Raw genomic sequence first — 143,820 nt, 5'->3', positions numbered from 1 at the left:
ATTGTGTTTTTGACACAATAGTTTACTTCTTTTTCTTTAATTTCTGATCTTATTTTTATTTTGTGCCTAACTATCATTTTAAGCTTAATTTACCCTTTTTACCTTAACTACTTGAAATGGATCTTTAGATTGGCTTTGAACCTTTAACCTTTTTGAATCTACAAATTAAGTCCACAAATCTCGGTACAGTCCCAGCTGTAGCTGTAACCCACGCATCTTTCACTGTGGTTATGAAATCACACACATGACAAAATAGTTCCTAATTTCCTTCTGCAGTTTTTTTCTTTGATCTATGACTTATTTAGAAATGTGTTGCTTGGTTTTTTTTTTTATATATACTTGGAAATTATCTCCTTATTATTATTCTTTTGTTGTTATTGGCTTCCCACTCAGCTCTGTTGTGGTCAGAGACTGCGGTAGGCCTGATTTCAATCGTTCAATCATTTTTTGAGACTTGCTTTGTGGTTCAACACATGGGTAAGTTTAATAAATGCTCCGTATGCAATAAAAATGTAACATCTACACTTGTTGGAAGCATATATTCAGCATATATCAATCCCATTAAATTTATTGGTGACATCGTCAAGTTTTCTGTACAGGAACTGATCATTTTGTCTGTTCTTGCTTTTAGTTGCAAAGCGAGGATCTTGAGGCTCTCCCGTAAGGACTGTTTCTTTGTCGGTTTATGGTCTTTGCTCCAACAGTTGTCCTCATGGGCACTTGGAGGCTATGTTCAGAGGTGACAGTATCTTTAGAACTTTTATCTTCCCATTGGGGTGCCTGGGTGGCACAGCGGTTAAGCGTCTGCCTTCGGCTTAGGGCGTGATCCCGGTGTTACGGGATCGAGCCCCACATCAGGCTCCTCCGCTATGACCCTGCTTCTTCCTCTCCCACTCCCCCTGCTTGTGTTCCCTCTCTCACTGGCTGTCTATCTCTGTCAAATAAATAAATAAAATCTTAAAAAAAAAAAAAAGAATTTTTATCTTCCCAGAGGAGTGACCCTTTAGTGGCTATACCCTTTTTTTTTTAACTAAAAATCCAGTGTGCTTCCAAGTTCATGGTGCCTGATGCCTCACGGCTACATGGCTTTGTCATTATCATGACTGGCATTATTATTGTGATTATTAGCTGTTATTTGCATGGTACATCTTTATCCATTTTTTAATATCAACTTTTCTGTATCTTTAATTTTTTGTAAGAATATATAGTGCATATTTTTCTTTAGTATGAAAATCTCTCTTTATTAATCAGTGTACTTAGTCCATTTATATATGATATAAACACTGATATTTTTATTGGAATCGTCTGCCTTCATATTTCCACATGTGATCTGTGCTTTTATTCCCTGTTCTTTTTTAAAAAAATGTCTTTTGGCTTATTCCAGTATTTTTCTCATTCTTTCCCCTCTTCTCTTAACTCTTGCTTGTGCTCCCTTTTACTGTGTGCTTATTCACTGCCCTGCAGCTTATTATTTGCATTCTTGAGATTATTATTTCTTGAACATTAAAACTGTGCATTACTCTTCCTTTACTTCTACACTGTTATTGCCTTGTATTTTAATTTTATATATTTTTAATTCTCATGATAACACAATACATAATTATAGTTGTAATTATAGATACAATTTATATATATTCCATCTCTGCCTTTCTATGCCTACACTGGGAGTCACTCTGTTTTCCACGTGAACGACTTCCGTAGTCTTCATGGATAAAGTTCCAGTAGTGTACGATTCAGAGCTTGTCTGATTATGTCTTCATTTTACCTTTACCTTTGGAAAATATTCTTTCAGCATACAGAATTCTGGGCGGGAAGCCCTTTTCTTTCAGCCCTGTGTGGATGATATGCCCTTGTCTTTGGGATTCCGATATTTTAGTTGAGCCCTGTTTTTTATTATTGGTTTTTCAAGGTGATGCATTTTATTTTCTCTGACTATTTTTAAGATGTTTCTCATTGTTTTTGGTTTTATAAGTTTGACTCAGATTCATCTCTGTGCATGTGTATGCATTCACACACATTTGATGTTGGGAGGGTATAATTTGGGGAAAATATTAGGCATTTTTTCTTTTTTCTTTGATTCTTCGATTACTTACATATTGGGCTTTTTCATCATGTCTTTAGATGTCTCCCATGACCTCTTAAAATATTTTCCATCCTTTTCTCCTTGATGTTCTAGGCTAGATATTTTCTGCTAAACTAACTTCTCATTGACTCATCCCCTTCTCTATGCGTAATATTAGTTAATTTGATTTTTTATACCTATTTATGACCAGCCATAAAATGGTAACTTAGAGACACTGCTTTAAACATTTTCAATTTCACATTTCACAACACAATTTTGTTTAAGTTCTTCATGCTCCCTTTGACATCACTGTCTCTGTCCCAACTCAGGGGACACTCGAGTGATGCAAGGCAGTCCTCCGAAGCACATTGCCTAGACTTCCCGCAAAGCTGTGCTCAGATTTTTTAAACTCACACGATGCCCTATTCATGTGAATCCACTCTGACCCCCATACAACCAGTCACATAATGTCGGTGGAGTTGATTGTCTAGTCATCATTTAGATACATTTTTATGATCTCGTGGCTATTGTTTTTTATTGTTTTTTTCCTATTGTTAACTGACATATAACTTAGGTACCATAAAGTCATCTTAAGTTACTTCATTGTTTATATGTTTAGGTACTCTCATGAAATTCGCCGTCTTCTCATTCATCTATATTCTTATGTTTTAGTAAATTTAGAGTTTATATAAAATGACTTCTCCACATGGGGATTTGTGGATCTGTTTCTAACGCGTGTTTTGTCTCTTTTCTTTGCTTTCTTGGCTTTGTATTCCAGGCTACTAGGCCTAACAAATTTCTGTTGCATGTCAGACGTGATGTATAAAAATCATACAGATGATTTGATGGTACTCTTTTTCCTCAAAAAAGCATGTACTATTTCTTCTGGCAGGCTTTTATGCTGGGGCCAGTTCCAAGCTATGAACTCATTTATTTGAAGCTGGGTTTCAGTGTTTGCAAATTTTGGTCTAGTTTTGGCTTGTTCTGACTCTTCTGCAGCCCCTCCAGAAATTCTAAATGAATGTTTGGATCACATTCTAGGGCTTCTCTCCTTAAAGGGCCTGAAAAATAAATTATATCTCCTGGCCACTTAAGAGTTCCAACAGCTCTGCTCGGCATCTTAGTCTCTCAGCTGCCACTTAAAAATCTAACACATGGGCAAATCCAAAAGCAGTGGAAGCCAGTGTAGGTCAGCCCTCCCCTCCTACATCAACCATACTTAATGTGCCAGTCTCTGAGTGAACAACAAATAACTTCTAGGGTAGTGTGTTATGCAGAATCTGGGATTAACAGCCTGATACAAAACTTTTCTCTGCAAAGAGCTCTTATTCTCTTTGTGGCCCCCGATGTGAAAATACCTTTTGGACAAGGCTTTTGCTATGAAGCCATTTGTTTGTTCAGCTGAAATCATGGATTCCTCTGTCCTAATTATTGTATGTCTGATGCCCTCTGAAGTTTGGTTCTAGATTCAGCTCTGGAAAACCTCACTTGGATTCCTTAATCCACCATCTGACCCCTCATAGCCTTAGTGCACAAATCTTTTAGGACTGTTCTGACCCTGAGTCAACCGGTAACTCGTATGTCCCTTCCTACCCCTCTATTGAAGATGCATGCTAGGGCCTCTTATCTTTGGGTCCTCAGCACAGTGTCTAGCTTTTATTATTTGCCTAATACATGCCAGTAGAAGGAAGGACACAGTCCAAGGAAGGATGGCAGTGACTGAAAGCTGCATCACATTTCATGGTATATGAAACACTTTTACAAGCATTTTATTTTGAGTTTCACATTGAGTAACTGATGCTACTTGCCTCCTCACATAAGATAGATGCAATCTTTGGTACAAGCGTGGTGACCCCCTCAAAAATGAGAAAATTAGACCTCCGGGAGGTTAAGTAACTGGCCTGAGATCATTCTAAGGCTTGTAAGTAGGAGAACTGGGATTAGAATCCATGCTCTTTGCATTTTGCCAGATGGCATCCTGATATAGTCTGGCTTTGATGCACGCACTGGTGGTAATTTAAACAAGGCCTTTGGCACCAAATTTGGCTTCCCACCACTGTTTGCAATTGCCACCATTTTCACATTCACTGCATAGAACCAGAGGCACCTTTGAAATTCAGAACTTGTCCACTGGATATCTGGGTTTACAGATGCTAATCCCTGTACTCACTTTAACCAGGAACTTTCACAAAGTAGAGCAAAGTTACAAGCTGTTTTTCTATGCTTTCATGTAAGAGGGATGCTTGTGTTTGTGAAGAATTATGCCAGGAGGCTGCTGGCAGCTTTTGTCAGATGACATAGGAACATCTGTTCCAATAAAGTCCTCTTCACAGACTCATTTGCGGGGAACAAGAGCCTCCTCTGGCAATGTGAGAGCAGACCTGGTTAGGTGGTCTTAGATGGAATTTGGTTGTTTTCTGGGTCTTCCCAGTTAAGCACCGGGGGTCTAGAATTATAGGGGACCCACAATCTAGAGGCAGTTCAGCATGGCTGGGAGTGCGGGGGCCTTGCCAAGGGTATGGTCAACTTGCTTGGCGCCCCTGCAAAGAATAATGCAGCCATCTATAGAGGAGCTCTGTGCTCTCAGGTCAAGCCTGGTGTCATTGGTGAGTTGTCACCAGGGCACGTCACCCACTGCCTAGCTGCACCATCGAGGAGCAAGTGTGTGTTGAACACCTGCCACATACTAGGGATCTCCCGTGTTGAGTAAGAGGGTGGGCTCTGCAGCTGCATTAGCAGGGTTCTTCAGAGAAACAGAGTCCATAGAAGATAATAGAAGGAATTGGGTCACATGGTTATGGAGGCTGAGACGACCCAGGATGTGCCGTCTCCAAGCTGCTGGGCTGCTGACGTAGTTCTAGTCCCAGGAGGGAGAAGACCAGCCCCCAGCTCAACACCAGTCAGGCAGTGGGGACAAATGGCCTCTTATTCTGTGTTTTTGTCCCTCTTTTTCCTTTTTTACAAGTGCCTGTTTTCTACATCCTTGCCAATGCCGATACATCATCAAACTTTTTAATCTTTACCAATTTGTAAGTGGGACTGGTACTGCATTAGCATTTAGTGATGAAACTGTAGACCTTCTCATTTTTACAAGATCCATTTACATTTCCTTTTCTGAGAACTATCCATACTTTATTTCTTGGGCCCCTTTTCCTATGATGGGTCAGTGTTCTTATTCGTTTGTAACTCTTAATATATTAGGATGTAGCCCTTCTGCGGTATGTAAATCGCAAGAATTTGGGAATCACTGAAAGGCCACGTAAGAACTGCACCCCGTCCACGGCAAGTGCGTAACCCTCTCTCAACCACTGGGAGAATCCCGCACACACGGCGTGCTGCTCCAGGACGTAACTGGAGGCTCGGCTTAGAGGATTGTCATGCTTTGGGAAAGGATCAGATGGACAAACCAGAAACAAAAACCAAAATGCACACGTCTGTACGGTTGACTATACAGCCTATGAATAACCGACAGGGATTAAAGGTTCGTGTTTTGCTCTATACAATGTAGCCGAGCCGGGTTTCCCTGACTAACACGTGGGAAGATCCATCAGGGCATTCCAGATACACGGAGAGAAGAGACGAAAAGTCTCCCCTTGGGCTTCTCGGCGTATCGTCCCAAGATGATTGCACCACCTAAGATGAACAGGTTCCCCATTCTGGTGACTTATCTCTAAGCTGCAAGCACAACGTCCCACAGAGCCATCCATGTCTTGGGGGTGACAGGGAAAGGCTGGGTGTAAGGAATTTAAGAAGTGCCTTATTTTCACGTGACACAGAGAAATAAAATGTGTGCTCTTTGGCCCCCAGTATAGCAGAAGACAGCTTATGATCTGAAAGTGGGGCACGGAAGACCCTACTTGGTTGATTTGGATAAATACATTCGTAGAATGTTTCAGAGGGAAACCCCAGGAGGCAGGTGGTGGAAACAGAAGTGGCTCGGCACCCCTTCCTGCATGTGAGACAAGGGATGTAAGTGTTATGAAGAGCTTGAACCAGGTGAGCGGTGCTCACTGGCTTTGTGGTGTCTGTATAGAGACCAAACATCTCAGGTGCTTCCTTCCACACGGGGAGGGCATCTGCTTTACTCCGTCCGCTGAGTCAAATGCTAATCCCATCCAGAAACACCCTCACAGACACGCCCAGAAGAATAACGAGCCAAATATCCCAGTGCCCCTGGCCCATCAGGTTGAAGCATCCCAGCGGGACCAGGGGCTGGGCTCTAACCCACACCCCACCGCTCCCCTGCCATGTGACGCGGGTGAGTTCTGAGCAGCTCTGCGCCTTGCTTTTCTCATTTTCAAAATAACAATAAAAGGCTTAGCGTGGGTCTGGCACAGCAGGCGCCAATAAAGAGGCAGGACGAGCTCCCGTCCTCGTCGCAGTAACCCCTTGTGAGCACGTGGCCTCCCTGACTCCAGCTCATCCTTCCTGCGTTGTGGGACACATGAGACACATGAGACACTGCCCCTTCCCCCCGCCCCCCAGCCAGGTCACACTCCGCCTTGATGAACCAAGTCTCCAAAGAGGTTTCATTTTCCATCACTCACCACCTGTCCAGCAAGGTCAGCTACCGGAAGTAAGAAAACATATTCCACTTATCTGGAATGTCCTACAAATACTCCTTAATTTAAAAAAAAAAAATTAAAGTTTTTAAAGCAGCCAAATGGAAATACATAAACTCTATAGAAAGTACTTAATAGCAACGATTACACACATAAAGGAGCATCCTGATTTCTCTTCCTTCTGCACAAGTTGGAGGGAAGCTGCGGCCGGTGCTGCTGGCCGGGGAGGACGGAGAGAGGTGGACGTAGCATTTTAGAGACCCGCAGACCCTGACCTACATTTCACTGCTCATCGGGATGGTTAAGATCACCAATGAAATAACTGTTAATTGACTCTATAAATTCTATATATGAAAGGAAACAGTCTTAGCAGGTGCAAGCTCGTAATTTAGCTTATGTTTTAATAATGGCTCGGAAAATTACAAAAGAAAAAGATTGTTTCGAAGCTGGGCCACATGAAGTGATGAGCTGGGCCTGGTCCTTCGGCGGCCGGAGAGCCCGATGGAGGAGAAGCGCCTGGCCCGGCACCGACGCGCCTCTGAGCTCCCACGGACGTGGGCCTGGCGGGGGGATCCGCACGGCCCCGCGGCGTCCTCACAGAGCCTTTCCTGGGGAACCCGCCCACATCCCACCCACCTGCCTGCCTGTGCTCACTAGCTTTCACTTTGTACATGGACCCATTCATTTTTGTGACTTTTAATCTTCATTCATTTATTCAAATTTGATTACGTTTTTTGTAATGGTTATTTCTTCATTTGTTTATTAACAAGTGTTAAGCGTGCCTTCGCATGACTTTCCAGCGGTGGACCAGTCCCCACAGTCCTGCCTCTTAGGCGCTGCGGGGTGGGGGGGGGGGGCGCGAGTGAATGCAGCGTGCCACCTTGGTGTACCCCGCAGAACACAGGGATCCCCATCCCCTGACCTGCCGAACCCCCATTCAGAGCTCCGGAGCTCAGCTGGTGCTTGCAGCGGCCTGTGCGGAAGGAATCCTCCTTCCCATCTCCTAGCTGACTCGGCAGAACCGCGGCCCCTTGAGGGGAGCAGCAGGTGCAAACATGACCGTCTGAGACGTCCCCAGCGCCACACGCCCCCCACCACACCGTCCTGCCTCCTGTCCATGCTGACACAGAGACATGGACTGGGGGACCCTGTCTGCTCCCTGGTCAGTACGGGATGCTCTGAATCCCTGGCTCCTCGATGCAGGTGGGGTGGGGTGTGTCAACATCGCCACCTGGGGCTCCTGCCGTGTGACCTGCTCCCGTGTCCTCAGTGCCTCTGGGCCCCAAGAGCCACGTCCAGCCACAGGCCATGGGCACCCTTTATTTATTTTTCCGTCAAGCCTGTACCTCACTGCGTGTGGTGCTCAACAGTTGTCCACGGAATGAACCAGCGATCAGGTGTTTCCAAAACCAAAGTGATTGAAGACCTTCTGCTCCACGTCCTTCTCCCGTCCCCTCACTGCTGCCCCTAAAAGGAGGACATCATTCCAGACTCACGCCTGGCCTGGAAGACAAGTCATCCCAAGGCTGCCGCACGCGTGAAGCCGTGTGTTCTCCTTGCAGATCTGGAGCAAACTGGCCCTCGCGGTGTGGGGTGGACGTCCTGCCACCAGCGTGGCCAGGCCACGCGCTCAGCGGGAGGCCTCACGGGAGCCCAGTGCACACGCCCCTGGTTGCCTCCTGCCCTGCTCCCCATCGGGGACCAGCCCCGTCCGCTGGCTGAGGAACAGCTCTCCGGGCTCGAAGGACTCACACGGTGTCTGCAAGGAGATTTCCAAGACGCGCACCCCGTGTCCACGTCTCTCCTAGATGTCAAAATGTTGACTTGGTCCCTGCTAAAACGCAGCTTTGGGGGGAAAAAATCACATCTTTTCAAATTTTCTGCAATCCCTGTCATTTGCGGCATATGTTTCTGCATAATGATGTTCGTAAGTGAAGTGACATTTCAGAGTAATGAGGCTTCAGTGACAACGTGTGAGAGATGTGACAAGTTTTCTCTAATAGGAAAAAAGAGTGTAGACACACGGAGGCCCAGGGCTGAGGCTGCTCTTGGCTCAGCCTGGGAACCCGGGGGTGGTGCACGGGAACACGTGTCCCCAAGCCGCCCGGCCCCCTGAAGGACCAACAAGGTCACTGCCCACAGGGTCAGACAGAAGGTGGGAGGGCGGGAGAGACGGCGGCCGCAGGAGGGAGCTGGCCCAGGCGCCGGGCAGAGTCCGGCCCAAGCATCACCTCGGCCAAGCGCTTCACGTCTCTCGACACCCACCTTCTCTTTCAAATTAAGGACAGAACAACCACCTCCTGGGAATGAATCCAACAAACTGCAAAAGAAAACCCTCGGGGTTAGCACATGGTGCGGGGGTGACCCTGAGCCGGAAATGGAAATGACCCTTCTCGCTTTAAAGCGCGTGGTACTTAGCCCGAGCGGAGGGATGGGGTCTAAGCCGAGAGGTGGAGCAGATCTGCCTCCAGCCTTCCCTGGCCGTTGGACGGACCGAGGGCAGAGAGGTACAAACGCAGGTCTCCCCCTCAAGACCCCTGACCATCAGCCCAGGGCTGCTGGCTCTGCCCATAAGAGCCAGGAGGACACAGCTCACCCCCGCCCTTCTCAAGCCTCCGAAGACCTGGCTGGGCCCGCAGTGGACGCCTCCCACCCCAGGGACCAGCCAGGGCAGCAGAGGACGTCAGGCAAGGGGCAGTCCTGGCTGCACTTAACCGTGAGAGCATCAGAGAGGAGGATTCGCTCTTCACTGAGAACCCAGGGAGCTGCTGCCCGCCCCCGGATGGTGTCCCCTTCTCCTTGGATACAGGGAGCATTCATGGCCCCGTGTAGCCCTCCCTGCACATCCCTGAAACTTCACATTTGTCTTTCAAAGACAATTTACTGATTAAAAAAAAAAAAAAAAAAAGAGGCCCTACAACTGCGTTCATTCATCTTGCAAACATGTGGCGTCCTGCTGTGTGCCCCTGGTAGGTGGGGAGACAACAGTGCAAAATCTGAGAGACAAGCTCAGGGTGCAGAAGGGACAGAGAAAGGACCCTGCGTAGTGGCCGAGGAGCAGGTCCCCAACGTGCCTGTGCTCTGCTCCGTCCCCAGGGCAGCTCTGTGGGAGGGGAAGGCAGAGGGGCTCACACCCTCCACTGTGGGGCTCCCATGCGGAGCTGCTGCCCTGTGGGGAGCACTGCCCCCCCCATGCTGGCATTTGCACGGCACTTTGAATAATCGGCGTTCCTGCCGACGTCCCGCTGGGGCCCAATGCAGCCCCCCCACCCCCCGCGACCTCCGTCAGTCCTGAGCTCCGCCAACGGGGCTGGAAGAAAATGAGTCTTCTGAGCTTCCAGCACATCAGGAGCCGGAGACCCACCCTTTCCTCACCTCCATCTATTGCTCACCCCCAGGAGCGGGGTCACAAGGCGGGCACAGCTTTGCCTCGTTGAGAGACGGAGAATATGCCATGAAGGGGATGTGGGGGTGTGTCTAATGGAGACGCCCTCGTCCTCGCGGACAGAAGGGCCCTCCTGACAGCCCAGGTTCAAAGCAAGGCAAAACTGGGTGCCGACCCCCAAAAGTTAAGGCGACACGGTGTTCATTTTAGCATGGCTCAGGCTCTCCCCGTCCCTCCCTGCCCCCAGGGCACCGGTGACCCCCTCCACTCCGTTTCTCCCGTACACAGCCCGATTGGTTTCACAGCCAGAGTGGGTTGGATGGTGTCCCCCCAAGATATGTCCACCCAGAACCTCAGAATATGACCTTCTTTGGAATAAAGGTCTTTGCAGGTGTAAGTGAGGTCACACTGGGTCAGGGTGGGCCCTGCATCCAGTGACAATGACAGGAGACAGAGACACAGGAAAAGAAGGCCAGGTGTCGGCGAGCAGACACTGGGTGACGTGTCCACAGCCGCGGGACACTGAGGACCACTGGCACCCCCCAGAGCCGACTCGGAGACTCAGGAGACACCCACCCTGCCGGCACCTTGATTTCTGACCTCTGGCCTCCGGCGCTGGAAGCGCTTTCAAGCCTCGGTTGGTTTTCCCGCTTTGTTCCAGCAGCCCTGGGGACTCAGGCAACAGTCCTCGGAGAGTTTCCCTTCTGTTCTCTGCGTCCGCTTCCCCAGGAGACCACGAATCTCTTAAGGAACGTCCTCCCACTAATTAGCCATCTCTGTATCCCCAGGTCCTGGCCCCGAGGCGGGCACACAGTAGGTGCTCATTAAGAGCTCGTTGAACTGCACTGAGCTCTGGACACCGATCACAGGGAGTCTCCCCAGACGTCACCCAGCGGGACCAGAGGGGACCCTCTGCAGTTTCTTACCAAGGAGGAAGAAGCTCGGGAAGAATCGGCTGGTGGCAGACAAAGGAAGGGAGCTTTCAACAGACATTTCAAACGCGGGAGCGAGATCCAGGGCAGGTGGGCCAATGAGCAGAGTCGCGTCGGGTAATGAGACCTGAGTCTCTACAGCAAGTTCTTCTGATCTTCTTTGAAGGAGCGAAATTCGCCCCCCAGACAGGACGATGGGCTGCACGGCAGCTGCTGTGGGGGGAGTGGCCACCTGCCCGGGGCCAGGGTGATGAGGAGGGGGGCTGCCGTGGGTCCCTCCCAGGGTCAGCCGGCCTGGACCGGGTCAACTCGAAACAACGTCTGCCATCTTGGCATCTTGGTGTTGTTCCACACGCACCAGGGCTGCCCTGCCGCCCAGACCCCAGAGCCACCCGCGCCTCCCTCTGTGATGATGCCAGGAGGCCTCCCTGCACCCTCCAGACTGGAGCTGGTGAGGGCCCCAGCGCAGTGAGACCATCCGTGCTGGTCCTGGGGGCACGCGAGGTGCCCCGTGAGCCTCAGCACCTCCTGCCCGGAGCTGCCCACCCCCTGCCCTGCCTCCACCAGCACTCGCGGAGCTCCTGCCTCACCCTGGCCGGCTTTACACGTGAGCCCTGGGGTCCCCAGACCCCTGCCATGGGAAGCTAACACGCAGGGTGCTGGGGCTGAGCGTCTGCTCAGCGCAAGGGACCCAGTGCCCCACCCCGTGGTCTCAGGACACCCTGGACTCCCCCCCATGGTGCTCAGCCGTGTCCTCCTACCTTCTCGCAGCCCCTGCCCGCTGTCATTGCCCTGCTCCGCCTTCCTGCTGCTCCACCGCTGTCCCTGCCATCGGGGATCTTTCCTGGCCCTGGGGGGTGGTCTGGGCACAGCCCTGCCGAGGTCGCACTGTTCTAGTGCCCCTGTGGTGGCCACAGGCTGACTCCCCAGTGGGAGCCACCACTGTGGACTTGGAGGGAAATGTCCAAGGGCCTCTGGTCTTCCCGGGCTGGGCCTCGGCTCCCAAGTCCCAGGGAGGCCCCTGGGCCAGCCGTCCACTGGCTGCACGAGAGGGAGGGTGTGTGATCGTTACGGCCCCCAGCTCTCCGGGCTGCAGCACTCCCACCTGGGGGGCGGGGTGTCACGGGGACGGGTCTCTGGTGCGGGTCCCTCCACCTTGAAAGCCCTGGCCTGGAGACCCCTCAGTGGGGGTGAGACCCCACATCCTTCATGCTTCCTCATCAAAGCCCCCTGAGGGGCGGCACTCGGGCTCTGCCCAGCTCGGGGTGCCTAGTGGAGAAGGGCGGGACCCTGCCCGATGCGGGGAGATGGGAGAAGCAGGTAAATAGAATAATTAAGGAAGCTGTGGCTAGAAGGAGGGGGTTCTAGGGGGTGGGGTGGGGAGGACCCTGGGGGGGCCTAGCAGGGGAGGAACGTGGGGAGGGGTCACTGTGCAGTGAAGATCACAGGGAAAGCTCTGTGCCGGGAAGACCATGGGGGGGGGGTGCCTCAGAAGCAAGGACCTTGGCGCTCGGAGGGGAGGACCTTAGGGAGCCCCGCAGCTGGGAAGACCGTGGGGGGCGTGCGGAGGGCGCCTTTGCTCCTTTCTCCATCCCGCCCTTCCCAGCGGTAGTTGTGGGTTTCTTTATGCCCTTGTTTATTTAACGCTTGTCCCCTCCATAAACCTAGCAAGAAGCACATTACTACCGGTTAATATTTATTTAGTAATCTGTGCCAGACTCCAGGCCGAGAGGCTGACGTGGATTAGCTCATTGTATTCTCGGCCAAATCTCAAGGAGGTGCTATAGTTTTCCCTGTAATAAAGATGAAACAGGTGGGGAGGGGCCGCTAGCTGGCCGGTGGACGCCCTGGGTCTCTTGGAGGGTCCCTGCCCCTGACCCAGGACTCTGGTCACCAGCTCAGGTCACCAGCAGAGCACAGGGCCACTGAGAGCTGGAGAGGTGGGTGAGGGGGCAGCCGGCTCCAATCTCCCTCTGTTCTACTGTTCCTGCAACGGGGACCAGCCCACCAGATGCAACCCCCATCTCCCCATCCTGATCTCTCCGAAAGGCCTGCATTCAACACCCGTGTTGGGAGTGCCCTTGAGAGACAAGGAGAGGAGGGCCCAGAGCACCCCCAGTGTCGTTGGAAACCCAGAGGGCACCTTGCAGTCCAAGGCACTCGGGTCATCCCCATCCGACCCCCAGGGAGGCTTCCTGGAGGAGCTGCCTCTTAGGGGGGATCTTGGGGGATGCACCACATGGACCCTCATGAGGGAGTGAGTGCAGGCTCCCAGCTGCCGTCCCTGGAAGTGGCACGAGCAACCTCGGAGGTTTTGACCTGCACGGGGCGGGGGGGGGGGGGGGGTGGCTTTGCTGCACCTGCTGGTGTTTGGAACAAGTTGACCCTCCGGTCGCATCTCCCAGAGCCACACGGGAGCCTGGCTCGTCCAAAAAGAAGCCAGGGTCATCCAGGACGATAGCATGGACGCAGTGTATTTCAAGAGAGGTTTTCATCCAAAAATGTTGTTTAAAAGAATTTCAAGGATTAAGGGCTACGGAAACCTAGCTCCCAGGTATATTTACTCTTTGGGGATGACAGGGTTTTACTGAGCTCAGAGCGTCGCTCAGCCCCGCGCCCCTGGCCTGTTGAAAGCAGATGACGGCTTTGCGCTGCGCCGAACAGCTCAGACGCTGGGCTAGGCTGGCTCCGGGATCTGTTTCTCTTATCTCCTGTGCCTTCGGCTTTCTTCCCTCGCCCTTGTGTGTGTTCACAGCACACCTTATTGCCTGGGAGCCCCTTCACCCAGCGGGGCCAGGACTCATGAACCTTCTAGCCAGACGGTGGGCCAAGCTGGAGTCGTGGTGCCCAGAGGGGGGCCAGCCCCTCTTCTGTGGAGCAACAGGACGTGGGAGCCCCAGCGCTGCTGAGAGGTAACTCCTTCACCTCCCAGGGTGTGTTGTTCCCCGAATTTATCTCTTGGTAAAGCACAAAACCTTTGTCAGCTCGCAGGTGCTCGCGCAGGACTTTCTGAGCATGGGCTGGTGGAAGGGAAGTTGTTCCCAGGATTTATGCAACCCCTTTCCCCCAAGGAGCTCCAAGGCTTACAAATTCCATCATTTTAGCCTTTTATATACTCATTACAGTGGTTTGGGAAACATTTCAAAATTAGACAGGCATTAGCTTAGCTTATAAAATTAAAAATAAACTGTTAACAGCCTTAATGATGTTGTATTAAATGCCAGAGCTAATAATACCTCACATTTCTTTAATACTTTATGGCTTTAAGCACACTTTTAAATAACTTCTCATCTTGGAAGATTTTCACAACAGAGCCCTCTGGGCAGAGTGGTGCGGGCCCTGTCTCACGCGCAGGGGGCCGGCTGGTAGAGAGGGCTGCAGTCCGCACTCCCAGCTGAGGGTCCTCATGGGGACAGAGGCCTGAGGTCTGATTGGGGAGCCGGGACTGTCGTCAGATCCATTCTGACCTCAGCCCTGCATCAGTGGCCACCTCCCTGATCTGACCCTACAGGTTACGGCTGGGTCATCTTCACCAGGAATGCTACCTGGGGAGGGGACGGTGTGGTCCCCAGACTGGGAGCTCAGGAGGACAGGGCCTCACACTAAACTGTGGGTGGAACCCAGTGGACATACCCAACCTCCAGCCCTTGGGCTGTGGGCCGTAGCCAGCAAAGCTCAGGTGCTAGGTCTGTCCCCGTCCACTCCCTTCCGGTCTCTGCCACTCTTCAGCTGAGGCCAGCCCTCAGAGCTCAGAAGGCCGCCTAGCCTTGAACCCTCAGGTTTTATGCAGACACACTGTATGAGTCCCAGCTCCCAAAGCAGAATGAAAATGCAGGTCCTTTGTTGAAAAACAATTACTAATTTCAAGATAGTGGCTGAGTGCGGCCCCCATGCCACTGTGACGTCCCCCTGGTTTAAAGTCTCAGTCTCCTTGGGGCGCCTGGGTGGCACAGCGGTTAAGCGTCTGCCTTCGGCTCAGGGCGTGATTCCGGCGTTATGGGATCGAGCCCCATATCAGGCTCCTCCGCTGTGAGCCTGCTTCTTCCTCTCCCATTCCCCCTGCTTGTGTTCCCTCTCTCGCTGGCTGTCTCTATCTCTGTCGAATAAATAAATAAAATCTTTAAAAAAAATAAAAAATAAAAAAAAAATAAAGTCTCAGTCTCCAGAGGATGAGGATGGGGGGACCTGGAAGGGAGACAGGCAGAGCCCCTGGGAGGAGGGCAGGACCCCCCCCCCCAAATCACTGCTGCCCCTTCCCTTCCAAGAGAAGCTCCGGGTCCCCACAGGTCCACGTGCAAGGTGTCTCCAGGGGCCTCAAGGGACCTGCACACCAGCCTGTGTCCCCGCACGCCCCCACCAGGCTTTGCCAGCCCTGAGCAGCGCGTGTGAGAGAGCTGTGAGAGCGCCACTGTTGACGTCCTCCACCTCCCCCCTTCCACAACGAGGCCAGCAGTCACCGTGGAAGAGGGAACAGTCAGGTCAGGTGCGGTGCTTGGCCGTCGTGCTGGGGTGCATGATTTCATTTGATTCCCAGGTTTATAGATGGGAAAGCAGAGTCTCAGAAAGCCTGAGTGGTTTGCCTGGGCCGCAGAGAATCTGGGCTTGGCGGGGCCCTATCTTGAACCCAGGCCCTTCGCCACCTGTCCTCTCCTGTGTGGGCTGAGGATGGCCGCCTCGCCCAGGGTCCTGGACCCTGGAGCGACAGGTGGGGTCAAGCAGGTTCCATCCACACTCCCCTGCTTCTTCCTTTTGTGGCCTTAGAACGTTCCCACAGCTTTTCCGGGCCTCCGCCCTCTCTGTGCCTCGCAGGGAAAGTGTTCAAGAGGAGAGCTTGCTGGGAAGACAGAGACAGAAGCAGACGGGGTGCTGTAAACGCGGGGCCCGCTGGCCTGAAACCTTGGCCAAGGGCAGCCGCTGCTCAGCTTCTCGGTCCTGTCTGGGGACCGGCCCACGCCCCCGTCCATGGTTTCCACCTGCACACATATGGCCTCTGCCAGGCCCCCGGGGCCAGCACACGCTCTCTGGGTGACTTGGAAAAACGGAGAGAAGGGTGCCAGCTCCCCCCGGCTGCTGACGGCCTCTCAGCACCCCCCACACTGGCCTTGGCCTCCTAGCAGGACCAGATCTGGGGGCATCCCCCCACTGGGGTCCTCCGGGTACCCGTCGTTGAGGCTCTCTGCGGGTATTTTACTGGAGACCAGACTGAAGCCAGCTGGGAGATGGGGCTTCCAGGATGCTCCAGCTAGTGCCCCGGGAGAACTGTATACTTCTCCTTTTGCACCAGCATGACCTGGAAACGAAATGTCGAGGCGTCTTCAGCGGGACTCTGAGCTGCTCCTGAGAGCAGCTGCGTGGGCCCCGTGAGGCCTGGCGGCAGGTGCGCTCTCACAACATTTATCGACCACCCGGGTTCTTTAACAGCTGATCGACATTTTAAAAGGTGCTAAGCAGAGAATCACCCCGCCGCTCTAACACAGAGAAGGCTTATTAGCAGCGCTGCCCACAGTGATCTCCACGTCAGCACGCGGCCGCGGGGGCAAGGTCTCAGGGAAAAAAAACAAGAAAATTCCCTGGTCCCGTGAGCCTACTTGTGCCCACATTCACCTTGCGTGGAGTTGACATCCGGCCTCAGGGTCCCCTCAGTTCACCGGGGACTCACTTCGCTGCACCTGGGTTGCTGCACAAACCCGCTCCCGAGCACTGTTCCCAGGAGCCCGTAGTGAGGTGCTGACCTCCCCCTTGTTTGCAGGGGGACCCCAAGGACCTGCGAGGGGTGAAGCAGCCCAGATGGGGAAGGCACTGGGGGTGCATGGAGCCCCTGTATCCGACCCCACAGCTGTGAGGTTTGTATGATACTGTGATTCATGATAAGAACTAGGGAGCTGGTCCTCAGGCCATTTCCGGCACAGAGCCCCTGGGAATGTCCTGAGTGCTCAGAACAACAGCGTGTCTTTTGTCATGGTCACGAGGTGGCTTCTGGGCCACACCTGAGGGTGGGGGCTGGTTCCCAGGAGACCCCACTTGGTGGTTAGGGGGTTGGAGTGTTGGGTCTCCACCCTCCCCGCCCCCTTCCCTGACCTCTAGAGCAGAGTGGCCAGAGTGCAGGTTGGATGGGTCGCCAGTGGCCGGTGATGTCATCACTCAGGTCCAGGCAAGACCCCCGGAGCACCTGCCGGGAGAGCCTCCAGACTGGTGGGCTGGTGAGCGGGAGCAGGAGAGTGGTACCCCCTCTCCACACCCCGCCCTCTGCGTCCTTCCCTGCGGCCACTGCTGAGCGCACCCTTGCCTGCCAGCCCACTGTCTGGCCGGTGGGACGTTTCTCGGAGCTCTGCGAGCCGCGCTAGCAAATTCACGGAACCCAAGGAGGGGGTCATGGGAATCTCTGTTTTGTAACCGTCAGTCAGAAGCACAGGTGATGAGGGGGCTTGTGATGGGCGTCTGAAGGTGGGAGGGGACAGATTTGTGGGACTGGGCCCTTAACCTGTGGGGCCCGACGCTGTCCCCTGGTGGACCGTGTCACACCGAGTCCAGTTGTAGGACGTCCAGCTGGTGTCCGAGGATTGCTTGGATGAGTGGGCACCCCCCCACACACACACTGGAACCAGGTGCTAAGAATCATTATTATGATGTAAATGCTGTGCTGGGTAAGCTCAGGACTAATCACCCCCCTTTCCGCAGCCGATGCTCACACAACAGTTACCCCAAGTGGCCTGCACTCGCCTGTCCGTTTCCTTCCCCAGATAGACGCTGGAGCTCGCCTCTCCTGACCCACCACCTTCCTGCAGGCGGAGGGAGAAGACCCAGCTCCTCAGCTGCCCGGCCCTTAGCAGCCCAGCGCGTGGGCACGGTTCGTGCATCTGTGAGATGGACGCAGCGGTCCTTTTCCTCAGGATTTTCCTATCATTTCCCGTGAACTTATTTCTTTGCTTTAATGACCTACCTTCTTGCTCTAGGCCTTATAACCCTCAGATCAAAGTTCAAGTTAATTTCCAACTAGCTGCATCTATAATATTTAGACTGTGCAAGCTACAAAATGAATTTTCATAATTCTTATGAGGAATAGTTTACCAATTATCCTGCTGGAGCTAAAAATTATGATTTTATAAATATCGTAATACTATAAATACGATAAATAAGGTTTGTCATTTACTGTAACAACGTGCTGTAATGTAACAGACTGTTTAGTATGACGATGAAACAGACTGATAGAAATTGTTTATTTGGGGAATAAATGATCCAGAATAGGGTTTCAAAATATCTGTGTAATTATCTGAGTGGTGAAGCAATGTTTAGTCCATATCAGAATACACACGTGTTTTTCTTTGTTATAAATGCTCACCAAATGTTGATTATTTTATAATCTTTTCTATCCTCCATGATCAACATGGTCTTTTCAGTGACCTTTCAGTGAATAACAATATCATTTTAAAATAAACTTAAAGGAAAATTTTACCCAAGGTCTTATCAGAGCCTAAGCCAGTCAACTTCAGTATTAGTCTCTAAAATAATTTGTTTTTGTTTCCCTTTTTTACAACTTTATTTAGGTATAACTGACAAACGTTGTATCTATTTTAGGTGTACGACGTGTAGTTTGATACATGCACGCAGTGCGAGATGATTATGGCAACACGCTCATTAACACAACCGTTGCGTTACGTAGTTGGTTGGTGCACCTGTGTGGTGAGAACTTAGGATCTACTCGGGAAATTTCACATATGGGATACGTTAGCATTGACCGTAGTGGCCGCGCCCACATTACATCATCAGCACTTACTCATCCGGTAGCACTGCAACGTCGTATCCTTTCCAACAGCTCCCTATTTCCCTTGCCTGCAATCCCTGGCACCACCACTCCAGTCTGCTTCTCTGACTGCCCTGTGTTTCCTTTCCGTGTCTGGCTGTTTCACTAAGCATAACAGCCTCCAGTCCGTCGTGTCGTCACAAACGTCAGCATTTCTCTTTCTCGTGGCTGAGTAATATTCCACTGAGCGTGTAGACTGCATTGTCTTTACCACATCTGCTGGCAGACGTGGGCTGTTTCCACACTTTGGGTGTTGCCAATAACGCTGTGATGAACGCGGAGGTGCACACACCTGTTCGAGGAGCTGATTTAATTTCCTTAGGATACGTACCCAGATGTGGTATCTCTCTGATCATGCGGTAGTTCTACTTTTAATCTTTGGAAAACCTTCCATGTTGCTTTATATAGTGGCTGCACCAGTTTCTATCCCACCAACGACGCTCAAGTGTTCTCCTCTGCACCTCCTCGCCTCTAAGCATGCGGACGGTCTCCAGCTTCCCGTGCTCTGCTCGTTGACAAATATGAGGACGTGTCTCCTCAGGTTGCATACTTAGTGCTAATTTTGTGATATTTGAATGGCTTTCTTTTCATGGAACACACTTTGACTTCTTTGTTTTTCCCTTTTTGATCTTTTTCCTGCAATCAATACTACCTCATTTTTAAAATAATGTATTAGTTTTAAAACAGTTTTAAATTTATAAAACCCTTGTGAAGACAGTATAGAAATTTCCCTGGTTTCCCCTATTACTAATCATACATTCGTGTAGTATGTTTGTTAAAAGTTAGGAAACAATATTAACACATTATTATTATCTGAAGTCCATATTTATTTAGATGTTCTGAGTTTTCACCTAATGTGCTTTTCTGTTCCAGGGCCCCCTCCAGGATCCTAGTTGTCATGTCTCCTCAGGCTCCTCTTAGCTGTGAATTCCTCACTTTCCTTGTTTGCAGTGATTCTGACAGGTTTGAGGACCAGGCATTTTGCTGGAGAATGGCCCTCAAAGGGATGGATGTGATGTTTTTACGAAAGTCGAAAGTCTATGGGGTTATGGGGGTTGGGGAGAAACATGGGGGAGGGGAAGTGCCATTTTCATTCCATCCTCTCGAGGCTCTCTTTCTGGTAATTTGTGGTTCTGTTGTTGTCTGGGAACAGATTGCCTGTGATTCCCATAGTCTTTTACATTTGTTCAAGTGTCTTTATGGCTCAGAAGGTGGTCTGTCGAGGTGCGCCTGCCATGTGAACTTGAGAAGAATGCGTGTCCTGCTGTTGGTGCATGAAGCAGTCTGCAGATGCCAATTAGATCCAGCTGAGTGATAGCTGTGCAGGTCAACTGTACCTTCAATGATTTTCTGCCTTCCTGATGCATCCATTGCCGACAGACGGGTGTTGACGTCTCCCACGCCATAGAGGATTTGTCCATTTCTTCTTCCACTTTGTACCTGATGTATTTTGACATAGTGCTGTTACATACAGACACTTTTAAGATGATGTCTTCTTGGAGAATTGACCCCTTTATCGTTATGTAATATCCATCTTCATCCCTGATCATTTTCCTTGTATAGAAGTCTGTTTTTTTCTGAAATTAATACAGCCACTCCAGCTCTCTTTTACTTACTTTTAACCCAGCTGACTCTTTATTTGTAAGATGGGTCTCTTGCAGATAATGTATACTTGAGTCTTATTTCTTAAACCACTGTGACAATCTCTGTATAATTGGTATATTTAGACCATTCATATTTAAGGTGATTTTTAAAATATAATGATGCTAATATCTATCATTTTTGTAAAGTGTTTTCTATTCATTTCACTTGTTCTCTGCTTCTTTTTGAATTTCCACCGCTTCTTCCCACTCTTCTCTGGTTTCAACTGAGTATTTTATACAAAGATTCCATTTTATTTCTGTTCTTCTTCTTTCTGTTATACTCATTGAAAAAAATTAGTGGTTATCTACTATTTTTAACAGTTTGGACAAATCTAAGCCCACCTTCAAAAACACAGCACCTCCAGGTACGTGCTGCAGGCTCCTCATAACCGAACATTCTCAGGTCCTCCCCCGCCACCCCCCGTGTCATCCCACGAGTCCGTGCACTCTAACCACCTGGAGAACTGTTGCTGTTACGACACTGAACAACAGTTACCCTTCTGATCAACTCAGAGGAAGAAAAATAGGAGATTTCGCTTTCTCTTCTTCACGCGGTCTGACTTCCTGTTCTGTATTACTTTCCTTCTTCCCGAAGAACTTCTTTTACCATTCATCATGGGTCAGGTCTGTGGATAATGAATTCCCTCAGCTTCTGCTTCTCTATCTCTTTTTTTTTTTTTTTTTCAGATTTATTTATTTATTTCGGAGAGAGAGTGAATGCAGGCAAGTGGGGAGAGGGGCAGAGGGAGAGAATCTTCAAGCAGACTCCATGCTGGGTGAAGATTTCCCCACCAGCAGGGCTCTATCCCATGACCCTGAGATCACGACCTGAGCAGAAACCGAGAGTCAGAAGCTCAACTGACTGAGCCACCCAGGAGCCCCACTTCTTCAGTTTTAAAGTATAATTTCATGCAGTCTGGAATTCTGGATTTTTCTTTAATTTCAAAATTTTAACTATTTCATTCCACAGTCTTACTATTTGCATGGTTTCTGATGAGAGGTCTACTGAATTCTTACCCTTGTTTCTATATGGGTAAGGCATTATATTTTCCTTTGGCTTCTTTTGAGTTTTCTCCTCCTCTTTGGTTTGCTGATGTTTCAATATGATATGAATATGATATGCCTAGATGTATTTTTTTTTAAATCGTGCTTGCTGTTCCTTGAGCTTCCTGAGTCTGTAGTTTGGTGTCTGTCATTAATTTTGGAAAGCTCTTAGCCATTATTACACATATATATATTACATATGTATATGTTTACATATAAAATCTATCTATCATCTATCTATCATGTATTTTTTCTTTTTTTTTTTTAAGATTTTATTTATTTATTTGACAGAGAGAGAGACAGCCAGCAAGAGAGGGAACACGAGCAGGGGGACTGGAAGAGGAAGAAGCAGGCTTCCAGTGGAGGAGCCTGATGCGGGGCTTGATCCCAGGACCTCAGGATCACGCCCAGAGCCAAAGGCAGACACTTAACGACTGAGCCACCAAGGCGTCCCATACCATGTAATTTTTTCTGTTCTTTTATGTCTTTCTTTTCCTTTAGGTATTCCAATCACACACATATGTTACACCTTTTGAAACTGTCCTACAGTTACTGGGTGTTTTGTTTGTTTCTCTGCTTTTTCTCTTTGCATTTCAGTTTGGGACATTTTTGTTGATGTGTCTTCAAGCTCTCTGATCCTTTTCTCAGCTGTGTCTTGTCAACTCATGAACCCACCAGTGGTGTTCCTCATTCCTATTACAATGCTTTTACTTTCTGGAATCTCCTTTCTTAGAGTTTTCATCTCTGCTGACATGCCCTGTGTGTTCTGCTGTGTAGTCTACTTTTCCCATCAGAGTCCTTACATATTATTCAGTGATTATAAACTCCCTGTTTTAGAATTCCAAACTCTGTGCCACATGTGATTCGGGTTCTGATGCTCGGTTTGTCTCTGCAGATAGTGTTTGTTTGTTTGTTTGTTTGTTTGTTGCCAACAGCCAAAGAATTTTGTAATGTTTTGTCAAAAGCTGGGTGTGTTGTACTGGGTAAAGAATGGACGTCCCATGGGAGTGGTTATGTCAGTCTGGCTGGGATCGGGCTGTGTGTAATGCTCACTGTATACACATGCCAGAGGCTTCCAGGCTCCCGGTGCCCTTGTTCACGTCCTGCTTCTGACCTGGGCTCCCTTAGTGCTTCACCTCAGAGAGAGTCTCTGTCTTGAAGCTCCTTCAGCTGTAACCCACTGCTGGGGATTGTGACCCCGTGTTGTGGAGAAGCCTCGAGCCCATTTCACAAGGGTCTCTCTTCCCCTGCCAGAGCCACGTGGGGACCCTGTTTGGATCTTCACCCTGTGAACCTGGCAGGCTTCCTGGAGGTAGTGCTCAGGAGCATGGGGGCCCCTCGGATGGTGGCCCCAGGCGTTCCTCATTCCCACACCAGTGCACACCCAGCCTCCAGAAACTTGTCACAACGACCATTAGTTTCCTCCCAGTTTATGTCTCCAGCAACTTCTGCTCCAGGCAAGGAGAGTGACACTTGTTATCATCTGGATTCTCCCGTCTCTCCGGATGTGAGGGTGCTGGTTTGCACGGTGACCTCAGTTCACAGGTGGGCCTGATTTTCATTTTGTTTTCTTCTTGTGGGGACAGGTGTGATAACTTCCAGGCTTTTTATATGTCAGAGCAGAAACTGAAAGTCCTGTTGACAGGGTTTTTGTGAGAACCAAATGAGGTCAATCCACTGAAAACATTTTGGAAATTGTGTACTGGAATGCAGAGTCAATAATTATGACTTTATGCATTGATTTTTTAATTAAAATTTAAAGATGTGCCAGTGTTCGTATTTTGACAGAATTCAAGATGGGCCTGTTTTTCTTTTGCTTCAGCTGGACTCTTGGAGCATGGCTGACCCAGAGCATGCCCACTCTGGCTCAAGGGCTGCAGTTGTGACCACCTGCAACATAAAAGCACCCCTCTGCCTGGCCGCTGGTCAGGTGAAATTGTAGGGAGGCCCGAGTACATCCTGGGGAGGGGCCCCTGGACTTGCTGGAGGGGAGGCATGGTGGCACACTCATCAGTCTGAGCAGCCTGGTGGCCTGTGAGTGGTTCCCACAGACCACAGCGGCGGCCACTCTAGGGCTCCGGAGCTGGTGAGCTGATGGGCTGGGCATGCCCGTGAACTAGGCCCCCAACGGAGGCAGCTGCTGGGCCGCTCATTTTTACCAGCTGGTTTACTCTCAGCTGAGGGTTATAATTCAACTCCTGCAGTCAGGAAGGTCAGTCCCTGCTCCAGCTGGTTCCCTTGTTTCCACAGCTCTGGCCTCTCTGCTCTGCTGTCGCTGAGATGGGCAACCCCCTCTGCCGAGGCTTGTGCCTCTACCTCCCCAAGACTCTCCCAAGACCCATCATCTGATGACTTGACTGACGTACAACCCCTGCCTATCCCAACCTGACCCCAGAAAATGTCCAGGAATAGCCATGGGCTCTCCTTCTGATTTTTCCCAGCTTGTCTGCTTCTGTTGGCCCTTTTTCTCTGCCCGCTGCCCCAGAGCCAGGTGACAGCTGGCCCGGGCAAGCCGCAAGAGCTGCCACGTCTTTTCTGCAGACACATGGCCAGTTTGGTCCTCCCTGTTCCCACAGCCTTGCTCCTGTCCCTTTGCTTCACCCTCTCCACCCTTGGCCTCCACCTGAAGGCAGTGAGCTGCGGGGGGGGGGGGGGGCATGCTCAGCAAGGCCCCGCTTTTCCATCTCTCTGTGTGAACCGGGGGCACTGCTGGGCCCATCAGAGCTCTAAACTCCCGTTCTCTGCATTAACTTCACAGAGCCATCGCGAGCATCAGTCACGACAGGCGTGGAGTCCTGTTGCGTGGTCGGCGTGCGCGATGGTTCAAAAAACAACGTGGCTCCCGTGAGCTGCCCCCGCGTCTCTGGCTCTGCACCTGTGCCATCTCCCTTGCCCCTCCCTCACTCTCTCCTCCCGGGTGGGCTGGCACTGCCCCAGCTGGTGACGGGCCAGTTAAGCTCTCTGCCTACTTGGTGTGAATTCTAAGTAGCAGAAAGCATCTCCCCGCATGCAAGTGCCTGACTGGGGTGTGAAGACGTTGCCCTTGGCCCAAGTGTGACCTCCCCAGAGTCCAACCAAGGGTGAGCTGTTGGAGCTGTTGAAGGAGTTAGGAATCTCTTCCGTCTCTACCAGGGGCATCCCCTTAATCTTCATGTCCATGGTTGCCTGCTCCAACTGGCTTCCAAATACACAAGAAAACGTTTGGGCTGTCTCACAGGCTCATCAGTGGGGCTCCTAGAAGAGGGGCCAAAAGAGTACCTGCGGGAATCTACAGTCAGATAAGCTTGTGAAATGGCAGGTTCCGTTGAACAGATTTTTTTTTTTTTTTCATTTGCTAAACTCTTTGCAGAACCTTTATTCTCATAACTGAGTCCTGGGATCGCCTGGATGAAGACATTGCGCATCTGACTGCTGAGATACAAAGCTTTCTGCGCCCCTCTCCCCTTGCTCTCAGATGCCCTTTTGTTTTCTCCCTATGACGTCATCTTGCAAGAATGATGCCCAGTGTGGAATCCTCTTTGAAAACACTGGCAGCAGTTCCAGAGAGACCATGGCAAGGTTCCATTTCCCTTCCTGGTATTATATCTACAGGGCTTCCCAACCCAGGATTCTGCAACCCTGCAGCCCACAGGCTGGGGGCTCGTGTCTGCTCATCCTGCCTAAGCCCTGCCACCTACCCCTGCCTGGTATGGGAGTAGCAGAGACTGATGGCTGGTCAGGGAGCAGGTGGCACTGGATGTCCTCGGAGGACACGCTCTGCTGTTGGAGGTGCCAGGAGGGGAATCCTGGGAGAGGCAGAAGCCTCTGAAGATACTTAAGATACTCCATTAACACTCAGTTTGCTTTTTTTTTTTTTTTTTTACTTTCTTCCTTTTTTTTTTTTTTTTGAAGCAAAATACATGGGCACAAATTACTAAATGTATATGCTTGTCAGCACACGTCTAATGCATGTTTGTTTTGCCGCGTACCTTGCAGAGTGCGTATTTCAGGATAAGCATTTAGCAAATGTTGTTGAATGAAGGAATAGAAATTATATCCTGGAATCTTGAAAAATACCATCTTGGGGATGATGGTGAACAGATAGCCTAATTAAAACCAGATGCCAAGGAGATTTTTAAATGTCTCTGGGGATGACATTCCCATCATTTATTTGGTAAAAATTGCTCTCTGCTCCATCTTGAAGCCAGATCTTTTCTGGCACTGGAAACACAATCTAAATAGCATTTAATTCTAGTGAAGCTTTTCTCACTTCCTGCTCATGATCCAATTTGATTTCAGGCCAATCTAGATTGGCTCAATTCACTGCAAGCCTTGTCTCATCTTGAGTTAACCTTGCTGGGCAGCCAGACTTCTTCTTGCTGTTACAAGCCACAGGAAGGACGTGGACTAGGCAGCCTCAAGCATCATTTTGATGGTGGGTTCTACTAGGTGACAGGCCATGCTCCTTCCATTGCTTTTGCTTTACTTCCAAGATCGGAGGATGAGATGCTTCCCTGGAAGGAGATGGATACCTGGACCAGCTCATGGCAGTTGAGATGGAAAGATGGGGACTGGCAAGATATTTTTTGGGGGAAGGGGTGCTGCTGATATTGGATGTGGTGGTGAAGGCAGTGGAGAAGGGGAGCGAGAATGTGAGGAATCAACAATTTATACGTTTGGGTTGGGGAAACAGGACTGCCGTGCCATTTGTATGGAGGGGTAAGACTCACAAAGGCACAGGGACACAGAAGTTCGGTTGTGGACATAACGAGTCTGAGATGACACTGGAGGTCCAGTATCAGAAAGACAGTTAGATATACTGATTCTGGAGTCCAGTGGTCAATCTTGGGATCCAGGGAGTCATCAGTGGGTGGAGGGATTTGAAGTCCTGGCACTGGGTGGAATTCTCTAGGGCATGTGTGGAGAAATGGTGCAGAGCTGAGACTTGGAGCACTCCAGGGCTGGGAGCCCCAGATGAGAGGGGCTGTCACTGGGAGGAGGTGACTGCCAGGACCATGCGGTGTCCAGAGGCCATGAAGGTCGGGTAGTCAACTAAACAAATTAACTTCTATGAAAAGACCAGTGGCCCGTATGTGCCAATAGAGAGGTCACTGGTGATCTTAAGAAAGGACAGGGTCAGGAGGGTAGCAGGCAGAAGTTAGAGTGAAGCGAAATTAGAAGAGAACATGGAGAAAAGAAGTGACGGTGGTGACGTTGGTGGAGGGGTCAGTGGCTGGAGCGAGACGGGCGCTCAGGAGAAGTTTGGTATTTTTTATTTTTGTGAGATAGCTTATCTACTGGGGCTCATGAGTAGGGAGAAGTCAATGACTTCATTGGTCACCGTGAGTGCACAGCCCTGTCTCTAAGGCTAGGGAGACAGTGAAAGGAGTGGCTCTCAGATTAGAGTGGGCACTCATTTAGGACATAGAAGGGGGTGTAGGGGTGAGCAGAGGAGCAGGGAGCAGGTGCATTTGGGAGTTCAAAGAAGGACAGCTCCTGTCTTATCAAGGAAATATGAGGAGCTGGCAGGCCTGGGAGGTAGACAAGGGTGTGGAGTGTTACTTTACGGAAAGGAGAAGTAAACATTTTATAAATGTGTTTGGATTGCCGAGCCATCTTGTCTGCCCCCTTGATAGAGAACTTGATTCAAGTCCTGGAGCCAGGGCTGAGTGTATGACTGTAACCGTATGCAGCGCCCGGGCGGGGTGCAGTGTGGTGCAGAGAAGGGACTGATGCCAGAGGAAATGAGGGGTGAGGGGGCTGAGATGGTGAAGAGGGTTTAGGATGATGAATCATAGGATCTAATTTGAGCAAAGGGTGAAGCCAGGACAAGGGGGCTGGCGGATCTCAAAACACTATTTGGTGGTGCAATTAAGTCAACATCAAAATGCTGTGATCTTGACTTTGACACGGAGGACATATGAAGTGGACACTAGGTAAGGACGCTGGAGGGAGGCAGCCCTCCAGGGGTTCTGGAGTTGAGAGTGCATCAGACAAGGCAAGGGAGAGGCTGGGGTGCAAGAAGACACCCCCAGAATCTGGAGGCTGAGCAACCAGAAGAGCAAGAGGGATATTGTTGGGCACTGACATCATGGCAGCCCCCAAGATGGAAAGGCAGGTTCCAGGGTCTTCAACAAACACGGGAGAGACCTGAATCTCAGGGGATGGCCACACAGGATGGGCAGCGGATGGAATGACACATGCTTTAAAGGAACTAGGATTTTGAATAAAGAAGTAGATAAAAATGGGTTTGGATGCAACAAAAGCATAAAAGGACACTCCCCAGACTCCCAGGCCTGAGGTCAGGTGTTTGGGCTGAGTAGTCCCAAAGTGACAGGGAGACGGGGAGGTGATGCTCTAAGGGCACAGCCAGATCTCAAGCCCCAAGAAAGAGAGCGTATCCATGGAAGAAATGGAAGATTCAGGAGATTTTGGCAGTAGACACAACCGCAGAGATCCACAGCAGAAGGGAATTTTTTGGAGCGAGAGGGGAGTGTGGAGGATGGATTCCCCTGCTAGGGGATGTAGGGCTGTGCGAGACTCAGATACGGGTGATGGGGACGATGCAGCTTCAGAACATGACCGTTTCATACCACCTCATTCATGCTACACCACGCCACCATGATTTCTTACCCGGACCATCTCGATAACCTCCCAGCACGGCTCTCAGCTTCCAACTGTCTCTGTTCTGTGGTATTCTCAACAGTAGCCAGCAGGACTCCTTGGCTCAGAGCCCTCCAGGGTCCCCGTCTCACACAGAGCAGAAGAGCTTTTGCTTCTGTCCAGTCTGTCACTGCTTCTTGGAATTCATCTCCTACTGACACGTGCCTGCCACCGTGTCCAGCCCCACGGACCTCCTGGTCTTTCCTTGTGCGTCCTGGGCCTTGGCCGGTGCTGCAACCTTTGCAAAGAACACGTTTCCTCGGACCGGTGCATGGCATGCTCCTTCACCTCATTCGGGTTTTGGCTCAAATGTTGGTTTTGCAGCAGGGTCTCCCCTGACCCCCTTACCAACACGTACCACCCCTCCACCAGCTCTCCCTCAAGTTTCCTGCTTAATTTTTTCCCCACGGTTCTTCTTGTTTGGCATAACATGTATTTGTGTATTCTGTGTCTGCCTCTTCTAAAATGCAATCATTGAGACAGAGGGTTTACCTGTTTTTGTCATTGTTTTTTCCTCAGTACTTGGAATGAGCCTCGAACATAGAAGACACTCTATACGTACTTGTTCAATAGCTGTTCGATGTCCAAAAGTTGCTATTTATGATGGTATTATGATCACACAGTCTGTACCGTATGCAATTTGTACTTTCTCTAAATCAGAGAGGTTTCCTTTGAGTTTAATAACGATCTAACGGTGCATCACGTAATGTGGTAATAGGGATTGTTTGCTAGTAGCAGTGTGTTACATTTCATAATAACTATCGTATACACCGTGTTATTCACAACGATTAGAACTCCTATATCCCTATTTACTTTATGGCCTACTTGACCTGTCCAAGAATAAAAGAATATTCAGCTGCTTCTGGGTACCTGACACATTCTTTTCATATTTCAGTCTGATTTTTCTTTCTCTGCTTTGATTCTGTGTTATGTGGCACATAAACATTACCCACTTTGTCCTGTTTCATTTTTTTTTAACCTTGACTCATACTCTATCTCAGGTCGTTATTGCCTCCTGCACTTTCGTTGAGATTTGCTTGGCATGTGTCTGTCCATCGCTTCGCCTTTCATCTTTCCACACCTCTTGGCTTTAGTCAAGTCTCTGGTTAGATGCCGTGTAGACAGACTCTGGGTTTTGTTCCACTTCAAGAGTCTTTAGCAGTGAATTTAATCCCTTTAAACTTCCTGCCAAAAGCAATGCGTTTGGTCAGATTTTTATCCCATTGCTTTTTGTGCTTTCAGTCTCTTCTGTTTTCTTATTGTTTGTTGTCTTCCTTTTATCTTTGTCATTTGGTCTCTCTCTCTGTGAATACTGATTTTGAGGGCATCTCTGCAATGCTAATTCTTCAATTCTGTCACCTTTTGCATGGTTTCTAAGTCTTACAAATTTCTCTAGTTGTCAAGGTCTACTAAGTTTCTAAGCGGCCCCTCCGCCTCCGTGAGATCCAGAAATCTTCACTCTTAATTTCTTCCAAAATTCAATTTCCCAACTTTCAGGTTTTATTGCTAAATTCTGGAATTAGACAAAGCTCATTGATTTTTTAAACATCTTCTCTATATAGATTCTATTTTAAGAATTATCAATGATACATAACTTGGAGCCATATTTCCAGCAAGTATGAATGACGTGTTTGAATTGTTCCAGGTTCACCGTTATTTTTCCTTCTGCAGCCCCGCTGCCCCCTTTAGTTTTGTTTGTTAACCCGTCTCACAACGGACACGCTAGGAAGTGATTTGTCCCGAGAGGGGACGGGGTGCTCTGTGCAAAGACAGAGGCTTCGCATACCTGAAACTTCATTTTTCTTGACTTCCTTTGCAAATGCCTACTGAGCAGGATATAGTGGAATGCCGGATACACGTATGTATGGAATGCAAATATTTTTCTCCCAAAATGCTTTAGACATGACCCCACTGCTTCCTGTGTGACAAAGGTGGAAACAAGAAACCTGACAGAAGGTAACCTTGCTTACCTTTCTCAGCAAGTGCTGCCCCAGGCCCGAAAGCTACCCATCCTAGTGACGGGGTTGTGGGATCTCTGTGAGGCTCCGTGGGGCAGAGTCCAGAGCCCACGACCAAGAAAGAATTCTTGAGGTGTCTTTGGTGCAAAATGGTGGCTTATTAAAGCACGGGGCCAGGACCCGTGGGCAGAAACAGCTGCTGCCCCCGGTGGTGAGGGGGGCTGATTACATACTATGGAGTTGGGGGAGGTAAGGAAAAAGGGAGGTTTCAAAAGGATTTTCATATGTTAAAGAAGATTCACAGGATATGGAGGCCTGGCCGTTGTTGAGTTAAGTTGTTTTTTCCTCTTAGGTAAGCATTAATCTGAAGAGAGTTGGGAACTTCCCGGACTCCTAGAAGTATCTGTCTATGGTCTGCAGGTTATAAAGACATTTAATCGTGTTTACATTCCCTTCCGGAAGCTAGGTTATTGATAGAAATGCTTCGTTCTTGTAGACTGCTAAGACATTTGTAAACTGAGGCAGACTCAAGTCTTGCAGGGTTGTGGTCTCTGTGGGTTAACTATTTCTTTTTCCTTCGGGCAGCCAGGAGTGCCTGAGGAAGGTCCCGTACATCCCGTGGCGGGGGAGGTGGCGGGGTGTCAGTTTCTGCTTTGTCCTCAACCAGACTTCTGTTCCCTCATCACTGGGGGAGAGGGCTCAGTTCCTGCTGCTGCTGTTGATGAGGGGGCAGAAGCCCAGCTGAGGACAAAGCAGAAACTGACACCTTACAACCCCCCCCACCATGGAATATACATGACATTCCTCAGGTCCTGGCTGCCCTAAAGCTAAGGAAAGAAAAACAATAGTTAACTAACAGAGAGCACAACCCTGCAAGACCTCAGTCTCCCTCAGTCTACAAAGGTCTTGGCGATCTACAAGCCCAGAGCATTTCTGTCAATAACCAGCTTCCGGAAATGTAAATACGGTTGCATGTCTTTGTAACCTGCAGCCCATAGACAGGTACTTGAAGTGGGCAGAGTGTAATGTTCCTCCAGGAAGTTCCCAACTTTCTGCATGCTAATGTCTGGCTAGAGGGGTAAACAACCTTAACTTGACAATGGCAAGCCCTCTGGTATCCTGGGAGTCTTCTTTAACATATGAAAGTACTTTCTTGAAACCTCCCTTTTTTCTTGCCTCTCCCAACCCCGTGGTATGTAATCAGCCACCCCTCACAACCTGGGGCAGCAGCTGTTTCTGCCCACGGGTCCTGGCCCCGTGCTTTAATAGCCACCATTTTGCACCAAAGACATCTCAGAATTCTTTCTTGGTTGTCGGCTGCGGACTCCACCCCACCGAACCTTACCGATATCCCACAGCCTCATCAGTGTGACCATCCCAGCGCCTTCCCCACACTCAGCATCTCGTTGGTACGTTCTAAATAGAGATGTGGAGTTCAAGGAGGTGATGTGACTTGTCCAAATCCAGCAGCAGGAGCGGGGCTGGGTCCCAGGCTTGAATCCAGGTCTCGTTACCTGAAAACACTGTTCCCAGGGTGCATGTTCTCTGGGCCCCTCCCACCTCCCTCCGAAGGAGCCTTCTGATCAGTGTATCAGCTGCAGAGAAAATACACCAGCGTGTGATGAACAGAGGATAGAGGAAATAACTCAAGGCCAATAAGATTACTTGTCATGGGTTCACATATGGCTCTACTAAGTAAATATGCAGATCTGTCACCACGCTGTCATTTAACATGACCCTCTGGTTGTTCCCACCATTGCTGAGATTCCACTAAAAGGGGCCGGGGCTGTGCTGGCTCCGTGTCTCCCGCGTACGTGATCACCGCTCTGCTAGAAGTTTCTGCATTGTGAAATTGGGGAGGAAAGCAGACGTAGACAGATAACAGAAATAAGGTGGAGTGATGAACAAGAATTAAACAGGCAAACCATCATTTCCAGCAGTGATACAGAGACATCCCTCCTGGTAAACCACAGCCATAATTCTGGGTAATATGGATTTTTTCTTCTTTCTTTCTTTCTTCCTTCCTTCCTTCCTTCCTTCCTTCCTTCCTTCCTTCCTTCCTTCTGTCTTTCTTTCTTTCTTTTTCAATTAAGCACATGTATGACAGCCTAGTAAGAGAATTCTAAATCTGAGAAAACAAAGAAAACATCTCTGGAAGAGGAAGCAAGTATTAGAGGCAGTGTTTGCTTTCCTGAGGGTCACAACTGACCTCTGTGAAGGATTAACTGTATGGGACACAAGAAAAAGTCCCTAAGCTTGGATGTGGGTGGGTGGGGAGGGATTAGTCAGATTTCTGCAGAGAAACAGAACAAATAGGACAGATAAAGATTTTCCTAAGAGGAGATTTTCTCCCCAGTTCTATTGAGAAATGGCTGACATAGTTCCCTGAATACGCTTAACGTGTACAGCATGACGGCTTGGTTTAAGAGAGCGGATTTATGATAGGAACTGGCTTCCACTGGCTGAGGATACTAAGAAGTCTCACGATCTGCCATCAACAAGCCGGAGAGCCAGTGGTGAAAGTCAGCCTGAGCCCAAAGGCCTGAGAACTGAGGGCCAGCCACGTAAGTCAGAGTAAGAGCTCGAGTATGAAACCCCAAGAATGAGGAGCTTGGAGGCCCATGGTCAAGTAGAGCTAAGTAGAGAGCTCGGGTTTGCCTTCTTCTACCTTTTCATACCATTCAGATCCTCAGCAGATTGAATGAGGCCATAAGCCTTGGTAAGGGGGATGCTTACAGGAATCTGCTGATTCAAATGCTAATTTCTTTTGGAGACCCACCCAGAACCAATGTTTCACCAGCCTTCTGGGCCTCCCTCAACCCAGTCAAGGTGACACAAAATTCACCATCACAGGGGTTACATCAGAGATCCTGTGTAAAACCAGGGGGTATTTTCAGTGCATGTACTAAAAATAAATCTCAGAGAGAGATAATACCTGACTGATCTGTGGTGTTTCATACAGCAAGAAGGAAAAGGAAAAAAAGACCTCCAACCCAAGAATTCATAACACAAGCTTAGTAGCAAAATTTGGGGGGGGTGACATCATATTAACTGTGCGATCTGCAAAATATCACACTGAGAATTTAGTGTAAAGGGAGCCCGAGTTTGTAGCAACAGAATTTCCCCTGCAGAAACAAACACAATCCCCACTAGAATAACACTCTTTGAACCTGATCCGGAGAGAATTCTCGTGGATAAAGATCAAAATATAATCTAACAACAACACGAAAAGGAGAGTCACCAGATACTCTAAGAGGTGGCCAGTCTGCCATGAGCCAGAGTCAGTAAAAACAGCAACTGCAGAATAAATCCGGCACAAAATGTGGAGCCAGAAATGACAAAGTACAGATTTAAATTTAATGATGATTAAATGTGAGTTACGTCTAAAGAAATAAGAGGACATTGAAAGTAAATAAAAAAGTATCCTAAATATCAAGAAGTTATAAGAGCGTAACTCAGACAGACAAATGAGAAAGAGATTAATTAAGAGGCTTAGAAACTAGAGCAAGAAGTTCGAGCATGCCTCTGATCGGGGATTCAGAAAGCTAGGGGAACATGGAATAGATGTGATATTCCAAAGAGAGAACAGCCAAGAATTTTCCAGAGTTTATGAGCAATAATGATCTCCACGAATCTCAATTAATGGAAAGCAAGGTAAATATGATGGATCAGCTTGTTTTCTCCTTGCTGCATCTAGTCAAATGTAAAAGGCAAGAACAGATTAAGGGCAGAACTAGGAAGGAAGACGGGCTGGGCTTGATGATTTCCAGTGCTCCCGATTGGAAAAGAGGCTAAAACTAGGAGATTCAATGTCAGAAAAGCAAGCTCTGGAGAGAAAGCTGGGGGTGGGGGGGCTAAATAACCCTTTGCTCGTGCCTCTGAAGGATCACAACATCAGAGTATTGAGTCACGCAGGGGCTCTTTGAAGAAATTAAGCGTGCTGCTCATGGATTCCCCTTGGTCAGCTCAGCAGGAGCCAGAAATAGAGATAGGATTACCTAGGGAAGATGTGTGGAGGGGTCATTGTCTAATGGGGTGAATCCCTGTGATGTACATGGGAGACCCACAAGATTCTTGAGAATATTAACCAGCAGAAATATTGCCTGGCACTTGCACTGAAAGGCACAAGGAAGAAGACTGTTGAAGGGACCCCCAAAAAGCTACAGGTGAGGAATAAGTTCATAAAAATGATTCAGCTGGAAGCACGTGTTACCTTTTGCTGGACAGCGAGGGTGTCTTTGAGGGTGGGCTGTTGGCCTGGGGGCAGAGCTGGGAATCACAGAACATCTCCTAAGCCTTGAAAACAAATGGACTTTGTCTGGCAGGATTTTAAAATTGCTTGGGACCAGGGACTCCTGTTTTCCTTCCATTTTCTTCCTTTTTGAAGGAAAATATCTGTAAGTGTTATTCTACGCTTGTTGAAGATTGAATTTCAAGAGCAGCCAGCTTGTTCCTTGAGTGTCATGAGTTTACAGATGGGGAATTTTGCCCCAGTAGGGGTGAGGCACAGATCCTCACACTAAACCTTGGATGACTTAAATGATGAGGTTTAGGATTTTGAACTGACGAGATCCAGGTGAGATTTTGGACTTTGTGTCCAAATTAGATTTACCCAGAGAGCTGAGAAAGCGTTGAAGCTGTCAAAGCTGGCGAAGGTCAACACACTCATTCTGGAATGATCTCATTGACAAAGGAGTCGGTGGTATGGCTGTTGATTCCTCCATCAGATTTCTCCTCTTGGCCACACACCTCGGGCTGCCTTCCAGTGCTGTTCATGGTTTTGTGCCTGTTTATCTTGCCAGCCTCATCTCTTTCCATATCCCACCTTTCCCTCCTCATTCCAACCTCACCAAACCTGTCAGCAGTTCCTCTTCATCCTCTGTACCTTTGCACCTGCTGGCTGGCTGTCTGCAACATCATTCCCTTCTTTCTGTCTCTGGAAAATCATGCTCCATACCCAGCTAAAATGCAGTGGACAACATTAACATATTGAGAATTCAGGGGACATGGTGGGGGTTGAATGTGTTTTCATGTGGGACAGAAGTGAATCTTGGAGGCCAGATGGTGGACTGTGGTTGACATACTAAAGCCTGTCCCCAGACATACTCACATCCTAATTTCTGAAATCCTCAGTGATGTGATGGTACAACAAAAAATTGTGTCATGGGGGCACCTGGGTGGCTCAGTCGTTAAGCGTCTGCCTTTGGCTCAGGGTGTGATCCCAGAGTTCTGGGATCGAGCCCCACATAAGGCTCCTCCGCTGGGAGCCTGCTTCTTCCTCTCCCACTCCCCCTGCCTGTGTTCCCTCTCTCGCTGGCTGTCTCTCTCTGTTAAATAAATAAATAAAATCTTTAAAAAAAAATTGTGTCACGATAAACCTGCATAGTTTGAAGCCTTTGGGTTTGTTGTAATTGATTACAGCAGCAATAGGAAGCTAATGAAATGGAGATTTTTGAATTAAAGTATTAATAATTAAGATTAGGAACTTAGTAAATGAGTTTAACAGCTGATTCTTCTCATCAAAGAAAGGACTGGCGAACTGGAATATAACTCAGTGGGAAATATTCAGGCTGAAGCACAGAGAGCAAGAAGAATGAAAAATAAAAAGTGCATTGCTGCTGGAGATTTAAAAAGAGGGTATTATTGATTATTTCTTAATAAAAGTCATTAAGTCATATGATACTTTTTAGAAAAAAAAAATGAATTTCCAAGCAACTCAGGAAGAAAATGTAGAACTTGAAATGATAATTTTTAATGTCTCTATAAAGATTCTTCAAGGTCCAATCAGTTTTAGAGAAGTAACCCAACCACTGTGGATAGAAAAAAATTAATTCTTTTCAACCTCTTCCAGATTATGGAATAAGAATAAACCCTTGACATTTCCCTTACGAGCTTATTATGACATTGTTACTAAGTCCTCACAAAGATAGTACAAGGAATAAAATCACAGGCTGATCCGAATGATGAATCAAATACAAATATCCTAAACAAAATATGACTAAACCAAATCCAGTGACACATATGGCATGTAATCCATTGTGTCAAAATGAGGATTATGCCTAGAACACAAGCTTGGTACAACATTACAGCTTAATTAATTTGCTACATTAACAGGTGGAAGTTAAAAACCACAGCATCATTGGAAGCAGATACAGTGAAATAATGTTATAAAGTCAGTATCCTCATGATAACAAAGAAACTCCTAGCAACTGAGAGTAAGGGGAAGCTCTTCACTGGGATGGTGCTGGAGGCCTTGCTCAGCTGGGGCAGGTGCTCGTGGAAGAGCTGGGGGTCAGGCTGGGCTCCAGGACTGTCCACAGACTAACTCACCGTACTGGTCAGTCTCATTCCTACAGCATGAGTTCTTTCTTAGAATTCAAAACAGGCGAAACTGGACTTTGCCTCTTAAGAACAGCCTCATATATGGTCAAACCATTAAGAGAAGTTGGGGATGACTTGCACAGAATTCGGGTTAGCATTCATCTCTGGGGGACAAGGGTACCAGCCACAGAGGCCAACACCGGTTACGTTCCCCTTTTGAAGGGAGTGAGCCATCCTGGAGCGTTCTTCTCGTTAAATCTCCTTTTTATATTGAGCATACACAGTATAGACACTTCTTACTATGCTCCTTTCAAACTTGAAGGGAAGGTTTTAAAAATCTTTAAAGAAGATCGCACGTGGCCCATTTGGAGGTGCGGTTCCTCCCTCCCCATGCAGACTCAACAACTGTCTCTCCTTGAGGAACGTCTGTGAGAAGTAGGAGTTTCACCTGCCGCGAGGTGCCGATCACAGTAGGCGTTTCTATGAGGTGCTCCTTGAGGGTGAGGACCTCTTTCCCTCTTAGTTCACTCTCTCTATCCCGCTCAGCAGCCAGGGCAGGGCTGCCAACAGTGCCGGCATTTGATCATTTGGCCTCACGAGAACAAATGTTTCTGGAGCTGGGGTTTTCATTCATGAGGCCTTACCGCTCTGGACAGCGGCATGAGTCACGGATGCGGAGCACAGGGGCTTGTGACGGGAGTCCCTGGCCGGCTGCTCGGAGAACCATTAATGCTGCAGCTCACCAGGCGGGTTGGGGGAACTTTGACAGATGGAGAAATGCTTTTTCCCCCGGGAGCCAGAGCAGAGAGGCAGGGGACAGCAGAAATGGAGGGACAGGTCCTGCACCTGCCGGAGGCCCCCTGCCCGGTGGGGACTGTGGTTAGGTGCACTCCTGCATCCACGTTTCCACATCTGTGGGAGTGGAACAATGATGTCTGACTTATGTCTCTGCTTGTGATGATTTAGCAAAAGTCATGTCATTTGTGTTGCAAATGGGAATGGACCCCTAATGGGAAGTCATTTTTTTTCTCATTAGTATATGAAGCTGAACCATATGAAATGGCTGATGTCCTCGTGTTTTTGACACGCAGAGATGGCGGTATCCTGGTGTGCACCTTGACAGGGGCTGTCCGGCTATGTGCACAGCTAGTATGTGGCAACAGGTGCCTGCAAAGCCACCGAGTGATGCACGGCCTATAAAGCAAGACTTCCAAATTTAACTATCTTGTATTCTAAGATTCAGTGTATTGTCGTCCACATTTTAATACTTCCGACATTGGCATGTGTTTTACAGACCAGGTGTATGCGAACTATCGTCTTGCCTTTTTCAGCCGGGAAAGCCATGACTCAGTTAATGATGTGTCTTACAACCCGTGGTGTCTAAGCTTCAGCTTCGGCTCGGCATCGCGGTATGGAAATGATGCCAGAGACGGCAAAAACAGGGATGTGATCTGCTAATGTTTGTTGGCGTTTGGTTATTAGAAACTTGATGCAAAAATGCCCGCGAACACCTTCTCTGAGGCCCCGGAGGTAGCATTAGCACAGACGGACAGCACCTGTCCACCTCACCCAGCCCCCGGCCCCCGGCCCCTAGCTCCCAGCCCCCAGCCGCTCTGCACCCGAGGGATACAGGGAATTATTCGCAGACAAGCAGAATCTGAATCTCTAATTTTCCAACATCTCGGAAACTAAATGCAGGATAATTCCCTCTTTCTATGAAGTCCATGGAGATTGCTCTGAACTAAATGAGTTCTTATGTCTTCCTTATACACAAGGAATATTTAATTACATACACCTGCAAAATATATCCGTCATTTGCATGAGTACATCTAGACTCACTTTCGTTGTCAAGGGAGACAGGAGCAGTGTGTTTGGACAAGCCTTCCTCAGCCTGGCCGTGCTGGGACTCACCTGGGACAGGTCTGCAGGCATAGGCATCTGACCCCGGGTCTGTCTGTATTACATAGGACCATCTGGAACATCCTTTCGTGGGGTGACCACATGTCCCAGTTTGCCAAAGAGTGTCTCATACCCCTGTCCTGCTTCGCATTTTGTGCCAGACGTTTCATTGTTATGTGACCTATTATTAATAGTTGCATTAAAATGAGCCAGGTGGATTCCAGAACTTTCCACCTTGCACTTCCAGCTTCCACTGTGCTCTTGTCTAGGGCTGTAGTTGAGACAGTGATCAACTGTGAAGATGACCAAGGAGGGGGGTGCGAGATGCGTGCGGGGAGTGAAGGTGGGGTAGCCCTGCCGTAGAGTGTGCAGACGGCAGTCTGAATGCTCTTGACAGTTTGTATTTTGCTGTACGGTATAAATCTATAATTTATTATATTGGTTGAAGACATTTATTTTGCACGAACTTTCGCGGCAGGGGCATCCAAAAATAAAGCACCTATTGAAAGAAAATCAAGACCTGCATTTCTACTTCTCAAGACATTTTATGGTGCAATGCATCTTGAACAGGATTTTGATACCACTCTCCATGTGCTCCTGACGGAGCTTCAGCGTCTCCTTCAAACGCTGGTCGTGATGTTAAGCAGTGTGTCCTCAACAGTGGAAACTGCTTCTGTGCAGCTGCAAAAGCAAAGTGCCGTCTCACTCCGAGGCGCACATCTGTCCTTTCTGATCAGTTGGCTCTTCTAAGCTCATTTGACTCCTTGTCGACCACGTACAAGTGAAAGTAGGGCAACAGTAGTAACGCGCCGGGCGAAGTATCAGGAGAGTGTTACGAATAGTTAAATAATGCAAGCTTCACGCCGGCGACATCAGATCCTGAAAGCAGGAAGTCAGTTCACTTATTTTTTAAGATGAGTTCCTATTAATACAATTAATACAATTAAAGGAAAGCTTTGGGAGGTTTTTGGTGCCAAGATCGTCTTAACTTACTGTGAAGACCATTATAATTCTGTTACAACGTTAACATTGAAGAGAAAGCCATTTGGTTTTGTACAGAAATTTTTAATGAAGTTTGATGGGGCAGAGTCACGATTGAAGAATATTTTCCCGGACGAAGAAATCATGGCACTTGGAGTTGATGGTGGTGCCTCTCCAGTCCCTAATGGCGTCCGAATTGTGATATCACACCAACCAAAGATTTACAAATACTCATGTATGTACACAATTCAAGTAAACTGCGACACGCTTTATAAGGACGCTGACTGTGGGTATGGGAACGTTATCAGCACTTCTGCTGCAGCCGGGACTCAGTTGGGTCTTAAGCATATTTGACCCTTGAGGTGTTATATTAATCGAGCTAAGTGCCTCGCAATGGTATTAAACGTGTGAAGAGGGGCGCCTGGGTGGCACAGCGGTTGGGCGTCTGCCTTCGGCTCAGGGCGTGATCCCGGCGTTATGGGATCGAGCCCCGCATCAGGCTCCTCCGCTGGGAGCCTGCTTCTTCCTCTCCCACTCCCCCTGCTTGTGTTCCCTCTCTCGCTGGCTGTCTCTATCTCTGTCGAATAAATGAATAAAATCTTAAAAAAAAAAACAAACCGTGTGAAGAAATCCTCTACATTCCAGGTACAGTGTGTTCAAAAGTCTTTGATTTTAGAAATTGTTCATCAAAGAATTTCTACATATAAAGTTCCAAGAGTAATTTGAGATTTAAAGCTCTTAGCAATGTGCAGTTATTCAGATATTTATCTGTCCTAAAGCGAGGAAGAAACTGATGGTGTTGAACACCGAAAGGTCGTTAAGACTTCATTTTGGAATGCTACAATTGCGACTTGGGATTTATCAACAAATGAGAAGATGTTTTGATGAAACTCTTGCTTCCTCAACATTTAATTACAGAAAGTTTTGAACTTACAGAGAAGATGAGAGAATTTGACAGAGAACACCCATACACGTATTGCCTCTGCTGTACCCTTAACACTTTTCATAAAAGTGTCCATCTAAAGTACTCAACCATCCATCTTATTTTTTGGATTCTTCTTAATGTAAGTTGTAGACATCAGTTCATTTCATCCTTAAATATTTTAATGTGCAGATTACTAACTCAACTTTATATACATACATATATGTTTATAATTCTTTTTGGTTAGAATTTGCATACTGCACACTGTTAAGCGCCCAACTTTTAGGGTAGTATTTGATGAATTTTGATAAATTCACTGGCTAAGCCAAAAAAGATAGAGAATATTTTCACTTCCCCATTTCCTTCCACTGTTTTGATTTATTTCGCCAGAGATGAGTTCAATCTGTTCTAGGACCTCATATACGTGGAGTCATATGGAATAGACCTTTTTGGGGGAAAGATTCCTTTCATTCAGCATCATGACTATGGGATTCATTCCCGTGGCTGTGTACCACTGTATTTTTTTTTCCTTTTCATTGGTGAATCTCAAACAGTGGGTTTATGTGATGAACCTTCTGCCATGGTTCGTTTCTCAGTTACCCTGTTGATGGACACGTGGGCCGCTTCCAGTGTGGGGCTATTATGAATAAAGCTGTTAGGGACAGTCCCGAGTAAGTATTTTTGTAGACATATGACTGCTGTTCACGGGCATATGTTTGTTTTAGAAGAAACGGCCCAATATTTTCCGAAGCGGTGGCAGCATTCTAAAGTGTCACCAAGCATGTATGAGAGATCTCACCCACCTGCTTCCTCACCGATACCTTGTGTTGTGAATGGTTTTGCTTTCAGCTGTTTTGTGATTTGTGAGTGAATGAATCACTTGATTTTGGTTTAAATTTCCGTTCCCTGAGGGCTGATGATGTTGAGCACTTTCTCACGTGCTTACCGACCACCCGTGTATCTTTCTTAAAATCCATCGTTTTGTTTTAATTAGGTTATTTCATCTTTCCTTCACTGAGTTTTAGGAGTTTTGATATGGTCTTGATAAAAGTCCTTGTCAGCATATTCCCCCCCCCTTTTTTTTTTTGCCGTGTGTGGCTCGTCTATTCAGTCTCTTAATGCTGTCTTTCAATAAGACGGTATAAATTTGATGAAGACAAATTAATTACCTTTTGTCCTTTTATAGTTATTGTTTTCTGTGTATTAAGAAAACTTTGCCTATCCCCAACTCATGAAGACATTCTGTTGTGTTTTCTTCTAGAAACTTCATAGTTTTCAGTGTTTGTATATAGTGTGGCATAGGAGTTGAGGTTTGGTTTTTTCCCTAAAGATTTCTTGCAGTTCCAGCACCATTTGTTGAAATGAGTTTCCTTTTTACGTTGTATTGCTTTGATGCCAGTGTTCAAAAATTAATGGACTACGTTTGGGGGCTCACTGCTCTGCCTCAGTATTCAGCCTTTCTGGTCTTACACCAGTAACGTATTGTCTTAAGTGCTATAGCGTTAGAGTGAGTTTTTAAGTCAGGCATGTACATTTACTTTGTTCTTTTTAAAATATATTTAAAAGTATTCTAGACGTTCTCCATCTCTTTACGAAGTTTCAGAACAAGTTGGCAAATGCTACAAAAATGCCTTGTAGAATTGTTTTGGGGAGTGCATGGAATCTAAAAATTGATTCAGGGAGAAGTGATAATGTCTCACACGGGTTGAGTCTTTTAATTCATGGAGAAGGTACATCACCCTTTCAGTACAGGTTTTGGGTTCTCTTATTCGGATTCATCCTGAGTCGATTCCGATACATTGTATTTCAAGTGAGTTTACCTGATTTGTTAAATGTATTAGCGAAGATTGTCATGATATGCACTTGCTTCCTTTTAATATCTGGAGCATCTCTGCTTATGTCCTCCCTTGTATTCATGTTGCCCATACTTGGTCTTCTCTCTCTCTCTCTCTTTTCCTCTCTCTGCATGAATCATTCCAGAAGCTTGTCAATTTCTTGTTCTTCAAAAAATCAACCTATGGATTCATTAATATCTTTGATTTTCTTTTCTCTCTATTCCTGATTTCAGTTCTTGTCTTTATTATTTCCTAATTCTTACCAACTTTGAATTAACTTTCATTCTAGTTTTAGCCTACTGATGGAAATTTATATCATTGATTGTATACCATTATTATTTTTTGATGAGAATTTAACACTATAAGTTTCCCTAAAAGCACTGCTTTAACTGCATCTTGTAGATCTTTAATATGTTTTATTTTCATTAACATTCTTGCAAAAAATAATCATCCCTTTCCTCTGTGCTTCCTTTTTGACCCGTGATTATCTGGGAGTATAATATCTCATTTCTACATGTATGGATTTGTCTGGATATCGCACTGCTGTGGAGTTCTAACTGAACTCCATTGTAATCAGAGAACACATTCTGTATTATTAAAATCATTTTAATTTTACTAATACTTGTTTAATGGCCCGGCATATGATCTATCTTGGTGATTACACCATGTACATATTGGAAAGAAGTCATTTCCTGTAGTGCTTTGTAAGTATCAATTTGGCGAAGGTGATTGATAGCGTGTTCACGTCCGGCCTGACAATATTGATCTTTTCGGTCTATGTGGTGTATTAATTGCTGAGAGAGAGGTACTAAAATCCTCAACTGCATTGCCTATTGGTCTATTCTTCCTTTTGATTTTGTGGGATTTTTATAATTTGCAGTTTTAAGCTTTGCTTACAGGCATATCCGTGTGTATCGTTGTATGTCTTCCTCAAGAATTTGCCCTTTTTTCCTTATGAAATGTTCATCTTTATCTCTGTGACAATACCTCTTGTTAAGGTGGACTTTATGTGACGTTAATACAGCCATTCCAGCCTTCTTATGTTGTTTGCATGCTCTCTATGTCCATGCATTTTCCTACCTGGCTTCCCATGGAGAGCATATCGTTGGAGCCTTGCATTTTTATATTATTTTGAAAATCCCTGAATGTCAATTGAGTGTTTAGTCAATTCACATGAATGTGGTCAGTGAAATGGCTTGATGAGTCTGTCAGTTTGCTGTTTTCTCCATCTGGTTCCCTTCCGTTTCACCTTTCACGTCTTCGGTTAAAAGGAGATGGGTAGTAAGGAGGGCACGTATTGCATGGTGCACTGGGTGTTATACACAACTAATGAATCATCGAGCCTTACATCGAAAACCGGGGTGTACTGTATGGTGACTAACATAATATAATAAAAAATCATTATTAAAAAAAAAAAAGGACACAGATATGGATGCCGGTGTAGATGCATATTTCGGTGTCTCTATTGTGGTTTCTGTAGACATTCTTACATACGTCTGGAATGTTTTTTACAGTTAACTTCATGGTACAACTGCACCCCTTCATATCTGCTTATGAGTCTTGCAAACCCGGAGGTCCATTTACCGTCTGCTGGCCTTTTGTGTGACAGTTATCACACATACCAGACCCATCTGCAGGTGTTACAAATCCCGTAACCAATACTCTAGGTTTTGCATTAAACCACCATACGTATTCCAAAGAAAGAGCAAAATAGTCTTTTACGTTTATCCGCATATTTTCTCATTACTCCTTCCTAAACACTCAAGTCTTCACGTTGCGTTATTCCCACTCAGCCTAAAGAATCCGGCACAGAGTATGGCTGAAAATACACACAGTGATATATTTAGGTATTTTGATGAAGAGTGAGTTGTGACAATATCCACGTTTAGCAGAAATTGCTCTGAGCCAACCAGCTACTTCAGTTCCTGCAGAGAAAATATTTTGTCAATAAAGAATATTAAGGTATAAAGAGAAGGGTCAAATGAATTTTTCATCACTTTCTAGTGTATTACCCCCAAAATTCAACTTTGAAAAAATGGACACTGTTTCAAATATATGAAAATCGAAAGCACATTAAAAATACATTCTTCAGAAAAATACTAGTAACGTATGATTGACATAGATACGGCCAAGAAATAGGTCAAAGCTCACGGATGCATACAATATTATTAAGCTGTGGTTTTATTTTAAAATGAAGATAACCAATGTAAAGAAACTTTAAAAACTGTGCTTCAATGATCACCAAGATATGCTATTTTTAGAATATATTGAACAGAATTATTATGTAGGCCTATCAGTATAATAAAACCAATTGATTTGTGTGTGTGTATGTCTATACAGATATACTTCCGTACGTGCATATTCATACATGTACACACAGACACATAAATATCTTTATTTTTTAAATCCTGTATATATGGTTATTTCTCACGCTCCCCTGCCATTTACTTTCAAGTATGTCTTAGTTTCGCTAATAAGTTATATGATCTCTTACGTTTAATTTTCCAGCAACACGAGAATGAAGAGTTTTAACGATTGCTTCCATAGACAAGTGCTCTCTATTCCACCTGCAAGGGTCAAGTTGTACTTCTGTTTAGCCGGAGGCTCTGGACCAGATGGTGGAGCGGGGCGGGTGGGGGGGGCGGTGCTGACTTCCTGGACAGAGATCAAGAGCGTCTCCTATGTACACGGCTCTAAATTGGACCCGGCACTCTGTGAGATGCTTCCCCCGGGCCCGGAACTCCGCAGGCCCAGCCCTGCAGGGCAGAACTACTGGAGAATGCTCTCCCTGGGCATCGGACCTTGCTTCTGCCTGGCCTTGGAGGAGGCCCTCGGGAAGGTGCTGTTAGCACTGCCACCCCGCACCTGTGCACCTGTGCACCTGTGAACTTCCGGGTGATGGAAAACCTCCATAGGACGGGCAAAGGGCAGTTTTATGAAGACCCAGGAGAGTCTTGCGTCGGTGGGCTGGTGGTATTTTTATTATTGGTGCTTTTTTTTCCCCCGGTGGATGGAGGGCTAACATGAAGTCGCCAGACAGGGAAGCTTGCCGTTGCTCCGTGCAGCTGCTCGTCCCACTTTTTCTGCCGCTAAGTTCTTGCACCTTCTTGTCTCTTTGGAATATCTATTAGTGTTCATTTTGTTTAATTAATAACCTTTATTTTTGGGAGCACTTCTAGGGTAACAGGAAAATCAAAGGAAAACAGGGGCTCCCATATGTCTCCACAACACAGCGGCCCCCTTAGGAACATCTTGTGTCAGTGGGGGGGCACCAGTTAGGACGGATGACCCATGTTGATACATTTTTGTTAACCGAAGTCTGTAGTTTACGTCGGGGCTCCCTCAGTGTCATGCATTCGGTGGGTTTGACACGTGTATAATGACACGAAGCCACCGTGACGGCACCATGCAGAGTACTTTCACTGCGCGAAAAATCCTGTGGGCTCCACCTAGCCACCCCTCCCTCCCTGTAAACCCCAGGCGACCGCTGCTCACACCGTCTCCATAGGTCCGCCTTTTCCAGCACGCCGCAGAGCTGGAAACTAGTGCGTGTGCAGCCTTTCCGAACTGGCTGCCTTCGCGTACTCACGTGCACTTACGTCTCCTCCGCGTCCTTCTGTGGCTTGACAGCTCATGTATGTTTGTTGCTGACGTTTCTGTATCTCTTGTCTGTCTGGAGAAGCGGTGTGATCCGCCTGACACCATTACCCTTCCTCAACTGCACGGGTACAGAACTTCCCATGCTACCTGCTGCCCCAGCAGACAGGCGTCCCTGTCGCCGTTTGGGGGACGCGAGCAGAAACTGAGGGTGCCGCAGCCACCCCGCTGATGCCCGATTCCAGGACCCTAGGCCAGGTGCCGCGGAGGGTCCGACAGCTGCACCAGGACCATGTTACATCGCGCAGTCCTGGGCCCTTCCCCGGCCTCTGCATCCCCGTCTGAGCCTACACAAGACCAGGGGCAGCTCTGACACCCTCGGCTTCACCCTGCAGCAGGAGCGCCAGCCCCTCAGGCTCGCAGACACGCCAGCTCGCGAGCTCATGGGGACCTGGGGCATGTCGTTTCCTCCCACACTCAGCGTTAGCACGGGGTTGGCAAGATGACCAGACGAGGACTTACTTTGGGGTGGGAAGAGCCACCTCCATTTTGGGAAGTACAAAGAAAGGGGACCCTAGACCTCAAGCTCCGAGTCCCAGTGACGGACCCCGAGGCTCCGCCTGACCCAGCTCAGCGACAGGGAGACGAAATGGACTCAGACAGCCTGAGTGGCTTGGAGCAGGGAAGCTCAAGGGAGGCGGGAAGCGGCAGGGGACGGGGCTCCCTGGACGTGGCAACACCCCATGCACGAGTCTCACCCTCGGATGCCTGCCCGGAGCTCCCCGCCTGCAGGTGGGGGATGCGAAGGGGCAGCCCATGTGGCCGGGACACGGGTGCAGAGGTGAGAAGTCACAGCCTCGGTGGGAAGGTCTACACAGCCCGGGGAGTCACCAGGAGCCTGGGGAGCAAGAACAGGCCCCTGTCTGTGGGGAGGCGGTCTTTAAACGAGCCTCCACAAATGAGAAGGGAACTTGGATGCTGTATCCAGCAAAGAATAGAGGCACCTTCGTCTCTGATGAGAGCGTCTATTACGTGAGACCGGGGCACTGGCGGAGGGTAGGCGGTCTGTGAGCAGGTAGGGCACCGTCCTTGTAACAAGCACTGGCCCAGAGCGAGCCCTCTGGCAGACGCCTGGCTCGCTGGACTCCTGAGCCCCATAACTACCAGCAAGGTCGGCAGTATCATCCCCTTGTTGGGTGGGAAATGTGGGGTCCAGAGGGCAGGGATCATCATCTGGGTCCCAGAGCTGCAAGTGGGGACGTGTTTGGACTGCCAAAAGTACCACCAGTGAGTTTTAGGGCTGAATTCCGGCTCCCCGTCAGTCTGCACTTCTCCACACGGCCCCGCATGGGTACCAGGGCGTGGATGTCCAACAGGTGAGCAGGACTCAATTAGCACGGAATTTAAGAAGCATGATGTTTAAAATTTCAATAAAGGAAACAGGGATAAAATGTGCTCTGACATTAGCTCAGTTCTGCTTGAGAGACCCACTTGCACCTGTCGTGCCCCCGTCTGTCTGGGAGGGGTTAGCACTACGCCGTGAAACAAGCTACTTTTATGGCAAAACATATTTATCCAACAGGTATTGAGAATCTCTGACGTGCCTGGCTCTCCAGACGGAGGTGTGAACTCGGCCAGGACGGGTCGGTGTTTCATCCTGGAGCGGATCAGTTTGCGGGGTGTAGCTCCTTATTAGCGCTCCTGCATTCGCCCAGCGATTCGTCCTCCTTGTCTGGGGAGAGGGGACGAGAACGCGTCCTCGTCCCGCCCCGGCGACACACCGTAAAGAGCCGAAATTGTCTTGGATACGAAAGCTTTTGAGATTTATGGAGCGCCAAATGCAAGGCATGGTTATTTCGTTGGAGAGCTTTTCCCGTCTGCAGCTCCCGGCTGAGTCACACCCATAGGATTCTTTTCACCTTTGCGAGTATTACAGGTGTCACTTACCAAATTGCAAATACAAGGCCTGCGGATGTCCGTCCGTTGGCAGACGCAGCTCGTGAGGTTGACAGATGGTGAGACGTGGTTGGGCTCACTTCCTGTGGCGAGGTGAGCTTTAGGAAAGGGAACGAGCCCAGGGTGGGCGATCTGCTGAGGCCGCAAATTCTCAGACAAATTTGCACGGAACCCGGAGTCACATTTGTATATAGTTGAATGGGCCATGAAAGCCCGAGTCCTGCTCTCGGACAGACGGAGGCCTGTCGGCAGGCTGGCAGCATCGGAGCCTTATAGTGATCTTGTCTTGGGGTACGGTCGTCAGGCGGTGCCCTGACCCCAGACAGAGGGGCTCAGGCCGCCCTCAGGCCACAGACGCAAGGTGGCATCCACGCTGGCCGTGCAGCGTCCCAGGCCCATTACCATCTAGCCTGTCCCACTGCCGCCGGCTGCGTGGCTCACGCCCCACATCCCAGAGTTTCAACAACACTGCGCCTTCGTTGGAGTCCCCCGGCTGGGGCTGCTGGCTCCCCGGCTGCTCGCAGGGGCCCGTTCCTGGGACACCCTGAGCTGGCCAGCCCGCTGAGTCCTGGGCCTCGCCTGGACCGCCGTGGCTCTTCTCTGCTCCACGTGGCACATCTGCGAGGCCAAGGGCAGGAGGGACCGTTTCAGGAGGGCCTGAACTCCAGGCCCTGAGGCAGAGCACCCCCGTCACCCCACACGGGAGCTCCGTGAAGCTGCGTCTCTGTTAGCTGCCCACTGCTCTGCGCGGATGTCACGTTCCTCCTAACGTTTCCAAGACAGACCGACGGCTGAGGTGGCATGGACACACCGTGGACACCCCCTGGGGCTCGGTCCCCTCAACCCCCACCTTTTGTGGGACAAATAGAAGCAGCCCGTGGTGGGTTTCATCCCATTGCTTCTGACCCACAAAAATTGCGATGACCTCCCTGCTGTTGTCACGTCCACACTCCCTGAAGGACCCGTGCCCGGGCTGGACGGGGCCTCCCGCGGGACGTTTCCAGGGAGAAGCCGGCGGCGGGAAGGAAAGTGGGAGGTGGTGGGCCCCGTGTCACCCTGCGGGCGAGGACAGTAGTGGCTCCGCGCACGGGAGGCAGGCGGGCGGCCGACGCCGAGGCTCAGCTGTGCCCGCTGGACGGTGGAACCCAGTCTGCCCCACGGGGCTCAGGCATGACTTTGGCTTCTAAACGCTTCTTTCTCAGGACAACGTCCTTCCCGATGAAAATAAAGAGACAAACAAATAAATAAAATGCATCAACACCCCTAGCTTTTCCGCGCATCAGCCAAGAGTCTGAGGTCGGGACCCCTGGAACTGTCCTGCCTCTCCCCGCAGTGACCTCGAGTCCCGGGCCAGGGAGCAGATGCGTCGCCGGCCCCCAGACGGAGCCGTGTTTAGCGGAGCTGGCGGTGTGCTGTTTTCCCTAATATAGAGTAAGGAAAGCCGGGGTAGTGGGGCGATGCTGGCTCCACGAGTAGTTTCCAGAGATGTTAGTAATTACGGCATCACTGAAGTGACAGTGAAATGCTGTTTTCCCTTTATTGTAATTAATGTTGATGGTGGTGACAATCCCCAGTCCTGTGTTTATGTGACACGGAGCGGAGAAGAACTCCCAGAACTTCGCCAACAGCGTGTTCCTCCGTGCAGCTCCCAGAGCAGTGGGTGGGAGAAGGCACCAGGCGCTCATGCTGGAACTTGGTGGAAAGATGCTGCTGGACGGGGGGGCTGGAGACCGGTTTTTGCTTCCGGGCGCCGCTCCTGTGTACCCACAAGGCTGTGGGTGAGGAGACATTGGTCCTCTCTGAACCTCAGAGTCATCTTCCATGAAATGAGAAGATGATAAATCAGACCAGATGGACCCCTCCCATCCTAACCGACCTGAAGTCTCAGGCTGAGGGGGTTTTAGATGAATTTGATAAACGCGCCATTGTCACGACCGTTCCCTGATCTGTAAAATGGATCTCATCATGACCTTTACGGGCGTCCTAAGATACAAAGAGAGAACATCTTCCAAGGGCCTAGCTCAGAGCAAGCACATAGTGGACTCGAAACGGATGGCACTGATCAACGCTGTGTTCATGCCCAGGCCCTGCCACCATCCAGTGACTGAGTGCGTGCCCCGAGAGTGAGTGGCATCCAGCCATCTGGGTCCCCATGACAGCGAGGGCCTGGCGCTCAGCAAGAGGGTTTGGGACGCTGAGCGGGAGACCTGAGCCCTGGGCTTACCTGCCCGTGACCCCCAGGGCTGGCTCCCTCTCTCAGGCCTCAGTTTTTCTGCCTGTCGCACGCCAGCAGGAGGAAGATGGGAAGGGAGGGCTGACCCCAGGGTGAAGGCGGTCTCTGTGGCTGCTTTTCAGGATGACGAGGACCCACAACCCGGCAGGGATGTGGTGCTGCTTCAAGCTAAGCGTCCGGAACATTCCCAATCTGTGATTTCTGTTTCTGCGTGATCGCTACATCCCTTCTCACGACAAGAAGATGCAGGAAGCAGTCCATGAAACTCATGATTTGGGGCCTTGGGTGTGGATTTAGAGCCCGTGAGCCCAGGGGTGACCCCCCCCACCCCAGCCCCTCTGCACCGCCCTTCAGGGCTGGACCCCGGAGCCCCACCTCCCCAGCAGTCAGCAGCTCCCCAGAAGCCTCCCTGCTGAACCAGCGGCAGCTGCCCACAGCACCGCGGCTCCCTCCGAGCGGCGTGGCCCTTAGTGGCCTCGTGGCCAGCGCCCACAGGAGTGTGTGTTTGGAGTGTGTCCTTACCTTGGAGTGTGTACGAGTGACGTTCTCCGCCCCCTGACGCTCCTCGCACGGCGGTCGGTGAGACTTTAAAGTTGACGTTCGCAGCCGCCGTGGTTTTGCAGTACGATGAGTCACCACTGAGTGCGGCGTGCAGCTCGGAGATGACTTTACTGTGGGGGACGCTGGTCTGTGCACGCGCACGGCTGTGCTCCTCGTGATTCCCTGACGGGAAACCGAGGCAAGACTTACTATTATTATTATTGTATTACTATTAATAATGGCTCCCATCCTTCAAGTCATGAAACTGAGGCTCAGAGCCACCTGCTGGGAGGTGGGGGGGTGAGGGGAGGGGCAGTGGGGGGTCATCCTTCTCCCCGCAGTGGGGTTTGGTCTCCCTCCTTCTAGTGGCTTGAGTGTGCCCCTCCCAAAATATGCATCCAAGTCGTACCTCCCAGTGCTGGGGATTGTGACCTTATTTGCAAATAGGGTCTTTGCAGGTGTGATTCGTTGAGGACCTTGAGAGGAGATCATCCTGGATCAGGGTGGACCCCAAGTCCAGTGACGAGGGACTCGTGAGAGAGAGAGAGGAGGGAAGGCACGGGCAGATGGTGCAGAGAGCTGTCTACACCTCGGGGAACACCAACGGTTGGCAGGCAGTCCCAGGAGCTGGGGGAGGCCTCAGAGCCTCCAGAAGGAGCCGAGCCTGCTGACCGCCTGCTCTCAGACGTCTGGCCTCCGTGAGAGGGTCCACTTCCGCGGTTTAAGCCCTGGGTCTGTGTGAGTTTGTTACGGTGGCCCCAGGACACTGACACGCCCCTGCACTCCCCACTCACTGCTGGGGTCACCTGTCTCGGGATGCTCTGGGGGACGGTCTGCCTGGCTCGTGGTGGGGGCTGCGCCCTCTGTACCACGTCGGTGGACACTCAGCTAAGTGCAGGCCACGGGTCCTGCCTGGGCTCCTGACCACTTCCTTTCCTTGGCCGCCTCCTTGGACCACTCCCCTTTGCCAACTCTGGGCCTTCCTGGTGGGAGCTGAGGACGGTGGCGGGGTGAACTGGGCCCCACCTGGAGTCTCATTTAAGCCTTAGGGGCTTGACCCTGGGGCTGCCAGTGGTAGGCGATGTCCTCGGGCGTCCTCGCTTGCGCACGAAGACACCGACGCATGCAGACATGAAGTCTCTTCCGCAAGGCCGCGCTCTGGGAAGGAGCAGAGCAAGGCTCAGCCCCGGGGGCTCCCGCTGAGGCCCAGGAGTCAGGCAGGCCTGTGTGGTGGGCAGGTCACACCCGGCGGCCCGGGAGCTCTGCGTGAGTGCTGGCGGATCATGCTGGAGGCAGGGAAGGTTCCCGACCCCGCACCCAGGAGGGAGGTCCCCTTACAGCATCCTGGCCAATTAGGAGAACGCTTCCCTTTCCTGTGAACACCTGTTCAGGTGCTCGTGCCGAAAATGCACGATCTTTGATGCCTCTCACTGTTGTGACTTGGGACGTGTGCGGGAAAAGATGACAAGAGGTAAAAGGGAAAAAAAGCATGCATTTTAGAAAATGTGATATTTAAAAGGCAGTTTGTCCTCAGTCTGAAAATTTGACATTTGAAAGCCACCTTCGATTTCTAAAAGGAAAAAAAAGGTCTATTTCTGCCTACAGAGAAAATGTATAAAACTGTGAGTTTTGCCTAGAAAAAGTAACATTTTCTTTTTCTGTCTTTGAGACGTTGAGTCACACCAGGAGAGGTAAGGTCCTGTCCTGCAGGAGACCTGGATGTTGGGAAGGAGGACGCATGGGGACAGCACGGCGGCGCTCTGGGCCCCAAGTCCTTCCCGGCTGCTCCCGGAGGCTGGGACCCCAGGTGCCAGGATGAGGGGCAGGAAGCTGGGCTTCAGGAACGAGGGGCGTCTCAGGTCGTTTTGTGGGACCGTCAGGAGCAAACATACAGCCCAGAGTCGAACGTTCAGGAGACGACTCACTGAGGAAGAACGTTCGCCCCGCCCGCCAGGCCGGGGACGCGGCGAGGGCGGTTCAGAGTGTGGCCCCCAGGTCAGCCCTGTCCACCGCGTGTCCCCAGTGAGACCTTGGGGGACGCAGCCGACGTCTCGGACCCCAGCAGCACTGTCGTGAAGACCTCCCGCGCGGGGTAATCCACCCACGCAGCAGGGATCAGACTACAGCCCTGGCGGGGAGGCTCCTAGGTCCTTCGGGACTGCACGTGGCTACAGAGCCTGGTCCCACACACGCTTTTCTAAAGATGCACACGGGAGCCCCCCTTGAGGATTTTCCGGCAAAATCAGCTTGAACGCTGAGTGTCATCGGGCGGACACGCGGACAAGATTCAGCAAACTCCTGCGTGAGCGCGGCTCTCCATAGTTGCCCACCCGCGTTCATTCAAAGACCGTTCAGCACCTGCTCTGGGAGGCCCGCTGCGTCTCTGCATCTCCTGCTTCTGTCCCCAGCTTGCTCTCCCGCCGCCACCTCTGAGTCCAGGTCTCGTGTTGCTCAGACTCCTGCAGCCGGCTCCCACCTGGGCTCTTCCCTCTTCTCCTTCCATGGCTTCTAGAAAGATCTTTCTGAAACTCAACTCTGATCAAGGCACTCCCATCTCCAGCCGTGGCTGGGTCCCCGGCCGGGCGTGAAGGCCTCGCACGTGGGCTCCTGCCCCTGCGGCTGGGCCCTGAGCACCATTCGGTGCACCAGCGGCACCCTGACCAGTCCGAACGTCCAGACACGCCTGGTGCTTTCCAGAGTCCGGCTTCTGCTCACAGCATGGCCTCCACTTTGAATGTCGCCCTGCTGCTTGCGTACCCCCCGTCTGCTCGGCTGCCGCAGCTCTCGGACACCAACCGGGAGGCTCAACCAGCACGCGTCTGATTCCCACTGCACGGAGACCAGAAGCCACACATCAGGCACCTGCATGGTCCCGCTCTGCTTTGCAGACGGATGCCTTCCGTCTGTCCTCACATGCCCATCACCTCTTCTGCACCTAGTGGCCTCCCGAAGGCCCGTCTCCTATTGGGAAATGTCTGCGACCCTGCATTTTTCCCTACTTTTCCCCCACAGAGTGTCATCCCCTGTGGACATCAGCCATGACTTCGTGTCCCTTCCCACATCCCTCTGTCCCCCAGTCTCTTCCCCTCTCTCTGGGTCTCGGCTCCCTGTGCCTCTGCCCCATGTCACCTAACTTACCTTACGGAAAGGAACCAGAGGAGGGAGGAGCCTGGGGTCCCAGGAGTGCGTGCCCCCAGCTCTTTCGGCCCCTGATGGGTCCCAGAGGCTGCTTGAGAGACACCCAGGGCCCAAACCTGCAAAAAACCAGAAACAAACCAACAAAAGCACCCCACTGGGGGTTAGGGCTCCAACATGAGATCTGGGGCACAGCCTGTTCCCACCTCAACGCTCGGCATAAGTATCAGCTCCTTCATAAAACACCCAAGCTCTGAAGCTCCCTCTTGCCATTTACATTCCAACCTCATGGAGCGTGTCCGTGAACCTGGGAGCGTCAGCCTGCATGTGCTCACGGCTCCCCTGACATGCCCGTCCACCTTCTCCGCAAACACGAGGACTCGTTGGACACTCACAGGATTGGATCAAAGTCATTGTCTTTCTCCCCCACGAGGGGCCGAGCATCTGGGGGTGGGGACCCTGTCTGCTCCTGTTTCTCTGACAGGTGTGTGGACCAGAGACAGGCTGCACATACAAATTTATAAATAACCATGACCATGGAGATACCACTGGCTTAACGGACAGCGGCTCTGGGTCCTCAGCCAGGGCGGTGGGTACTTGATTCTCGTTTTACAGCTGGGGACGTGCATGTGTGGGGTCAGCTACTTGCCCCCAGTCAAGCGGCCCGTAAGCTCTACGGCCGAGGCAAACCAGGTCGGCCCGACCTCACGCGGGACGCTCTCTGTAGTGCTCACGACGGCACTTCGTGACCAGATCAGGTCTCCAGCACGGCTCTGGCTCCACCGGATGCCCGCGAGGCTTCGCCCCAGATGAGCAGGGCTGTTATCAACTTGCTTCATAGCAGTCCGACCCAAGCTTGGCACAGAGTAGGTCCCTAATAAATACTTTAAAGTGAGTAAATAGACAGACACTGGGGAGCCCAAGCTGGGGGAAGCAAGAGCAGAGCGTGAGAGTGAGACCCCAGCCCACGAGTCTGAGATGCAGGAAGATTTTAACATGTGCGGACCTGAGTGGAAAGCCCTGACTCATCACACGGAATCTGGGCAATACCGAGGCAGGAACAATCATGTAGCATGAAATAGGAAGGGAGGGGAAGCCAGGAGCAAGCAAGAATTGTGCAAAAATGAAGAAAGGGGTAAATGTACAGAAAACCCAAGTTCATTATCCTGAGAGAGTGCACGAGACCATTTCAGAAATGGGAACGGCATGACACTGTGAATATTTACAGGGGCTGCGGCGAAAACTCCCCAGGGCAGACATCAGCAAGGAGGCTGATCTGAGTGCCGGGGGTGGGGAGAAGGTAGCGTGCCCCCGCTGCTCTCTGCAACCTCCGGTGTGAGGACGCCCAACGCCAACGTCACGGGGCAGCGGACCCCCGCAGCGGCTACGCGGTGCCACAGACGTGACTGCCGAAGACACGCACCTCCACATGTGGTTCTCCAGCGGACTCAGGTTTCAGAAGCCTTTCCCTGCCATTAAAAGTAGCTTAGCTTCCAAATGCTCTGAGCTATACCAGGGGCCCCTCGGCGCGGAGCAGAGGGGATGCGGAGCTCTGCTTCCCGTGCTTGGCTTGAGGTGAGCACCTCTGCTCTCATTCTGCATTCCTGCTTATTTTATTTCTTGGCCTACAAACCCCAGGATAGGACAGCAGCCTCCGTATGCAGGAGCACACTCCCAATCCACACATCTGACCTGGACCTCCTCTGGCATCGCTTTCTAGCTGACATCAGACGCATGCGTGTGCGTGCGTGTGCGAGGGAGACTGATCCTGACGGCGGGCCCGCAGGGCGTACCCGGGGAAAGCCCTTCGCTCAGGGGGCCGCTGCCAGTTTCAGCAGAATGCACCTAAGCTCCAGCTCAGGGGCACCGGCTGCAGCCCCTCTGCTGTGGTGACTGTGTAGGGAAGCTTCTTGGCGCAGGAGACAGGCCCAGATGTTGGGAACACAGCCAGAACCCAAGATGTACTTACTCCTTTCGCTGCTAGAATGGAGCAAACGCAAGGTCTACCCATGATGTAATAAGAGTGATTGTTGATGAGACCTGAATCACTGGTCCTTTTCAATGCAATGGTGTTTCTTAAAATAAATACTGAAAATGACTTCATACCAAGGGAAAGGCAGGTCTTGGCCATTTTCTTAGGACCTAGAGATTAACGAATGAGGAAAATATACTCTGGCTAAATGGTGGGATCATTTTCCAATTCTGCCCTGGGAAGAGGTGTGCCATTTATCTGACCCAGCGCTTAGACTCTTGTCTGGAGCGTGGGAGGGCTTTGTGACGCAGAGGGCGCAGGACACGGCAGGAAGCGAGCCCAGGCAGGTGAGGGCAGGTCATGCGTCACCTGTGAGCTCACGTCTGGGGGGCTGAGCAGGTGCTCTTTGGCGGGGGGCGGGGGGGCTGTTCTGCAAACCTGCACACACTGCGAGCCTGAGGGGTGCAGAGCCTCAGGTCAGCCGGCTCCGCGCGGCACCTCACTCTCCTCCCAGCGCCACGAGGAGCGCACCTGCCAACCTCATCTCCCTGGTGAAGAAGTGGAAGCCCAGCTCCCCCACTTGGTGTCAGAGCCAGAATTTGAACTCAGATCACTAGCCTCCCACACTGGGGTTCTTCCAAAAGTAATGTGCTCCTCCTCGTGGTCACATAACCCTTGTTCAAAAACAGGGAGAGGTGGCAAGGTTGTCATTCATCATCCAGAAGATTCTTAAAAATGCTCCGAGAGAACCGCGTGGGTGGGAGCATTTCACGGGACTGGGGTGCGCAGTGGGTCCAACCCAGCCCCGCCCGCGAGTGCCGTCTAAGGGGAGCCCGTGTGAGGACCACCCTACCCTCCCAACATTTGGACCACTGTTAAACCCTGCTAGGACTTCTCGGCCTCAAACCCCACCACAGAAACACCCACACCTCATCTATGCCTCATAGACGGCGAGACGGCCTGGAGGGCTATGCCGCGAGGGAAGCTCGGAATTAAAGGGACAGACAGAGGACAGAGGAGGAGGGAAGGGGCCGCGAGCAGGGAGAGAGCAGCAGACGAGGTGTGGCGGGGGTCGGGGTCTGGGTGCAGGGCCTCGTTCCCCTGCAGCCTGTAGGGGGTCCAGGCGGGGCACGTGCTCCGGCCTGCACGTACTGAACGTGAGCTCCTGCGGTGGGCCTAGGTTTCCCCAAGGACGACAGAGGGGGGCCATGCACAGGAGGGGCCCCGGGGCCGGGAAGCCCCTGCTGCAAGCCCAGGTGGGGGAAGCAAGAGGCAAAGATGAAGAAGGAAATGTCTGGAAGACAGGAGTGGAACGTGCTAAGGCAGAGAAAGAAAGGAGCTCACGTCTGGAACCAGTAACGTGGATTGAAAGAAGGGCGGTGGGCTCCCAGAGGCTGTGGGGCACAGGTGAGGCCGCAGGTCCCACGGCACAGCCTGGGGCTGACCAGCCAGCAGCTGGAGGGTCCTGTTTGCCTGGGAGGCACCAGAAGGAGCTGTGACTCGGGTCCTGGCTAGAGGCTGGCACCCAGGCCATGGGCAGGGAGAGGAGGAGACTGTTCTCCAGGGCTGCTTAGGTCAGAGTGACAGAGCGCCTGAGTCAACGGCCCGTGGCTGCTGGGTGAGGAGAGAGGTGTGTCGGTGTGTCCTGGGCCCCTGGGGACAACGGCCCTGTTCCCGAGAGGTCGGGGGGCAGGGTGAGAGCCGAGGGGAGGGGGACTGGTCTGAGCCTGTTGAGTTGAGATGTCTGCGTGGAGCCACGGTACCGTATCAGCGGGTAGGACACATGTGGCCACATGGGGCTGGGACTTTGGAGCCGCGTTGGGAGCCATCCCCACCTGGCTGAGAAACTCCCCCAAGTGGCCCGTGGAGTCGTCGAGAGAAAGGGAGGGAGCCCGGGGCCAGACGCCAGGGCGCAGAGTGGTGCCGCGGCCACGGGGCTGGATGGGGGGGTAGCGCTAGTCCAGGCCGAGAGGCCAGACCCTCCCCCTCCACCCCGTCCACCTGCACCACCGGGCAGCTGTAGCCAGAGACGCAGACAAAGAAAGTCCGTGACATAATTGGATAACCAACAAATGAAAACCAGGAGCAGACAGAACACTTAGAGATTTCTGGGAAAAAGAAGGAGGTGGAGCCTGATTGCTGGAGAAAGTCAGAGTAAAGAAAAACTCTCAAAATAGGTAAAAAAAAAAAAAAGCTGCTTTCTCTCCTCTAAAGGAAGTGCTAGAGAAGCCGCCCGGGGTGGGCGCCTCCGGAGGGAACTAGGCGGGTGGGGCCGGGCCTCAGCCGGTGGTGGGTGCTCTGCAAACCTGTGTCTCCGGGGCCTGGGGCCAAGTGCTGCCCTCCACCTGCCCCAGGACGGAGCCCCAGGAATCGCTTTCCATACAAACCAAGTCCCCTGTGAGGAGGGGACCCCCAGGGGACAGAAAATGTCAGGTGGCAGAGGGAAGCGACCCGACCAGGGACGGTCGACCCCTGACCTGCAACCCAACCCCCAGGGAGCAGACCCACAGGGCAGGCAGAGCTGATCTTGAGCTTGTCCGGGCTCCACCCAGCACGGATCTGTGAGTCTCAGGAGACTCCTCCGGGCGGGCGGCCTCTGCAGCCAGAGGAGCAGGGGGTGTGTCCATGACCAGCAGCCCCACCTGGGGAGGCCCACTTCCCCCACACCAGGCTGCTCTGCTCAGATGTGGGCGGCGGAGCAGCCGCGGGCCTCCCCTGGGAGTGTGTGAGACGTGCAGGGTTTAAGCTGCAGCACGGAGAACCCCCCCTCCCCCGGGGAGTCCCGTGCACGTTCCAGCCTGGGATTCCATGCACACCCAGAGGAAGGACCCTGTCCCCAGCAAAGGCTGGCAGGAGCCTTTCGCTCTCGTCAGGGGAGGTGTTGCAGAAGGGATGGGGGTCCCCTGGCCAGAGTTGGGGCCCCAGATCCCCTCGTCCAGGTGTGTGAGCTCAGAGGAGACCCAGTTCCCGCTGCAGTGGAGGTGGGATGCTCACGGTCCCCCTCGTGGGTGTAAAGGAGAGGCTCTGAGCAGAGGGAACAGCCTGTGGCTGGCCCCCAGCTAGTGCTAAATATGCTTGCACGGAGCTTGGCAGCCACTGACACCACCCACCTGCCACCCTCACCCCCACACCCAGCCCCTTCCAGACACGCACCCACTGGCTCCAGGCGCTGGCTTCGGACAGTCTCCGGTGGGAAGGTTCTGCTGCATCTCTGCGTGTGTATTACCCAGCCCCCCCCACCCCCCGGCCTTTTCCCTGAGCTTCCGGAAGGCGAGGCTATATCTTGCTCCTCGCAGCGTCCTGAAGCTTAAGACAGAGTCCGCACAGAGAGACGGCTCGTAAATGCTCCCTGAGCAGAAGGACGAGAGAAGGAAGAACCGCTATCCGCTATTTACAAAGTCACGCGCACACATGCACAACTCATTCTGGGTTGAGGGAACCTCTTCCCTCCCCCCGCGTTTATTATAAGTTCAGATTCTCAGGAGGCGCCGTGCTCATCCTTCACCTAGAAACTTAGACATGCTTCTGCCAACAGTAGCCCTGGCGGCGGCCGTGGGGGCCATCCCGCAGAGACCCAGCCAGCCCGCGCCAGGTGCGGGGGCTCCACGGGCACCGGCCGTCTGCCTCCGCTCCAGCTCTCCCCGTCATCAGATTCCCCGCTGCCCAGCACACGCATGTGCACACGTGAGCACACGTGTACCCACATACACGCACAGAACACCTTTCCCTCGAGAGTGACTTCCAGACAAACCCACCGCGTCATCCCCTCCGTGTTGAAGTTCTTTGCTGGGAATTTCTATTTCTCTGAGACCATGGATCAGTGAAATCGCACTCAGCCTCTTGGAGCTTTTATGAATCACAAAGGAGGACAGAAAGCACCACCAACGTGTCTCTGAAAACCCAGAAAGCCAGAGCTCGCTGGGACGTTAATGGTTATGGAGTCTGCAAATGTTTAATGTGCTCAGGAGAACACTCTGGAGCCGTGTCTACCACGCTTGAGAAACAAGAACGATTAGCTTGTCTGAAAGCAGGTGCCCTCTGGTCGTGGATTCTGATGGAGACCCGCAGGGCTGGCACTGGGGTGGGGGGGTTCTGAGGGCAGAGGAAGTTCTGTTCTTATGTTTCCTTCCTTCCTGTTTGGGGAAAGGACAGCACCCAGTGTCGAAGGGGGCACCTGCAGGTGGGGGACAAGGGCGTCCCTCAAACGCCTGGCCCGGAGCCTCCCTGCAGGGTGGCAGGTTGTGGGGGAGACCAGGCAGTGCTCCACGCCACACATAGGAAACTCAGTCCCCCTTTGGCCACCAGTCTTGTCCCTGAAATCCCTCCAGCTCGTTCCTCCTGAGCCCCCACTTCTGGGTCCCACGAGGCTCTCGGTGCAAGTGGGACGTGCTGCCTGGTGTGCTCATCCTGACTTCATCGCACGGATGGGGCTGCAGAGCGCACCTCAGGAACCCTTCCTAGTAACCCCTTAAGTCTGAATCCTATTTTCATGGACAAAGATGCCTATCTTTGAGGTTAAATGAGGTGCACATCATTGACTACCAGGGAGAATGAAATTATTTACAAAAAAATGGTGCACACCCAATATTTACTTTTTAGGGTAGAGGAGTGCTCTCCCCCCCCCTCTTCTTAGTGGGTGAGTGTGGCTGCCTTGTCTCCGAGTCTGCTCTCGGCTTGGGGAGGACGGCCATCGGACCAGCCCAACACACGCCAGCTGGTGCAGGGGCTGGGCGAGCCTGTTTAGTCAGATCAACAAGACTTGAGCGTCCTTTGATTCAGCCTCTCCGGGGAGTCAATTACCCCAACTGCAACAGTGCAGGTTCCCCAGACACAGGAAAGAGGAGACGCTCCCAGATCATTATATGAGGCCAGTGTAAGTGTGATGCCAGAACTGGTAAAGAGAACCCCCCCACAGGCATGAATACACAGACATACACTCGTGCATGCCCGCACACTCATATATATATACACACACACACTCAGACACATACTCATGCACGTGCACAGTCGTCTGTACATACAGACACATACACACGTGCATACACTCATATGTACATAGACCACACACGTGCACACTCGTGGACATGCACACACATACACTCATACATGAGTGCAGGCACACACATAAGTACATACACAGAATTAGAATGTTCTTATTGAAGATAATGGGTACGAGACCCCCTCCCAGATCCCTGCCTTGTTTGGATGTGACTTTGCAGACCCTCACATCAAGATGGGGGTCAGACCCTCCGAATCTGGGCTGGCTGTGGGGCTTTCTTGGAAGGGTTCTGGGGGGTGGCCAAAGTGATGAGCGCATGTACCAGCCTCAGGACAGCCCCACAAGCCCTCCTTCCCTCTCTGGAAACCCTGCAATGCCATGTGGGCAGGCCAGGCAGGCTGGCTGGGGGTAAGCACTGCCTGGGAGGGTCTGTCTGCCCCAGCTCAGGCCCCCCGCACCGAGGGTGTTCGTGCGGGATCCGCAGAGCTGCCGTTGACCAACAGCTCCCTGTGGGCTCATGGGTCACCAAGCTGGAGTCCAGCCCTGGTGGCAGGCCCCACCCCACGCCCAGCCAGACTCAAGAGCCTGGACAAGCCATTGCTAGGCCTTGGGACGACAGCTTTTGCAGAGACAGCTGGCAAACGCCAGCAGTGTTTGGCATGGAAACCATGATATGCAACCAGCTAGCAGCCTTCATCCCAGGATGGGGGGGGGCGCTGGACCCCTCTGAGGCACCACCTCAGACACTGTGCGCCTCATGGTTCCCTGTCCCCACCACCGCTGGAGCAATGGGCTGTGTGTGGCTTCAACCAGGTGAGTCACACCTGCCCCCACATCCTGTCTTTGCCTGGGTTCTGCGGCCCTCGAGTAGCTTTGGCTCTGCAGGGACCCTGTCGGGGCCCAGGGGCGTCCACATGGAAATGAGGAGGATGGACGCCCCATGCAGGGAAGGTGGACCCTTGGAGACATCCGCTGTCACTTACACACACCTGGTCCTCACCCGACCTTCGACTGCTGACCCCGGGCAGCACCAGCTCCGTTCCACATTCTCACCGTGTCCCTGGAGCTCCCAGCCCCTGCTTAGCCCATCGCTGGGTCTGAGCACCTTACCATGCACTTTCCAGTGTCTCTCCAATATTCAGTGGCAATCCCAGGTCCTTGACTCCGGGGAGGCCATATGACTTGCAATGTCAGTAAGTGGGGTGGCAGGGTGCTGGTTTTGAGCGAGGCCTTTGGGGGCCTTGCTTGATTTCACTTGTGCTCGGGTGCCTCTGCCATGGGGGGGGAGAAGCATGCACCCCCCAGAGCGTGAGAGAGAGGATCTGAGCCCAGCTGCAGATGGGAGGCAAGCCCAGGCAGGTGTCCAGGCTGAGCAGGGCTGTCCACAGAATCCAGCCCACACAGCTGCCCTCCCTGCCAAGCACAGACACTTGAGGAGCAAAGCCCAGTCGTCTGGCATTGGTCTGCCCAAGCTCGCTCTCCCTCCTACCCACCTCACCCAGGCCTCACTCCTGCTGTCTGGGACTGCACCTGTCCTAAAGGTGTGGTCCTTAGGCTCCCATTTCTGGCGTTCCGAGGCTAACCCACTTAGTGCCAAGAGTGGCTCAGGCGTGGGGAGGCAGCTTCATGGGGTGGATTTCAAAGCTGGGCTGTTTATCAGTCTGTTGCCAGTGATGGGAGGGAAGCTGACAGCCCTGACTTCCAGCAGAATCAAGTACCAGGGGCTCTCCTGCTTCATCCCACTTGAAATGATCACTGCCCCCAAAGGCCATAGCCGCCTGGCTGTGTTACGTGGATTTCACTGGAAGCCCAGAAAAAAGAAAATGTGCTTACAAATGCCATCTAACAACCCAAAGCAGACTGAGAAAACTGTTCACCTAGCACATCTCTGAGAGTACCTAACTCCCTCGGCCACGGGGTGGATAGGGCTGCAGAGGGGACTTGGAAGGCCCCCTACAATGGTGGGAAGGCCCTGATGGGGCTGCGTGGGGTCCTCAGACCCTGCGTGGGGGTGTTTCTGGTTGGGCCCCAGAACCCTTGAACCCTCAGGGCTTTAGCAGAGGAAGCCCCTCTCCCTTGCCTCCCCTCGCGTGGAGAACGTGGCAGAACCTGGCTAACAGACACTGCGTGTTGGCTCAGGACAGCGTGTGGAGGGGACTGATGGGTGCTCGGGCGGGGGAGGGGAGAGTGAGTCACCGTGGGAGCTCATCCAGGACTTGGAATTCGGGCTTGTCACACAGGCCTCTGAAGCTGCTCCTTAGTCAGCTGGGGAGGCTCCGTGAAGCTTAGAAAAGTGATGGTGATCGTAAGGAGTGGCCGTGCCAGAGCCCCCTTGTCAGAGCAGGAGGAAGGGCCAGAGGCTACGGAGGGTATGGGGTGGGGGGGTCAGCCTTCTAAGAAGCCTGGTGGTGCCTGTCCTCCCGGCCAGGGCTGGCAGCTGGAGACACCCCCCAGGTGTGAACGGGAATAATGGATCCAGAGAAGCACAAGCAGGTGGGGCGCCGAGCCCTCGGAAGTGAGGTGGACATAACCACTGTCCTGGGCAGTGGGGTCAGCCTGGTAAATGGCGTAGACCACAGGGATCCCTGGTGCTGGCCCATGGGTCTCTGTGCTCCTGGAGTTGAGGTCTGTGCAGTGGGCAAACCTCCACTTACAGCTACCATTATTAAAAAATATATATATATCAGGTGTTGTAAGCCAGAGACTGGCGGCTTTTTCAGCCACCAAGCAGGAAAATGACGATCCCGTCCCAATTTCCAGACCTTAGTCAGTTTACAGACCCAGGTCCCGTTTTTGAGTTTTCTGGAAGAAGGTGGTTGAGAAAGGTTTGAAGTTAGAGCAGAACCGCCACAGGGGTCTGGGAACCACCCAGGGCTGAGGACGAATCACAGGAAGATCACAGACTGTGCTGCTGATGTCGGGCAAGAGCTGCTATGCACAGGAGGTGGGGAAGCACTCAGCATCAGCATCGTGGGCACTTCAACATTCAAGCAGTCGATTCAAGCAGACTCTCGTGATCCCTGTTGGCAGGTGATAAGGAGACCCTGAGAGGTGGATGGGAGCTGCCCAAGGTGTCAAGGCCAGCCCTCCTCCAGACTCAGGCATGTGCTAGGGGCTCAGGAAAGGTGGGCTAGGTGGATGCTGGGTCCTGAAGAGATGTGAACGGTGGCCATGTAAAGGAATGCACATCTTGAGCTTGGAAGGCAGCAGAGAAAGCCATGAGCATCATGTCTCTGGAGTGGATGGAGCAAGATGAGGCTACAGGTGCAGCTCAGCTGGCCCGACAACTGGGGCACAGGTAGGGCGAGCACGACTGGGGGAGGCAGGCGTGACCCGGCGAGCGGGAGACCCATGCCTGTGCCCAATCTTGCTCCCAGCTCCACGGATGCAGACTCCAGAGCTGGAGTCTCCTTGACATTTGGAAACCTCTGGGCCCATAACATTGTCTCATGGAACTCTCGATGCCATCCAGTAATTTAGAGAGCTGCGGGGGCCTTGAGCCTCATGAATTTCTAAAGAAAAAGAGGGCATTTGCAAATGAGGGCATTACCCCCTTCACCAAAGAGAAGATCGAGGAACAGAGGTTAATTGATTTTCTCTCAGGTCTCAGTGAGAGTTAACTGCCTAACTGGATAAGAAAATTCAGTCTAATGACTTTATGAGTGATGTGCTCTGCGTCTGCCTCCTGGCGCCTCACATCACTGCGACACGCCCTCCGTCTGCCCTCCACATGCCCTGGCCAGTCCTGCACCCACACTTTCTGCTGGTCACCCCACTGGGAGATCTTGCTCCCATCTTTAGGCTGATGAAGCTCCTCACAGACGCCACTCCACCTGGTCCTGGGAATAGCCCACGTGATAGGCTACGTTTGCAAACAGCTGACACGGACAGAGCTCTATGCACAGGGCTCTCCCATAATGGCGAGTATAGGTGGGTGTTGCCCTAGTCACCCAACCCTGGTCTCCCAACCAACTTGGTCACTGTGGGCTGTGGGAGGGAGGGGTCCATGCTGTGTGCTGTGCATGGGGCGTGGGGCTCGGCTCCAGGTGTTTGGGCATGAGCCACTGAGTGATGGGCCACATGTGCCCAGGCATTTATGTCCTTAGAATTTGTCTATGGGAAAACAGAACATACAGGCCAAAGCTTACATTTCTTCAGATTAATACTATTGCTACATTTCTTACTCACAGAAGGAAAGAGTGAAAATCCACAATCATCCTAACATCTATCTGAAGTAATTTGACTGTGCTTGTGGAGTTTGATTATTGGTCCAGAAGTATGAGCAAGCCGCCCCCACCTCGGACGTGTGCCTGGCTCCTGGGAGGGCTGGGAAGCTGCCAGGAGGGAGGGCTCCACTCCCAGACGTGCAGTACGTGGGCTCGTGTCACCTGCAACTGTGCCCTATACTCGAGCCCCAGAGCTCCCCAGTTCCCTCCTCTGGGTCCCTCACCTTTCCAGTTTAGCTGCCAACTCGATCTATCCACTATTAAAAATGCAGCAGATGGTACATAAAATACGAAGCCACTTCCAAAACTACATACACTCCAACTCTGGGAGGCAAATAAAGACTGATTAATCATCTGGAACAGGAACCTCAACCTCCAGCTCATTGAAAATGTGATTCTTTCTGTACATGTTTGAGTACTTTCTGGAATAGCAAGAAAGTGCTCATTTAGGGCATAACAGCTTTGGGCTGAGCAGGAGCAAAACACGACTGTCCTTTGCAGGCACCTCTCTCTAGGACTGCCTGTCCGTCCCGATCTCCTCCTCGTCTCTTTTTCTTTTTGCTGAGCGGCCATAACCCCATGGTAGGGTCACCCTCTTCTCTCCTTATAGAGAGAACATGCCCGCAGGTCTGTGGCTGCTATCCATACGAGCTCCTTGCAGCTGCTCCAACAGATTACCGCAAGCTTGCTGGTATCTGATTCTCATAGTCCTGGAGGCTGGAAGTTGACAATCAAGCCTCCAGGGGTCAGTCCCTCTTGCCTCTTCCAGCTCCTGGTGGCTCCTGAGTTTGTGCGTATGTCACTCCAGTCTCTCTCATGGCCTCTCTCCTGTGTGTCTGACCTCCCTCTCCTCTTCCTATAGGGACACTTGTCACTGAATTTAGGGCCACCAAGATCCAAGATGATTTCCTCCCAAGATCCTTAACTTAATTTTATCGGCTAAGACCTTCCTTCTCAAATAAAGTCCCATGTAGAGTTTTGGGGCTAAGATGTGGATATCTTGGAGGGGTCACATTCAGCCCCTCTGCCATCCCATCTAGTCTTCTTGCTGCTGGCCAGTGTGCATTCACGTTAGGGGGACATCACTATCCTGTATCCTGTTAAAAAGGGAGCATGCTTTGCCTGGAAGTGAGCACAAATGTTCTCCGAGAGGAGGGACCTGTCTGGCTCCTCCAGGGCATACACGTCATTCTGGGTCCTCGACACTGACCAGCTGTCTAGACGGCTCAGAACGCTGTGAGAGCACCACAGACCAGGCAATTAGACAACCATATATGGTCTCATGGCTCTAAGGCTGGAGGCCCAAACCCAGGGCACTGGCAAGGTAAGTTTAATTCACTTGGCTTGTGGCTGGCTACCATCTTGCTGTCCTCACATGACCTTGTCTTTGTGCAAGTGCAGACACATTGTGAGCTCTGGTGTCTTCTCTTATAAGGACATGAGTCCTATGGGATCAGGGCCCACCCTCATGGCCTTATCTAATCTGAATTACTCCCTTAGAGCCCCCGTCTCCACATGCAGCCACACAGAGAGGAGAGGTAAGGGCTTCAACATACAAATTCTGGAATAACTCCTAATTCAGTCCTAAATGAGGCCCCAGATATTGCATGGGATAAAATTAAACTAAAACATATTCATTGTTTAAATAAAATTCAGATTTAACTGTTCAATTTTATTTGGCAGCCCTAGCTTAGATTCAACCTTCCTTCTGAAGTCAGGCTGGTGTTGGCAGGTAGTGCTAGGGGCCCTGCGGGTCGGGATTGCGGCTCCCGTGCAGCACACAGACATTCCGTTCCCTGGAGACAAAGCCCTTGAACACCCTTTGTCTCCCATCTCCACCACGAATTTCATGGTTTTCCATCCATTTTAAGAGAACACGCTTTTGAAGGTCTAATGAGAACTATGGATATTAGGTGCATATCTCATGACACAAATGGCTGGTCTGCCCTGCACAGGCCCCGACCCCTGGATGAAGCTCACTCCCGGGCCGGCCTGACAGACTGACCCCAGAGTGCATCATTTTCACTGCCCCCTCTCCATATTACAAAATTATTTTCTGTCATAACCCTGTGATTATGTTGATCCATTCTTTAGTTTTAAAATGATTCACAATTTTAAAAGAATGCATTTCCATTTTAAAGATATCCGGACTCAATGAAATAGTTCATGTGGAAAATAAAATTTGCAGGTACCAAAAAGAAAAAGCACACATATGCCATTTGCAAGCTACTTCCCTGCTTTGAATTTCAAATGCAAAAGGAAGCTTCAAGTGGCCACAAAGAACACAGAATTACACTCACTACAAGGTGCTGTGTATTTCAGATCTGCTGCTCAGACATCAGCCAGCGCACTGGTGGGGCCCAGACTGTCCCCAGTGTCCTGAACTTCGGCTCAGGACGAACCCATAGGACGAAAGCACCTGTGCTGGGGCGAACTCTATCACTGGCATTTTAAAAAATCACAGTCCGTTAGACTATGGCACTTATTAAAGGTTGAATAATACAAATAAGTGGATTTGAAGTTTACACGGATGTGTGCACACATGAGTGCCCGTGCGTGTGCACTCCTGGGCAATTAAAACTCCACAGGAAGTAGAGAAGCCGTCTAGAACCCAGGCCATCACAAGCGTATCTTGGGGGTGGAGGCTGTTCCACCACTCAGGGTTCAGAATTGCCAGGGAAAAGGGCCACTAAAAAGCCCACTGACTTCTCCTTGGTTTTATTCTTGTTTTTGCATGCTCTGCAGACAAGTCTCCCTCTACTGCCCGCCCTGGTCAGGGGGCAGCCCTCCTTACAACCCACTCCTGGGCTCGTCTCTGGATCTTCAAGGTCTCGGGCAGGGAGGGTCCCACACAGGAATGGTAAATACATTTGGCAATTTGACATTTAAAATGTAACCGCAAAACCAAATGCTTACGGCAAGCACAGGGCTCCATCCCAGCCTCACTCCTGAAAACAATGTGCTGGGATGTTCCCTGTGTCCCCCAGACACTCTACTTAGGTTATCTCCAACTACAGTCTTTGGGGCAGAGTGCTACTGTTCCCATTTCACAGGTGAAGACACTGAGGCTCAGACGAGGTGGCCTTTCTAAAGCCACATGGCTGTCAGGCAGTGGAGCCAGATTGCTGTCTGGGCCAGCTGTCTTGGAGATCCAGTTCTGTCCACACCAGCGGGCCAGCCTCCCTGGGGCCAGGTAGGGTCTGCTCCTGGAGCTCTCACTGGCGGGCTCACCTAAGTGCTCACAAGTTCCTCCGCAAAGCTAGCCCCTTCTTTGGGCTCTAGTGAGGAAGGGGAGGAGGCACAGGCCTGGCTTTCTTGGCTGCGCGCCGACCATCCCCCCCAGCGTCTGCTGCACTTCCCATTACCCTGGCGCTGGCACTGGGACAGCAGTGCCCGTGACGCAGCAGAGGGTGGAGGTGGTCAGCAGAGCGCCGGGGGGCAGCCAGAGGGCTGGGCCTGTGTGCGGGCCCTGCTGGGGCCGTCCATCTTGCCTAATCAGATCACCCGGCAGCCCAGATTTATCAGAGATGTCTGGCTGCGTCCCCGGTCAGATTGGTGACAATATGCTGCCCTGTTCCCCAAAGCAACTTGGCCAGAGAGTGACGTCTGGGGCAGGATAGCAACCTGGAGCTGAGGCAGGTTGGAAAGGAGGCTGAGGCCAGATTCGAAACACGAAGGAATAGGAGCTGGATCGTGCGGCACGAGGGACCCCTGCCACTGCCAGATGACATGGCGAGGCTTGTCTAGCAATTCCAGAGTGGAGGCACTTTGGACCCCATCAGGTGACAGGTGGGGCAGAGCGGGGAGCCGGGCGGAGGGCAGCTGGCAAGATTCCTAGGGATGGCTGGCCTGCTTCCTGTGCGCGCAAGTGCATGTCCTGAAACCGCGGCCTGGGAGCAGACCCTCGCCAGCTGGCACTGCTAGCCGGGGCAATCCGTCCTTGCATGTGAGCGGGATGGGTGCTCTGCGCAGACGTGCTGTGCGGGTGCTCTTTGTGCACCCCCGCGCTCCGGACGCGGGAACCCGCTCTTCCTTCCATGAGATAAATGAGTGGGGGGAACAGCCGAGGGCTGTGGTAGTGGACTTTGCTCCAGCTGGAAAGCGCAGGAGTCACAGTGACGAAGGGCAAGGTGCACTCTTTCCGCGGACAGACCCGCAACCCAGACCCTCACCTACAGAAAACGTGCAGCCAACATGCATTTGCTGTTCTGCACTGTGCAATGTCTGACAACCAGAGGAACATGTTAGAGCCCCCGTGCCTCCTGGAGCTCTGGGCATTCCATTAGAGAGGACCTCACGTCCTCCCAGCCTGGGACTGCCAGGTGAATGCAGAATACCCAGTTAACTTTGGATTTCAGGTAAACATGTATGAATTTTTAGTATAAATTTGACCTAGACATACCTAGGGCACTCTGTATTTTTATTTGCTGAATGGGCAACTCTTTTCCCCACCTCCTTGCTGTGGATGCAACGAAGAAGGAAATGGACTACAGATGTGTCCTTGGGAGGGGGGAGGGCTAAGGAGGCTTTAGAAAAGGCAGGGAGACTTAGCAGAGGCTGGATGCTGGGCAGGGTGGACACCTGTGTGCGTACCAGGTCATGGGGACTGGACGGGTGATATCTTATAACCAACTTTCATGTTTCTGTGTCTTCAGCTGACCAACCTGAGCTTGACTATAACTCCTCTCATGAACATTGGGCTACCATGGGGTAGAAAACTGAGGCTGTCTGAAACTCTGGACTTCTCCATCAGCAGAGGGAGTGGGGGAGCTGGGCAGATAGGGGGTCTCCTGTGGGACGAAGAAGGAATCCCTCTTGCTGAGCTTACAAACTAGATTTGGAGGCCAGGGATAAGTACAAGTCATATATAAACCAGATGCACATTCTGTGAACCACCTCTGTCCAAAATCCAGGTCTTAAAAAATAACTTTCCAACAGCTGGTACTTCTCCACCATGGAATAGGCTTCCTTGTGCTGTGGTTAGTTCCCTGTCCCTGGAAGTGCTCGAAAAGGGACTAAATACCAGCAGAACAAAGACATCACCCCAAAGATTGGAGCAAAAGCCCACTACGGTCTCTTCCAGCTTCTAGATTCATTCATTCATCTATCCAACCACCCTTCCGTCCATCCATCCATCCGTCCATCCTTCCTTCCTTCCTTCTATCCAGCCATCCACCCATCCATCCATCTATCCATCTATCCACCATCCATCCATCCATCCATCCATCCACCCACCCATTCATCCATCTACCCTTTCATTCATTTATCCATCTGTCCATCCATCCATCTATCCACCCATCCAAGATTTACTTAGAACTCTTGTATCTCGCTAGTGTATTTGGGAATACAAATTTATTGATCTCTGCCTTGGAAAAGCCATCTAATGGGAGGTAGGGATATAGATAAATAAACAATCAGTTACAAGAGAGACTCGTTATTTTGTTAACTTCATGAATGCAAGGCTCAGGCTTGGATTTCTTCTCAGATTATTCGTAATTATTTGTTGATCGAATGAATGAATGTAATGGGGGTGTCATGGCATAGTACAGGAGTCTGGGCTTTGTTCCTGACCAAGCTGCTTTCAAAATCCAGCACCAAGTGGCCCTTGCAAATCCCTATCCTCCTTCCGAATCCTCAGCGTATTCACCTGTAAAGTGGGAGTAAAGATGCATATTCTGCAGTAATCTAAAGCATCAGGGCTACATGGGTGAAGTGGCATGGTTGTCACTTAGTTGCTTGTGGTGGAGGAAGGATTGTGATAGCTGTCCCAACAGTGAAGGTCAGTGTGGAGCCCGCAGAATGAGAGAGAGCGAGAAACTGGGGAACGAGTCCGCTCTGGGCAGCAAGCACAAGGAGTCAGGGACACGACGAGGGTCACAATGGCAGCTGGAGCTAAGCATTTGGAGCTGGGCAGACGAGACAGGACGTGAGGAGGTTGGGAGAAGACGAGGGGAGGGAAAGAAGACGCGTAAGCAAGAGTGTGGAGCAAAAGCCCGTGCTTCCATCCCCAGAAGCATGCTGGCTCGACCTGGGTTCAAGGACCGGCTACTGGGCATAAGGTCAGAGGCCCCTCAGCTTGACATCCCATGGCTCCCCGTGCGGGATGGTCAGGATGGGTCACGTGCCAGGCCAACCCCAGACACCTCTCCGGAGCTCCACATGGAGGACCTCAAGGGGAATTAAAGGTCCAAGGAAAGGGTGTAGAGATTGCCACGGACAGAGGCCGGCACAGACACCACGTGTGTGCTGTTTTTACGAGACTCCGTGGGGTGTCCTGGAAGATGAGCCCCTCAGGGTCAGACTCACAAGGCTGAAGCAGCATGGGACAATGCATCCTCCGTGGAGCACACCCTCACGCACAGGTCAAGGGCCCGCGTGGCCAACAGGACTCCGAGAAAGTCACCAACAGCGGTAGGGTGACAGATGCTCGCACTGGGTGGCCTTCACACCGCGCAGCTGAGAACAAGGCCCAGCGGGCAGGAGGCTCAGGTTGCTGGCTCCTGGGCCCTGTGGTTGGACCCCCCAGTCCTGGGCCTGCCCTTCCCTCCTGGGCCCTGTGTTCCCATATACACTTCCCTTTAGATGGCGTGTCCCAGGGACCTAGATGCCCGGGACCCACTGGTCTGGGAGGTCTTGTTGTGTGGAAGCTATGTCTTCCCAGCCCCACATTTTTCTCATGCCGCCAGCACCTGATCCTGTCTGATCATCTACTTCCCCAGCCAGACTGAGTCCTTCAAAGGCAAGGACTGTGTTTTATCTCCCTCTGGGTCCCGGGCCCAACGCGGAGCCCGGCACGTGGGCGGCTGCCGCACGGTGGTCCTGCGGCCGGTGAATGCTACACCGTAAAAACATTCCTGACTCACGTGTGAGGACTCTTGTTCCCAGCTTTGCTTCATCTGTTCCTTTATTCCTCTGACAGAAACCGAGCTCTCTGCACAAACACCGTGGAAGAAAGTGTGAGCTCCCGGAGCAGGAGGACATGCCCCTGACCACACCTCGGGGTGGAGGGAGTGTCCAGGGCCTGGAAGGTTTCCTGAGGACCAGGCATGTGATCTGGCCCTGGAGGGTGGGTGGGTTGGGAGCCGAGGCCCAACGGCTGGCCTTGCATGTGAACGCCCCCGCCACCTCAGTCAGTGGCTGAACCCCGCTGCTCAGATTCCCAACCCCGTGGAGAAGGAGAACAAGCCACGGATTTGCTGCTTTAGGCGCAGGCATTAAGAGCTTGTCATTTTAACATACTGTGGAACAAATTATAGTTATTAGCTAAGGGTAAAAAGAACTTTCTAGTCCAGTAGTAGGAATATTAGCTTGGACCTATGTGTATTATCTTCTTTTCTGGTGTTCCAGGTGCTCATACAGAGACAACCTCATCTGTCCTCATAACATTCCCACGGGACAGGAAAGGGCAGAAGGAAGGGCATGTCGCAGGGAGCAAGTGGGAGAGCCTCAGCTCAGAGAGCTCGAGCGTCCTCCTGAAGGTCACGCAGCCCATCAGCAAAAACACCAGGTTCCCATCCTCACATGTGCAAATGACGTTGTGCAAGGCTGGGGTGGTGGCATGGGATATTTACGTGGCCTCCTTCTGTGGTGTCATGCACGAGGTTCTCGGGGATCGTCCAGTCCCACCGTGCCCACCAAGTCCCGTTCTGTGGGCGGAGGACAACGTTCCCTGTGACCACGCTCCAGTGGGCTCTGTTTGGGTCGACATCTCGCGCAGATGCCTGAGTTGGTATGAGCAGCGGTCAGGGCAGGCGGCCTCTGCGAAGAGCTCATCCCCCACGCGTGCACGCAAAGGCCTGGGGCGAGTGTTGAGCCCTGACCACTGCAAGCGTAAGTGCTGGTGCGTGTGTGCCCAGCTCCCCATGCGACATCCACCCACGTGGAGCAAGTCTCTCCCTGTGTCTCCTGTTGTGGCCATACAACTGTGTCATACACAAGGTGACTGAGAACACCCGTTCTGAGGGTTGGGAGCCCAAAGTCAAGGTGTCAGCAGGGTGGTGCCCTCTCTGAGGGATCGGAGGGATGCTGTCCTGGCCTCGTCCAGCCTTGGGTGGCCCCCAGTGGCCCTTGACCTATGGCTCTACCACTCCCGTCTTTGTCCCCATCCTCACGTGCCTCCCCCTCTGTGACTTCTTGCGGCCTCTTCCCTCTGCGTGTGTCTGTCTCTGGGACTCTTCTCCCCCTGCCACAGGACCCCTAGTCATTGGCTTTAGGGCCACCCCACCCCAGGGTGACCCCCCTCAACCTGATCACATCTGCAAAAAACCTATTTCCAAACAGGATCACAGTCCCAGGAACCTGGGTTAGGACTTGGACATATCTTTTTGAGGGACACAACCCAACTCATAGTGGTGGATGGGAGGAGACATGAAGATCACCCTTCATCATCGCCCAGCCCGCAGAGTGTCTGTGTGCCCCATGGAGCATCACAGGGTGAGCCCCGCAAGATGAGGAGGACTTGGAGAACCCAGGACTCTTCAGGGTCATCCAGATCTGGGGGCAGAACCAGGTCACAAGCCTGGTGTCTGGACCGCAGAGCTGGACTCTCACTTTCTCTTCCATTCCCAGGTCTCGCCAGGGCCGGCATGGTCAAGGACCTGTGGGTATGACCTTATTTGTAACAGGGGCTTTGCAGAAGTTGTCAAGTCAGGATGAGGTAGCAAGCGTGACCTCTAACCCCGTGGCTGGTGTCCCTGTCGGAGGAGGATCCGTTATGCGGACACGGAAGCAGGCGTCCGAGGGCCGTGTCCACAATCCAGGGAGCGCCAGCACTGCCACAGACCAGGATGGAGGCCCGGGGTGGACTCCCCAGGAGCTCGGGGGAGCCCACTCTGCGCACACCTTGAGTGACCCCTGGCTTCCGGCCTCCGGAGGAGCCCTGATGGCTCAGCTGCCCGGACCCCGCACCACAGTCACGCAGCTCCTCCCTGGCTGGACGGTAAGCTCCCCGGCAGCGCTCTGTCCCACATACCTGGGAGGGGGCACGCACACGCACACGCACAACCACACACAGAACTGCACACAACCACATACACAACCACACCCGCAACCTCACACAACCACACGCAACCACACGCACAACCACATAACCTCACACAACCACACCCACAACCACACCCACAACGGCACACACAAGCATACACACAACCACACACAGACGCACACAGCTAAGCCCCGCACGTCGCTGCGGCTGCTCCGCGCTCTGGCAGTTGAGTCACACCGCTGCCCGCAGGCACTCCCGTGAGCGCAGACCCCGCCTTGCTGGTGTGCGCCACGCCCTTCCCCTGCACAAAGCCGGCTGCCTGCTTGTCCTCAGACCAGTCCTCCCGGCCGTTATCCTTGTGTCCCTCTGAGAATAACCGTCAATGCCGAGCCTTTGCACAAACACAGGGCATTGTCGTCGGCAGGGTGCCTGTGTCTCTTGGGTGGCAGCTCCAGACCCCTGGCCCCTGCTATCTGTCATCCCACCCAAAGTCGTCAGCCTTACAGGCTTGATCTGTCCCAGGTAAATAAAAAGGGGTGTTTCCCTGGAACCCCATCCTGGAAAGGAGATGGAATCAGCAAGAAGAAGCCTGCTCCCATATTGGGAACATTCCAGAACATTTAGGGTCTGCGGAAGAACGTGGTAGACTGGCCCCAGGCTCCCCAAATGCCCCCACCCAGTGCAAGCTCCAGGATGCCTGAGAAGAGGTTTCCATGCACCTGCCAGTGTGTGTGCTGAGGGCAAGGTGGAGCCCCAGCAGGGGAGGGCGTGCCCCGGTTTCCCACCTGCTCCCCCCAGTGCTGCCATGCCCTGCGTCCTGGAGGCTGACATGTGCACACACGTCCCCAGCACTCCTGTCCTCCAGTGCCCGGTGGGGGGATTGGGGGGTGGGCTCAGCTAAAGTGAGGACAGGGAAGATACAGGAGACCAGAGGAATGAAACGGGTTGACCGCCGGCGTCCTCCTGTGGGGTCCTCACTCTGGGTCACCTGCGCCCTTGCCTTGGGCCCTACGACGGCAGCCACTCCCTCATGGCGAGAAAGAGCTCCATGCTTGCCTCTGGCCACGGCGGTGGTGCGTGTCCCTGCACCGCCAGCCGAGGGGCTCAGCTTCCACACCTCTGCGAATACAGCAAGCATTGACCATCCTTAATGAGCACTGATTCCCAGCCAGCGCTCTGATTACTATCACGTCTTAATATCAAGTCTTTAATAAGACGTCGGTCGGTCATGGTGGCAGAATCCATGCAGCTGGGGAATTTGAACAGGTGCATTAGCCAAACACGGGGTTCATCTCACAGCTGGGAAGCCACCGTTTCGTGAAACCGTGAAGTTCAGAGGAGGCGTGTTCAGGCCTCCTGACCCGTGGGTAGTTCTCTGAGTGACAACCACGAGGATGGAGACAACAGCCAGCACTTTCATTCCTGGGGCCGTGCCAGGGCCCAGCCTGACGGGCTTCGTGGGCCGGCATCCTCTTCCTTGGAGGACCTACCTGCAGGAAGCAGCTCTCACGGCCGCCTCCGACCGGTGAGGAGGTCTGGAGGATGAACTTCAACTTCACAAAGTGCCAGTCGGTGAGTCAGTGGTGGGCTCACTCTGCCGAGGGCTCCGGCGGCACCCAGCACCCGTGTCCTCTATTTTCCCAGTGAGATTTCGTGCCCGCACTGACCGAGAAAACAGGGCTGCCGGGAAGACCGTCTCCTCCTTATTAAGGTTGCAAGCGCCCTTTCTCTTTCGAAGCTCACAGATGATGAAAAATGCATTTAATTGGACCATGTTTGTGCATTCATTCTCACCTTGCTGAAGATGGCCAGTGGAAATTAATGTGCAACTAGGAGTCTGACAATTTATCAATAAAAGGCCCTAGTCTCTATACCTTTGAACTCCAAAAAGAAAATTAAGCATTGTCACAAGGGCAGCACCCTCCCACTTCCCGACTCAACGAGGTGACCGAAGTCTATTGATCCCATTATTGCATGATTTTAATTAGTGCCCGATGCAGGCCTGTACGGCCCCGCGGTGCATCACCAGGAAACGGCGTGGGGGGCAGGGGGCTGTGTGCTGGCTTTTTAATTTTAGCAATGACCTGATGTGTATGAGTGTGTCCATTTTACACATTTATACTGATTGCTTTTTCATTTGGTCCCCTTTGCATTATGAAACACACGTGGAGCGGTGTCCTCGAACCGGCTTAATTGAGTTCAGGTTGTGTGGCCGGACATGGAGTGCTGTGAGAAGCACGTTCTGTTTCAGCTAAGTTATTATTTGGCCCTAAACCAAATGGATCTCAATTGTTCAAAGAGAAGGCATTGAAAAAAATGCACGTGGGGAAAAACACAAAATGAGCCATCTCTTCGCATTCACGCTGAAACAGATGATAGCAGTAAGTGCTGGGATCAGGCCCCACATAGGCACCTGCACTTTCAGGCTCTTGTTTAGACAAGGATGCTTTGCCGTCGGAGTGAGACACGGCCCAGCCGGGCTCTGCCACGGACCAGGCTCCGCCACGCCCGACACGCACTATCCCCGCTCACACAACAGCCCCCGAAGACAAACAGTAGCATGCACATTGAAGACGGACGGACGGAGGCTCTGGAGGGCAGGTGACCACGCGGGCCAGCCAGGCAGGGGCAGCGGTGCTGTCCAGGGCCTCCCCAGTCCTGGCTGACCGAGCCGACACTGCAGGGTCAAGTGTGCTTGGTGCCGAAAACCCTGCCCCACGTCAGGGCTGAGCGAGCCGAGGCTGACCTGGAGGGAGTTCCGACTCTGTTGGACTCTGGGTCCAGCTCAGCCTTAAAGTGGGACCCATAGGTCACTGCATTTAACTCAAATGACAAGGGTCAAAGCTGTTCAGAGATGCCAGGCAGGCCACACAGAAGGCCTCCCTGGAGGAGCCCCGCCTGCTGCCAGCTGTGGGAGGCCAGGCCAGCAGCACAGACCAGCCAGGTCTCCACGGTCGCTGCTCATCGCCTGCACCCCTGGCTGGAGCCTGGGCTTCTGTCCCTTGAGCAGCTAGAAGGAGGAGGGAGAAGGGAGGAAGGGGGGAGGGAGAGAGAGGGAGGGAGGAGGGAGGGAGAGGGAAGGAGGGAGGGAGGGAAGGGGGGAGGGGAGGGGGGTGCTGGCTCTCGCTGGCCCAGCACCAGCCTCGCAGGTCAGCCTTCTAGAACAATGCTGGTCTGTGGCTTGCTCACAGGATTTCCAGAACTCTGCAAGGCAGGGGTTCTCAAAGTGTGTTCCCCGGGCCCTGGGGGACCTCAGAGAAAATTTCAGGTTGTTCATGAGCTCACAACCATTTTCTCAACCTTTCTAAGAAGTTATTGACTTTCTCGCTGGGTCGAGGTTTGCCCTGCTGTCCCAAGCCCACAGCAGCAGCGACACTGATGACCTCTTGGTGTCAGTCCCGGCCGCATCCCCAGACGCATTAGTGCCGCTGTTTGCTCCGGCACCGTGCACCTGCTGCGGGCAGTCAGGAAAGCGGGTGGACGGACGGGCCGACAGACGGATGGACAGACAGGAAAACACCAGTTCTATGTAAGAACGTCCTTGATGAAGCAGTAAAAAAATACTAATTTTAATTAACCCGTGACCTGGAGTACACATCTGCCCAAACATTTTTCTCTGATAAAGTGGGATTTAGACACAAAGCGCTCGGGCTGTGCGCGGAGGTGAGGAGGCGGTCCCAGGGCAGAGCGGTGCGACAGTCGCGGGCCACACCGGCCACCTGTTTCAGGGACGGCAGTTTTACTGGACAGAAAGTCTGAAGCACAAACCGCGGACTCCAGACCTGAGTGTTCGGCCGGAATTCCTCCAAAATGAGAAAAGAACTTCAGAAATCTCTTGTCTGCCCTTGAGAATTGACACCTTCCCGATATTTAAAATCTTCTCTGACTTAAGAATGTGATTTTTTTATGTGGATAAGGCAACGCATCGCTATTTGGAAGATCTGAACAACTCGGTGAGACAATAGTTTCCAAATAACCCGTCCCTACTGCTTGGGACGTTTGGGTGTAGCATGTAATCATAGTTGTCTGCAAAGTCTATTAAAATACTCTCCCGTTTCCGATTACGTATCCACGTGGGGCTGAATTTTCTCATCCACGTCCCCAGTAGCTTCCTGACACGGCGTGAGTGCGTCTGACTTCCATTAAACCTGACGCCCAGAGATTTGCAGAAACGTAAAGCAATGCCACTCCACTCATAGACTCTTTCTTTGTTACAGAAAATGCTTCATTTTCACTAAAACTCAGTTTCATTAAAACATGGAGCAGGTTTCCTGTGATTTTTAAATTCATAAATAAGCAAAGCAGCCTTAGACACTCCTCAGGGCTGATTTCTCTTTGGGAAGAACCAGCAGGTGTAACCCAAGGGAACGAAACTTCTTCAGGTCCTCACTCACGTCTACGAGTGGAAATTATTTCTGAGGCCAAGATGTTTGAGAATCACTGCCCTGGGGTCAGCCACGACCCGGCTGCCACCCCGTGGCCTCGAGGCAGCCACAGAGTTGTTCTGCTGTTTGCCTTTCCTTGAGGTGGGTGTCTCTGGGGTGGGCGGCATGGCTCTCCATCTGCCCGCCTCCAGGCAGGAGCACGTGTCTGCCAGGCGCGTGGATCCCAGGTGACCTACAGTCTAGCTGTGCGACTGGGCCCTGACCTCCCCGACCTCAGTGTCCTCTAGCAAACATGTCTGGGAGATGGTCCCTCTTCTTCCTGCTCCACAGGGTGGTTGGAAATGCAAACCATGACCATGAACGCCAGCTGCTTCTTAGCTCCCCTCCCACACGGGGGCCCAGGGGCCCAGAAACAGCCGCCCCATAACAGACTGGAGGGGCTGGGACAGGCTTCCCGGAGCAGGTGAGGCTGAGCTGGGCTCTGGACTGGGGCAGGCACAGGGCCAGTAGGGTGGGAAGAGGGTCTGGGTGCCTTGTCGGAGAGCCCAGAGCGTGTTTCCTGGAGAACAGAGCACACGTGGTGGGGGAGGGGAGGGCAGGCAAAGGAGGGGTTTGGTCAGTTTGGGGAGATAGGCAGAGGCAGGGCAATGGGGCCGTTGGAGGGGTGTGTGCCTGCCAGGGAGCTCGTTTAGACCGTGCACGTGCCATGCAAATCTACAAAGCATGGGTCCCAACACAAGCAGTTCAGGGACCACGATCTGTTCCAAGGGTCCAGCTTTCTGGACCTCGAGTTCTCCTAGATAGGGGGTTGCTCATCTTCTCTCACGGTCTCAGGAGCGCTCCTCTGTCCCAATCCTGGCTCAATCACAGCCCTCCAAGTGGCCAACGAAGCTGAGGTCATCTGATGCCAAGGGCCATGCATGTGACCCTGGCCCAGACCCCGCCATGATGGCTGCTGGGCTCTGTCCAGGGACCGTGCAGGCGCAGAGTTGCAGGACTGCCTTCTGCACGGTCCCGGGCCCCTGCCTTCTGGAAGCGAGGGCAGGTGCATTGGGCCGGTGCTTCTCCAAGAAGGGGACGTGGGCGCTGCCCCGAATCCCCGAGGCCGAGGATGGTCACAGAAGCCTGTGCTGGTGCTTCATGCCTAAGCCCCTAAGTCGTCCCCAAAGGCCCGTAATTAAACCACAAATCAAATCATCTAAGGGCCCTGGATGGTTTGGGCTCATTTTATCACACGTCACAGGTCTGGAGCAGTAAGAAGCTGGTGGCCACCCACCCCGGGGTGCCAGCCAGAGCAGTCCCCGGTCACACGCCGGTCTTGGCCAGGCACGCCTCGGCTTTCCCTCAGTTTCCCCTTCTGTAAAAAGGTCCAGCAAACGGCACCTACCTCTCGGGGCTGCAGAGCAGGGACGCAGCAGATGCTCCACTGTTCTCGGTGCCCAAAGCACTGTTCTCTGTCTGTGCAGCAGTGTGTTTGGTGAGACCCAGGACAGGTCGTGGCCTGACTGCCAAGACTTGGGGCATCTCTCTGGGTGCAGCCCCCTTCTGGGCAAACCATGGCTTCTCTCTCCCCAGGCTCCCTGTTCCTCGCCTGTGCTATGCTCTGGCCAGGACAGAAGAACAGGGAAGGAGTGTGCGAGGCAGCCCTGCCTGGTGCCCCAGGCTGACTCGCGCGGGGTGCGGCTGGAGGAAGAGTTGGTGGGCTGTGGGGAGCCGCGCTGGGATTCACAGACGGCATGGGCTTGTGCGCTCCGGGGCTTGCAGCCTCCACGTCCCCTCGTCACCTGGGAAGCAAAGCAATTCCACCAGACCCAAATCCCCTCCGTCCCACAGGGCTGCCTGCACCACCTGGCTCTCTGTCTCAGAGCGGCGCTGGCCCACCCCGAGACCCCGTTTTCCAGCTGTTTCCATGCCGTGAGCTGGAAACGTCCTTCTTGGCATAGCGGCTGATCCTGCCGGGGGTTTAGGAGTTCTGTGCTCACGCCACACTTCTATCTTGGATTCTGCTCTAATCTGCCTGTTTTTCTTAGACTGATTTTTATTTCTATCAGCTTACTTAAAAAATAATCTGTAAAAATTATTTCATAAAGCATCACCCCTTACATGCATGTAGGGTTTTTTTTGTTTGTTTGTTTTGTTTCGTTTTCTCCATAGACACTGTGTGCGTGTTCAGTGCTGGCGGCAGGAGTCCGCCCGCCCCGCCCTGGAGTCTAGTGGGGAAGAAAGCCCATTAAACATGCAGGTGAGATGCGGTGGGCCAGGGATGTGCTGGAATTTGTCCATATATAAAGTGGTTTTTAAATATCAGGTGTTCGGGGCGCCTGGGTGGCACAGTGGTTAAGCGTCTGCCTTCGGCTCAGGGCGTGATCCTGGCATTCTGGGATCGAGCCCCACATCAGGCTCCTCCGCTGGGAGCCTGCTTCTTCCTCTCCCACTCCCCCTGCTTGTGTTCCCTCTCTCGTTGGCTGTCTCTATCTCTGTCAAATAAATAAATAAAATCTTTAAAAATAAATAAATAAATAAATAAATAAATAAATAAATAAATAAATATCAGGTGTTCACATGAGCTTGCAGGGCTAACAAGCACTTTATACGTCAGTGAGGGTAGCATAGGCTGGTTTAAGAAACAAAGCCCCAAATATCCGTGGTGTCATGGGCTGGACTGTCTCAGGGTCCAGACTTCTCGTGTCTGTGGCTCACGATCCCCGAGGGCCTTGGCCACCTCTGCTTTCAATCAGCTTAAAAGGAAGAAGACGGAGAGAGAGAGTCTTCTGAACTGTCAGCCGCAAGTCAAGACATTGGTGACAATCAGCCACAGGATCTTCCCCAGCTGCAAGGGGGTTGGGGGCTGGCCACCTCCCCGCCAGAGCTCTGCACCGTGGGAGGACCACAGTTCCTGGTGGCCAGCGGGCCAAGTCCACCATGGCAGGCACGGCAGTGGTCGTTGGGCCAGGCCTCCCTCTGTTCTGGGGTGAAGTTTGTCCATCAGGAGATTTTAGGCAAGTGCCTGCCCACTATCATAGAAAAGTTATATTTCATGTAGGCAAAGAGCATCTCTCCCTCAATCAGCCAGGCCTCCTCCGGTCGGCCAGCAAACAGGCAAGAAGAAACGGACACCACGCCCTGACGTGTGGCTGGAAGCCAGGACGAGGGACGGAGATGAACAGGTGCGGATGCCCGGGAGGGGCATTAGCTGCAAGAACCAAGTGTGGGTGTGTCCCTCCGTCTACGGAATCATTCGCTGATTGATACTTCCTCTTAAATGTCACCACAGTAGGGACAGTGCCCCCATCGCTACTGCCACCAGCAGTTGGTGGCTGATCCAAGCCAACATCTTGCTTGGACCCCAGCAGTGGCCTCCCAACGGGGCGCCTTGTTTCTGATTTATCCCCAACAGAGACATCACATAGCAAGCAGAATGATAATTTAAAGCATCAAGGAGGTCATGCCATTTTCTTACAGTTATCCTGTAATCATTCAGTGAGAATTTTTTTAAAGATTTTATTTATTTTTGGAGGGGGAGGGGCAGCGGGAGACTCCCTGCTGAGCACAGAGCCTGGCAGGGGTCTCGATCTCACGACCCCGAGATCATGACCTGAGCCGAAATCAAGAGCCGGACGCCCAGCCGACTGAGCCACCCAGGCGCCCCTCATTCAGTGAGATCTTATTAACAATAGTGAGAGGCTGGAATGATTCCAAATGTCCCTCGTAGGGACTTGCTGAGTCAGTTTTGATGCATGCACACAACAGAGGGCCACGCAGAGGTACGAGAATTAAGAAACAATTCTCTGTACTAATAGGGAGTTCTTCCCAAGATACAGTATTAAATTAAAATAAAAACAGAAAAAAAAAACCCAGAACGATGCTCTAAAAATGTTATTTTTTTCTGTAGAAATAGAAAAAAAATGGAAGAAAACCAATGAAACAAAAAATCAAACATGATTTAAAGTGGTTACTTACGGGTGAGGAAGGGCCCAGGAGGGAGAAAAGAGAGACATTGCCGAAAATGCCTTAAAAAAAAAAAAAAAGATTTGATTTTGAAACCATTACATCTTTAAATAATTCTTAAAGATTGAATTAAAGAGAAAATAAAACTACAGTAATTTGAAGCAACCTGCAATAAACTATATTTCAAGTTGGTGGCATACAGAAAAAAAATAATTATTATAATTGACTCTAAATTCGGTATTTTGACTATACTTCCCTAGAGAAACATATCCTAAGTATAAATGAACTGTTGTCAGAAGTCTTGTTGTTAGAAGCAATATTGTTACTTTGAAACTATCTTATGTATATTTTGTGTAATAGAAACAAGTAGTAATTACACTGATGTCACTGGAGTCAAGATTTTTGGCAGGAGAGAAAGCAGGTGCCAACATAAGACAAAAGGAGTTACAGAAAACCCAGCAGTCTTAAATCCGAGTTGGAAATAGCATAAACTACTAATTTTTGTTTTCTCTTTAAAGGTATATTTATTTGTGTTTCCTAGTAGAAATGCCCAGAAGCAGGCACAGCTAAGAGTACCCAGCACCCATGGACTTGGATTATGTTCTCCAAATACAATTTCCAGCTGGAGGGAATCAGGACTTTTCTGGAAAACAGCTAAGTCCAGGCAAGAACTTTGCAAACGAGCCTGGGGAACGTGGCTCTGCCAGGAACTGAAGAAGGCGCCATGGGCCCCGTGGCGGGGTCAACGGGACATGGGGGTAAAGGAGACCGTTTCTGCATCAGAGAGAATGAGACTGGCCTTGACCGAAAGGCTTTCATAAGGACACTCCAAAACAAAATAAAATCGTGGAGGTTGCTAAGATACCCACTCATTCCTCTGAAAATTGATGATAAAGGGGAGGAAGAATAAAATTGACCTTGTCTCCTTACAAAGTATCTTCCAGGGTAACTAAGGGTCTGATGAAAGAATTCTTCATGGAAATATTATCCATTCGAGAACGAAGGAACGACAAAGTCCCCGTTTTGTAAGCACCTGTGAACTGGGGGATCTAGGGTACGGTCACCACCAGACGCTTCCGCCATTGGGCAGGAGGAGACTGGGACAGTGAGGTGGACGGGTCAGGCCACAGCACGCCACGCACTCATGACCCTGACGCAGGGAAGTGGGACAACCAGACATTTCGTGGCTCCTGGTTGTGAACCGAAACCAAGTCCCTTCTCCAGATCACTTCAAATAACACAAAAAGGAAGTGGATGGCCAAATTGAAAGAGTCTTCAGGTCCCGTGACCTGACAGTGGGCATGACGGACCTAGAAAGCCCTCCCCCCACCAAAGAAAGGAGGAGGGACGCATTCGGGTGAAATGAGACTTGGGGACATAATAACCCAAAACTTGTGTCAACTGAATTTGATTTGAGCAAAGCACGTATAAAAGACACTTGGAGACCATGGAAGGCTTTCGATGAAGGGAGCTTCATCAGCTGCAAACGGCACAGTTGGACCTCCCGTCGGGGACAAGGCGGTCCTTGTGGTTTCCACAGCCCGAGACTCCACCTGGGGTCCAGTATGAACTGGCCGTGAGGCAAGTCTGCCAAGGAAGCAGGTGTCTGATGGGGCGGACAGCGTGGCCTTGGCCAGTGTGAAGAGGGAAGGAATGAGCAGATGGACGGACGGTGGCCACGCTGGGAACCTGAGAGGTTCGGGCAGGAGAGCTGGGACCCCACCAGCTGGTCCCCACGCCTCGGGTGGACCCGTCCCATCGGCGTAGGAAGGGGGACCCAGAGTGACCAGACGCCCTGCGGTCCTGAAACCTCCCAGAGCTGACTTTTCTAACAGAAAGAGAACAATCAGCATAGTGAGCGTGAAACCCCACAGGTCATTAGAAAGCGGAGATCACGGTGACCTGGGGCATCTTCTGGTGTCTGCCCAGCATCTCCGTGCACCACCCACGCCAGCGCTGACCACAGGAGAGCAGGTGCCTGGAGAGGAGAGGAGGCTGAGTTTGGGGAAGAGGACGTGTCGCTCGCAGAGCACTTGGGGCTGGAACACGCTGGGCAGTGGGGCCGCAGGGGTCCTACCCAGGCACTCACGGCATCCCTGCCGAGACAGCGCTTTCATGAGACCGCGGGTGAGGGCTCCGAATTCAGTGCCGCCACCAGCAGGAGGACCAGCAGCCTCCAGTCAAAAGGGACGTGTTTTGCTTTTTTTTTTTTTTTTTTTTTTTTTCTTTTCCCTATCCGACAGCTTCTGCCAGGTGGGAATTTAAGATCTGGGGAGGATTCCCCTTCTTGGGCTCCTGAAGTGCAGGCAGGCTCTCTGAAGCCATTGGCGAGGCTCGGATCTGGGGACGGTCAGCAGCTGGGGTGGTGGGGGGACAGCAGCAGCTGGAGGGAGGTGATGGGGGGAGGGGACGCTGAGCATCAGGCTGGTTTGTGAGCCCTTCTCCGCTCTGCTGGGGGCTGCCCCTGCGATGCCGACCAGGGCGTGCAGTGTGCTCTCAGATCCGGCCGGAGAGGCTCTGGAATCCGTCCTGCAGTGAGCAGGGAGTGTGTTTGGTGGGGGTATGAAGACACTTCACAGACGACAGAGTCAGCCCTAAGAATATCCCCCAGACTTGCAGACGGGTGCAGCCTGTGATCTGCCTCTCAGCCCGCCCCTCCCGGGCCCTCCCGCGGCTCCAGGGTGGCTGCCTCCAGCCAGCCTGCCCTCGTTATGGTTGCTTTTATCGGTGCTGGAAAGAGGGGTGGAGAGCTCCAGCTGTGTCTTCCCACGAGGGGAAGGAGGATGGGAGGGATGAGAGGATGAGAGGCGCCGGCAGCCCTTCACCCCTGCAGCGTGTGGACGGCAGCGCACTCTGCCAGGAGCCCATGGCCAGAGGGTCCCGACCCCAGCTCACCTGCCTGTGTCCGGCCTATGGAGCCAGATACCGTCCAGAGCTGCGGAGGGGGCTCCTGCTTCCACTTCCTGCATCTTCTGGAGACCCCCGGCCTGCCCCTCAGACCGTCCCTTTGTAGCTGAGGCCTCTCGGGTGCCAGCTTCATGCCAGGTGGCCACCGTGCCCACGGACCAGGCACGTCCCAGACCCCAGGACCAGGGCCTCTGAAGTCTTCCTAAGGAATCCCCATCGGTCTCCCACCAGCCCTGCAGCCCGTGCTGGCTCTGGGATTATTTCCAAGTAAGACCAAACAGGCCTGCTCTTTCCATCCCACAGACAGTGAACTGCAGAGCCCTGCACTGTCCCAGGAGTCCATGGAGGCAACAGAAGGTGCAGGGTGACCATCACGGATGGGGGTGAAGTCAGAGCAGGGCGCGGTCCGTGTGCTCTGGGAGGGTCAGGAAAGGTTCCAGAAGAGCTGCATCTGAGTGGAATCCTACAGAGCTGGGGCCAGAGACCCACCAGGTGAAGAACGCTTGGCTCCCCACAGCCCTGAGTGCAAGTCTCCAGAGTCTCTGCCTGGAAAGGCCGACTCCCAGAAGCTCTTGGGACCTGCTCCTATGCTACGGGCTGAGTGGAGTTGGAGGGGTGGTTCCTTTAAAATCAGCAGAACACAAAGAGCCCGTGAGCTCCATCCAGCTGCCCAGGGGAGCCGGCGGGGTGACGGACCGGCCGTGAGCGGGGCGCAGCCCTGCGGGGACCCCAGGCCACACCACATCTCGCAGGATGGCCTGCAGCACATCGCTTGCTGCCTTTTAAGTAACATGGGGAAAAAGTAACTCCCTAATTCAACCCCAAAGTCAACAAATCCATGCAAATCAAGATAAAGTACGATATTACTCTATTGTAAGCTCAGAACAACTAAGACACCGATCAGAGCGAAAAGAAGGTGGGGGATTGGCCACTCTTATTTTTTGGTGGAAACACCAACTGGAAAATGTTTCTGGAAAGCAGTTTTATAGCACGCACGAGTCCATAAGCAATGGGGGACGCTGCCCGGGAAGAGTCCATCCTACAGAAACGCGGCGTGTGTCCGCGTGCTCACGGCAACGCCGGTTTTAGTACCAACGACTGGAAAAGGAAGGATGGTGGCCGTGACCTGTGCGCGCATCTGCCTTCCGCACGCGAGGGAGCCGGAGAGCGCGGTGGCTTCGTTCTGATGCCACCTCACTTTTAAAAAGGGTGTGCGTGTGTTAATATGTGAATAGAAAAAAAAAAATCGACACCTAGGCGTTAATGATTACTTGCAGGAATGTGTTTAGGGAGGGGTGTGAAGTTCTGTGTTTCCTGGATTTTTTTAATTAACTGTTACTACTTTAAAAATTAAAAGAAAAAAAAAAAACAAGCAGAAAAAATTTTCCACGCTAAGGTAAACACTGTCTGCTCCATAATCAAGGGTGTCTCTGTCTCATGCGCTTGCAGCGCGAGCTCCTGGGGAGCTGGCTGGCACTTGGGCCGGGGACGCCCAAAGCTCCCTGCGCATCTGCACTCACCCAGTCCCCAGGGCAGCTCTGCGAGGCGGGCGAGGCGTGAGGCTTGTGCCATCACGATCCCCGCCCCCGAAATGGGAAAACTGGGGAGCAGGTGGCAGGGAAATTCCCAGGCCCCAGAGCTGGGAAGAGGCACAGCTGGGATTCGAACACCAAGCTCTGAACTCCTGCCCCTGGGGGCGCTTCCAAGATGCCCCACTTTCCCAGCGACAAGCCACCCCACCTCCAGGACCTTGTCTCGCTGTCCCCGGCCAATCTTCAGAGACGTTTCAACGAGCTCTCACGATACCAAGGTGAATAATTCCCTCCCCAGAGCAGTGAGAGTCCCTCCAATGACTATGTTCCCAGAGAAAAATTAAAATCCAAATAATTGAAATTTCTTTCCCTTGTAAATAAAACCCAAAGAGATGAAAACCCATGGTTCTCTCTTCCCGGGTTCTGACTCCACTTGGTGGCAGCCTGGGCGTCCTCGCTGGGACAGAGACCTCTACAGCTGCGGCCACGTGTCAGGCTCCTGTGGCACCGAGGGGGTCAGTGAGCCCCAGCCGCGGGGTCAGGACACAGGGCACAGACCGCCCAGCCCCTGGACAGTCCCCAGCCCACAGCCCTGCCACCTGCCGCCCAGATCTTCTCCAAGGCCCAGGGCCAGTCCAGGGGCCAGGGCTTCTTCTGCAGAGCCCCGCCGTCCTCCTCCTCTGGATTCAGGGCCCAGCCCTAGCTCTGCCCTCTCTTCCCTCCAGCAGCCGGCGTCCCCTGTAAGTCACCGTCCCTCCCCTGTCACCCCCCTCCCTCGGGTCACCTGGACGTGGGCTGGAAGATACTAACTCTTTAGGTTGGGTCTGATCTGGTTTACTGTGAGCCTGGTAATGCTGACTCTTCCTCCCCCACCTCTGCCTCCTCCTCCAATCCTGGGGTGTCCTGGACCCCCCAAGTCTGTGCACACATGCACACTGTGGGAGCCCGTGAGGACATGCTTGTGTGGGATCTGTGGGGAGAGCTTGGTCCAGCCGTAGGTATAAAGCTGGAATTTCGCCTTCCAAAGGCACAGGCAAGAGCCCTCCCACCCTCCTCTCTGTTCACATCACTTCTCAGAAAGGAAGACTTGGCCAAAGCACGGTGGGGATACGCAGGGCCTGAGGCCTTCTGCTCTCCCCGCTGGCCCCCCATGGACCAGAGGTGACCTTCCATGCCAAGCTCAGCGGAGCACAACCCTGGAAAGGATGCCCGTTCTCCAGATGACTCCCTCACTTAAGGAAAAGTAGTAGCCAGCCTGTGACCCCCATCCAAACCTCACCCTAAACTCGATGCGGGGAAGGATGCAGGGCCGTCCTCCTGCTGACATTTCGGTCTCTCATTTGGATCTCGGCTCAGAGGGAAGAGGGATGTGCTCAATCCATCTTTCACACCTCAAACCCCGAGACGCACACTCGCTGCCCTTTGATGTGTCCTAAATAAACCTCGTGTCGGCCCCAGGGGAAGAACTCCAGAAGCGAATCCCAAAGACCTGAGAGCACGCAGGCCCGGCAGCTAACACGGGGTTCGCCGGGCCCTCCCAGCCCCGCCTGCCTCCGCCATCCCGTCTGTGAAATGGGGTTTGATGAGCGCTCCCTCAGGGTCCATCTGCCAGGAGGAAGCCGTCTGGGGCTCCTGACAGATGGCTGGCCTCTGCGTTCGCTGCTGCATCGTGGGCTGCCCCAGGGGCCGCTCGCGCCATGGTTAACAGCTCTTGTCAGAACGTCTGTCCTCAGATCCAGCCAAGAATCTGCTTCGCCGTCACCACCCAGCAGCTCTCCCGCTGCCTTGCCGGGCGCTGGGGCTCCGGAGAGCCCTTCCTCCGCGGGCTGACCACACCGCTGACTCGCGGGCTCTCCTTCCCGTGGCGCGCATGGCCATGGCCAATCTACCCGACACACCTTCCTCCAGGCAGTGTCCCCTGGAAGGAGGCGTGACACCCGGATGGGGCGGGACCGTGGGGACCCTGGCCTGGGTGCGGCCCTGCTGTGGGGCGGGGTCCCGGGCTGGGGCAGCCTGCGGGCAGCACGGGCACAAGCCCCCGTGGGCACGGCAGGAACCGCCCGTCCGCCAGGCCTTGCGTCCCGCATCCGTTTGCACACTTGAGGTCGCAGGTGGTTTTTTCCAACCAGCGAGCAGGACGTCATACTTAACCTTACTATACTCCCTCTTGTTCACCTGGGTCCATTGTTTCAGCTTGTCGAGAGGCTTTTTGTACCCAGAGTATTTCTTCCACCACATTAGCCATCCCTCCGAGCTTTGATCTGCAAATTTGACAAGCAGGCCTGTTATGCCTTCATCCAAGCCATTGATAGAAGTGCCAGACGGGGCCGGGGCGAGGACGAGGCCTGCCGCTGGAGGCCTCGCTCCAACTTGACATTGATCCGTTAATCAATACATGTGGGCACCGCCTTCTGGCAGCTTCGTGGCTACCTGACAGCAGAGGCCTCTCGACCGGCTCTGGGCGACAGAGCGGAAACGTTGCCGAGTCTACCCTGTGGCCCGTTGGGCCCGGCGGCTGGCTCCGTCCCTGCTGGCCATGTCCTCGGTGCTTTGTCCTGCTGGCCATGTCCTCGGTGCTTTGTCCTGCTGGCCATGTCCTTGGTGCTTTGTCCTGGCCGCTCCCTCGGCCGGCCGGCAGTGGCCCCATCACCGTGTCAGCGTGGAGCCTCCAGGTGGCAGCTCACGTGCTGCCTCCCGAGGGGTCACTCCTGATGTGTCCAGCATGTCCAGCAGCGACCGGCCTTCCAGAAGCCCCCTGCTGTAGGCGGGATGTGCGACACAGACGGCAAGTCGGTGGGGCTCCCGTGCTCTTCTGTGGCTCATCCCACAGGCCCAGGGACGGACGTGCCAGTCACCCAGCAGGTGTCAGAGGAGCGCCTGACCAAAGTGGTCATCCTCACGTGACCTCATGGGGCACGGACTGTGGATTGTGGCTTGAGTGGCCAAATGTGGCCTGTGCTTATTTTTGTATGGTCTGTGAGTTAATTCTTTTTTTTAATGTCTTTACATCGTTGAAAAAAATATTGACAATGATATGAAACTCAAATTTTAGCATCCTTCAGTGAAGTCTTACTGGACAGGTGCGGCCGTGTCATCTCTGCGCGGCTCTCACAGGGGGCAGCGGAGGCAGGCAGTGGAGACATGTGCCCTGCGGCCCGCGAGCCAAAACCATGCACTCACCTGGCCGCCCGGGAAAGGCTCGCTGCTGCTCCTGGGGGGAGTGGGCCCAGAGCAGGCAAACACCCACAGACTAATTCCAGTCACTTATGCAGAGAACAGGGACCTGGAGGGGGTCCACGAGGAGCAGGCTGGGAAGTGCAGACAGTCTGAGGAAATCCCATCTAACTGGAGGAGAGACAGACAGACAAGGACACATATAATAAGGATGTATTATGAAAAAGTGGCATAAAGTCAAAGGAGGAGAGAATCGTGGAGCCAAGGGCCTGGGTGGGGTGGGGTTGGGTGGCTAGAGAGACATTGGAAAGGGGAGCCAGTGGTGCAAGAGCGGAGGGCTGCCTGGAAGAGGGGACTGGGGAAGAGGTGGGCTGGTGTGCTGGACTTCCTGCCCAGCTGAGGCAGTCAATGGGTACAGCGGGAGCCATGCTGGATGCTGGAGAGGTGGCAGGGCGGACTGGGTGGGGGGGCTGCGGGGTAAAGAGCTGGGCTTTGCTCCAATACCATGAAGCCGTTGGGTTTAAACAGGGAAGTCACGTGACCCGATCTGCATTCTGGGAAGTAATGGGAGGCTTTCAGGAAAGGTTGTGCCTGTGACACAGAAGAGGAGAGGCAAGTTCTGTCTGAACAGTGAGACCCCTTCATCCCCCATCTCCCCACACGGACAAGAACACGGGCCTCTGGATCACTGACACTCCCCACTCCAGTTCCTTTCCGGTCTCTCTCCTTGCTCAGAAGGCTGTGTGCCCGCCTGTGGAGCTCCGGGGTGAACGGGGGGACCTGAGACCCCCTCTCCTGTGAGGACATAGCTCTCTGTGGGGCCACGTGTGTTCACGGGTTCACACGATCTCCTTGCCCAAGATGGCACCCCTCAGAGGTGACGAAGAAGGGGTTTGGACTCCGGACACTGGCTGAGCGCGGGGCCTCCAGCTCCTGGGCCACCCAACCCCACGCCCAGGCTGGTGGCACGCGCAGCGCCACCAGGGACAGAAGCAGGCCGTCCTGGCTTCGTGCAGACTTGGTGTCACTTAGAACAGCAAGAAGCCTCAGGGTAACGGAGGTGGCAGTCATCGCGGTCAGGTCCCACAGACAGGCAGGGGCCGCCGAGCTGGGTCCCCGTAGCTCCCTCGTCCTCCCCTGAGGGCTCAGTGTGGCCTGGAAGCTGAGGTGACGTCTGCCACCCTCACTGGGACCGCTGACGTCCAGTCTGGATGGTGGGGTGGAGCTGATGCCAGCTGTTTCCTCATCACGAGTGTCCTGAAACGTGTGGTGTCAGTCACGTGGCCAAGCCCCCTCCTCTCACTGTCAAGTAGGTGGAGTGACGGAGCAAGAATGTAGGGTCTTGGGGGGACAGGGTACTGGGCCCTGAGGAAGGGCTGCGGTCCATCATAGACCCCCTCCCTGGAGTGAAAAGCTGGCCCCCTGAGGCCATGAGGTCAGCTTTTTCGCTACCAGATGTGGCCTAATAGCCAGCTTCCTCTTCTCTCTGCATCCCATGGCCCCGGCTATGCCTGCTCGAGAGGGGTCAGGTGCTGTGGGCAGCTCCCACTCTCCGTTGGTCTGAAGGAGCCCCGCCCACCATCTGGCAAGGCCGTGGTGACCCGCTCGCTCCTGCTGTCCGAATTCAGGCCCGGTCAGGTCCCTGAGGTTCGGTCAGGATCAGACAGTAGATGGAGGGACAGACACTCAGCCGAACAGACCTGAGGCTGAGAGGAGCCAGCCAGGCCCAGTGTCCCCCTGCCCAGCCACAGGGACAGGACGAGATGGCCAGAGATGGGGAGGAGGCAGGGCAACCCGGCCCTCCCACAGCTCAGACAAGGACAGATGGGACCAGGGGCTCTCCCTGGAGCCCGAGCTCCAGTGGGGTCATCTCTGGAATGTGACCTCCGTCGGCCACCAGCCCCGACTCCTTGGTGACCAGCGTGCCTGGGGGAGGACGTGCACCTCCTCCGAGTGACAGAGGCGTGCATCAGCTGCGGTCCCATGAAGGTATTCTCCTCCCCCTCCACGTGCCTCTGTGCTGTTCAAGGACAGGAGCACGCGTTTGTGAAGTGCCTCTCTGTACCGGGGCAGTGGGGGTCAGAGAAGCCACGGGCACACGGGGGGCGGGATGGGGAGCCACCGCGGCTCACGTCCATGTGGCTGGAGCTCAGGGCAGAGCCAGACCTGCCGCGCGTAAGGGTTCCCCACGCGACACCACCCCTTCCCGCCCTCCTGCTGGCGAGGGGCTCAGCAGACCCTTCCTTGAGACGATTGTAGCAACCACCGCGGCAAGGTCGAGCACGTCCTGAGTTACTCGTTTAATGTCACCCCCATCCCTGCTCTAGACGCGAGGTCAACCGCCAGCCTGCAGTAAGAGCTCCGCCCAACGGGGCTGACGTCAGCCCTGCAGCGGAGGCCCGAGCGTCTCGCCCCCACCCCAGCCCACGGCCCCTGCCATGGTGAGGCGCCTGCAGTGGGTGTGCGGAAACGACAGCTGCATGCATGGATTTGTAAGAGCATGACTTCTTCCGGCAAGTTCTGACCTCTCGCTACTTACGTCAACCTGTAGATGGAGGTTTGTGTCTGCATAGTGAAGGATTCGGGGGCTGCCATTCAGGTCCTGGGGGGGATGCAGAAATCTGCTTCAAGTCCCGGGACACTCAGCTTCCTTCCCTGGACGTGAATCTCCAGTTTCTGTAACGGTCACACAGGTCAGTTCGCCGAGAGTGCTGGACAAGCGCCTCCAGTCACCTCCTGCCGCCCCTGACAACCCCCCCACCCCACCCCGATGCCACCTCCCGCTCACGGCTCAGCTCTGCTCACCGCAAACCGGACTGACGCTGACAGCCGAATCATTGTAATACCAGACCCTCAAATTAGAAAAGATGAGCATGCTTTCCTGCTCTGTGCCCCCACCATCTACTCACACAGCAGCCGCAATGAGTGCGTGAAGTGCAGACCACAGCCTGTCCCTGCTCGGCTCCAAAGGCCACTCAGAATAAAAACAGTCATCCCACCCGGGAGGCCCTGCTTCACATGCCCACCTCCGTTCCGGCCCCGTTGCACTCCCCTCCCGCCTGCACGCCTCCGCCCACTGGACCCCGGGGCTCCAGAGCATGTGCTCAGCCCTGCAACGGCCCCTCGCTCTGCTGCGTTCTGCCCAGCTGCCCCGCTCCCCAGCACCGCCCCAGGCCTCTGCTCACCGGGCACTGCACAAAGCGATACCCGGCACGTGCCTCTTCCCCCCCATAATACCTGTCGCCACGCTATTTACCTGCTGCTCTGGTTTCCTGTCTGCCTGTCCGCACAGTCCACGAGAATGGGACACATCTCAGCCTTCCTCGGGGCTCCATCTCCAGCATCAGGAGCACAGGCTGCCCTCTGGAAAGACTGTGGGAAGAACAGCTTGATCCCGCCCTTGAGTCCAGGAATAACCTTAAGGAACTCAGACTCGTGCCTGCTGAAATGGCCAATACCATTTGTCCACTTGGAATCTGACCGACTTCGTGGGATTCACAATGGACGCTTACGTATCCTGCTTTCAAATCACATCATTGGAGATGCTGACATTCGAGGCCCGTGTCCTCGCGTGTCTCACGTTCTGTCAAGCCTCCCTCTTCTCCGTGTCTGCACTTGTCGAGTGGCTTCTTGGTGTCTCGTTCACTGCTGTTAACACAGAATCTCGTCCATTCCTGGGACCCTCTGCTTTGCAGACCTGTCTTGGAGAGCACCTGCAGCCCCTCGGTCACCCCTCCGCATGGCTCCCAGATCTGACCAGTGACTTGCACTCACCAAGCTCAGGTCCTACGTCTCCGGCTGCATAAGCTCATCCCCCTTGAACAGCCCAGGCCGCTGCAGGGGCATTCAGCACACCACGACCCTACAGCTTCCCGTCCCGACGGTGGGCTGCTGTTCCCAGAGGCAGCATTCAAACTCGCAGGCCTCAGGGACCTTGTTCTCCTGCCTGGGATACAAAGCCAGTCACTGGTCTTTCTGCTTTCCCCGCACACTAACCCAGACTGGGCTAATCACCGCCTTGTCAGACCATCCAAGTCCCTCGGAGTGAGGCTGCTCTCAAATCCGTCCCTCTCTTTCAGATCCCGCATCTGGATTCTGTGTTAACCCACGCAAGGCAGAGCTTGCGCCATTCCCTCCCTCCGGGGGGAACTGGGAGAATGACTGGAAAGATAGCAGAGAAGCGCTTCCGGGGTGAGAAGGGACCAACCTCTGAAAATCCACTCCGTCATCAAAGCAATAAGAACACAGGAGAAATCAGTCAAAATCAACCTTTGCAGACTGTACATGAAACACAGCTTGGCAGTGAAACATCTGCTCAGGAGAAACGGCTGCATCTCCGTCGTAACAGGCGAAACCCACGGCCTTTTGACTTGTACTCACTCTGCCTCCCCCTCCCACCTCCGTGGTAGCTTTAAAGCCGGCAGCATGGCAATTACGCTGTATTAGTCAGCGTTCCCCAGAGAAGCAGCACCCGCGTACCGGTGGGACAAGCACACCCACACCCTCCTGTAGATGTTCCTGTATATAAAATACACAGAAACACACGTACTACAAGAAACTGGCTCTCAAGAGCACGAAGACTGAGAAGCCCCAGGACCTGTGTCTGCAAGCTGGAGGCCCGGGAGGGCTGCTGGTGCTCCAGCCCAAGTCCAAAGGCCTGAGAGCAAGGAGAGCGAATAGCATACGTTCTGGTCTGCAGGCCAGCGTGCTCGTGACCCAGGAGTGGCTAATGTTTCAGTTCAAGTCTGAAAGCAGGAAAAGGCGGGTGTCCAGCTCAAGCTATGAGGCAGGGGTTCCTCTTAGTCTTTTTGTTCTCTTCAGGTCTTCAACTGACTGGATGGGGCTCACCCACGTTAGAGTGAAGTATGCTTGACTCAGTCTACCAATTCAAATGTTCATCTCACCCAGAAACACCCTTGCAGATACACCGGAACAGCGTTTCAACAAATGCTTAGGCACCCCACGGCTGAGTCAAGTTGATACACAGAATTAATCATCACACATGGTAAAAGTCAGTAGCCACAGATCCATGGTGGATGTGAAAACTAGCCTGACAGCCATGCAGGGACAAAATGAGTTTGGAGTTTCCCACAAGGCTCCAAAGCTATAGGACTATCACTATTTGAACTGCCTGACAGTTAACTGGAAACTACCAACTCAAAGGGCTTGTCTTTATTTGACCTGACTCAGAACTCATTCTGTACAAACAAGCTCTATACTCAGGGTGTTTGTCAAAAACAATCAGCAGCAATTGCTTAACACTGAGCTGCCTGAGGCAGTGATACCAGTTGGAGAAAACAGAAACTGGCTAAAAATCTTAAAAGGAAAACTGGGGGAATGAGATGTCCAAACTAGCGGTTTGGAAAACTTTGAAATATTCCCCGGGATTCAGAAGACCACTCACACATGCAGGGCTGCGTACATGCCCAGAAAAGACCCGAAGAGTGTCCTTGTCTCACCTTGACTGACCTTGAGCTCTGTGCAAGCAGGAGGCAAAGGCTGAGGCAGGACTGTCAGTTGCCTGCAGTCATTAGTGATAACTGAACTAATCAGTAACTCCACACAACAAGGAACACAAATTCTACAGAAAGAGTTCAGGAAAGACACTAAACAAGCAGCAGAAACAATGACAAACATGGCAGGTGAGGGACAATCGGATCCAGAGTTGTTACATTATATTATTTAAAATGCACAGTTTTCACCAAAAAATTTATGAGACTAATAAAGAAGCAGAAATATATGGCTGATCCATGGGGCAGGGCAGGGCGGAGGCATGTAGCAGTTGACAGAAACTCTCCCTAGGGAGCCCAGACACTGGGTTTAGTAGGCAGAGACTTTAAACCAGTTGTCATAAATAAAACAGATGCAGACATTGTAAGAAAAGAAAGCTACAGATCAATATTCCTTATGAATATAGGAGCAAACACCCTCAATAAAATCTTCACAAACCTAGTCTGGTGACATATAAAAAAGGATTATATGACATGACCATTTGGGATTTCGATGTTAGTTAAACATTGCCAAATCAATCAATGTAATACATCACACCAATAGAAAAAAGGACAAAACAACATGACATTTCAGTACATGGAGAAACAGCATTTGACAAATTCCAACACACTTCCATGATAAAATACACATGAGAAACTTGGAATAAAAAGAAACTTCCTCATCTTGATAAAAGACGTACACAAAAATCTCATAGCTAACATCATATTTTAAGGGCGGAATGCTGCTTTCCACTTAAGATCAGGAGCAAGACACAGATGTCTGCTCTTACCACCCCTCTTCAACGTTTTATTGGAGGGTCTAGTCAGGGCATTTAGACAGGAAAAAGCAACAAAAAGCACCCAAATTGGAATGGAAGAAGTAAAAGTACCTCTATTCTCAGATAACATGATCATGCCTGTAGGAAATCCTAAGAAACTCATACACACAAATACACACACACAACTATTAAAACCAATATATAGTGGCACCTGGCTAGCTCAGTAGCTGAAGCATACGACTCTTGATCTTGGGATTGTGAGTTTGAGTCCCATGTTGGGTGTAGAGATCACTAAAAATATAATAAACTTAAACAAACAAACAAAAACACATGAACAAGTTCAGCAAAGTTTCAGGGTACCTGATCAACATATAAAAATAAATTGTGTTTCTACACACTTGCAACAAACCATCCAAAAACCAATTTAAAAATCACATCCAGTTGTAGTAGCGTAAGAAAGAATAGAATACTTATAATGTATTTAACAATGAAAGTTCAAATTTTGTGCATAGAAAGTCACAAAACATTGTTAAAAGAAATTAAGAAAGCCCCAGGTAAGTGGGGAAAATCGTCCATAAACATGGATCAGAAGGCTTAATACTGTTAAGATGGCAAAATTCCCCAAATCCAGAGATTTAACATAAACTCTGTCAAAATCCCAAATGTCTTTTTCTTTCTTTCTTTTTTTTTTTTTTGCAGAAACTTACAAGCCAATCCTAAAATTCATGTGGGTATGCAAGGAAGCTGGAATGCCCAGAACAATCTTGATAAAGAAGAACAAAGTTGGTGGACTTACATTTCTCAAATTCAAATTTACTGCAAAACCACAATAATCGGTAATAGTGTGATACTAGCATGAAGATAGAAATATAGGTCAATGCGACAGCTTTAAGAGTTCAGACGCAAACATTTGCAGTCATGGTCAGCTGATTTTTGACCGAGATGTCAAGACCACTCACTGGGGAGAGATAGTGCAATAATAAGCAGCCTCCACATGCAAAAGAATGACGTTGGAGTCCTCACTTCACGTGGTGTACCGAATTAACTCCGTACAGACCCTGGGTGTGACAAGATGATAAGCTCTTACTGAGCTGGAACTGTAACACTTAGAGCAAAACAAGAGTGAACCTTTGTGATCTTGGTGTAAGCAGTTGTGTCTTAGATAGCATGCTGGATGGGTGTGCGAACCCAAAACTTGTGGTTCGAAAGAACACCATCAACCTAAGGAATAGGGGGACATATTTGCAAATCATGTGGAGGATAAGATACTTGCATTCAGAACATGCAAACAGCTCTTACAACGGAACAATAAAAACCCAAATAGATCAGTTTAAAAGTGGGCAAGGGACTTGAATAGCTACTTCTGCCCAGAAGATACACAAACGGTGGATAAGCACAGAAAAGATGCCCCACATCACCCGTCGTGAGAGGAATGCAAGTCCAAGCTACTTCCCACCAGCTAGGTTGGACAAAATGAAACAGGTGGACAACAGCAAGTTCCGGTGAGCATGTGGGGGAATCGGAATCCTTGTACGTTGCTGGTGGGATTTCAAAATGGTGACGTCACCCTAGGAAAAGAGTTTGGCGAGTGCCCCAAAATTAAACATACGGTTACCATAAACAAACTCAGGAATTCTACTCCTTGGTAAATACCCCCCAAAAATGAAAACGTGTCCAAAACAAAAATGTGTGTGTGAATGTTCACAGCAGCATGGCTCCTAACAGCCAGAAAGTGGAAACAACCAAATGTCCATCAATTGGATTCTGGGTAAATTCGGTGAGGAATATATAGCTAAGGCCCTGTTTGTCAGCCATAAGAAAGGAATGCAGTACTGACCTGCTTCCACAGCGGCAAACCTCAAACACACTACTAATTGAAGGAAACCAATCACCAAAGATCACGTTGTATGGCTACTTACATGAAATGTCCAGAATATGGCAAATCCGTAGGGACAGAAAGTGGATTAGTGGTTTCCAGGAGCCGGGAGGAGGCGGGCAACGACCAACGGGTCCAGCATTTCTTTTCAGGGGGATGACAATGTTCTCTAATTGCATAATGGTGATCGTACACAGCCCTGTGAATCTACTAAAACCCACTGAACCATACACATCAGAAGAGTGATTTTTATGACACGAGGATTATAACTAAATTACATTATAAAAACGAAATTAGATCTTCAGCATGCCATAAACTATGCAAATAAAGTTCGCATGTATGATGATGGGAAACTTGAAAGAAAATGTCACTTTATCAGTGAGGCGGTCCCAGATCATCCCACTTGTTTGTTGTCGTAGTGGCTCCCTCTGACATACCGCGTACAGTACAAATGGAACACGTGTGACATCCAGAACCTCCAGGGGTGTGAATTACAGGATAACAGTCCTGTGAAGTTGATCGATTGCTGGCGCATCTATACAGGCCGCCATCATGGCGTTTGGGAGTCTGACCATACAATCTGTATCCCGACTAGACCCTACCCATTTGGCGCCAACTGATGGTGCCCGTCCATTGTGGTTCAAATACCAGTGGGGATGATTTTGGCCCCCGTGATGTGTTAGTCAGCGTTCTCCAGAACCGTTAGGAGAATGTGTATTTTATGAAGAGATTTATTAAGGAATTGAATCACATGACTCTGGAGGTGGGAGAGCCCCAAGACCAGCAGAGTCAGCTGGTGAGGTGAAGAGCCAGTAGTCCAAATTCCTGAGAACCAGGAGAGCTGATGTTGTAGTCCCCATCTTACGTTAGGAAAAAAGTCAACGTTCAAGTTTGATGGCAGGCAGGCAGGAAGAAGTCCCTCTTCCTTGGGAAAGGGTCAGCCTTTTTGTTCTATTCATACCTTCAACTGATTGGATGAGGCCCACCCACAATGATTGCAACGCTAATGTCATCCAAAACACCTCACAGAAACATCCAGAGTAATGTTTGACCAAATATCTGGGTGTGCCATGCTTCAGCCAAGTTGATGCATAAAATCAACCATCGTCATCATAAGGATCCCTCGGTTTTCTGGCAAAAGCAGCAGTTCTAGGGATATGTCGGTTGGTTGACTTATGTTCCAGCTGCTCAAACTAGGGAGATCAGATCCAGAAGCTCCCCCTCCGTCCCACTCCTGGATGGGGTTACCATGCACTTTCCCACCTGACTTGTCCATTTCTCCCTGTTTATGGAAGCTGAGAAATTCAGTCCGTTTCCACCTGAGAATAGAAGCTGGGTAGGAGGGGAGAGCCGTCCCAATCCCATTATGTGTGTCTTGTGTCATTATCGGATGTGCTGTTGCAGGGTTTTGCGTATTTGCATATTTGTTTGCATTGCTTCCAGCATCTAAGTTCTATGGGTGCGTGGTGACATGCTTTTCATTTTTTGCTCTTGTGTTTCCTTTGCCTGGAGTAGTGCATGGTATAAGTTGGTGTTTAATAATATTTCGAGTAAATACAATAAACCAAATTATATATGGATAAGTTAACTATAAATAAAATAAACCCATTAGTTACGGTTGAGTTTTTGTTTTCTGTTGTAATCTGTGTATTAGCTATACCCTCCCACCTACGACCCATCAAAGCCCGAGTCCACGAGCGCGGAGAAACTCAAGGCATCCCACATCATCTGTCCGCCCTGGGGCTCGTTCCCTCGTGAATCCCAGAGTGGGACCTGCGTGGGCCCTTCCAACACTGCTTCGATAAGCCCTCAATCACCCAGAGCGTCAAGAACCTGGTAGCCGTGGAGGGAGACTGGGGGCCACGGAGGGCTCAGAAAGGGGCTCGCAGTGCTACCCTTCCCACTGGTTCAAACTGTCTTTGTCCTGTTCAGCTCTTCACCTCCTCCTTCCTATGTGAATCTCCTCTTGCTTCCCAGCACCCCACAGCCCTGCCCCCAGCCGTCCCCACCCTAACCTGGCCTGGTCTCAGCAGAGAGAGACCCTTTATGTAACACGATGCACCTTCTGGGGAGATATCTAGTTATGATTAGTATTTTTCCCCATCACAGTGCTTTTGGTCCATTTCCATATTTCCTAGTGTAGTCACAATGGACGCACGTGATTCGGTATTTAGGAAATAGTAAGTGCTAGTTTTCCAAATCCAGAGACGCCTGCACAAGTGGTTTACCCAATCGTGGGAAGTGGTGGGGAAAAATGTGGAGCAGGCGGCTGGCTCCGCAGCCCGTGGCCTTTCCCCTGACAGCGCTGACCGCCTCCAGTGCTGACTTCCCCTCCCACGTGTCACCTGGCTCCTTCACGGCATCCCTGTGGCCCAGTCAGCCTGGTCCCGGTGCGTGCAGCACTCGGTTCCTCCCGGTCACCCCCCGTCGAATCCACCACCACCGTCACCCGAGGCTCTGTCCTATCTCTGTCGCTTACCATCCGGGTGACACTTCTTGGCCTGGAGCTTTCTTTTTCCGTTGACCCTGCCCATTGCTGCAGAGTCCTGCCTTCCTCCGAAGCCTGGGACTGGTCCTTTTATGCACCAGATGCCCCCACGGCCCCACACCGCCCTCAGGCCTCGAGATCTGGCGGTGCTGCCCGTCCCAGTCAGCTCTCCTGGATGCTTTGACCCAAATCCACCGACTGTCCTGCAGAGGCTGGTGTGATTCCACGCCCTGAAGCCCCTCCCGATGGTGGTCTTGGCACCTGCAATGCTCCTATCATATTCATCCTCCTTTGAAAACATAGGAGGTTTTTAAGACCGAACAGATACATCAGACCTTGCACGAATGCTGTTGAGCCCTCGTACCAGAAAAATTCACTCAGCCACTGTGATTCGCATCTGGCACTGTGGTCCTTCCTTTGGCCCTGGAGTAGGTGCTCCCGGGCCTGTCATGTTGGCCATGCTGAGAGCACCATCCTCTCCCCTCCCCGGCCTGGTGCAGGGCCTGGCACACACACCGGCTCGCATGGCTCCGGGTAGGGTGCTCAGGGCTGATCGTTGGCTCGCAGGCATTCCAGTTGAGCTGCCCGTCATCTCCTCCCTCCTCACCCCCTTTCTTCCCTCCCTCGGACTGAAGGGCAGGACAAGGTGCCACGGCTTCCATGGACGCAGCCCGCAGCCCATGATCCCGCCGAGGCTTGTAAAGCTCTGAACGTGGCCTCCCTCCGAATCTCCCCAGCCTGCCTCCTGCTGCGGCTTGTCCGTGTCTGCAACTTCACCGGGATCCCGACCCTACTTGTCCCTCATCCTTGGCTCTCTGCACACCGCTGGGAACGGCACAGGTGCTTCATAAATGCTATCGGCAAGAAGCATTCCATAATTTATGACCGAAGATAGAGAATAATTGCCAATGAGAATTACATACTAATAATCCAAATAGCTCTGAGATCATCTTGAAGTTTCCCCCTTGACCTGATTCTCAGCAAGGGGGACATAAAATCAAAGGTCGGCCTAGTTAGCAGGATGGCAGTGAGGTGTGAAACTTCATTGGCAGCCCGGGAAGGCTGATTATATGGATTAGAAATGCATTTCCAGAGGGCTCTTTCATCGGCCGAGCGGGAAAGTAGGAACGGAGCTTGTGAGTCCTTCGCTAGTCACGTCCTCCCTTCGGGGTCTCCCAGGTCCCCGTGCTCCTGCGGCTTGGCTGGAGTCTTCTGCCGTCTTCCTGCGAGTTTGGTTTCAGGATGGGGACGTGAGCTCTTCCCTCTTTGGGTGGGGAAGCCAGGCCTTCCTGTTCACTGCTGGGTCAGGGACCCTTCGGGGAGCTGCCTGCTGGCTGGTGTCCTGTCCTACGGAGCGAGGGAACGTAGGCTGCAGCACTCTGACGTTGTCCGAAGCGTCTCAGGCTGCAGCGTCTGATTCAGGGCTCTGTCTAAACATTCGACCAAGGAAAGGCAGAGGAGTAGGTGGGCCATCTTCTGCCCTAAGTCGTAACCATGTCTCTGTTGCTCATTTGCACAAGTTCCTGGGGCCCAGCACTGGCTCCCGTGCCCCTTCTGGGGATGGCCCCCTGCTTGCCATGCTCCTCAAAGCCACCAGCCAGGCTTAGAGGCCAAGGCCTGGGACTCGCTCCCCGCACACTCGGGTCGGGCTCAGTGATGGACAGCTGGCGACATGCACTCGCGGTGCCCATACAACCCCTGAGCTCACGATTCCACACCAGTGGGCGGGGAGTCCTTCACGCTCCCCTGCGTGCGGCGAGCAGAGCCTTCCGGGTCCATGTCAGCGTCCCGAGCGCTTTGGGCGGTGCCTGGCTCGCTCCATCACTTGGGGAAGTTTGTTTATGGAAGGAGGAAGGGAAGGAAGGAGAGAAGGGGAGGGGAGGAAGGGAGGCAGAGGTGAGGAAGGGAGGGTGGGAAATAGGAGAAAGGGGAAGGAAGGAGGGGCTTCCTTAGGTGTCTCTTCCTATAACTGGAAACTGGATGATGCTTCACGCGGCCGAGAAAAGACCCAGACCTTGGCTTCCTGAAATGCGCGGGGATTAAAGAGAATCATGCAGGTTCACTTGTGTAAAAGTAATTGAAAATAATTACATGTTCTTGATAACATACGTACCAGTTATACACGCACTCACATGAGGGTGCGTGCACACGCCACAAACACGCACACGCATGGGGTGCTTTGGAAGCACGGCGAGCACGACGAGAACGGCTCACTTACAGGCGCACATACGTGTCATTGTGCTGTAATCACACCAGCTTCTTTAAACACTACCTCCCCCGCTCTAAGATGGATGGAGGACGAGAAATCTGTGCTGTCTTCACGGAGACAAGTGGAAACGCGCCCAGTGTTTGCCTTCAGACGTCGCTCAGAGCATGGAGCCCTCTCCCGAACCCCAGAGCACCTTTGGGGGCATCTCACCAGCCCCTGGATCCCAGGGCGGCTCGGGAAGCGCTCGTTCTCAGCATTGAGTTTGCAGGTGCGTGTTGCACGTCCCCCGGGCTGCCCGGGAACGCTTGGCCCCTTCACCCCCGAGACTTGGCTCCATCTGGAGAGCAGGGCCCAGGAACACACACCTGCCTGAGTGGAAGGTTGGAAACCATTCCAGAACGGACAGCTCTGCCTCAGAGACTCCGCCGTCTTGGAAACCAGGTGCAAACACCTCTCAGGCTGGAGGCACGGTCCTGCTCACCAGCACACACCGACCCGCCTATCATCAACCGGACCCTCGGGTCATCACCACGGCCCTCGACAGGTGGGCTCCCCGGGGGCAGGCTGGCCCTGCTGGAGCCTGGTGGGGGAGCGTTTCAACCCAGGTACACATCTGTCAGAAGGTGAGAACAATGGGGAAGAGGAAACAATGGATCGAGACAGGTAAAGGTGCCTCGCACGGGCGCTGGTAGAAACAGGCAGCATCCGAGGCCACGTGCGGTCCTGACACACGTCATCAGTTTGTGGTTGCTTTTTTTTTTTTTAAGATTTTATTTATTTATTTGACAGAGGGAGAGACAGCCAGCGAGAGAGGGAACACAAGCAGGGGGAGCGGGAGAGGAAGAAACAGGCTTCCTGCTGTGCAGGGAGCCTGATGCAGGACTTGATCCCAGAACACCGGGATCATGACCTGAGCCGAAGGCAGACGCTTAATGACTGAGCCACCCAGGAGCCCCTGCGGTTGCTTTTTTAACTTGCTTTTCCACACCCTGCACTGTGAGCTCCCAAAGCCACCAGGGAAGGCCCTGACGCATAGTAGGTGCTCAGTGGAAGTTGGCTACTGACTCTGCACCCCACACGTGCAGGCCCCTGCCCTGTGCTGCTTCTCTCTGCGGCGTCTGCCGCCAGCTGCCGGCCTGCGGCTCGCTTCATTCTCCACTGTGGGTGGGATCCCCAAATAGCACGTGCGTGTTGTGACGATGGGAACTTGGTTCATTTACTGCCGTGCCCCTGACGCTGCCTGCCACGTAGTGGGAGCGCAACAGATACTCGTGAAGCCAGTATATGCACGGATAAAAGATGAGAATGCCAAACGCTCATCCACGAAGACCGGGACTTCATCCACAGTTCACCGGTTTATTCCCGCGGTCTAGCACAGAGCCTGGTACACAGAGACACTCAGGTTTGTTGAACGAACCAGTGAAGGAACGAACGAATCCTACCTCTCAGGTGCCGTTTTTTTGCCATTATTTCGAGATATTTCTGGGCATTGCTAGGCTCCAAGTATCTTGGCTTTAGTGGCCTCACCCGGTTGTTCTGTGATCTATCAGAGCTGCCTACGTGCTTCTCCCCCCCCCGGGGAGGGGCGCCTGTGGGAACCGTGGATCTGTGCGTGGCAGGGAGCACCCCCTCTGGGGAGCCTGGCTGGGGTGGGGGACGTCAACCAGCCCCCTCGTTTACATGGAGTGAAGGCCCTTTATGACAGAGAATCAGTATTTGTACAGTTGGTACATTGTAAAATTTTATAGTTGAGAAGTGACACATTTTCCTAACTGGTCCCCAAAGGGACATAAAACACAACAGCAAAAGTTACATGATGATTCAAGGCAATGGTAGCAATTATCGCGTGCTTGGGACACGCATGGCGTGACACCGTCCTCCCAGCCACCCCACACGGCCACCACCCGCTTCACAGGGGAGGAGAGTGAGGCTGGGGGTTGAGACTTGTCCCTGGATCCCCTGCAGCAATGGAAGCAGAGACGGCCTGGGTCCCTGGGTCTGAGCTCCTGGGCTCCACACTTTCCAGCACCTTCCGCCCGACTCACTTCAATTTTGCTTACTGGGTCTACGTATATCCTGGACAGATGTGGTCCAGAAACCAAAGGCTTCTTCCCAGCTCCAAAGTGGCAGATGGAGAGAGGGACCAGGTCTGAGTCAGCGCCCCCCTGCCCCCAGGACACTGCATCAGCCAGCAGGAGTCCCACTAGCCTCCCCATGGGTTCATTTGCAGAGTCACCCCCAGAGCAGCCATGGCAGGAGCACCAGGGATGGAGAACAGTGTGAGTGGCCAGTGAATGGCCAGGCCTGGCTGGGGGTCCATTGGCCTGGAAACGAGCTGGCGGCGTCTACGCTTGCTCTCCCGACACAGCCTCGGGACAGACGATGGTGACTCCCAGGCCTGCTGCACCTGGAAGTTCACGCCCAGCTGCCTGGGAGGGGGCATGGAGGCCGGGCAGCTCCTCCCTGGGGCACCCAGCTGGGCTCTCTTGACCCACGGGCCACGTGTGGGGGGCGCCGTTCCCAGGGGCTCACTTACCACCAGTCCTCTGAGCTTCCTGAGCTAACACAGGCAGGGCCTGGCCCTTCCCAGAGAAAGTGAGCTGAAGCCAGAGCCTCGAGGAGGCCGGCTATGTCAGAGGAGCTGCGACAGCACGGCTCACGGGTGACAGTGAAACAAAAATATGGGGAGGGATCGGAAAGTTAAAAATTCATCTCCCAAATGTATTCCCTGCATTTGGTGTTACTACTGAAAAATCTATCAATTTTATTCTTGGTTCTTTGTAGGTGATCTGTTCTTTGTCTTCACAGGCTTTGAAATTTCCTTTGTTCTTTCATACGTTAATTTTATTACAATATGTGAATGTGTAAGATGATGATGGGGCATCAAAGGGAAGCACTTCAGATTTGGAAAACAGAACCTCTATCCACCGACTGTCATCCAGGAGGGAGGGCGCGATGCGTATCCCCAGGAATGCAAGAACTCGGAAGCTTGGCCACACAAAGAACCCAATAAAAACAGTTTGGGACAGCATGCTTAAGTTAAAAAAAAAAAAAAGAAGAAGAAGAAGAAGAAGAAGAAAAGAAAGGAAAGGAAGAAAGAAAAGGAGACATTGAAAGAGAGAGCGGAGAGTCAGATAACCAAATATCCTGGGGAACCGGGGTGTTCTTAAAACTTGAGGGGAGAAGCAAGAAAGAGCGAGAAGAGAAAGTTCACATGAAGGACAGGACAGGAGGTGTGGCTGACGTGACCTTCCACGGCGCTGCCGTCCCACGGTGCCGTCGGTGCCGTCGGTCCCGTCGGTCCCTTCTGGCTCGTCCCCCGGTCTGCACGAATGTGCCACCGCCCCCAGCTATGGACCCACGTCGCTCTGCTTTCTCTCCTGAGCGTCTCCTGGACTCTCGTCATCACATCTTGACCACGACAGCAGCAGCATCCGTGTTACCACACCCGACGGTCAGGGTGGGGCTTGGCTCCCCTCGACCCCCCAGAATCTGAACGCTGAATTCCTCCAGCCCTCCCCGACGTGTCCCTGCTCCTGCCTGCAGGGCACCTCAGCCAGCTCGTCCCCTGCAGGCACAGAGGTCGCTGGCTCCTCTTCCACACATGTTCCCTGGTCCTGGTCACCGTCTCCGACTCTGCTTTCCCCGGGTCCCACCTCTGCCCCTCTCTGTTCCTGTCTTGGGGACCTCTCATCCGGTCCTGCGATGGGCCCGAGCTGATGGGACACATCCCTACGTCCTCCCACGCTCACGCCCCATCTGCCCGTTGTTCTAACAGGCCTCATAAATTCCACACCTTCGGGGTGCCCGGGTGGCTCAGTCGGTTGAGCGTCTGACTCATAATTTCGGCTCAGGTCATGATCTCAGAGTCCTAAGATTGAGTGCCGCGTCGGGCTCTGCGCTGAGCATGGAGTCTGCTTGAGATTCTCTCTCTTCCTCCTCTGCCCCTCCACCCCTCCCTCTACAATAAATAAATAAGTAAATATAAACTCCACGCCCTCAGATCCAAAGTCTGCGTCCGCAGGTACCTCTCCGAATCCTCCCTCTCCGTCCATCCTCACTGCAAGATTTACCCAACAGCTGAGACAGACCCTCAGAAACACCCATCGCTCTCCGCTCCGTTTACCTGCATATCCAACTTCCATCCGGCCTCCAGCCAGACAGCCACCCACAGGCACCCTGACTCTGAGCACATCTCATCGTCTGCGGCTGTGTTCACGGCTGCCTCCCTTCCTGCATCCCACCTGCAGCCTGTTCCCTGCGAAGTGTACATACATCATATTTCCCCCCGCCTGAAACCCAGGAAGCCCCTGCAAAGTCCTGCAACCCTCCCCGGGCCTCGGGCCCCATGCAATCCCTTCCTTGTCAGTCTCTCGGGGGGACCAGCGCTCCACTTTCATTATCAAAACAGAGCCGTTTATTTTGGAGGGGTCGGGTACCGATGCTTCCATCTGAACAATGACAGAAGTACCACTTCGGTTGAATAATTTATATCTTGAGATGGAGATCAATGATTTAATCATCCAACATCGGCATCAAGGGGAAACAAATGTGCGGCCCGCGGGTCTGGGTGGGGTGAGTCTGTCTGTGTCACGAGTGGCAGTGAAACACTTCTGTTTGCACAAAGCCTCCTACCGACGTTCAGAGGCTTCTCGGAGAAATGGAATATAGACATGACGGAATCGGAATCAATATGGTGATGGGTGGAGGAGCTTCGTGGGCACAGGACAGAAACCAAGAGAGACACACACTAGAAATATCATGCCATCAATAAAAAGAAACCAGCCCTTGAAAAGAAATAGTTTGTCAAAATAATCTCAAAATTATCAAATGAAGAATGGGGTATTTGAAGGTAAAGATTCTCCTTGCTAGTACCCTGAGTCAGAAAGAGGTTTTCAACAGACAGAAATATTTGCACCAAAAAATATGTATACGTTGAATCAAGACTTCACCGTGAAATCAACGAGAAATACTGCGTTCTGTGATTGCATTTTAAAGAACTAGATACATTTTCATTTTTATGATTATATTTATCATGTGAAGTCTTTCTCTCAAATACTTTAATCTTGTTTTTCTCCTCATAATTTATAGGAGAAGGGCAGAGGGAGAAGAACAGGGACAAGCAGGCTCCACACCCAACACAGAACCCAACATGGCGCTGGATCTCATGACCCTGAGATCATGACCTGAGCTGAAACCAAGAGTCAGATGTTCAACCGGCTAAGCCACTTAGGCGCCCCTTCACTTCCATATTTTAAAATTTTATATTCAGTTGATATTTTTTAATATGTTTTATTTTTTATATTTAAATATATTACTTAGTTTCCATTTTTTAAATGATTTTTGAACACTTTAAATAGGATATCTGCATTTTGACCTCATGTAAAATAAATACTCAGTGCTGGTATTGTGTTCTCACTGAGGCTTTGGCACCAGCACCCCCGTATCAGGACCCCCAGCCACACAGTCCACCTGGCCAGACCACGTACAGCCAGTTCCCGCTCTGGCCCCCAGTGCACGCATGTTCCTCTGGATACCCCAGGGGTCCTCTCAGTTCCTGGGGTTTTATAATCCAGTAACATCTCAGAGAAGCTTTGACCCCTGACCATCCTTCTAGAGATTCCCCATCACCCTCCATGTCCACCCTCTTTCATTTGTCTGAATGGAATTAATCGACCTGAATTTGCATAACGCATTTGTTGCTCAGTGTCTGCCTCCCTTGTTAAGATTAATCACCATAAATGCAGGAGTACTGCCAGGGCTACATGCTGCCCTACCTTCACTGATGATAGAACACGCTCGACACAGAGTAAAATTCAATAAGCGTTCGTTAACTAAATAAATGAGGATTGCTAAAAATAGTTTGGGGTGGGAGGAGGACAAAAAATGAAAACGGAAGAGTTCAGAAACAGAGAGAAAACTCATAGATGTGGCAGGCAGGAAAGACTCGTCCCAACATACAGATAAGTGGTATCTCCGAAAAGAGAATCGAAATAACGTCTTTGAAAAAAGTTAGGGAAATGATTCAAAATGTTATTTTAGACATTAAAGGAGTCGTTAATCTACATTTTCTAAAGGGCACCTCATATTTCAGGAAAGAAAATTGGAAAAACTGATGAAGAGTTAGTGCCTAAATGTAATAAAATTCACTGGATTTTAAAGTAAACAATTTTTGAAAATGCATGCTAAAAGAGTAAGTCTTCTGAAAGGGGAAAGAAATCTCCTTGCGTAAGACTTTTCAACAGTAACATGCACCACAAAGAAAGCAAATTACTGGAACAAAGAGGGAGAGACTAGAATTTAATGTCCAGCTATCCATACGTCTACACTATACGGAAGCCCCTTGTTGGTTCACAGGGCCTGCGTCCACCTGACATATAACAGCCGACCTTACAGATGAGCATAATCACTGATTAGCGCTCTGCACCAGGTCAACCAGTGACCATAGGAAACCACAAAGTAACCAGGTCTCTGCTTTGATCCGCGTGCACAGGTGCTTTTGACACTTGGACGTAGAGGACACACTTCAAGCACTTAGGAAAAGCTATCAGAGAAGGCCTGAAAGAGTGCTCTTAAGTGAGCAACTGCAGACAGACACCTGGGACCAACACAGTGTTACACGTCAGCGACACCTCAGCCAGAAACTAAAAATAATGACACTACAAACCGCAAAAGAAAATAACTTGTCATCAAAGTCCACAAAGGAAGGGCAAATTCAACCCACAAAACATATTTGCTGTTCCTGTGACTGACGAAATTCAAAATATGAAACAAAAAGAGTATTTTTGACACTCAATGGTTTGAAAACAATGCCAATAGGCAGAACGTACGAAAAAGCATTTCGTAGGAAGGCAGCATGTGAGTCGGTTAATAACCAGGGAAATGAAAATTTAAATTTAATAGACATTTCAAGCTAAGAGAATGACATCCTTTTTAAAAGATCTGACATATGTAGACAAATATATGAAACGATAGGTAGCTTAAATTCTGCTTGTTTCAAACACGTCAGTAGTGAAAAAATAATTAGGCTTTATTTTGTTAAACAAACAATCAAACATATTCATAACTGATGATCCTGTGAAAACACTAATTATATACCCCTGAACAAAAAGGTGAATAATCAGAAAACACAAATTTATAGGAACACAGCAAGAAACAGAGAATGTTCACAGCAGCGTTAATTGTAATCATGTAAAACTAGGGAGCCATCCAAGCGTCAACAGGAGGATGAAGGAATCCATCGTGATAGGAAGATTCTGGGCCATGGAATGAGGACCTGGGCAATGTGCAGTCATGTCCCTCTCTGGGGATGGATCTCGGGCCTTCAGTCGACTGACAGAAGCAAATTTCTGAAGACAGAGGAAGGACAGTGCTATTTGTGTGATGTGCACAGGCAAGAAAAACTACACAATCCATCACTTGGAGATGCATAGGGATTTGGTAAGGTGATGAAGGTGATCAAGAGGATAATAAAAACAACAGCAGATTAGTTGGCTCTTTGTTGGGGATGGAGCTGGGATCAAGAAGCAGCACACGGGAACACTCTGTCCTGCTCTGTGTCCTTAGAAGGTGGCGAGTGCTAGGTGCTGGCTTCATTATGGACCTTTATAACATATCATTGTTTAAGTTATATCCTTGGCCCCCAGAACACTGCTCGTTTCCTTATATGTTCAATAAATATTTGTTGGATGAAAAAGCAAGTACTTATTTTCCCAGGATGAGCTCCAAGAAAACAAGGGAGTAATCCACAGGAGAAGTAGGGAACCAGCGTGAGAACAAGTCAGAGAAGCCTCAGGTGACACTGAGCCACAGGGGAAGGGAGCACAGGTGGAGGGGCCTGAAATGAGCCCTAGCAAGCCACTGGTGTATCTGCCATGACATCATGGCGTTTGGCTTTCCCGTCATCTGAGGGGTCTGCTGGGGGTTCGTGGTCATATGTGGAACAATGAAAAGAGGCATCATTGACTCCAAGGAAAATAGAAACTGCCACAAACAGGCGAGGCAAGCATGGTACCCTTCAGTAGCTTTGTGATCATGGTGAAGCAGCTACCAATGCAGACAACCCAGTGCCGTGGTGTGGCCATGATCTTGGTGCGGAAGAGGAGGGAAGTGTGCACGTGGTGGGGTGAGGGTGCGCGGGAGTGCTCCATCATCACCCGTGCCCTTGCTGCACTGGATTTGTGCCTGCCATGGACCAAAAACCGAGATAGAGCCTCATCACCGTATAACTCAGAAACTCAAGGACAAATAAGCAAAGTGAGAGCTCTAAGAGGGGAGAGCTCGGAGGGAGGAAGAGGTGAAGGGGCAGGGCAGGCTCGTTGTCTGGGGCTGTGCACCCTGCACGCAGCGCCATGCCACCATGAGAGACATGCATTCTGTATAAAAAGGAAAACTAAGCTTAAAATCGTTCTGCTACTTGGGAAAACAAGAACAAAAGGAGAAAAGTAGGATTTTCATAACATCAGCATTGGAAAGATCCCCATTACATCATCCAGAAAGGTACACCATGCTGTGAAAACCTCATTCTTCTTGTGCAGACTGGCTGTCAGCGTCTCATAGGCCACTGTTCCTGAAGCCACGACAACATCAACGATGGCCTTTCTGCCCGCACACGCTTCCGGAGCAGCAGGTCCCAGAACAGAGTTCAGACCTCCGGGGGTGGGAAGCCTCTGCATAATCACAGATGGCTTTCCTGCCATGTTGGCGGGGCTTTGCAGTTCACAAAAACCTTCAAACACTACTGCGTTCTGTCCTCTGATGTTGCTTTTTAAATAATTTTCATATGACACGTATTTGGATGTCTCCCCACACCAAAGTGGTCACATCCTCAGGTCAGACCGAGACGTGAATCTAGGAGCATGACACTCTGCTGTTTGCATTGTTTGCCTTTGGTTTGTTTCATCCTTCCCTTTTCTAGAAAATGTTCCTGAATCTTGAACAGTTATGTCTCAGCATTGCTCTTCCAGAAGCTTTCTTTCCCAGACCACGATCCCTCGTTCTTCTTATTTCTCCCCATGCAATTCTGAAATGGCAGGTACCATCCATGGCTCCACCGCACGGGTCCCTGTAATCTCAATCGTTTCCAAAACCATGTCCGGGGCATGGAAGTGTTCTGCCACAGCTTTTCCACAGATCCTCCTATTCCAAATTCAAAATCTGTCTTTACTGAACCTTCCACTCCCATCCGTCATCTTCCAGCATGAGCAGGTCAAGTCTGGCATTGGCTTCCAAATTGTTCAGTTTTTTTCAGGATGAAGTCCAGAGGGAGTCAGCAGATTACCACTGACCGTGTGCGTCCTCTTCTCCGGGGGCTGGTCCCACGCTTGGTGATGAATGAGCCATCAGGGAGGACAGCACACACTGGGGACAAAAACCACATAGGCTGATACACTAGGGGACATCACCCGAGCTACCCACTCACATCCACCCTGCTCCCGAGGCTCGCATGGTGACTTCCCTGCTCCTAAATTTACTTTTGCCCCCGGGAATTCTGGTCTCTCTTTCCCTGTCGAAGTTTACACTAAAATTTCCACCAGCCCACCTTCTATTTTTATCTTTCCATAATTTTATGTCTGTTCTCTCGTTTCTATAATTTTGCTCATGATTTTCCAAAGTCTTTCATATGTCTATGTGGGTGTGCTAAAACGTATCATTTTGACATGTCAAAAATTCATATTTCAAAAGTATAGACAGATACAATTTAAGAAAATATTCTATTTATATTAGGAACATAAAATCATAAAAGTGTATAAGAATAAACCAAAACAGAAATGTGCAATATTATGTAAAGAAGAGTATTAAACAGTCCTAAGGAATCCACCCCAGATCTTGGAACAGATAGAAAGTCATATAATGGCCTTAGAGAGGCAGCCTAGACACATCCAGATTTCGACACTTCCGGAAGTAATGTATGTGTGAGCTGAAAGGAGCCTTACTGTTGTATATATGGCTTCTGTTACATTCGTATATTTATATCTCCAGTGCGTGTGTGTGCGTGAGTGTGCGTGCATATGTCTGCATGTGCACACGTGTGCGTGCGTGTGTGCGTAATCCTCGTAAACTAGCAAGAAAGAGTACAGAGCCAGAATTTGTACTACTCACCAGATATCTTAACATAAAGCCACACCTGCTAAAACAACGTGGCGCTGGGATACAAAGAGACCAGTCAATCAAATCAAATGCACGATATAAAAATGGCTCCAAGGGCACACAGCAAGTTAACACACAATAAAAGCATCATCTTAAACCAGTGCAGAAAAAAGATGGGAAAACACAGAAACAATGCTGACATGGCAGGGTGGCTATTTGTTTAAACAATAATGAGAATGTGGGGTTTGCACCTTACGACTCACAACATAAATGCTCAGTGGATTGATGGAGGAAAGGTGACAACCACAGAAGGGAAGGAAACAGAGGCTGGAGGAGCCGGGCGGGCACCGTGGGCGCTGGTGCACTCCCGCTGGGGCTCACATGGGCCTCTCCGCGGGTGCCCTCCTCTGGGGACCCAGAGGAGCCTGGCCGCTACCTGGCCATAGCCACGGGCATAGTGGGGGCTGGGACCTGGGGCGGAGGACAGCACAGCCTCTGGCCAAGGGACGAAGTGGGACAGAATGAGCTGCCGCTGCTCTCCGTATGCCCCGAGGCTCCCAGAAGCTGGCCTCCCTACTCCTCTTGTCTCTCTGCTCCTCCTGCCTCCCCGCTGCTTCCCGCTCTTCCCTGAGCTCCTCCTATCTTCCTGCTCCTCCCCACCCCCAATTCCTCCCCGCTCCTCCCAGCTCCTCCCTCATTCCTCCCCACCCCTCCCCACTCCTCCCCGCCCCTCCCCACCCCTCCCTGCTCCTCCCTGAGCTCCTCCTATCTTCCTGCTCCTCCCCACCCCCCAGCTCCTCCCCGCTCCTCTCCACCCCTCCCCGCTCCTCCCAGCGCTTCCCAGCTCCTCCCCACCCCTCACTGCTTCTCCCCGCCCCTCCCCACTCCTCCCTGCTCCTCCCCACCCCTCCCTGCCCCTCCCCGCTCCTCCCCACCCCTACCTGCTCCTCCCAGCTCCTCCCTCATTCCTCCCCACCCCTCCCCGCTCCTCCCCGCTCCTCCCCACCCCTCCCCGCTCCTCCCCGCTCCTCCCAGCTCCTCCCAGCTCCTCCCCGCTTCTCCCCACCCCTCCCCACTCCTCCCCACCCCTCCCTGCACCTCCGAGCTCCTCCCTTATTCCTCCCCACCCCTCCCCGCTCCTCCCAGCTCCTCCCTGCTCCTCCCCACCCTCCCCACCCCTCCCAGCTCCTCCCTCACTCCTTCCCACTCCTCCTGCCTCCCTGCTCCGACCCTGAGTCACCCAGGGATCCCTCAGGAAATATCTCACCCAGGGGCCTCCACATCCCTGCTTCAATGTAATCTGATCTAATACAAGTATTTTAAAGAGGATGGGAAGTTTTTTTGAAATAATTTTAGAGTAAGGAAGTCTTTTCCAAGAGACCAACAATAAAATCAACAACTAAAAGAAAAAAAATGAATTCTACCAAATTTTTTGATATTTTCAATAGCATGGCAAAAAAGCATAATATAAAGAAAGCCAATAGACAAAAGTAAACTGTAAAATATGGATACATAAGATATGTCTCTATAAATAACAGGTGTAGATAAAACACTTATTACGAAGGGATGCTTTTCATAAAATTTAGTATAGCTATCAAATCACTAAGAAAAATACTAACAATTCCATAAAAAAGTAATTAAGGCACCAATAAAGATTTGTCTAAAAGAGGATAGGCAGATGTCCGTTAAGCAAATGAAGAGTCTCCTTGTCCACTAATAAAGGCCATAAAAACTACAGCTGTGAAAATACACTGTTTTGAACTAGTCAGATTGAAAAGTAGAAATCAATCAAAACCACAACCGACCACGTACCACTGGCGTGTCCGCACAGGGCACAATGCAGGTACGCGGGCCCCCGCGCCACGGAGGGGCGGGTAGACGTCCACGGCCCCCGTGGGCGCTCCCCACACACTTCCCGTCCCTGAGGTGCCCACCCTCTGACTCAGCAGTTCTGCCCCCGGGAATCGGCCCTACGGCCCCCTACACGTGTGCCGGGAACATGCAGTCAGAGACATTCGCGTGGCTCCGTTCATAGCGGCAAAGAATAGGGAAGACGTCAATGTCCCCGGCGAGCGGGGCTGGCTGGCTCATCTGTAATGCAGTCCCACGATGAAATCCTGTGTCACAAAAAAAAGAACACCGTGGGGCGCCTGGGTGGCACAGCAGTTAAGCGTCTGCCTTCGGCTCAGGGCGTGATCCCGGCGATCTGGGATCGAGCCCCACATCAGGCTCTTCTGCTATGAGCCTGTTTCTTCCTCTCCCACTCCCCCTGCTTGTGTTCCCTCTCTCGCTGGCTGTCTCTATCTCTGTCAAATAAATAAATAAAATCTTTAAAAAAAGAAAAGAAACAAGAAAAAGGACACCGTATTTATTGGAAAGGAAAGTGTCTCCAGTAAATCCCGAGTGACAGAGGGAGGGGCGGAACGATGGGCATAGCTTGCCAGCGTTTGTTCGGATTAAGGGGGTGCCTGTGATGGCGTGTCGTGCGTGCCACGCACACGGAAGAGAGTGGGCAGGCTACAAGGAGGCTGAGAGCATGGTGGCCTCCTTGGAGAGGAAGTGGTGGCCAGGCGGGGGCCAGGGAATGGCGCTTGCCCTGGTGAGCTCCCCTGTGAGGGTCCTTCTGCAGTGACGGGTCCTGCTCTCTTCCCAGAATTAAGGTCACCTGTCCCCTGCTCTCCTGTCCCCTGCTCTCCTGTGTTCTCTGCGGGACCCGCATTCCCCTCCCGTCCCCGTTAGCTGTGGTCTGGTCTCCTGTTCCCCACAGCTCATCAGACGGTGAGGACAGCTCACATTCAGTGCCCCCTCTCGGCACGGCCGGGCCCTCTTGGACGTCTCACTGTTGTTCTTGCCGGATCCTGTAAGGACATGATCCTCAGCCCCCGGTATGGTCACGAGAAATCAGCTCAAAGACTCAGCCACATCCTGCGGCAGGACTGCACCCTGGTCATCCCGGGCCGGGTGCAGGAGACGGTCCTCCAGCTGGTGCCCTTGGCGGGAAGCTCGCCTCTGAAGGACTAACCTCCCAGGAGCAGCCGCAGACCCATCACAGTGACGGAGGCCCAGGCTGGGGGACCTTCCAGGGCTGTCCAGCAAAGGAAACACTGCCCTGGGGCATGAGTGAAAGCCAACCGCTGCGAAAATAGCAAAGGCTGGACCCTGGAGCCCGAGCGGTCACCCACCTGCAGGGCAGGCGCAGGGGCAGAGATGGGAGAGAAAGCTGAGCACCGTAGGACGTGGGCCAGAGCCGACATCTGGGGGTCTGGCTGGCAGGGAAGTGGAGAGCCGGAGCTGACAGAGCAGAGTGCGTGCAGGAGCTGCCGTCACCCACCAGCTGCCGGTGGCCCGAGAGACCCAGAGGCCTTACGGAGGGCAAAGGGAGCGGGTGGGCTGCGGTCCTGGCCCGAGAGGCCGCAGGGACTGGGTTTAAGCTCCAGGGGTTTTCAGGGTGAGTGAGGGTCAGGGAAACTGACCAGGTCCGCTGCTCAGCACAGTATGGCCTGTCTGGTGCCGGGACAGCTCCGTAGGCTCCCCTGGGAGCAGAGTAGCCCTCCACCCGCTCAGCACAGTGGGCACCCGGGGGGAGACCGAGCCGGCAGGAGAAGAGCCAGGTCCCGGGGTCGGCATACGGGCCCTTCCCTGGCTGCTCCTCCCCCGACGTCAGCACCCATCTGTAAAGGCCACAGTCTAGCCTCCTGACATAAGATCCTTCCAACTGCCCCAACTCCCCCACATCCAAGTGGATTTGTTTTCAGATTGGACGCAGGGCCGCTCAGAACGGTCCCAGCTGCTGCCGGCCGCATGCGGGGTGAGGACGCTTGTTCTGGAGCCTGTGCTAGAGTTCACGAGGCTCCCCCCGGGGCAGCCCCCATGCCAGGCTGAGCCTCAGCCCCCAGGAAAGCCCCACACCCCCCACTGGGAGCTCCCTCTCCAGCCAGCAGGCAGCTTCAGAGTCAGCGGGAGTCGCTGGGCTGGTGCTAGTGGGGCCCAGCTGGGAGGCCCGCCATGCTCGGGAGCGCAGCCCCCTGGAAACCACCCCCAGGCCGACACCACTGTGGCTCGTGGCTCGGGGACAGCTGCAGAGCAGGCCCTCGGCCCGCCAGGGGCTCACAGGAGCGGCAGCGGCATGTGGGCCCAGGGCCTTCCCAACCAGATGCCTCGCGGACCACGAGGAAAAGCCACATTCCCGGCTCTGGGCCTCGGCCCCGCTGGCAAAGGCAGCAGTCAGCAAGGGGTCCCGGGCAGCCACATCTTCCACTTCCCACCCACAAAGGGGGACGCACCTTCCCGTGTATGTCCCACTGGTTCTCTGACCTACATGCGACACGTGGCGGTGGGGGGACGCACATCCACAGGGAGCTCGTCCTGCCTCTGAGAGCCTTCTTCCTTTCCAAGACAACCCAGAAATCCTGCTCCGGGTGGAGGGGGGACAGGACATGTCAAGAGCCCAGGCACCTGCTAACCGATGTTTGGTGCCTCATTTCAACCAACGAGCAAACCCAAAACCGAACAGGCAAAAATCCTGGCAAGGAAGGCTGTTTGAGCCTCATGTCTAATGAACGCACGGTATCAGCAGGGACGCTTACAACCCCGAAAACTGACGCAGCCTGATGTCAGGATAGGGACAGGGGTCCGGGCAGGGGGCGATCGGGGCTTCTGTGGGAGGCACACGACATCTGCGTACAGGGACAGGGAGGGTCCACCCGTGGCCCCGTGTACAGTCCTCTGAGCACACCTGGCCCTAGAACCTTGGATGGGGCACCAGAGGGCAAGGAGCACCCCCGTTCTTGCAGGCCTGGAGCAGGGGCTCCGTGGCATTCGGCAGATGGCTGAGGCCCTCCCAGGGCAGAAGGCGCCTCCAGACCCACCCCGTGACCAGATCAGGAGATGAGTGGGGGGGAACCACTTTGTCTGACGAGTGCTCTCTCCTGTGACTGCGGCCACGCACCCCTCATGCCTCAGTCCAGCCCCCGGCTCCTGGGGCACCTCCTGGCCCCTCTCTGTTAGACCCCAGGGCACCGTGCCTTCTGGTTCCAGGCACTGGGCACAGTTGCAGTCTGTCTCTGTCCACAAGTGCGTGGGTACTGGGAGGAGGGAAGCCGCAGGGTCCTTCCCTTCTTGTGGCTTCTGACCTGCTATGGACACTGTTTCTGGAAGGGCGGACATGCACACACATATTTGTGCAATCTCAGGGTCGCAGACCCGTCACGATGGGCCTAGGATGGGTCATGAAGGAATGTCGTCCCAGCAGCACCTGCCCGTCTCCTCTGGATGTCCCCAGGTGGGTGAGCATGGGGAGCGCTCCCACCACAGCTGAGGGCCTCACCCGGGCCCTCTGCCGATTCACTAGTCTAACACCTGCTTCCACCTGTCCATCTCTCCCTCGTGTGAAGACAGGCCGCTGCTATAGGGGTTTCGCTTTCTGGGCCTGCAGACCTTCGAGGCGTCCCTGCAAGCAATGCTGACAGGTGTCCGTCCGCCCTGCCATACGCACTAGGGGTGTGACCCGCTGTGCTGCCCTCGACTCCAAAGACTGGATGAGTTGGGTGGTGAGTCTCGAGTCCCTCAGCCAGCCAGCCCCGCCGGGCAAGCTCCCGGTTCCTGCATCAGCCACGCGAGCTTGCTGGGTCCTCACCCTGCTGCCCGGGCGTCAAGGGGCCATCGCGAACCTCTGCTGTGCTATGCCCCTCAGAGGTCCTCAGATCAACCTCCTTGCCGGCACAGGGGCCGCCCAGTCCTGCTGCCAGCCCCCCCACCCCACGCCTGCCCCGTGCCCGCGGTTCTGGCCCTTCCCCAGGCCCCTCAGACGCCGCGGATCCCATAACCACATTAAGTGCCCTGCACACAGTGAGTGCCGACTACTGGGTCTTCTCCTGCTACCCCACGGGTGGGGCACGGCCCCCGCGCCCAGGACCTCCGCCAGCCTTGGACACAGGTGGGGGCCGTGGTCCCAGGCCTCGCGCTCCTCGTGGGGTACGTTCTTCCCTCGCGGTGTCACTGAAAGGCAGCGCGGCTTTACTCCCGCAAGCAGTTACAGGAGTACGAATCTGCTGCTACCTTATTCGGTTACTTCTATTTTCAGTCTGCACTCAAAAGGCACCGCGGAGCTGTCAGGCGTGGGCTGTCCCTGATGAGGAGCCCGTGGGGCCGTGAACCTCCACGGAGCTCGGCCTCACCTGGCGCCCACACGGCCCCCCGATCAGCCTAGGGATCCCCTCCTGCCACCCTCCGCGTCCTCTCGGCAGCCCCGGGTTCTGGGCCCCTGGCCGGCCCCCTGCGTCCCGCGGGTGTGCCTGAGCGCCGGGCCTCCGCCATTCCAGCAGGAGGCCGGGGGCCAGAGTCTGACCCTGAGACCAGAGGCCCGGCTCTGAGGTTGCATTTGGAAGCACCGCCCAGGAAATTCTGGGGAAGCTGGGTCTGGACCCCGTGATTCAGCTCAGGAACCACGACCTTAAACCCGGGAAAACTGAAGAGAGTCTGACTCCAGGCCCCGGCCCGCAGGTGCGGTCTGGAGGTGGGCGGGGAGGGCTGGGGTCACGCGGTGCCGATTCAGCGGTCCGGAACCCGCAGCTGCTGTCTCAGTCTTCGGCCTTGTGGGAGGGCCCGGAAGGCCAGGTGAGGCTGTTCTAATTCAGACTCTGAGTGCCCTACGTGGGCAAAGTTGAAGACGAATGTGCATTGCCGCTGTTCCCTGGGCCACGCGCAGGGCCCACGGTGCAGCATCATCTGGGGTCTGCCTCTTTGTCATAAACGAGGACCTCCTGGTCCTCTCGGCCGTCTGAGCTCAGGGCCTGGGAGCGGGGAGAGATGACCCGGACCCTCTGGGGGCCACTGGAGGAGCGAGCCGGGACCCCCCACCCCAGGGCTGCTGCTGGTGGCATGTTCACCACCCCCGGGTGTCTGCATGTGCACGTCCTCCTCCAGCGTCCCCAGTGACACTCTCCAGGAGGGACTCCTGCTTCCGCTCAGCCCATAACTAAACCGGGGCTCAAGAAGATGGAAGCGGACAGCATACGCAGAGGCTCGCGACGTTATCTAGCACGTGGGAAGACAAGAAATGCTTCCCTTGGCAAAGTTCCCATCGTCATCTTCAACATTGCCGTCGTCAACCAGAGCCCTGGGGCTCCCCAGTGTCTGCAGGAGCTTCCAAAGCGAGAACTCAGATGGTAGAAACGGAGCCTGTTCCTCCCGGGACGAGGCCTTCCTTCTGGAAGGCCTCAGACTCCACGCACTGTCCATGGGCCACGCCCGCTCCGTGCTCTTGCCATTGTGCCATCCCGAGGCCGCGTTGCCTCTTCCGTGCATTTTTTTTACCCCTAAGGAAAGCTCACACCTTTGCTGAGAACTACATTTATTTTTATCTGTTATTTATTCTCCTGACTCATGAATTGCACCCTTCAGGATGACAGTACAAAATGTTATAAAAAAAAATTAGTAAAAATGCATAAAGTGGATGAAAGATGTTCAGCTTCTTTTTATCTCCTGAAAGATGAATTTAAGTACTTTCACTTTATGATCCCAAGAGAAAAAAACTAAATAATAAGTAAGCACAAAAAATATACATATCAAACTCTCACTCCTTCAACTTTAAATTTAAAAAAAAATCAAAACAAACAAACAAAAAAAAATATGCCCTTGGCCCAGAACAATGGTCTAGCTGTTCTGGGAAAGGCATTGGGGAGACCACACTGAGCGGTATTTCTCCACCTTCAGTGCCAGCTCAGGGGCTGCCGCAGACGGGCTCCTGTCCCCGTCCCTGCTGCCCACCCCATCCTGGACCGCAGCACCGGGGTCTCCTGAGGGCTCTTCCACTGATGTGCCCTGACTGGCCAGTGATGTATGAGCTGGTGTTTCCCTTTGGTGCGTCAAGGGAAGGAAGTAGGCGGGAGCAGGAACTTGCCCCCAGCAAAGAGGTCTTGAAGGACAGGGCTGAGCCCCGGCCCTTCCCAGGGCAGAGGCAGCCGTGGACGACTTAGCCAGGCAGCAGGAGCCTGGAGGATGGATGGGAGGGGGGAAGCAAGAGTCCGGAGGCAGGAGGAGATCGGAGAGCCCCAGTGAGTTACCGCTGAGGTGGGGTTTGGCGGCACGACCAGACGTACTGGTGGGTGGGCTTCCCTTTCACGTGCAGCCCCAGGCACTGAGGAGGGGACCTTCTGGAGCCTGGGCCTTCAGGCCACATGGTTAGAGGCAGCCGGGGTCCAAGGAGATGAGCCCCACCCAGCTGTGCTCTCTGGTGCGGGTGGGGGGGTTGCGGGACACCAGCTAGACAGAGACTAAGAGCTCTCACCAAACCACCTCCTTGGGGGAACCCCAGAGCCACAGAGCTCAGCTGAGGTGTCCAAGGTCAATGGGCAGCAGGGCAAAGCTGGAGGGGCCACCTGGCCTCACATGTGGTCACCAGAGCGCTGCCAGAGTCAGGGTGTCACGTCTCCCCAGAGTGATTCATGAAATACATTCCAGTGTGGCAGTGACTGAGAGGAGAGGCTCTGGGGTAGGAGTGAGTGTGTGCATGAGTGTGAGTGTGTTTGACAGTGATCATGAGTGGGCGTGTGAGGGTGAGTGCACAGGTGTGTGAGTATGTGTATGAATTTGTGCATGTGGGAGTGTGCGTGAGCTTGCGAGTGTGGGTATGCACACTGCAAGTGAGTGAGTGTGAGTGTGCATGTGCGTGGGTGTGTGAGTATATATGAGTGTGCAAGATAGTGTGAGTGCATGTGTATGAACGTGACTTGTATGAGTGTATGCGTATAAGTGTGCGAGTGCATGGGTGTGTGCATGTGTGAGTGACTGGGTGTGAATTCGCATTTGTGATTGGGCCATGAGAATGAGTAGGTGTGTATGTATGAGTATGTATGAGTGTGTGCATGAACCGTGTGCAAGAGAGTGAGTGTGAGTGGGGTGTGAGTGTGAGTGTTGAGTGCATGGGTGTATGTGAATGAGTGGGTGTGATGTGACTTGTGTGAATGTGTGTGAGTGTGTGCACGTAAGAGTGACCGGGTGCGTGTGCACGTGAGTGGGTGTGTGAATGTGTGCATGTGTGAGTGTGTGCGCTCATGATGAGTATGTACGAGTGTGTGAGTGTGTGTGTGCCTGGGTGGGTGTGCGTGTGTATGAATGTGTGCATGTGTGAGAGTCCGTGTGTAGAAATGCACACGCATGTCGGTGGGGTGTGGGGGGCAGTGCCCCTCGTTCCCTCTGGAGCCCCGTGCTGAGCTGCACGGCCTGTGCCACACAGCGATCCGACTCCGGGCCATTTCGGAAGGGCCCCCAAAGCCCAATCTGTCAGCACAGCCAACTGGTCGTCAGACAATCTGGGAAGGGGGCCAGGGGTTTGCCAGGTGCACCCTCAGCAGGACGGAGGATGAACGGGGCCCAGGAGGTCCCAGCGTCTCTGCCAAGGAGCCGCGCATCTGAGCCACGTGAGGAGGAGACAGGCTCCTGGCCACGGGGCTCCCGCTCCCCTGTGGGTGGTTTTCCTCTCTGGACTGTCCACCTATTGGTCCAGGTTCCAGGACAGAGCCTGGGTGGGGGACGGTGATCCTGAGGCTGGAGGGAGATTTTCAGAGGGAACCAGGGACTGCTTCTTGTCTTCCTAAAGTGCTTTCCCAGCAGAGCCCAGACCCCTAGCTTCGCACTGATGTCCACTCGGGACCTGGCCTTCACCTCCTGTGCTGATTCCCCAGCACCCTGTGCACTTCCTTATCTGTGCTCCCAGGGGACTCTTACCTGTCCGAGGAGTCCCAGATCAACCATGATTTCCACCTCAGCTGTGGGAGGAGATACGGGCCTCCTCCAGACTCTATGAATGCCAGACCCCATTGTGCGTGGTGGGCACCTGGAGGGAGCCATCCGGCAGGCTATGCAACCCAGCGGGGGATGGGCAGTGGGCCTGCGAGGGAGCACAGCTGCAGGGCTGGGGGTGGGGTGTAGGGGGACAGGTTTTTATCAGCAAAATCTGCTAACCAGTTTAGCCAGAATAACGCAGGAACCCTTTATGTCGGTCCCCAAGGACTGAAGACAAATCAGCCATCGTGTCCTGCCCCCCAGCACCGGGGTCTGGGATGGGACATTGCATGCTGGGGTGGGGGGCAGGCACGAGGCCCCCAGCCATACCCACTGTGTCTCCCGGGGACACGGAGGGCACATCCAAGGCCAAGGGGTGAGCACCCTGGACACACAGCCAGAGACTGGAGGATGAGGAAGCTGGGGTCCTTCCCTTCTCTACCCTAGCCCTACATCGTAGCTGACACAGAAGGGGTGAGCTCCTCCATCTCCCTCGGCCTCCCCAGCCTTTCCTCCCAGTGAAGCAGTCGGGCACCAGGGAGGACCCCGCACCGAGGCCATCCCACGTCCTGGCCTTGGCAGGTGAGAGCGGGCTGTTTTGCCGGGGTCCATGCCGGCCCAATGCATCGACAGGCTCTGAGACGTGTGGGACAGTGGCCACACACAAGGGGAGATGGGGTTTGTTGAAGACACACATGGACACTGCTCCTGGACGCTCCTCCTTTTAGACTCAGAGGGAGTGAGTGGGGAAGCCGTGCTGGGCAGGCCAGGGCTGCCGAGCAGGTGTCGCGGTCGGCGGCACAAACAACGTGCCGTGTTACTCAGAGTGGACGATCCCGCCTGGTTCCGTTGTGAAGACTTCAAGTCAGAACAGTGCCTTTGGTGTCTCTTCCTATGTCTGGAAATCCCAAAACTACTTATTTTGGATTGATGGGGTTCTCCTCGGAAGGGGCATGTCACTTGGGGGCCACTGCCCTCGCAGATGTCACCCAGGGGACAGAAAACAGCCTAAAACAGAGCCACCTTGGACGGCAGAGGGAGGAAGCGGTGTGGACGCCAGCTCAGCCCCGGGGCGTCTGGTGATGGACCGCGTACCTCCTGACTTAGCATCGCTCAGTGGCTCATGCGTGTTTGAAAGGTCAGCCCTCCCTCCCTGCTAAGACTTCCTAAATTTTACATGAAAGGAGACCCATCAGCAAAGCCAAGCTCACCGAGGAAGGTGTCGGGGGTGGAGGACGGAGCCGTCCGAGAGTGGGCACGTCCCACACCGCATGGGGCAGGGACAGAGAGGAATGGGTTGTGGGGCTGACAAGGACTGGTACCATTACGGAAACACTGCAACGCGCTGGCTGCACCCTTCAGCGCAGCCACATGGCGTCAGCCACCGGGCGCATCCCCGGCAGCACCAGTGTCTGACGTGAGAAGGGGAATGTCAGGGTCTCATCCGGGAGCTGCGATGAGGATGGAGTGGGACACCAGTGGAGCCCGCAGCGCTGCGGACACGTCCTGCTCAGGCTCCCCGCCTCCCCCCTCGTCCTGACCCGCGGCAGAGTTTACACCCATGAGCTTCTCCAGACCAAGTGTCGGTGTCCTCCGGGCCATGCGGCTGTCACGTGCAGCAGATGAGATGATGCGGACGTCCGAGCAAGGCCCGAGAGATACCACTGCTGTGCGGCCCCTCCTCCCGCGTGCACGCCCTCCGATGACCAGAGTGCCAGGCTCCCAAGACACAGGCCTGCCCGGCAGTTCACACGGGTCCTGCCCTGCCCTGGGCCTTCCAGGAGACAGCCGAGCATCTGGCTGGGCCACAAGCGCGGCACACAGCCCTTTCTCACCAGCAGCTCATACGCAGTGTGCGCTGAACGACCGCGTGTGCGCTGAACGAGGAAACAGGGGTCAGGGCTCGATGGGCACTGGAAATGGAGGTGACGTCTGGGAGAAATGACCAGGGCCGTGTGAGGAATGGTACAAGGGAGGGGAGGCATTGGGGACGGGGCCACACAACCCGGACCCACAAAACACACAACGGGGCTGTTTGTCCAAGCTGCTGGGCCCCCTATGTGATGGCCCTGGGAGGTGATGGGGTCGTGAGGGCAGAGCCCCCATGCCCAGGATCCGGGATCTTACAAGGAGACGCCGGGAGAGATGACCTGTCTCCATCAGGAGAGGACGCAGCAGGCAGGCGGCCTTCACTCCAAGCCTTTCTGCAAAGTGAAACTCTGACAAGTGCTCAGGGCGCCGTGGCGGGAGATGGCAGTTTCTGGGCCAGAATCCGGGTTCTGTGAGCATGACCCCAGCTTCATCCCCCGCCTGCTGTGGGGGAAATCATCACTTGGATTCTGCTATTTCCATCCCAGGCCAGAGCCTATGTGAAAAGAGACCAATTATGATAAGTGACGTGTGTTTGTGTTCTCATGGGGCTGCTCGTCGTGACCAAGTGAGTTTCCTTAAAGGTCTCCCCTAAAATGGAGCAGTATTTCTCAGGGATGAGGACAGGGGTGTTGGTCCCCCTCCCGCCCCCTGTCCCCTCCCCTGCACCCCTTCCCTGCTTTGGAGGGGGGTGATGATAATTGGATTCATCGTGGCCTTAATCATCTCTGCCCATACTAATTGACTCACCCCCAGTGGAGAAGGGCTGACAGATGACACTTTAATAAGGAGGCAGGTGCCACCATTTCAACATGGCTGAAGCAGCCACCTGCAGAACCTGGGCCGGAGGACCTCGTTAGCAAGGGGAAGAGCGGCCCAACTTTGAACTCTAAAATCATTACCCGAACTTGCCTTTCAAACACCTCCCCAGAGATGGGGTTTTCTTGGCTCTTCTCCTAATATGGAACACTCTTCCAAACACGGTTTTGTATCTTAAAAACAATCCTTAAAGATCTTAGAATGTGCATTCCGGTATCCTCCGTAAGGTGAAAAATAACGTTAACTGTGCAATTTTGCGCAATCCGCTGAGAAGTCGGCACAGGGACACGCACTGAATGATATTTACAAGAAGACCCGATGTGGGTTAGGGGCCAAATCGGCAAAGGGCGTGTTCCTTCAAACCAGCGAAAGGTTCCATCAGCCCAGCCCTAATGAACAAACCCATTTAGAGCCATTCAACACCAAATGAAGGGTCACTGCTTTGAACGTGGCCAAGAGGGAAGAAAGCCTTTCCTCAGAGGTGTCGGGCTGGAGCAGAACGTTCTGAAACGCACACGTTAGGAAGAATCTTCTAGGCTGAAGCATGAAAGCTTGGCTTTCCTGGTGACAGGTGTGTTCTGAGATGTCACCCTACAAGACGTCCCAAGGATCCCCGCATCCGATGGGCGTCTGCGACTCTGCGTCCCGCTGCGTCCGCTGATGGTGATGCACGGAGGGCACACGGGTGATGAGCGGGCAGATTCCAGCTCGGGAACTCTATATTCCACTTGCCTCAAGCCAGAGTGGGTTTGATGAATGGCTTCGAAATTCCTGCATGAGTCGGAAGGCTCAGGCTTGAAGTATTGCTTTTTGTCTTATTTGAAAATAATTATTCAGATAAATATTAATCTTGGATGACAAAGAAGCCAAGAAGCACAAAGAATTCCAATAAGAAGAGAGATCATTTTGAGCGCGTGGGAAGCTTCGTCATATAATGAGAAACATGTGCACGGTTACATCTTCCAACGGACGACCCCAGTCTCGGCTCCGGGCACCTTACCCAGACCGCTGTCCTCCCTACGGAACCTTTCGTTCCCTCGTGAAATGTGTTCTGAGCAGTCCGGCCACTCTGTCCTTGGAATTCTGCCTTGTGCAGAAGGTACGAAGTCAAGAAAACACACTCTGGCCTTAGGGTCCCTTGCAGGGCACGGGGACGTAGAAGAGACTGGACAAGGGAGTGCGGGACAGCTGGTGTGGAGGCAGCCACAGCACGGGACCCCGTGAGCACCCGGACAGGAGTTCACAGCTGTCCTCCTCTGCTCAGCCGCCGTGACGAGCACCACGGGCTGGGCCGCAAACGCCAGCTCTGGACACTGGAAGTCCGAAATCAGGCCGCCAGCAGGCTTGGTTTCTGGCGAGGAGTTTCCACCCGGGCTGCAGATGGCCACCTTCTCGCCGTGATCCCCCACGCCTTTCCGTGCTGCGTGCACCCAGAGAGGGAGCAAGCTCGCCGAGTCTCTTCTTATACGGACACTGAGCCTGCGACATCAGGCCCCACCCCGTGACCTCACTGTATTTTCTAGGAGACCCTAGCCGCACTGGGGATTAGGCTCCAATACCTGAATTTTGGAGGACACAAGCATTTGGTCCATAGCAACAACCCGGGTGGGGAGGGAACAAAGTGGGCGTGGAAGGCTTCGCAGAGCAATGAGGCCCCCACAGAGACCCGGGCCGGGGACGGAAGATCAACGATGGAGGATCCGAGACTGTCACACTGTGTGTGTGGCTGTGCACGTGTGAGTGCCGGCCTGTGTGTGCGCGTGTGATCATGTGTGCACGTAAGCACATGTGTGTGTGTGTGCACAGGCTGGTGTGGCGGGAAGGGAGCCGGGTTTGGAGGCCAGCCCCAGAGCTGGGAGTTGAGGTTGGGAAGACCAGAGGGTGGCAGAAAGAGCCGTGAGTTCCAGACAAAGGAGGGGAGTGATCTTGCAGGAGTGGTGCGTCCTCAAAGGGGTTTCCCGAGAGGAGCCACTCAAAGGGTGTGGACTGGAGAAGCCGCTCTGCAGGGAGCCGAACTTGGCCTACGCCGGCAAGGCTGAGGCCGGTCTGCACTCCCGCGGGAACGTCAGGGGTCGCGAGAAGCAGCAGGATCACCTCAGGGGAACCCTGGACATTCCTGTGTCGGCAGGAGCATGCGCGCCATCATCCGGGGACAGGACCGTTTACCCCTCCTGGTGAGCTCGCCCTTGTTCACGAGCAGGTGCCTCAAAGCTGTGTTTTGATGATGCGCTAAGAGCTCCGCTGGTCTTCTGGCTCCAGAAGTCGGGCGCCGCTGGGATTCCCCACGATCAGGGTTGGCTGGGGTCCCCGCACGCTCTGCTGCCCTTCACCACCCCCTGTCCTTCTCCCTGAATGAACACACTGGAAAGTTCTTTCGTGGGACACACTCTCTCTCAGATGGAATTACCTGACACCGTGTTTCATCTTCGTTGTTGCCTGAGTTCCACAGGAGAAAACGCTGGGGTGACTCTTCACGGGGGGATCCACTTCCTGACGGTCCCATCGTCCCTGTTGGCACAGGAGCTGTTTCCAGGCATCTCCTTGTGGGCAATGCGGGCGCTCCTACGTCTTCACTGTCCTTTGAATTTTGTGCTTCTCCACCGATGTGGCTTCATACGAATGTATTGTACTTATCTGGACTAGGGTTTCTTAGGCTCTCAGTAGGAGATGATTCATGGTTTTAATTAACCCTGGAAAGTTCTTCACCATCATGTTCAACATCTTCTGTTTCCATTTGTTTCCCTCTCTCCCTCCCTCCTTTTCTCCTCCCTCCCTCTCTTTCCTCCACTCCTTCTCCCCTTCCCTCCTTCCCTCCCCCCTTCCTTCCTTCCTTCCTTCCTTCCTTCCTTCCTTCCTTCCTTCCTTCCTCCCTCCTTTCCCTCCTCCTTTCCTACCTTCCTTCCTTTTCTAGAAGTCACGTTAACATGCATATAGGCTTGCTCATGCGATCCCCTATTCCTCCTAATCTCTTTCATATTGCCCATACCTGAATCTCTCTGTGTTGAATTTTGAGCAATCTATTGAGATTTACCTTCCACTCCACCTGCCTTCTGCTCAGGTATTTCAAAACTTCAGTTTAACCCATCCACTGAGAATTAAATCTAATTGATGAGGTGTTTCATTTTGCAAGTTCTATTTGTTTTTCATATATGCCTGATCTGTCTGACTGTCTCTTATTTTTTAATACCCTTACTCAAAAATTTATATCTTTATATTAAACATACCTTTTTTTATATTCTTCCAAAATATGAAGTCTTTGGGAGTATAATTCTTGTTTGTTTTGTTTTTCCCCCTATTATCTCATTCTTGCTGTGTTTTATTTGGTTTTCCCCTTTCTTGTCTTAAATTGAGTGTGTGCCTTTGAAAGCTTGTGGAACTCATGGGTGGGAGTCAGGGGGGGACCAGAGAAGATGCGTCTCTGCCTCAACTATGTCCCCGGGAGTGATACCAGCCGACAGCAGTGTTAACGAATGTGTTCCCTGGAATACAGCTCCCCATTCTCAGTGGGAGCCCCTGTTGTAACCCCAGGATCCAGATACTTGCCTGTTGGCCTCCACTGGGGGGGTATTTTCTCTTCATGAAGGGATAACATCTATGCCAGGACCTCAGCCAGCTCTTCACTGGCAACCCCTCCCAGGCCACCCTCCCAAGTCAGGTTCCCGGGACCTGAGACCTGAAATGCCTTTGAGACAATACAGCCTTCAGCACAGCATGGAGTGTGCTGTGAGGGCTTCCTTGCTTCCGCCGAGCTCGACTACACTGAAAACGCTATTTTAAAATGTATGTCTTATGTTTAACCTTACATGGCAGGAAGTTCTCCAGGGTAAATAGCCCACCGTGTGCCCCAAATGGGAGTCCCTCCTTTGTACGTCACAGATGTCTCAGCCGCCACCCTTTCCAAGTCTGTCTACACGTTCCTCGTCAGCAGCTCGGGTGAAGGGACCATAATGTTGCAGCTGGGTCTCCTGCACTCAACAGGGTCCACCCCTCCAGGGGACAATTTCATGCCACGCACACTTCCCCATTCATCATTTCTGTGCACCTCACAGCTCCTCCGCGCACCAGGAACCGCAGATGTTGTCCCACTTCATTGCATTGAGAACCTGAGACCAGAGATTTTTAAGGGACTTGCTTATGGTCACACAGCTCATAACTGGCTTGTTGGCAACTTGAGTTGTTTTCATGAGACCCGATCGCCTTCACCACAAAACTGTGTCTGTGTCCGTGGGAGGTGGCGTGCGTATGTTGCCACCCGTGATGGGTACACAATAAAGCGCAGACATTAGGTTTACAGCCCAAGGGGCTGTTCACGCCTCCACGTGAGTAAAGCAGAGCTGCTACTGCATTTTCCTTCAGAGAGAAAGTCCTCTGAAACTTCCTGAGAAGTTTTTGCAGACTCTGACTGAGGATAAACCTTGACAGGTTGTGCAGGGGATTCAAAAGAGACCATGACACGCAGGGACTCCGTCCAGAAGTTGGGAATCGTTTCCCATTTCCTCCAGGTCTCTGCTCAGTCTCACCCCGTCCGTAACACCTTCCCTGATGGTCTGTTTCAAACAGCAGAGCGACCTCCACCCTGGCGCTCCCCAGACCGCTGGTCATGCTTTATTTCCACCATCATGTGTGCCACCATCTGACACGCCAGGTACTTCGTCTGTGTCCCCCTTGGGACGTCAGTGCCGTAACACTCAGGACATTCCCTGGAGGCCTCATTATTGTGCCTCCAATCCCTGGAACAGAGGAAGTGTTTAATAAATGGTTTAATGAATGCATGACAGTGACATCATTGACAGGAATGTGGCCCTTTCTTTTGCTTCCAGTTGAGACCTGCATCAGCCTTGTGAGTGGAGCGAGGGAGGAGCGCGTGATGGGCATGTGTTCTGCCCGGGAGACCAGTTTCCTAAAATCTGTGCCACTCTGATCCCCACGGATGGGATGAGGTGTTCACCACAGCTTGTAGTCTTCAGGGTCTCCGATTCCATGATCCCATGTTGCTGCTCAGTCAGGAGGCTGTCTCAGCTTGTAGAGAAACTTTCTGAATGCGGCACAGGCACCAAGCAAGCCTTTGTGTGCCGAGCGCACCGGATTCACGAGCAAGGAGCGCCCGAGTTTGACGGCAACACCTGGCCATTCTAAGGCAGCTGCTGCCGAGGAGCCGGGAAGCCAGTCCCTTTGGGTGACGCGCCGAGTCTTTCCTTACTTACGTCTTCCCGCCTGTAACTCTCAGGTGGTTTCCGGATCGGAGTCTTTGTGAGTGTTTGGGGGGACACCTCGTCTCATGACACATTTGTACCAACTCCTGACCACGTCTATCCCCCCTGACGTCCTGTGCACGCACGTGGTCTCACCATCTCCCCCCCGTTCCCCCTCACTCCACAACTGACACCCCACCACATGACCCATACACACACACATGACACTCACCTGCAGCCACCTTGCGAAGACCCCAGCTCTGCTCTGAACCACCTGAAGTGTCCCCTGTCACGGGCTGGGGGGCCGGGGTGCTGAGCACTTGACACTGAGGATCTGGTTTGAGCTTCACAAGAACAGGCAGGGGTCATTGTTACTTTCATACCCAGTCAGAGCATGAGAAAATCTAGTCTCTTCTGAATGTCACGGAAGAGCCCTCACCAGGACCCTCTGTGCCGTCCAGAGTTTCAGCCGATTCCCCAGATCATGCCCGGTGACCAATGTCAGCCACTCATGACAGGCTCAGGGCAGCGGTCGGTGGCCCAAGGGCCCCAGCTGAGTCCCGAACAGCATGCAACACACGGAGGTCCCCCAGCTTTGCGTTTCCTTCTGGTCAACTGAACAGATAAACGCTTTCACGAGATCTGGTTTTAAGAGAACTGTGGGAATTCAAAACTGTCAAAACAATACACCAAAATGTATCAGTGTTCGTTACTCATTCTCACCCTCCAAAATCCACATGTTCAACCTCACAGGTTTTCCCACAACACAAGACATTTAAAATTCCCAGCTGGAGAATTCCCAGCTGCAAGAAGTGACACGTCTAACAGCAAGTCTCAAGCACGTACGCGCACACACACGCACGCGCCCGGTGGGGCGTTGGTCTGGAGCCGTGTGGCGCTGGGCTGTCAGGATGGCTGGATTTCCCCTGTGAGGGGCGTCCATTGTTCTGTGGACTCCAGCGTGCATTACAAGGGTGTCGGGACGGAGGGTGCCCGGCACGCCCAGCTGGGCCCCACATTCGCAATATTTAAGTGTTGTTCACAACTTGATGGATCTGTCTGGAAATGCTCATGTCCCTGCTGGTTCTAAAGAGCTATTCCTTCTGGAACTTTTATCTATGTAGCTAAGCCTGGGACTGAGTCCAGTATTTCACTCTATTTTGTGTGTGTGGGGGGGATCTGTTAAGCATGTAGACGGTTTCCGTGGAGACCTGCGGTGCATTACCGCATCTGGCTGTGCCGGGAGATACTAAAGCCAGTGGTTTTCAATAATCTCACACCCAATGCAGCTTTGTGCTCTCCTTCTTATTAATCTATGATTTAAAATAAAATGATTCTGGATGCAGTCTGAACTTACGGAATACTATCTAACAAGTCTTGATACTTTCCTGGCCACCGTTGTAAACCTCTAGGCTGAGCCGCATCCCCTCTCTCCCGTGTTCTAGGCGCTCCTTCTCTCATTTGACTCCGCTAACGCTCCCTGAGCTGTATTCACTCTGGCTTTCCCAGGACCTACTAGCATACCAGCCCCTGTGCATCCTCAGACGTAATGGTTGAGCTGAAACCCAGCCCCCAATCGAACCTAACAGTGAGTACGGTTGCTGGGGTGGCGTCTGGAGGTGCAAACTTCAGCTGCAGGGAGCGGCAGGCATGGCAGGCTTACAGACTCTGCTATTTCTTGAGAAGATATATGGTTGCTCTTGGGCACCCTAACACACGTTCCCCCTCCTCTTTCTGTACACCCAACGTGCCAGGAAGAACACAGTTTGGGAAGCACACTTCCAGGAGTGGAGGCACCAAGCATTCTCTTCCCACACAACCTGCTCCATCACGTCCCCTTGTCTGTTCCACCCACAGAGCCCAGGACAAACACAGTGATTTTGGGTGGGCAGAGGGTGAGTCTTGTTCCCTTCGTGATGTGCGAATGGGGGAATGTATGGGAGGAAAATGAGAAGACCAGGACAGAAACCGTGCTTTCCAGTTGAGTCAGAGTTATGGAGGGAAGGTGTTCCAGCCCAGGAGAGGACATCCGAGCCAGAGGGATGATGGACAAATCCAGCTTAGTCCGTAAACCTCAGGGAAGAAAGTGGACGAGTTAGGTCATCCTCTTGTTAAGCAGATAGGATTATCTGAGTGCCATCAGGAACACTGTTCTTCATTGGTTTCTCCCTGCAAAGAGTGTCTCCTCTTCCCCCCAAACCCGCATCTCCTGTCTCTCCTTGCTCCACCGCAGGTGTGAAAGTGGGGTGCTTTGTTCACGGAAATCACATTTCTGGAAACTATTATATAGCAAATTCCAGGAAATATGCATGTTGGGGATGCAGAGGGCATCTTTCCTTGGAATTCTGGAAACAGGACTTCGGTTGGCATCTGAGACCTTTGGGAGCTGTAAAAGTCTGGGACAGATGCTCGTTGGCAGAGACTCAATGGAAGGTGGTCCCGTGGGTCTCCTGAGAAGTTTGAAAACTGCAAAAAGTGGACTAGAATGAGGGCAGAGACAAGGCAGAAGGTGGAAGACTGAGGGCATGTGCTCTGCCTGCCAGGTGGGAAAATGCACATTTCATTCTTTGCAGACTACTGTCGGAAATAGCCCCAATGCTGTGTTTTCATTGATCAGTGTGTAGGAATGGAATATAATACCGCGTGTGTGTGCGCATACACACACACACTTATGTGTCCGCGTGCCTGAAACTCCACATCGTTATTCCCAGGCACACACATATACACCCAAAACGAAACTCGTACGGGTCAAATGATTTGTGTTGTTTACAACCGTGTTTACAATGCACAGGATTTGTGCCGACGGTCTGTTTGCTTACTGCAGACTTTGTCCCCGGGGTAGCCGAAGGAAGATGCTCGTCAAGGAAAGGAGACAGAGAGGAAAGCAGAGGAGGCGTCAGAGGCTGGAGGAAAGGGAAGGGTGTGCGGAAGGAGGGGGCTCAGTGAGACTGCGTGGACGCTTGAGTCTGGTGGCCGGGGCAGCACCATCCCCCATGGTTGCGTTCCCTGGCTGGACCCCTGAAGCTGGACGTCCCCTCAGTGTGCAGGGTGCTGTTGTCTTCCAAGGGAACTGAGCAGAAGATGCTGCAGGGGGTGAGCTGGGGCTCATTTTGGAGGTCAGTGTCTGAGCGGTCGAGATGCCCAGCATCCTCCATCTGCCTACTGCCTTGTCTTTTCTCTTAGGGTCCCACAGCCCAGCACATCCAGCAAGTGTGGTCAGTCAGCAGAGCAGCTGTAGGGATGTAGGAAGGGCACAGTGGGAGAGAAGGGGTCAGCTTGTGAAGGGTGTCGTTAACTCACTCACTCACTCAGTCAACACACGTGTTTGGCATCTACTGTTTACCCAAATGTTGTTACTTGTTAGGGTTAAAACAATAGCAAATTATGCCTTCTGGGGGAACTGGGGAAAGTCTGTGTCAGGAGCAAAGTGTCACCCTGTAGGCAGTGGGGTGCCTATTTCTCTGCTCTCTTGTTGTCCCTAAATTCATTCTATACAAAAATTCACATAGAGGTTGGTCTGAGTGAGGGGATGTTAATTTATTCCTTTATCAAATGGACAGTGAGAACTAATGGGCCTTGAAAGCCTCTTCCACATCTGAGAAGTGGTGACTTCACAGCCTTGCAACCTGCCCTTGGGGCCAAAGACTCTGTCACTGTCTTCATCAGGTGGTGCCCAATGGGGGTAGCGGGCTCCTCTGGTTCATACATCCATCCATCTGTCCGTCTGTACACCAATCCATCAATCGATCCCATCCACCATTAACCCATCCATCCTCCCATCCACCCTTCTATCCTTCCATCCCTCCATCCTCCCACCCACCCCTCCATCCCTCCATCCATCCTTCTATCCCTCCATCCCTCCATCCATTACCCATCCTTCCATCCTTTCATCCAATCTCTATCCCTCCATTCCTCCATCCCCCCAACCATCCCGCCATCCGTCCCCATCCATCCATCATACCTCCATCCACTGACCATCTATCCTTCCATCCCTCCCTCCATTCCTTCATCTACCACTCCCCATCCACCCACACATCCTTCCAACCCTCCATCTCTCCATCCATCCTTCCACCCTCTATCCCTCCATTCCTCCATCCATGCCCCCATCCCTCCATCCATCCCTCTATCCCCCATCTATTCCTTCATCCATGACCCCATCCATCCATCATACCTCCATCCACTCACCATTTATCCCTCCATCCCTCCCTCCATCCATCTCTTCATCCTCCCTCTTTCTCTCCATTCCTTTCTTTACCACTAAGCAAAGTACACCAAGCTCACTTATGTTTCCCCTTGGGTAGGTATGGGGTGGGGGTAGGATGGAGAAAAGCATGTGTCCTTGACTTTCTCCTGTATAGATCAGCAGCTCATTTGGAAGACAAGTATGATTAAAGCCAGTATCAGATCAAGCCCGATGCATGCTGATCCTCAGCCAGAGTATAGAAGACAGGAGTGCAGGGGCCTGAGACAGTGGTTTGCATGAAGGTCCTGGAAGAGTGTCAGCTTGCGAGACAGTAAAGATGATTGCAGCTGCCCAAAGTCATCCTCAAATCCAAATCCTGGAGGTCTTATTGCTTCTGCAGGGTGCCAGTAGGAACTGGCCAGTGTTGTTTTCATGCCAAAAAAACGCCCTGCTCCCTCCAGCCTTGTAGAGGGATAGCCCAGCATGGCGCCCTGGTGGCTCTGCATGGGTTCACCTGGGCCAAGCAAGCAAAGGTTTAGCCACAGTTAACCTGAGTCTTGTCTGAACACCTGGTGATTCTCCTGGAGCGTGAGAGGATGCAGCTTTGTGAGGGGCTGCGTCCAGGCCTCACCCCCTTACCTCCCACCTCCCGGGCAGCTGAGACGGTGTCTCTTCATCGGTCCTGGGGACGGGGCTTCTGCCCTGCCTTCCTTACGGCACAGCCACATGCTGTAGCCCAGCTGAGCTGCTGCCTAGATCCAGGCCCCTGGCAACATGAGGCCCCGAGGACAGTCAGTACCCCACCCCTGTGGTTTCCATGTGGCCCCTGGTCCATGGGGCAGGGTTCCTGGGACCTGGCAGCTGGGGATGCTCTCCTGTCACTGCACATGCCAGGAACTAAGCCCCTGAATCTAGAAGAGCTCGCTGTGACTCCACGGGCAGAGTCGGCCAGGCCTCAGCCTTGCTGGGTCTCCTGAGTGCTTGATGGAAATTCTAGAATTCTCTTCTTCATTAATGGTTTTCTTCCTTTTGAGCCTCTTCCCTGACCACTGCAACCTTCAATTAATTTTGCTCATTCTAATTACTCCAAACTAAATCAATACTCAATGAGGGAGTCGATTATTACCTCTTTCTGGGCTTTAGGGGCCTTTTGGAGCAGATCCCCTGCCTTCACGGTGAGGAGATAATGCTCTCTCTGCTCTCTGAGCTTCTCTAATAACTTCTATTATTTCATATATAAACATCTTATCCAAATATCAATCTCCATTAGGCTGTGACTAATATTGCTACTTTGTTCTTTATCTCCCACAAACCCTGGCTCAGCTCTGGGAAAACAGTAGGGGCTAAATTTTTGGCTTAATTAGAGTTGCTGACCCCTGACCTAGTGTTTGCCACAGGCCCAGCCACACACTTCCTTTGGAGGCCGGAGCTTCCTGCTCCTACAGGCTGTGGTCTTGCACCTTGAGCAACTCTGACCTGATCTCCATCCCATCAGAACACAACAGGATCTTAGAACTTCAACACAGACAGCCTAAGGCACCAGCTCTCTATCTGCACGCTTCCTCTCCTCCAGCTTTCAGACTCCTCTGACTGCCAGCTCACCATGCAACCAGCAAATCCCCTTTGATTCAATATGATATGTATAACCCTAAGTTCTCCAAATTTTACTCTCTGAGCACAGACACAGTCCCTCTATGAAACGGCAAAAGAAAAGGCAGGACTGTTTGAACTGTGGCAGTGGGTTGTAAATCTCAGACTCTCGGAGTGCTGGGGAAGGGGGGTTGGAATTGAACAACAGGGCAAGGTTGTGTGGTGGGCATGTGTGCCTGGGGGTGCTGGGGGGCAGCAGCCGGGGGGGCACGCTCAGTGTCTACAGGTGACACCTGCCAATGGTGGGGAGGCTGTGAGGGACCCTGAGAGCTCAGCTCCCCCGACCTTTAATACAAATATGGGCTGGAAGCGTCTGTGATCATCTGGGCTGTAAATCACGTTCCCTGTGTATGAGTCCCAAACTCCTTATGTTGAAGAACAAACAAATAGACGAAGCAGACAGAAGTCGATAGTGCCAAGGGCGAGTCAGAAAACGCACAGAAGCCGACGATGCCTCCCAGCCCCGCAGGGAAGGCTGGGTCGCTCCCCAGAACATGTGAGGTCCAGCTGCTACCAGCTCCAGGATGAGGAATGCAGGAAGGGGGTCCCACGCCATCCGGGAACAGAGGCGTGTCCTCGGGGTCAGAGAGGAGCCAGAGGGTGGGTGTCGAGTCCCGGGGGGGAGGGTATAATTGGTGCCCAGATTTCCAGAGCCTCACACCGAGCTCATCTGCTGACCTTGGATTCTGGATTTTCGTGGTTCGGGTCCATCTGAAAACCCAACTGCGCTGTGTCTACAGAGGGCCTCTCTGTCTGAGGGGCTGGGGTTTCACGGACTCTCACCTTCTTGCAGAAGATCTATTGTTTGTTTCATTTGGAAGCCAGCCTCTGCTCACGAGGCGACGTCACTCCATCATTTTAAATTAAATTGTTCCTGTTGTGTTTCATCCCTGTGTGTGCTTTAATTCATGTGAATCCAATTGCACTTCCCTCAGGAGGTTGCTTAATGCAGTGTCAAAGTTGAATAAATAATAAATAGGGCACATCAGGGTTCCCGCATCCTCAGCCTGTGGGATGGCCCTGGTGCTGTCTTTTCCAGGAGCACGTGCCGGCCACAGCCGGGCTGGCGTGACGCTGAGATCTGCCCAGATGACACCTGGCACCGGCAGACGTTGGGGTAGGGGCAGCCCCTCTGTCTGCACGTCTGACTTCACTCACAAAGCAGGCCCCTCCGCGGGCCCCGTGGGCCTGGGCTGTCAGCTAGTGGAGACCCCGGGGGCTACCCCGAGGAGCCTTCCAGCCAGGATCTGCATGACCATTCCGTCAAAAGGATGCACGGCCAACATGATCGGTAAGACCAGCATGAAGAGCGGGGCCTCCTGCTTGTGGGGAACATGGGTGAGGGTCCTGAAAGCTGGAGCGGAGCTGGAGGTTGGCTTTGGGAAAGTGGGAGGAAGCGTCTTAGGGCCGGGTTCCCTCGTCTGTCAAACCAACGGGCAAGGCGCCTTTGGCTGCTGGTATTTTGTCAGGGGAGGTAAGACCCAGTCCTTGTGTCCGACGAGACCCCACCCACCAGGGAGGCGCGCTGCGGGCTCCTAACTCTTCTCGCAGCCGACATTGAGGGCGGAGGGGCAGCTGGAAGGTGTAACAACAGAGGGGACACAGTCATGGGCGAGTGTGCTGGAGGCCGGATGGCAGGGTCCCCAAGTCAGGACACGGAGAGACAACAAAGCCTCCAGATCTGCTCTAGCTGCTGGATTTGTGTATCGGTTTCGATCTCTAACAATATAGATGAAAAATAACAGAGTGACAGCCACGTTCCCGGAGCCACGCACAGCTGCTTCGCAAAGCGGGCTCTGTGTTCTGGATGCATCGTGGACGTTCCTCCCACAGACCTTAACCCAGGGGCTGAGCCACAAATAATCACCGACCCTGAACCACAGCAAAGACCCCAAGAAAGTGCCTGGGGTCGTCAGTCTGTATTTTGTGCCAAAGGAGGAATTCTGCACCCGGGGTCCGTTCATGAGCCTTGGGTGGGGGCAGGAGAGCCCGGGTGTCGTGCAAAGCTGGAGGTGTCTGCACTCGTGTTGGCTGGGGAGGTCCTGACCTCTGTCCAGTGCCCAGAGGGGCAGACATGGTCTCCCCAGCAGGCCGGCTGCGTCCAGGGAGGAGCCCTGCCGGCGAGGAGTGGAGCTCTGCGGAGAGCACGCCCTCGCCCGCCCACGGTAGCACTCCGTTCTGTTGGCTTTTCTGCCGGCAGAGATGGATTGCTCCATGACAATGGGAGTCTGAGACAGTGACTGTCTGAGTCCTCTAGGTGTGGCGTGTCAGTCCCTAAACCCAAAAGACAGAAAGCAGCAGCAATAAATGAGGCATTAGAAGAGAGTTAAACCATAACGGCACGGCTACCCCTTCAACAGGATGCTGCCTCCTTATGGACCAGTCCTTCAGGAAGCGTTTGCTGGGGTCACGGCACCCCACCACCTGCAGGCTGACGTGCGGTGGCCAACGTGTGCCCACGAGGTGGCCGTGCGGATCGTATCTGGGGAAAGTGGGACCCTTTCCCTGCTCTCCTCTGCCCTGTCCATGTCCCACATCAGCACCAAGGACTCCTGGACACTGCGAGAGGAGCCCCAAATCCCAGAACACGGGGGCGCCAGAACGAAGTGCACGAGAAACCCCCTAAAATGGTAAAAGTACAAGGCACATTTTCAGAAACTGATGGCAAAACGATACAATTTAGAGGACCAGGAAAGCTGAATTTCGGGCTTTGGAAAGACCAAGGGGATGTGGGAAGAACAGTCCCGGAAAAGTGAGATGGGCAGCTTCACAGAAAATGCCCTCTTAAAAAAAGAGCGAGATTTATTTATTTGAGAGAGACAGAGAGCGCGCACGCGAGCAGAGGGAGAGGGAGAAGCAGACTCCCCGCTGCGCACGGAGCCTGACACGGGGCTCGATCTCACAACCCTGAGATCATGGCTCGAGCTGAATTCAAGTCAGCTGCTGGTGATGAGTAGTAAGGAGAGCACGTACTGCATGGTGCACTGGGTGTTATACGCAACTAATGAATCATTCGAACTTTACATCAGAAACCGGGGATGTATTGTTTGGTGACTAAAATAATATTATAAAAAAACATTAAAAAAAAGAGTCAGCTGTTTAACCAACGTTCCACCCTGGAGCCCCCAGAAAATGCCCTCTTAACAGAACCACCTGGGGGGAGATCAGCTAGGGAAAGGGGGGAGCCACAGGGCCGGGGAGAACCCAGCTCGGGCAGGTCACGCCGTCTTCCCAGGACCCTCTGTGCTGCAGATCTGTAACCCAACTGGATACTGCCCTGGGCTGTCCCAGAGGAGTGCCCCAGCCCCCCCTTCCCCTAGGTCCCCTGAGGGGCTACACTCCTTCCCAGAGTCCTCACACAGCTGTTCCCTCTGCCTGAAGTAAGTCTCCCCAGCCCTCCCCTCCCCGTTCCCTTACTGCCCCCCTAATCTTGCAGGTGTCGGCCCTTCCCCGACCTCCCCACCCAGTGACACTGCACACCGCAGGTGCCATGTCTTCCCTGAGGGACCCGAGCTCTGCGTGAGGTTCACAGTCGGCCCGCATAACCAGCTGTGTGGCATCAGGCTCCATGCTAGACTCTACGTTCCTGGTCGTGGCCGTCTTCATAGGCTTGCACTGTCCACGAGGCCGAAACTCAGTCAATATTTTAGGACGGATGAGCCCACAAGAACAAAGAGCGAGCTGGAAGGAGTGTCTAGACCCTTTCACTCTGCCGTGTTCCCTGCTTTGCGGAGCCGAGCCCGTCTGGATACGTCCCCCATCCTGCACACCTGTGCAGCACACAACGGCCCAGGGCTCTACTTTGCATAATCCACTGTGTCCACACCCAGCTCTTCTGTGGACCATAAACGTCGGCCGATGCTCTCGTCATGAGCTCTGAGCCCTCGCAGGTGTAATCTCACCATGCAGCGTAAGTGCGGAGAGGTCATAGACCGCCAGACCAGGCAGGGCAGGGACCAGCAGGATTTCACCGTGCTCCAGCCAGAAGTCACCCTGCCCGGAGCAGTCACTGGGACGGTCACCGGGAGCATGACGTGGAGTCGGGCGGCCAGAGCGCCGACCCGAGCTTCTTGGAGGACTGAGCGGCCTCGGGCGAGCAGTGGACATGCTCCATGCCGGGCTGCACAGGAATAATGGTGATGCCGTCCACGGCGTCTGCCTCGTGCCCAGCTGTTCTAGGGCGCGTGGAGCCGGCATGCAGAGGGCTTGGCCCGGTGTCGGGGACGACGCGCGCCCAACAAATGTGAGCTGTGACTTCTCGCCACGGTCGGGCGGCTCTGGTGATTTCTCCGTTCGGAATCTGCATCTGTTGGCCTGTTGTTGCCTTCCATCTGTCTTGTTCCAGTCCCTGCGGCCACACAGAACAGGCTTGCTTTCCTTCCCACATGACAGCCCATCACAGACATTTTAAGACAGGAATCATCTGCCTCCGAATCTCCACTTTCCTCCTGCACACGCCATCCCTGCGTAGTCGCGTCCCCGTCGGACGCTGGGTCAGGCGGCCGGGGCTATCGCCTGGCTCCCAACAAGGCCAGGACCCCGTGTTATCCGCGTCCTGACGTGGAGCAGACCCCTGCTCCCATCTTCCTTGGAATATATTAGCTTGAGAAAGGTCTTCGCATCCCTAAAAGGGAGTATTTTTTTTTTTCTAAATTATTTCAAGCTTCAGATTTCCTAGTGAGCTGAGGAATTTCTAAAGCTTTCTTCCTGGGATAACCTTTTTATTCAAGATACCAGAAGTGGATCCTTTCACAGAGCCCTTAGTGCTGTGTCAGGGGAGGGACACAGCTCGAAGGGTCTCCTTGAGGACAGTGTCTCCCATGGCCAGACACCGGGGGAAACATCATTTATCAGAGCCCCCAAACGAAGGTTCTGTGGAGATGGCAGTAGGCTACCGTTCTTAGGCTTATGCCTACGGCATCTCCAGGTCTCCGTAAAGGACCCTAGAGCTCAGTCTTGCTTCAGCACCTGCTCAGTGTTGATGGATTTCTCCACCTTCTGAAGTAAGTTCCACATCGTACTAGGAACTTGCCCACGCGTGGAATCTGCCCCTAGTCATATGCCACACAAATAGTTATGTTTCCTCTTTCCGGATGAGAATCCTGGGTTTGGGGGATTTTGCAGACTTACAGAATGTCACGCTTGGAGTTCGTGGCGGGATCTGAGAACGATCCCACTGGCCCAATCCTAGCAGGCGAGGCCAGGCTAATCCTGGTTCACCGGGGCTCAACAAGTCAGCTGCCCCCAGGGCAGTCCATGTGACTGCAGGTGCACAGGTCTGACGATGCTGTTCGCCAGCCTCAGACAGTGGGCATAAAGAAATCGAGCCTGGAGCTTCCAGATCAGATCGGGTGGGTGCCAGCAAACACGGCCCCTCTGCTTTGGGCATGGAGGCGTCCGGTCAACCCATTAGAACACACACCTGAGCCGTCCTCGGCACCAGGCCCCCTATGGTGCCAAGGTGGGAAAAGAATCCCCCCAGGGGGGTGGCCTGCTGCCATGGGGTGAATGGCCAGGGAAGAGGAGTAAGGAGAAGCCGGCATCGTGTGGGACAGAACTTGCGAGGCTCCTGGGCAGACTGGATTTATTTATTTCTTACTTTGCCCACAGACGGAGCACCGCTGTCTTCCAAAGTCTGGGATGACCACTTTATAAAATTAACACATGAACCCTCACAGGGGCACCAGAGAGGTGTTCTTCTTACCCCACTTGGCAGTCCAAGGGACTGGGGGGAGGCTTTCATCCACAGCCAGGGCTTTACAGCAAGCAAGAGGTCCCCCTCCCACTCGGACATCCGCCGCACGGACCGTGCATGGGGCATCTAGGTAAGCCGGCACGCACACGCCCAGGACTATGGCGAAGAGAGACCCCTTCATCTCTAACTCACTTCCACCTGAGCCCGCAGACCCTGAGCTCCGAGGCTGGCCACGCTCCGTCATCTCCAGCGCCCCATGTGGACAGGGGACGGTGAGCACAACCACATGAGGCCACCTTCACACCCACGCGGGAAAGCTCATCATCAGAACAGGGGTCAGCCAAGGACACGGGCAGGGGCAGCGTCCCAGGCACCGATCTAAGTAAGAAACCAGGAAGACTGGGTGGCACTATCGGAACGCAGAGACATTCCAGGCTCAGGGCGGAGGAGGAAGGAGGTCCCCTCCCTGCCAATCCCTCCTCCCTCGGGCTGCTGTGAGCAGCGGGCGGTGTGGGGAGCCAGATTCGGGCTGTCAACGTGAGGGCTTTGACAAGACTGGCTCTGACAGCCTCAGAGAGCCACAGACATCCCAGCGTTGTGACTATTTATAACTCAGTGCTTCTCATCACCCAGAAACAGGGGAAACAAAACAAAGCCATTTGGTAAGAGGTCTGGGCAGCCTGGCTGCGGAGGATGAATCCTTCGGGGGAAGAATGGCCCACGTGCACAGGGGCCGGAGGCCCCTCCTGGACAGGAAGCCAGCTGCTGGCCTCACTCTGGAGCCACGGTGGCCCCGAGCTCTCCGGGAGCCCCAGGTGCAGGAGCTGGTGCGGAGCTCCGGCAGGTCGGCACCCCGGCTCGCCCACGGCCACCATCATCGGGGAAGCTTTAAAGAGTGTGGCTGCCTCAGGGCCACCCCCAGAGCTTCGGAGCGGCTGATCTGGGGTGTGGCCTAGGCACCAGGAGGGTCTCATAAGCAGCAAAGTCCGGAGACCTGGGGGCAGAGTACAGGACTCGGGGTGAGTTCTTTGTTCCTGCGAGCCTCCGTTTGGGGCTTAGCTGCTCTACGCTTGACAGTGCCACCGTCCTCCAACACAGCGCGCTGCGTCACTCTGCATTTCCAGCACACATGACTCAGAGAATGACTTTCGAGGCTGATGAAGAAAACACCCAGTGAGGGGAGGGGGCCACCAGAGGGGGCTTCGGGCGCAGGACGGGACAGGCGCTGAGCCGGCTGCGGTCAGTCGGGGAGGCGGCCGACAGGGTGTGGGAGGCGGGCTGCCCGTCCAGCACCTGCTCCTTTGAGCTGATGTAGGGAGTCGGTCCCCAGGGCTCCCACGGGATCTCGTCTGCCGCGCTCGCTGTCTGATTGCCGGCTTCCGCAGATCGTGGCAGCTCCCGGAGTCTCTGATGTATCGTCAGCGCCATCCTGGGCCAGCCCGCGCTGTCTGAGCCAAGGAAGGAGCCTCACGGGGAAGTGAAGAGCCCTCTCGTGCGTGAGGAACTTGTGAAGAGATGGGGGCCACAGACAAAAACACAGGGAGGGGGAAACGAGAGGGAGCGCCACTGCCACCCGCCCTCCTCTCTCCAGCCACGGATCCCAGCCTCCAGAACCCACGTGGGGCCAGAGCCCAGCCTCCCAAGGGTCTTCGCGCCTCCTGTCCCTTCCTCCCAGCTTGTCGGCCAAAGACCCCAAGGAGTTTCCAGGATATCAATCCCACTGTGGCCTTCCCTTCTGCAAATCCCTCTGTAGATTTTCCAAGACCCTCAGCAGAACCCTCACACATGTGGTTCCTAAGCTGGGCCCATGACCTGTCTTGGCCTCCCCTCGGGGACCTCACTCTGGGCTCCCCGAGCTCCAGAGACACAGAACACACTGTGGGGACCCAGCTCTTTGATGGCGGGTCCCCATGGTCACATCTCTAGGTCTGGGGGTCCGACCCAGCCCCTTGCTGCTTACCAGTGGCTGGTCCCCAAGGACCGGGGCCTGCGGGTCCTACAGTGGAAGCGGAAGGCGGGACAGTCAGAGCAGGAGACGTGGCTATGGGGGCAGACCTAGAGGGATGTGGGGCTGTGAACCAAGGACCGCGGGTGACCCGGACTGTGGAAATGGATTCTCCCCGAG

Source organism: Ursus americanus, chromosome 17 (genome assembly GCF_024610735.1).
Source record: "Ursus americanus isolate L20-20 chromosome 17, mUrsAme1.1.p, whole genome shotgun sequence".
Taxonomy (NCBI): Eukaryota; Metazoa; Chordata; class Mammalia; order Carnivora; family Ursidae; genus Ursus; species Ursus americanus.
Note: the sequence above shows the minus strand (reverse complement) of the source record.